This window comes from Anopheles coustani, chromosome 3 (genome assembly GCF_943734705.1).
Source record: "Anopheles coustani chromosome 3, idAnoCousDA_361_x.2, whole genome shotgun sequence".
In the NCBI taxonomy this organism is placed as follows: Eukaryota; Metazoa; Arthropoda; class Insecta; order Diptera; family Culicidae; genus Anopheles; species Anopheles coustani.
In genome coordinates this window covers 75,960,110-76,064,342 of record NC_071288.1, presented here as the reverse complement: position 1 = coordinate 76,064,342, position 104,233 = coordinate 75,960,110, and the positions used below count along the sequence as shown (strand labels likewise).

The following is a 104,233-nucleotide window of genomic DNA, read 5'->3' as shown; positions in this document are numbered from 1 at the left end:
TCTACTTTATCACATTATATTAAATATGAATGCAAACAGAACACCCATTCCATCATAAGTAGGTCGACTGTTAGCGCTTGTTGTAATTGAATCGCTGATAAGAAAGAAGAGCTCTCTTAGAGCTCGCTTGGGCAACTTTCCTTTAGACTACTACCCCATTCAGTAATCGCTTTGCGTTATATTTTTTGAACCATAATGGCCTCCCCCACTGGACGGGCAGAGTTGGAAACTTTCCCCGACTGGCATTAACTTCCTCTTCCGTGGGCTTTCATTAAATCGAAAAAATATTCTTCATTCTCGCAAGACACAAGACAAGTAAGCAATACAAACAAAAACCCTGAAAGCACCCTGAATGACACTCGAGCCGCTCTACGGAGCGCCGGGCTCTTCCCGATGGCTCCTCGAGGTGGGATGGATTTTCCCAGCAGGTGGGTGAATTTTCTATGCCCGCAACTTTCGTCTTTACGTTGCGCGCAACAAACTTTTCAAGCGGGAAAAACTACTCGGCGAAGCCAGCGAGGGCCTAAGGCCTCGCACAAGTGAATCAAGGACAAAGCGCTTCTCCAGCGCCCTTGGTGGGGAGGGGGTAAAATGAGTCAGCGAACACAAGCACAAGCCCACTCGCCGCGGATAAGGGCGGTGGTTGTTTTTTTCTCGCCTAAGCAACCGATGGAAAACTCTCGTGCGCCGCGATAAAAGAATCTCTTTAATATCAGTGAAAGCTTCCTCCCGAGTGGCGACCGAGTGGCGGCGAGGGATGTGGACTTTGCGGTAAAGCAGGGGCACACGTTTCGGCATTGTCTTCGGGCGCGAGAGGGAAAGCTCGGCTGCATGGGAAAACCTTTCGCCGCAGCGCCACACGGAGCCCAAAAACGCCGAAAAGGTAATATAAAATTATGATAATTGAAACTTTCAGCCGTACGGCACCGGGAAAACCCGTCGCGAAAAGCAAGATGGCGAGCTAGGAGAAGGGATGCGTTGTTCCACGAGCGCCCGAGAGCGTGCTGGAGCCACTTCAAGGATGAATTCAGCCACTCCAAGTGGCTCTGGGCCCCGGACGGGAAATGCTGAGCTGAGTCTGTGTCAAGGACAGCTCGTGCTTTCGAAGTTTTCCGCGCGAAGATGAGCGGAGAACTTTTCACCTTTGCCGCGCGCACTAGCGCACTTTGCTTTCGCGTTACTACGTGAAGTGGTTTGCTAGAAAGGGGTTTTTCCAAGCAAGAGGAAACCTCCCGGGACTGACATCAACAGATGAGACACGAACGGTTGACTACAGAACAAAACGCGATCCAAAGCATTGAAGGACATGCAATCCTTTCCAAGTGGAAAATTCCCCTCAGAAACAGTGGAAAAAATAACGAAAATGAAATTTGTTTCTTTTGAGGGCACTTTTCCTCCTTTAGAAAGCAATCCTTTAATTTCGCTCTTTGAATAGTTTGCTCTGCAAGTTTTACTAATTTTCAAACATTTTATTAACGTAATTTTGTTGCTCGTAATCGACCAAGCCGGTTAAAATTTCCTCCGCCGCAGGTAACCCGGCGTGGATAACACAATATTTTCTCAAAATGTGTTACAAAATGCCCATGTTTGAGCGAAAGAACGCTAGCGGAAAGCGAACGCCACCGACATCCCTTATCAAAGCCGCAAAGTAATGAGTAACAATTTTTCATTTTCCCTTCAACATTTAACTAATGATATTTAAACACACGAGGGGGTTGGGAAAAACCGGACACCCCCACGCAGCCAAAAACGATCTGCTACTGCCCTCCGTACAAATTTTCCGCCTAAGCTTACATTTTTCATCTCGGCCCTTAATTTGTCTTCAATAAACGTTGACTGAGGCCCATTTCCATTAACGCTCGGGAGATATCCATCCACCGGCACACATACGGCACCAAACCCCACTTATTCGGGGTTCCTTTTTTGGCAGAGGAAAACTTGATTACAGAAGTACCGATCTCTCTCTACGTCGGGGTTTTTCCGTATCCATTCCGGCTCCCCGGCTGTGTTGTTCGTTTTTCCCGAGCAAAATGTTTGCCATTGCCGGCGTGCCGGTGAAATATGTCGGTGAATGTAGTTTTTCCTCTCCTACTTGCTGCTGAATGTTATCCGTTTTTTTTTCTTACGGCCACGATGTAACCCGTTAATGGACTCGGGTGTTTATTCAGGACTACGGTATGGTTTGATTTCGCAAATCAAGTACACACACACATACAGGCCCGTGCATCAGCTTTAACTGATGGCTTTTCCCACTGGAAGAGGAGGGGGGGAGGGGGGGGAATTTAGCATCCCTAAAACCGACCCTCAAAAACATGCGAACAGAATTTGAGCGCCGGGAAAGTTCCGTCCAACGGTTGCATTGTTCGAGCAGAAGTCCTTTCATGTCCGGGTGACGCCACGTTCGAAAAGGAATGTCCCTTTGCATTTTCCCCCCACCCCCACTGATCGATGCTCGATAGCCCGTGCGTCGGGTGAGTGGAAGGGGTTTTTTAAGGGGAAAATTCAACCACACGTGCAATGTCATCGAACAATCATCCCGACTTTCAGCTGGATTTTGATTTCCCCGCATCTGAACACACGACATCGGTGGAATGCTGTTGCTAGCTCCACCCGTTTGAACCCGTTTTCGAATTCACCGTCCCATTGTTGGAAAGCATGCTAAACGTGAAAACTATGCTCCACACCCGATGGGAACGATAGCGCCTTCAATGGGGCCGGGAAAGGTTTATTTTTCCTCCATGTCATTATGTGTTGTTTCATTGAGGTTTGTTCGATGGAAATTAGTTTTGTAACAATTTGATTATCGACTTTCGATCAAATTTATCCTTTGTTTGATTTATTTGCGGGTGCATGTTTTATTCAATCCACCGAAACGAGATCTCTATGGTACCATTAAAATACATTTTCCATGTACACACATTTTCATTTTCTGATTTGTAAAGAAATAGAGTAACAGGTCATTGTTTGTGGATCAAAATTTGGAATTTAAATTTAAACGAAACATTCTGCTAATAATACCGATACATAACCACGAAAAACAATGTAAAAGAACCTCCGCCCCATTCGGGAAATCGCTGAAAAGCTCGCATAATATTTTGCAAATACCTATTACTTCCGCATTATTCCGCGCGTTTCGCGCTGCCTGCCTGGCGATGTTTCTTTTTCCACCTGCATTTTCCCAGCGCGCGATACCTCCCTTTGATCTCAAGTTTTTCCCCACCCCGAGGCAACGTGAGAGCAGGTATTTGCTTTTGTTTTCCTTTTCGAGCGGTAACATTACTCCGGAAAAAAAGGAAAATGCTCCGATACTTTTCGGAGCGGCAAAATTGTCTTACGCCGTCATTAAATTCTCATCAGACGATCATCGTGTTTCCGTGCTGCAACCCCGGAGCCGGTGGAGCTTTTCACGATGGTTTTCCCAGTTGACTTCAGTCTCTGCCTCTGTGTGTTTATGTGCGTGTTTTTTTTTCTTGGCTGGATTTGTTTGTTGAAAAGTTTTCCAAAACCCACCCTTCTCGAAACGGAGTCAGATACATCTCATGTATCTGAAGTTATTTTCTTCCCTCTCTCTCTTCCCCTTTCCCTTCTTTCATCATCCTCATCATCGTCATCAGCTTTCATCAAAACATCCTTTCTTCAATGTAACGAAACCGAGCGAAAACATCTCTACATCTTTTCCAAAACGCCCTCTCCCTGTGCAATTTGGCAAGAAGATTAATTTCCCGAGCCAGCGGATGGGAAAAAGTTTTCATTGCTGCATTCCGTCATCCATCGCTCAAACTCGCGCGCCGTGTGTGCCGGAAAAGTTCTCCAACGGCGATAAGCTGATGTGCTTCGTTTCGGTGACAAAAAGCACCGTATCGCTGACAGCTTCTCGAACGAACTCCACACGTATTTTCGCGAAACCGCGGTGGAAAATCGTTCAGTGTTGCATCCGGCACCTACGGAAAGATTAACGTTCCTTGGAGAGCTGCAAGAAATTGGGATCTCAAGCAACAATTACTGAACGCTTGTTGGTTTCTCAAAATCTGCATGGAAAACAGGGTTTTCGGGATGGAGGTTTCATACGTGATTTATCATGCGGGTGAATATATTAAATTCCAAAAATTATGGACCTTCGAGAAGAATGCATGAAGCGTTCGGGAAATTATCAACGCCCTAGGTTTCACATTCCTGAAAAATAATAAAAATTTGAAAGTGTTACATTATACACACAACAAAAACCGAGTCGACATCAAAACAATATTTGCCTGTGGCAGTGCCGCATACAGCTTAAAACTCCTTCATTGCACTGGAAGTTGTTGAAGTTGTCTGCAGAAAAAAAAGGCAACCCTCAGGGGACATAATATAACTCACCTGTCGGCTCGGTTCGCCGAAAACGACCAACGGGTTCCATTATATCGGCACAAACTCGGAAAGTGGACTTTTGGAAAAGTTTGATGGTGCACATCTCACTCTCCCCGTCGAAGGGGACAACAGTTTCGCAAACCGCCAACCAGAAGCGTTGGTTATTTAGTGTCGTTAAACTACGCTTACCAGTGGGGCGGAAACCGCACCATTTCGCACGCTTCGCTCATTCCGGAAGAAAACCAAGCCTCCCCCGGAAATGGTGTCGCGCGGTAAAAGCGCGTTAAAAATGCCTCTCCTTTTTTTAATTAAACTGGGATTAGAGAGCACTTCGGGAGCGGACCAGTTTGCACTATTTACGACCAGTTTCGTCCTTTCCTTAACCGGTGCGACCCGGAAGCGGGCGCCATCTCTCCCCCTACAGGTGTCAAAACGGGAAACGGTTGGCTGTGTTGTTTTCGTTTGAAATTTTCCCCAAAACGTGTTTCCCGGAACTGGTAGCTAAGGCAAAAACGAAATTTGCCTTTCACCGAAAAGCTGGAGATTACTGGCGCTTTGATCGTACACGGAAACCACAACACACTACTGAGAAATCCTTCCGGAACATCCTCCAAAAAGCTACCGCCTGGCGCAAGTGACTGCGGAAACAAATCGTTTTCCTGGAACGAGAGAATATAAACTACCCACTTCACGTTTCATCCACCCAGCGTAGCGCCGAGGAAACAGTAAAGTTTTTAAAACAGTGTCCAAACAATGCTGGTGGGTGCTCAGGACACGATGTTTTCCGTTGTCCACAGGGTATCGCCTGGAAAATATTCGGACGCGAATATTGCGCATTCTGCACTTCTTTCCCCGGTGCCGCTTTCCGGTAGGCCGAAGCGTTGTTCACACTTTTATATCGAATTATAACTTCTTCCTTCACCCGAAGGGATTTGCATACGTCCCACAGAGCTAGCAGCGGGCTCGGGATGACCGGGTGGTTGATTTTCCACTGGGAGAAAATGACAAACGAGTGCGGTACCAGAAAGAAAACCAGCAAAAACCACACCTTCCCGGCCACGAGCACGAGGGAGTGATGTTAGTGCTTACGCTCTCGACAGTAAGTCACCGGAACGAGGACATCAGGGTTTGGAAAAACGGTGACCTTCCGAGGGAAAAAACTGTTACTGGCTACCGGAAACCGGAATATCTTTTAAGGTGTATTTTTGCTGTCCGATTTTTAGTGCTTCCGAAGTCCTTAAACCCGTTACTGTGTGTTTTATTTGAATTTAATTTATTGAAACTATTCTTTGCATACTTTTAGGCGTTTAAGATTCGTTCGTGAAAACAGAATTCAAATTGTTCAGTTAGTTTATTTGTTAGTCTATAATTGAGAACAAAACCACATAGAAAAAAATCAATAGATCAACAAAAAAAGTAGATCAATAAAAAATCTTTTTAATTTCAATTAAACTAATTTTCCTAAGGAGAAAACAAGAATACATTTTGAAAGCAAAAATTAACAGCGTTCACGTTCCGTTTCTTGATTTGCATAAATGTTTTGCAAAGTGTTCTACTTTTTAAAAGATATTTTATGATGTACTGTCAATTTATACTTTACTTTCTGGATGATTTCACACTTTAAATACTTCTAAATAAACTTTATTAACCATGTCAATTAACAGCTTTAGCGAGAGTCGTACTCCATTTAAAAACAGTTAAGGCAAACGTTAACAATACAACCATTTTCTTCAGGCTACTTTAATTTAACTTTAACTCACGCTTCTTATTTATTTAACGACTTCGAAACGTGTCACGGCGTTGTTTATCCTGGGAAAATGAAAATAAGTGTTTACAAAACGCGCACGGTTAAATATTTGTCGCCAATGCGATTTCGCTGCGGCATTGGGCCGGAAAACACGCTCCAGGCCAAAAAAGATGAAAATCTTTTTCCTATACATTTCCCAAGTACGGGTGACCTTTTCGTCAGCCTCCGCAAGGAAAATCAAACCGCTAGGGTGCGGCCCTTTCCGGACGCCATCTCCATTCCGTGATGTGCGGTGGAAATCTGACAGTTTTATTGCTGATTCAAAATACTTTTTAATACCGGGTTCAAATTGAAGCCAATCTGTGGGGCAATAATCCGTTCGTAGGAAAAACAAAAATCCCATTTGAAGCAAAAACCCGGACGATGTTGGATAACATTCACAGCCATCGAAAATAAAACACCACAAAACTGATAGGCTAGCTAAGGGGGCGAGGTCAGTGTGTGCAAAAGGTACTGCAGCGTTCAGTTCATCCATTTTGGTAACCAAATCCCTCCGCTCAGCTCGGACGCCTTCGTTTTAGAATAAAATTTGTCTAGATTAGAGCGAACGAGTCCTTTTTTTATCTCACCCGTTATCTCTCGTTTCAACCGAAGGCAATCACACCACATAGATCATAAGGGGGTGCACAAAATGATAGTTTCAACTATTTCCCACCTAAACCAAGGGGCATTACGGAGTGAGTTACATCCAGCAATGGAAAATGCCTTGCTCGATGATTAATTGGGCCCAACCCCCGGACAAAAAAGGATGGTAGCTTAGGACTTTTTCCTCCAGCACCACGTATGATTAGTTATGGCTCAAAGAATGAAGAAGAAAAAAACACCCACAAAGGGCCTTTAATCCCTCGAGCAAACCGATTTCGGTGAACGAGCGCTTTTCCAACCGGTTCGGGTAATTTTTTCTGCTTGAATCAAATGTCAAACATCAAAGCGGAACGACTTTCATGCAAGCGAGCAAACTGTTCTTATTTATCAAAACAACATAATTTTCGTGTTACCTCGAATAGTAAGCTTTGTTCAGAACGGAAGACATTCCAAATTAATTCTTTTGGAGTAATGATTATATCAATCGATTTTTTCCAACATTTTCTTCCTTTTATACCGACGAAAAAAAAAATGTTGATAAATTAACAGCTTTCAAAATTAATTCTGAACCAAATCCATTAAACAAGCAAAAGAAAACGCTCAAAATACTACGCGCCTTCGTCGCTCTATGCAGACCCCTCCCCCTCCCCCCGTCCTGGTGCAAAAGTCAAACTAAAATGTTTGCGAGAAAAACGATTTTATGCTGCATCGCAATTCAGAAGAAGCGAAAAAAACACACACACACAGAAACCGCCGCGTCGACAGCTCAGATGATGACGCTCGGAAAAACACGTTAACGTGAAGAGGGAAGTACACAACACCGGCAGTGTGTTCCTGAAGGCAACCGGATGAAGGGAAGTGCTTTGAATATTCGCTTTTCCAACGTTGCATACACACTCACACACACACGGTCCCATCCGTCCTAACAGTTGGCTGACGTTGACATTCTTTTGATGTCACAAACACTCCCAGGCAGCATTTGCAGCGTGGCGCGCGTGTCGTGAGGGGGACGGGGGAAGGGTGTGCAAGAATTTCGAGTCCCTGGAAAAGCGTTCCAAATCCATCCACGCCACGCAGCACGACAGCGTGCAGTACTCTAGATTAATCATAAACCATCCCGACTCGCGCGGGGTGCGAAAACTCTATCCCGCATCGCTTCTACCAAGTGCAATTGCATCCTTTTGGGGGATGGGGAGAAGCCTAGGGTTGACCGTTCCGGGGTCGGGCTTAGTGGCGCAGTTAAATGTGTTAACCCCTGCTCATCTAAAATGCCGTTCCGGCAATCCCGGGGTTCGGGTGGAAAATGCCGCGTTTGATGCGCCCCGTGCCTTTCGACAGATGCAAATTATTTATCCCTCGGAACGCAAAGTGGAGGGGGGAGCGGGCCGATATGGGAAGGAAATACTGACACGTACACGAATTCCACCAAACACTGGCGTAAAATTTAGCAGGATGTTTTAAGGAGAAAGGGATGACCGGGGAGGCAGAGGGTGTGTTAAAATTCTGCATCCTTGCAGCATAATCTGCAACGAAAACCTGCACCATCTGACGCAGGGAAAGTGCTTGCATAACTGCGGGTTTCCCACCCATCCTCCGTCCCGGGGCCCCACTGCCTCGTCTGGTGCGTCGTGGTGCACTTTTGTAAATGCACTTTCTTTGACGCCGGACTTCCCGCACTTGCTTCAAACCGCAAGCTTCACACGTACGCATTTTACACCAGCTGCACCCAAAACACGCCGGATGATGCTTCATCGATGTTTTGATAACTTGTAGCTTTCCGCATTTCCCTCGGCCAGGCGGCAGCTGTCCGGGATAATGCATCAAAGCACACTACAATTGTTGCATTGATTAAGCCACCCGGGGATTTCCTGGTCTTTATGGAAAGAAAAGGAAAACTTGAACAGGCCCAATAAAAGCATTTACAAACAACCCTTTTTTGCCTAGCTTTTATCAAATCCATTCCACTGATAATACAAATTAATAAAGACTAACATCAAGTTTCTTTAACTAATTAAGTAATGTGATTGTTTTCCTGTTGAAAAGCACCCACTTTTGAACAAATTTCGTGAATATCAATGTATTACTTAATTGCGTTTGTCGCACCTTTTCTTTGTTGAAACTTTAGTGTATAGAGAATAAGAATCTCGAAAACAACAAGAAATAATTAATCAATACGAAACATACTGAAGTAACTAAAAAAAATCAAACTCGCATGAAAAACAACAACAAAATAAAAAAAAATAATGAAGAAAAGAACAACCTTGAAAAATAATCAGTTGTCGGTGGTAAGTAAAACAGTGTAAAAGTTAAATTTTTCAAAAATTCCAAAAAGCAATCAAACTTGCATGAAAAACAACAAAAAAATGAAAAAATGAATGAATATAAGGACATCCTTGAAAAATAATCACTTGTCGATAGTATGTAAAATAGACATCGATTTGATAGAAAAGCTACTTTTTGACTCTGCCGCTCAGATAAAACATTTCCACAATGTTAAAGAAAATAAAGAAAAAATTATCAAGACTTGTGAGTTGTAAATGTCATATTTTCTTCTCTTTTTTCTTGTCGGCTGGTCAATGTTAGGCCACAGTATATCCGGTTACTTTTTACTGTAGTTACTGTACTGTCTACTGTTTACAATGTTATTACCTTCCGGATCGATTCTACGGTTCATGAATTAGACTACGAGCTTCAAGTTATACTCTTAGCCGCTTCTGCTTACTTCACTAATAAAGTAAACTGTATTGCTTCCGCTTTATTATCTCTTTTATTTTTCTTGACACTGTACAAATCATTCTGTTTGTTTATATTACGGGCATACAAAACGCCACTTAGCAGTTCGGCTAAATCGTCGAAAATTACAATCTATCAATCTATGATTTATTCCCAATGAATGAATGGCACCAAGGTGGAAATTGATTTTCCCGCCGCGCACCGGCAAAGCTCAACCACCGTGCCACATCGAAATCGTGCCAGTTGTTGCTTAACATTCCGCGAATATCGATGCCAATTTGAGGAATTGCGTGCTGATCACATCACATTCCGGCCATTGCACCCGCGCAAAGCGGGAGGGAACTCCCTCCCCCCGTTTTCCCGCCGTTTATGTTTGCCGAAATTAAGGCATAATCGCCAGCGTCGCCGCATTCCGGACCGGCGACGATCCGTGAACAATACCGATGACAGTTGATTTAGCGATTGTTACACGCGCCGTTGGACTCGATGCCACAATCAATAATACGCATTTCGCTGATCCTGTATTCGCGGGCCATTGTTTTCTGTGGCATGCGGCGCGGGTAACGGAGGGATGGCAGGAGCCAAACCGCGGCCATTTGTTTCAACCGGGGTTAAGTAACATTACCGCAGGCTTCTGGAATTCAGCAGAGTTTCCATTGCGCTCTACTGACGTACGATTGTAACCGACAGGCAGAAATGAACTGGTGAAAAATGTTCCTTCATATCGGCACTCCCGGCTTCTTTAATCTTCCTTTTCGTGAACAATCTTCAGGCCGGTGGAAAAGGATGAACTATAAATAACGCGTCAATAGCACTAGAGAGAGAGCGTATTACAAAGTCGCGCGTGTCACGATGGTACGGGGAAACCCATTTTCCCCGGGATTGACACGCAGCACACACTTTCTCGCGACGCGACGAGATTGTGCAGCAGGAAAACACGCGCTCGTGTACATCATATTTTTGCTCGATCTCATTTCTTTTCCGCTGACAGGTAACAAGCCACCGAGCCGAGCTCCTTGTCGGAGGCGGGGAGTGTTTAGAAGAATAACAACCTCCTTGCGTTGTGGCTTACGGAGTTGCCGGGCACGAGGAAAATCTTTGCTGTTCCAAAACACCGACCCCAACTGTCCCGGCGAGCAGATAATTGGGATTATGATGAGGGATGGTTTGTTGGAACAGTTTTTCCTTCCTCGCGCGTGTTGTATCATCGGTTGCTTGTTTATTTTGCCGTTGGGGGCCGGGAGGGGCGCGCGTCGATACGCCGTAAATTGTAAACCACTAATGGGCCGACGGGAGGGCATTGTTACCTGGCCCCGAGGTGTCGTTGGTAGTCGCTGGGAAATTCGTTTTCTTGCTGCGGTTGAAATATGCACCCTAACAAGCGAGGCAACCAGGAAAATTAACGATCTTCACTTTGGAGAATTTTTCTCAAGCTTCGGATAATAGAAGAAAATAATAATGATCAACCGATACAGTCCCATTATTTTTTATTTCTCAAAGCCAAGCTGTTGTTTAACAGCTAATTCCACTTAACTCTACCTGCCAACTGCTAGTTGAGCTTTAAACTAGCACTTTTAAACGCAAGCTACCGTTTTGTGTAGTAATAATAATTTGTAATGTAATTTGAAATGTTTTAAAACAGCCATATTTATTTCACTTAACCTTCTAGTTTGATTAAATATAACGTTTCACGGTATTTGATTGTGATATCTCCTCATTAGATTGCTTCAAGCATTAGCATTCGTTTTTTATTTAAAAAAAAGTATTGTACTGCTCTTCTATTCTATATTTTTAAAGTTTTCCATATATATTTGCTTATATAAGTTGTTATATCTGAAGCTTTCAGTTGAATTGAAGTGTAAATGTAGTAAATACCATGTAGAGTATGAAGAATCAGCGTTAAGAAACGTTAGTCGACTATAACCTAGATTATTTAATGTTACCTTATAGTGAATATTGCTATAATTAAATTTATAGGTATTAGGAAAATATTCGAAAATCAGATATTTGAAACCGGCTTCAACTGGCACTTAAACAAGTGGTATTTTACTGCTAGTATTTTTGTACTAGTGAACAACAAATTCAAACTAATTGATCAGAAAATTGAATGAAATGTCTACCTATTCCCGATTATCCTCTTGCGTGATTTTTTATGTAAATAAGATGTTTGAAATTGACATTCTATGAGTCAAATTGTTACATTAGTTCATTTCTTCCTCAGCGCATTTTTGCTTGCTTTAGTTAATCATTTGTTCGATCATCCTAATTTTTTTTAAATGTCTTAATTTAAACTCTAACTTGAAACGTGGATAGAAAATATGCAAGATTAAATAGAATCAAAAATTCAAAATCGAACAAATTCAAGAACCAAAAACTCAACATTTTATAATTTAAACTCATAAGATAATTCCTCATGAATATATCAATGAACATAGACCAATCATTTTATATTTCCAGTGTTCTGGCATGCTTTTTCTGCTACGGTATAATTAAAATCCCTAAATATGTGCCACCTGTATTTCACGTGCTTGTCAAATAATCCCCGCAGCGTTTCGCATAATCAGCACAAGTGGCGCCCCGAACCCGAGGGAAAAATTCATCAGCACCACACGCTGGGCCGGGTTTATCAATTTATTACACATTTGACCAGAAGTGAAAACGCTCAAAATGTAAACGGCATGTTGGCCGCACCACAACATCAAGCTTTCTCGCTCACTCTCTCCCGCTAAAAGGTGTGCTTGCATGCAGCTCCGGATGGCGCACCGTACGAACTCCGTTACACTTTTCCCGAAAACCCCGTCGGCAGCGCCGGTTGCCTGTGTGGAAAATCGGACGCCAAAGCGGATGCGCTGCAAAATGCTGTACCTTGTCGCGAAGTTTAGTGTTGCAACGAGATGCACCCGCCGCCGCGCTCGGTGTGAATGTATGCAGCTTTTAATGGAGGTGTGCAATATTCATACTCGCCACACCGAACCTGGGAGGGGGGGGCGTTGGGCCGTTTCGCGTTGCACAACATTATGCTCTGGCCATGGCAGCACTCGCCATCTGCGGGTCGGTTTATTCTCTCGTGACATTCGGCTGACGCGGAGGATGCAGATGCAAATCGGGGACGCGATTCCGCTCACCTGGATTCGCATTAGTCAGCATAAATTGCACACCGGGGAGAAGCTGATGCCATCCGTACCGCGTATTAGGAGCATGTGTAAACGACGCGTAAGTGTGCAAGACGTTTATGAAATGGCACGTGGCCGTCGTCGGTGTGACAATGCGATGCAGTCAACGGATTTAACATTCCGAATGTGAATTTTGCATTAATCCATGGAATTGTATTTTATTTAAAATGTTTGCTTTTAATATTAAATTGAATGTCATGAGATATAAACCTCTTGATTTTAAAACTTTTATTTAGAGTCAATCTATAGTTGCAAATAACAAACAACAAATTAATCTCCCTTGTTGTCTATGTTTGACAGTGATAAAGATTAATCGCACTTTAATTTTACGCTAAGAAATAGTTAACGCAAGTTAATCACAGAAGAAGCCTTAAAAACGTTTCTCCCGTGGGGCACAATTTAACGCAACAGTTGATGAGGGTCTTCAGCTGAAACGAGGAAAGTAAAACTGCGTGCTCTAACCTCCCCGAAAATCAGCGCGAGCCGTCAAGGGCTTTCCGAAACCGGCGGACGTTAATTGATAGTTTTGATACACCAAAAAGTATCTGCTTCGTGCGCTAATGTGGCCCCATTTGAACGGTTTTGGACCCTCCGGGGATCCGCGGAGTGTGTCATTTATCAATTATGAATTGTACGAGCATGCCAGTGCTTCCTTCACCCTTGCTCCCCGTTCCGATCCTTGGGTGTACGAGGGTAATTTACGCACACACGGACACACGCGATCGCGTTCGGCGTTGATGTTCAACTGGAAAGGCTGATTCTGGGTGGAATAATTTCTCCCTTCAAGCCGAGCGACCTGTCCGAGTTAACATAATTTCTCTCCACCGAGGTCCTCCTACTCTCCTCCCTCCGTTCCACGGGCTCCCATCGGGCGCTAATAACAATTCCAAATTAATAATTATTTGTGTAGATGCAAATAACGGGAGACGGCGCCGGAACACACAACGTTCGTGCCGCGGCTTATCAACGCCATCGCCGGGAACATCAAACAAAATGGCGTGCGCATCGGTTTCACGTTCAATCAATTTCGATTAAACGATGTTAATCGATGCGTGGAAAATGCGTGCATTTCTCTACCTTCTAGTGGGGATTCTGGGAAAGCGCAATCTCTTATGGATCGAGATTTGTGTAAATCATTTAGACAAAATGATTATCCGTCGATTTATATGTTCTGTATAAAATTCATTACTATTTTGTTGATTTTTATAGAAAAGATCAATATTATTTTTGTTTAGCCACGTATTGAAATATTACTTTATTAAGCTAAAGTACAAAACGTTTGGTTTTTGTTATATGACTAGAAGTAACTCCCATCGAAATATCCATAGATCAACATGAACTTAAAATCAATTTGCAACTACATATCTTACGGTACATATTGTTGAAAAATAATCTAAAAACAGTTAAAGTCTCTTTTATCATGGCACAATTAAATTTCCATTTTATTCTATTTTTAATTCTTACCAATTTTAAACCCTAATAAATAAACCTTCATCTACATACAACTGAAATATGATGTAAGCTGCTCCTAAGGATTACTTTAATTATTCAGGATTTCAATGCTCAGGATTTCAATTGACTCTTAGTTTTTATCCCCGTTCAGCTGAAACTTGATAACGAATTCTGCTCGATAGAAGGTTATGATTAAAGTTCGTGTCACAATTTGTTCCTATCCCAACGGAAGGATGTTATTAACTTCAGCACCAGACTATAACGTCGGACTTGGCATAATCTGTGTGGCGGAAAGTGGTTCGCGCCTCATGCGCCCATAACAATATTCACTTACACTGCCGAGACTGCGCGGCGTTTCTAATGAAAAGATAGATTTATGTTTGTACCAACTCCGCACGAAAATGTTCACCGAACGTAAACGTCTCGTTAACCTGTGATTTGCAGCGACGCGTCCGTTGATCGTTACCGTTTATTCAGCCGTTAAAACGCGTGAACTTCACGTGCGCCAACATAATCAATCTCATCCGCGCGCTCCTTTCGCCGGCAAAGTGATAGTTTGACCGGGTTAGTCAAACGATATTCCGGCTTTGCTTAGGCCGAATATGGATTGGTCGTTAAAAAAATGAAGGGTGAACACTACACACATGGGATGGGATTTGGGAAAGGGGGGGAAAACAATAACTTCACTCCTCCACAACAACACCCTCGGCTTTCTCGCGGGTTGGAACGGAAGACGTTTGAATCTCTCTCCCGTAGCCAACACTCATTTACACATCCATCAATATGAACGCTGCCGACGGGCTTTTGACGGGCCCGGTTCGATGAGGTCGCCCGGGTTGAGGGCGTAAAAGTGGGCGAACGGCACGCAATCAACCTTTTACTCCCGCGTGACCCTGCTGGGTGGCACAACTCACGCGAAAATGGCTACGCCACCTACCTTACGTTTACGAGCGACGATGACACCTTACCGTCGGCCTCCTTTCGGTTTCGTGGATTGAATTTGATCTCTTCGGAACGGAGCGCTAAGTACGCCCGGGGTTTGTCACCCCGGTTTGACATGCCGTCTTTAAAGGGTCCATGAAATTCACCCATCACATCTAACAGCGTTATGTTTTGCGATAGTGTTAAGGCGTACATCGATGGGTCGTACGTTTTACTATCATATCAGCGTGTTAAAATGTCATGGTACAGATTATAAAAGCAGCGAAAATCACGCACTTGAGCAGGCTAAACTTTTCCATCTTGTATGGCTGTGGTCATTAGAACAAAGTAACTGATAAATTTATAAGTAAGGTTAATAAAACAATCAAAAGAGAATTGTTTTTATGTTTATATTTATTTAAAAAAATGAAGATGAATTGATAAAATTAAAAAAAGATTTATATCTATTTAAAAATATAAATACTTGTTCATAAACAAATTGTTTATAAAAACATAAATGATGGAAAATTTCATTAATTGGTATTTTCCAATCATCTGAGATACACTGTGCTTAAAATTTCATAAAACGATTGAAGGTAAATTATTTTCATATTTAAAACTATTTTTTTTTAATAAAAAAACTTGTTCACAAACAGGTGGTCTATAAAATCTTAAATTATGGCAACTTTCACTAATTGGTTTTTTTCATGCAGCTTAGTTGCATTGGGCTTTATTTCTGGGCTATAAATTTCTCAAGTAAGCTAGCAACATACTTTCCTAATTTAGTTTCAGTTAAACTCAAGCATACTAGAAAATAATCAGAGGTAATCAAAAATATCTGAAAACTATCATAAAAACACAATACAACAGCAAAACAGAAAATTTTTCTGAGAATCAAAATAGTTCTGTGGTGTCAAAAATGCCAGAGCAACACAACAATTTACCAAACTAGAGTGTAAAGTGAAATAAACGTAAGTGGGTGGCGTTTGAAATGGTTGAAATTGGTTTAAGTATAATTTAAAAAACAACCTTCACATACTTTCCATGCCTCAAACCATATCTCGAAATTCGAGGACAATCGTAAAAGGTCTCCTCGAGCAAGGTTGCCTTCTAAAGTAATTCTATACACTCCACCGCTAGCACCGCCCAAGCACTCACTAGTGCTTTCGTTAACCAAACCTTGAAGGTGGCGACGGAAAACCTTCCAAGGTCCACAAGACGTGGATTTCGGTCCCCGGTGGCGTTCAATAATAAACCGGCGAACCCGCAAACCGTCGATTATCGCACCCCGTGATTGCCGGTTAAGCTCCGAGATTGCGTACCCCGGGAGTCCTATTGGTCCAGTCCGAGCAGCTACCTTATTTTTTGGTTATTTTTCGAAATTTACTACCACAAGAAAAGAATCTTAGCGGGTTAGGTAGGTTTATCGACGATCTACAAACACTGACCACCGGTTTTTTTTCTTGGTGACAAGAAGATAACCTTTTGCCCTTCGAAGGACTTCATCCAGGAACATTGGGAACGCATGAAAGCGACATTAAAGTCATTAGGAAAAATTATTACGCCACTTAAGAACATGACAGATACCGCTCGGGCGGCACATTTCGTTGGTTGAAAAATTAGCTTATCCATAAATAATCATACAAATTACCTTTTCAGGGAGAGAAAGAAGATGTTTCAACCGACGGGAGGGCAAGGAAGGAGCGCATACTGACCGAAGGCGACAATTAAACCGGATCGGTTGGCATAAATCATGCGTCCAGCGACAGGGACAGTTTTCCCGGGACAAGATTCCCGGAGGCAGGCAAGAAGGTCGCACGTTCTCGCAGCGAGCGACGCAAACAGAGCCATCAAAACAAATTGAACGACATCCGAGGCTTCAATTAAAAACCACTTTCGCGCAATGCGAAATGGTCCGTAGCTAAACCTGTTTGCGAAGCGGAACATCTTGCCAATGTCGTGAAACAATGTTCACGGCTCGAACATTCGCGGACGGCCGTGAGCTTGGCAGATTACGAACTCCGCCGACGAAGCGAGCGTCGCAGAAATAACATCGTGTCGACTGCAGTCCCACGGCGGTTGCTGATAATTACCTTCTGCCATCCTCTGGAAGTTCCTCTCGGGGAAGCTCCGCCGGGGATAAACCTACCGGCTGGAAAAGCTGGCTGGTGTTCTCCCCGAAGAGCAGGCCGGGGAAGGTAAACGGACCGAACGAGTAACCCGTTGAGAACATTGAGTTGAGAATGAGACGTTAAAGGAAAAAGCAAAACAAGAAACATCCAACCAACAACCAACCGGAATCGTCGTCCAGTAAACCGTTTCGCTTTCTACCTTCGCGCGCGCGCCACCAGTAAGAACTTTAACCGGAGGCGATAAGCGTGACACGGCGCGTGGGGATGTCGTCAGGACAGAAGGGGGGCGGCAGTGAAGCCTGGGGGTGGAGATGGTATGAAATTATTTCTTTACACTCCGGTGCTTACGTAATGCTCGAGGTGCCCGAGGTGCGTCCAATCAGTTCGGACAGCTGAATGCGGAGCTGCAGGGTACGGTGGCGGAGAGCTTAAGATGGCCTCGGGGGACATTGTTGCACCTTACATAGGGCTACGGCGATGGGCAGGGAAATTGTTGCTACCGATTGACTCTATTGTACTGCTGGCGACGGAAGCGCCGGAAGTGAATCGCGACTGGCTCGGCATTCTTTGACCGAAGCGCAGTAAAAAAAGAAGGCAAAACGACATTGTTGCCTGCTCCATTACACTGTCGCACAGTGGTACAGAATATGACTTGAAAAAGAGTCATAAAATGTTGCAATTGCTCGTCACATTAAATTAATCCTTCGAGGCCATGTGAAACACACAACGTATAGGAAAAGATAGAAAAAAGTGCCCAACCGTGCCGGAAAATTTTCAAGGTTGGATTAAAGATGTTTGAAAAACTTTGGAAATGTATACTTAAACTAGACCTACGTCTTTATTTTAAAGTTTTTCTAAAGATATTGTGGATTTTTCGAACCAAACTACATCGGATTTGTCTTGACTTCACTTTATTGACAACGGAGACAAAACTTTATAAAATAATCAACTTGACAATATGGAAGATTTCAACGACCATCGTAAAAATAACAAGCGTTGATACGAGATGTTGCCATCAAGGAAACATTCATCAAGTATCTCAATATGTTAGTGAACGACTACTGAACAGAATCTGATTATTGATTCTCCAGGTCCCTGGTGTAAGACTGAACTCGCTCATCTCATAGTTCTGTCCTACACCTTAAAAAACTCGAGGATAAGAGTGTTCTTAAAAATTTCGTAACAATGTAGCGATTTAAGGTTAAGTGACGATTCAATACATTTCAATACACTGTAGAACTTTTTGGAATCAGCAAAATTGATCTGTGAAATTTTCAGAAAACTAGAAATGAATGTTTTTTGCTTGAAAAGCTCATTTTTCCTACCCTTCAAATAATTTTTTTTTTCATCAAAGAATATGATGACGGTATTCTTTCGTTTTGATGTTGACACCAAACGTGTCGAGAACTACAGCCGTACTTGTTTGATTTGGTCTGGTGCAAGATGACGGTTTACTTTGACTCTAGACGAGCATTTCAAGTCGTGTTTGATCAACCCATGCATGGTAGATTTTGAAATATCGGCTTCCTTAGCCAATTTCCGGATCGATCTGCTACGATTTTGTCTCACTCATCCTCTCATTGATCTAATGACCTTCGGCGTGCGAGTGGACCGTGGATGGCCACTTCCTGGCTTTGTGGGATGTGGTCCATCAAGAAGTGATCGTTGGATACGGTAAACAGTAGCCAGGTGGCATCCCGCGATCGATACAATTTGTTTTACGGGCTTTTGGGCGAGCAGTAAACTAGTCACAATCTCCTTAACGTACAGTTTTATCAACTTTACTGCTCGAGAATCACTCTTTTGATTACATCATCTCATAGTATACGACCAGATGATTACACACACACATGACCACGGTAAAAATAACGTTTAAAGCTACCCAAAAATAAGCATTGAAAATTTTCGCATTTTTTATGGGACATACTGTAATGCAAGAAGCACATATTGAATATGACGACGATTCCGAAGTAACCCGTTTCCCTTAAAATTTACAATATGAAGAATATGTGGTTCGTTACGGTAGTCTTGTAAGCTTGAATTTGCATAAAGACTTAGTTGTTTTCCCACCGATTTAACCACAGTGCATCTAAATCACCGGTCCATCCCTCTCTCCCTCCAGTTCTTATCGTTGTCCCGGGTAGCACCATGTGCCGCTTCGATAGTGGTCAACAAATCCAACTAGTGCCACACAATAAGAGACACTACTTTTTTCCATCGATGTGCCCACCGTAACACGTGTAGCTCGTATGGCGGACTCATTCATCACGCCTGCGACTCTCTGACTCACCTTCGATTGCCTCCGGCGTTCCGTAGATGTTGCAGGCCTCATCTAGCTCGTGTTATGTGTTTACTCCTTCCCGTTTCTCCTCTGGCCTGCTTCACCGCGTTGCTCGTTATCTTTATTTTATTATATTCTACGTGCGCCGGAAATCGTCAACCGTACAGCACGAACCACTGGCCCTACGGTTGTGGAACATAGCACGGGTGACAGTGTCGTACCAAGAAGCGTCACCAATCTTTCTCAACACACCGCCCTACCGCCCTGTTTCCCTATTCTTCGGCTATTGCTCGCTGATGTGACATGCTTTCTGATTGCTGAGTACCAGCTTTATGCAGGTTGATTTTACCTCGTGCCCCAAACGGACAACAGGATCGACCGACTACCGATGGCGGCGTTGGTGGCCACTATGATGATGGCGATGATGAAAGTTCTTACACGGTCGGTTTCTCGTCCGCGTCGAAGATGCGTCAGTGGGGGGGACGGAAATGGGGCGAAATAAAAGCACAACTTTAACATGACGTCCTACATGACAGAGCCACTTTGGAATGATGCACGGTGCTGAGGGCAGTTCGGAAGAAGTACTGTGTCCTAGAAGAAGTACTCCCACCCGAGGGTTTGTGCTGATTTTCCGCACCGATTCTTGGGGATATGATTTAGTTGGCCCATTGCCCAGTGAACGGAACCTCCAACGCAGGTGAGGGTGAATACTCACCAGTGCTTACCTTCTTCCATTTTTTCTTCCGTCAGAACTCTATTTTTATTTCCACCCTACTTCAGTTGAGACCTCACCGCCCGCTCTTCCAGCTGTGACCAGAAGTTGTGAACTCCGTATATCCGTGCAGTTCCGACCGCAAAAGTCTTCACCACAACGACTGATGGTTCCTGTTTTTACGGCTATGGTTGCCTGTTATGGTTTTTGTTGTCTATTTCCAGCCCTCGGCCCCAACTCCCACTCAGCAGCTTCTCCGGTCTGACACGACCTATTTGACCATAATTTCATTTTCGGTGCCATGATTACGCTCGCCCGCCCATGAATAGAGATGTTCCGTCGGGCTCTCGGCAGGTTCGTCGACAGGTCCGGAGAAGGTGATCCGGAGTTGCGGGTCAGAGGGAGGGAGACCCGTTTTGTCAGCTGTCGAGAATCTTTCTACCGGCACCGGATCGACACCGTCCGGCCCCAAAACCCCAGAAAACTACTCCATCACTTTGATCAAATAGTATTGCGGGCACAACAGGGCCAACACTCCTAGGATGCCTCCTAGGTCCTCGTGCCTACGTAAACAAAGCAGACAGTCAAACACGTTTACTCAAACTCCCCGGTACGAGGAGCTCCGACGCCGGCGATGGGTCTGGCTGACTGAGAACGCTTTATGACCGGAGTCACCGTAAACGAGGCCAAAGAGTATCCAGGGCGACCGGTGGCATCGACCAACGTTCGGCTTTAGGTCCTATTTAGTGCTGCCGGTTGGAGGAAGGACGAACGAACGAGTCGAATCGTACCATCCTCTGGGGAAAACGGGCATAGCATCCTACCTGCAGCCACTACAAAGGATACCGGAACCACCGCTCCCTTCGCCGACCAGCCAGAACATGCCAGTATACTTCCCCAAAGTGCCAGCAAACCCCGGCTTTCGGTGCGTGTACGTTTCGGCTTTCACATACATTTATGCGTGCAAGTATGGATTGGTGACCCTGGCAAATATTGACACTGTCTAATGAATATGTTTGCCCGTTTGCATTGGCTGGAAAAACCCTCCCCCCTAACAATGCAGGACCCTCCATCCAACCCGCTCTCTTTCTCAACATCGTGTTTGTGGAGTGCTGAATGAAAATGGATCCTCGAAATATTTGCACCAAATGCTCCAGCGCTCCAGCAGGACGTAACGATGCAGCTGAGTTCTCGGGCCTCAGAGGGTAAGGTACCCTCCGATAGTCACCGCATTATTGGAGCAACATGGGTGCGTGCACCTGACCTCAATTTGCATATCGGTTACATTAATCAAGATGTTCGGGAATTTGGGAGCCTCGTCGCATCTTCAAACGAACTCTTAGGCTAGGGACAAAGCACACAAAGGTTTTTCCTAATAAAGTTGAGTGTTAATTATGGAGAACGTTCAAACAATCCATGGAAGCAACCCACAATTTATCTATGATGAAATGAATGGCCCAGCTTTCAACCCTTGGACGGGATGTTGAACGTTTTGTTGTGAGGTGAAGGTGAATCAGATACAGTTGTAACGCCAAACAAACTCCTTGGTTTGTTTAAAAACGTCTTGACTGTTGATAATGATGGTAATATCGAATGATCGTTGAAGTATATTTCATCACTAAAATACTCTCCTTCGGGGAGGATAGGCATCGTGTGTCATAAAACAACGCCTCCAAGTGCCGACCGCAAACAAACACATATCACGCGCGTTGTCCAACCGTATTTCAAGCGCTAATGAGGCAAAACCGAAACCCGGGAACTACCTCCCCGTTCCGCAGATCAAACTTTTGCTTCTGTTTGCATGTTTGTTGCCACAAACGGTTGTTCGCTTTCCGCCGGAGACCCCGCGATTCAATTACCTAGCTTCCGAAACCGACCTCCCCGGGACAGAGTCTTCTCGAGGCAGCGCCTACAACCCATTACACTCGGTTCGGTAGTTCGGTGTATATGGTTGCGGTTTAGGAGAAAATAAATCGCCATTACAACCCGCCAGTCCCCGAAGCCGTTACGCCTTCCTCCGTGCGCCATAAATCCGTTCGTCCCTACGAGTGCATATTTGTCCCAGGCGCTCACCCGGGTGTTGGGGCTCTCATCGGGAAATAATTTGCATCCCCAAAGCAAACAAACTCCTCGGTGGCTTGAAACGGCAAAACTGGAGGAGATGTGATATTAATTACATTTTATTTTCTTCGGAATTGCATTCCGCTGGACAACGGTTGGTTGTGCAGAAACGGGCTGTTTCCTCTCGATCGCCCCAAAGCACACAAATGGGGGAGAGTCAAGAGTGAAGGAAGGCGTGCAGCCGGTCGTTCATCTTCTCCGCTAAAACATGGCTCCTTACACTGCGCTACGATAGAGTAATGTATCGTCTTACATCTACCGTCGTTAAATGTGCTGTCGTTTTTTATGACGCTTTCGTCCATAAGAGGCGATGGTACACGACCCAATATATTCACAAATGGACCCACGTATAAACAGCGAACGTGGAGCAGAGGTTATTTGGAACATCGTGACACAATTCAACATGCAATCGGTACACTGCCGCACACCGAGTATGTCAGAATTTGAATGTAAAATCAGAACCTGGAGCACCGCCACCATATAACAACGCTGTCGGGTCGGTCCTTCGCCGTTACCACCGCGAACCCAATTACTGGAAGCCAATAATTTTCTCCCACAAGGCCGGGCCAAGAAATTTCGAGCTCGTAGCAACGAAAACGGTGCATTCCGTCGTCCAGCATCGATCCACACAAGGCTGACGTGAGAACCCGTTGCAGCAGTAACGCTGCATAATGGTAACGTTCGCGACAAGGTTCCGTAACCCCGTGCGGACCTTTGACAGCAGGTGTCATTCGCTTTAGTAGACCCGTGTTATCGCCGGCGCCTTCATCCGCCGTGCACACAGAAACACAAATTAATGATACTCTAGGGTGTGATCTAGTTTTGTCCGCAGCAGGTGTAATGGCATGGAAGGACAGATTTACATGCACCAACGCTTATCACCCCTGTCGAGTGCACCTCTTCAGGAGCGTAGACGTTGAATGACACACGGACAGTGCTGACATCTTCAGGAGGGTTTAAGACCTGTCTCCTAACCCGGTTTCGCGAAGGTCACAAGTCACATGTGTTGTTGACGGATCCAAGAAAGTAAAACCCGCAATGGCTTCCCGACCGGCGGGCAACCTCAAAAACCCCCATTCGTTCCATTTTGACAGCGAGAGAAGGTTTGCGAGGTGCAAACCTACACGCTGCGAAGCGATTGACAGGCGATATAAAATTGTCTTCCAACCGGTACACATCCGCATCGTTACGGGCCTTAACGAGTTCGACCCGGGGTGAAGTTACGGCGGGACCGACTCGCCCTTACACGCCGGCCACACCTTGCGGCCATTACTGGTGGCCGGTGACAGTTTTAACGATGCGATATAAATCTTTATCAACCCATCGGAAACCATTGATGGCTTCCTCCCGGGGTAGTTCTCGGTGAGCGAACTGAGACCCGGAGTATAGGAAATCGATGTGGGAAATCCAAGAAGAGCGCAAAGTGGATCTTTTTTTCCCTTCTTCCACCGGCGAAAAGCGTAAAGACAACAAGAAAGCGATGCGCGCACAGCCGGCGTGCGAACTCTAACGAGTCGTACTTTATGGCGCACCGGAAGGCTAGATTTATGGCACCGATGCGGAATGATTAACGCTAAGAATAACTGCACCGCACGACCGGCGTGTTGTACCATTATGTCACATGAATTCTGGACCAGGATGGACGGAAGGATTGGATGCCCATGGAACGAGGTTCGAAAAACTCTAAGAAACCCATTTTAGAGCATGAACTATCAACTCCACTACTGTCCTAAATGACCCCGTAGTTGGAAGTTTACTGCAGAACACCACTACAATGGGAACATGGATGCACTGTTGTAGTGTAACGAGCGGCGACATCAACAACATCATTACAACCTTTCCAAGTGGAGTGGGTAGTGGCACCCAGTTTGTCTGGAACTTGGTTTGAGGCTGAGGAGGTTGCACTGTGACTTACTTTACATATTAATGATTGTGCTGAAAGCGAAAGCGTTGTTTGCTAGGGGTACTAAAAGGAGTAAGCGAAGCACTGAGCCAAGGTGCTATTTATAGGCAACCGAGTGGCACCCAGTGTATGGATGTCATACTTTTAATGTCATTTCGTGTTCGTCGCTGCGTTCGAGGTGGTAATGTGAAACTGAGCCAACAAACCACCGGACTGGAGCAGATGCAGAGCTATAAAAACACCAGAAGACGTTGTTTCTGACAACACCGTACGGCGGATGAAATGGGGCCGAATCGATTGGGCCAATCCCAACAAATGGTGCCACATGAGATTGACGTGTGGGTTGTTTACAGCGTTGGCAAGCTGTCAAAATTAAAATAGCAACATAGTGGCACAGAAAGGAGGTGACTTTGAAACAAACAGAGTCTAAATTTGGAAATGTTAAATAAAAACTATACATGGTGAAGAATAAAAAGAAAAAAGGCTTTTTAATCCGATTTTGGAACAAGACGAACGGAAATATTAAATATTATTTATCGATTATTCAATGTTTACCCAAAGTTGTCTCAAAATCAGTCCCATTGTAGCATTTTCGGGTATCAAAGTTCACTACCATTCGGTGGTCCGTTTAAGTATTAAGGTCGGGAAAAAAAATGGGCGGAAAAGAACTAAACCGGCCCCACGCGCAGATAAAGCTATCTCGCACGTTCATCTCGGCGCTGCTCGCCATTAACAACATCATCTTCCTAATTAAATGCAGTAAATATCGTCCCTAATTAACTTTCTCTTTGAATAAATTTGCAGCAACATCGGTCGAAGTGCCGGCGGACGATTAATCGATGGGAGAGGAAGCAGAAACAAATGCAGATATATTCCACGTTTTCTGGGGATGGAAGATGGGATTCACCCCACGACAGGACGCTCCCTTATCGTGTTATCACGGAGAAATAGCGGGAAAAAATTAAATGCCCGTACGACTCGGCCCACGAAGACAGGAGACAGAGCAAAAACCGATTTGTTACGGTACGCTTTCGGTGAATGAAAAGACAATAAACCGGACCGGGTTCGTATGGCAGCCGGCGGGACCATTTTCACCGAGTCCTAAATTAATAAATTAGTACTCAAGATTGTCACCCGGAGCCTTCGGAGCTGGCGGCCAGCTGCTAATGGACGCCTTCGCCGGCATTCGACCCTAGACAAAGACGATCGTTTGGGGATCCGGAAAAGATAAAGAATACTACACCCCGGGACCTGCTTTGCTAGGGCCATTTTTCCCCGGCTAGAGAATAAACATACGAACCCCGAGAGCGCGACAATATGCCGGCCCAAAAGGTTTTTCGTAGGAAAGGAAATCGTAAGATCGCGATCATGAATAAATAATACCCCAAGTCCAAGAACTGCTCAAGGTGGTAGCAACAAAAACAAGGCTGAGGAAAAGAGTCGATTCGAGCCGGCAGATAACGCTGCCGACGAAAAGCAAACAAACGACCCCAACGTATCCCATGCTGGCCTGCATTCGAACCGGCAGGAAGCCCATTTTTCCCCCTGCAGCGATCGGCACGGTTCAAGCCCAGGACATCTTCCTATTTTCAGAAAAATGAAAACTTCCCACGGAAAGGAAAACAGACGGATGGAGGCGTCTACTCCTCGTCGGCGACAAACTCGATTTCGAGCCCGTATTTATTAATAACAAGATACCTACGCTTGCGGAAAGCAAAACCTTCCTCTTTTTGCTCGTTCGAAAGCGGTAGCCTCCACCAAACATTGCTTCGGAGCCGCCAACATGGACCAGACTTGGAGTACCTAAGGGGAACGCCACCGACCATTGGATTGAAGCTTCAAGTTGAAGCCGACACTCGGCACGCCCTGCTCTCCGGAGCGTTCGTAGAACCAAACGGATTTTGCCAGAGACAAATCTAATTTGGCAACCAACACCGGGTGGCGTCTGGTTGGGCTAAAAGCTTTTCGAACCAGCTCCATATTGAACGGCATATTTATTGCGTCGGACGAATTAGCAGCCAATTTATGGCGGCGGAACCGAGAAGGAACCCCGACCGCATCCGATGGAAATAATAATCAAGCATTAAATATTAAACCACGGTTCGGGTATACCATCTCACAATCCATGTCCGGGAAGCGGCTATATAGAAATAGGCGGTTTATTGAATCAAATGAAATGTATTGTGACCGCCTCGAAGGAAGATTAAGAAATAAGAGAAGCTCCGTCCTTTAGTCCCGCTCGGCATGATTGATGTACTACTTGCGAATAAAAGAAACATGATTACGCTGTCCACTTGGGGATTTTGAATCGGGTTGAACACTGCTCTCCGAATGTCCGCCCGCCTTTGCAGCATTCCACCAGCATACCCGGGGCTTAAAATGTGCGATTCGTCATCGAGTGCGATTCGATGCCAGGCTCGAAAGTGAAGTGTTAATTTCGTCCTCCACTTGAACGGACGCCGCCGCCAAAACCCCGGCCACAAAGCATCGCCACAGAAGAATGAAGCACCAGCGGCATCATCCTCATCGTCGTCGTCTTTCATCGTCCGTCATCCGCTTCATCTGGTCGCGCTTCTTGGAGCATTTGCGCAAAACGTTTTCACGGCTCCTCCCGATGGATAATTAATGCCAAAATTGTTCCGCTGATTGTATTTATTCGTGGCCCGTGGCGCACTACCGAAAAGGAACGCAAACAAGCGACCGTGATCAAGTGTGCGATGACGTGTGCGTGCGTGTGTGTGTCGGTTCAAAATCTTGACGATTTTGAGTCGATAGAAAACCCGGAGAAGGCAGGGCAAGTGTTCGGCCGAAGCAAGGAAATGAACCGCACCGCTATTTCCACTTGAAAATTCATTAAAACTGACGGATCATCCCATTTGTCAGCGCCATAATGAAGGCCGGCAAGGACGACCCGGGGCGAAAAAGTGGCGAGAAATCCCAATGTCTCGCAACCAAACTCTCGCAGGCGGGCGAAGAAGAAGATGTGCACGTCTTTATCCGTTTAATCGAATTTCGCGCTTCAAATTTACACTAACTCCTCAACTACGCCTGCTTGAAATTGCGGGAAGAAAACGGAAAGAAAGTCCACCAGAAGCCAAAGAAGGATAAATTATGCAGCAAAAATATTCGCCGCACAGCAACTCATCGTTTCTTGTGCCGATTATTGAAGGGAGCCCTGGCAAGGGTTTCAATATTGATCGCATCATCGACATGGAACGTGGAGGTGGTCGTTAAATGGAAACTTTGTGAACCAGTTCGCATGGCGAGCAGATATAAATCAATAATACTATTACGCAACGAATATTCCTAGAATTTAAGTACCGGGTGCTCATGTCTGTACAACTTGACTAGCTTTTTGTTCAAAAAGATATAAAATTTTACTTGTTTAACAACTACTCTTAGTGAAAGTTATTCGAAAAATTAATGTATCAAAACGAAATAGCATTTTTCACAGACAATTAGAATCAGCAAACGAAAACTAGTTCATCAGTTTTCTGTTCTACTTCCTTTCTTCATCAGGCCATTAATTCTAATCTTATTTAAAGGATTAATTTCCCCTTTCCTCCCGCCGGTTCCCTGATATCCTCCGGTCACGTCAATTAATTAATGAGTTTTTATACTTCTTCAAGACCTGCGTTTTGCGATTTGCTAACATCGCCTCTGCCGGGGCAATTGACTTTCTGACCTTTCTTTGAGGCGCGGGACCGGTGACCGAAATCGCACAAATAAATTGCAATTAATCAAAGAAAAGTTGTCAACTGAGGAATGGACTAAGGTGCAGCAAGGGGAATCAGTTATGGGTAGAGGGAGGAAATCCGCGATACGATTTATCTTGGGTGGGTGAATGCTGAAGATGATGTCATGACGAGGGCCTTTTTTTGTTCTGCATCTTTTACGCGCTACGCATCGACCCGTTGTCGTTTGAATTATGTTGTTTGTTGGGAAAAGTGGATGAATCAGGTTGACGGTTTTATTTAACCTACAGAAAATGTTAACAAATGAATTTTGTTGTACAATTTCAAATACTTTCAGTAAAGATACAAACTGAACACATTTTTTTCTCCTTCTATGCCTAACCTAATTTTCACGTACACGACCATTTCGCTCGACAACAAGCCATCAACATGTAATTGAATTGATCGCAAGGCACTTGGTGAAGGAAAACACGAACATATTTATTTTCCGTCACGGAAAATTGCTTTCGGCTACGACCCTTCGGTCCCGAGTGTGGTGACATTTAATGACATTAACTCCGCCATTTTGGCGGGCACCGGAGCGATCGAAACTACTCCGAGCTCCACCGGTGGGGGCCCGTTGGGTCAACGGAACGGCGCGCGAAACAACCATCTTCCGTCGGTTTCGTTGGAAAAACCGGGTCAACAGCTTGCCCCAACAACAGCACCAACGACGAAGACGCAGACGATGGTACGCAGCGCAGAAGCATTTTCGCCCACACAAGCATACCACAACCCGGCGCTGGTTGGCTACTTCAGCCCTTCCCCCTCCGCACCTTTCACAACCACTCGGACCAAGGTCAAGAGCGCGCCAGCAACGGCCTTTAGCTGCGGCCTTTCACCAACCCAGCTGTTGGACGCCATCATGCCGTGCCGTTGTTCGGACAACTTCAAAGTAAACTACTCTCTCGCTTCCATCGATTTTGTTTTTTTGTTCCTTTCTGCCCTTTCCCCCCGCGGTTGTTGTTGTCGCTTGCCCTTACACCCGTCCCTACCTCTGCCGTCTACTATTTACATTTCGGTGCGATGTTATTTTTCTACCATGCGATGCTCCGGCAAGCTGTGTTTTTTCTCTCGATCTCACTTGATCATGCACTTAACGGTTCACTTCGTTGGCATTTTCGTGAAAAAAAGATGAGAAATTAATTTAGAAATTTTATTACCCATTTCGTTCCGGCCAGAATGCCGGGAAATTCAGATGGATGCACCGGCTTCAGCATTCACCATCGCGAGTTGATTTTGTTTCTGAACACCACCACCAACACCGATCCGCGGCGTTCCAAAGTGAAGTAAAATTGTGTGTTTTCGCTTGCAGCTGTTGTTGCAAATTTACCGTTGCAGAAAATAAACAAATTCCTCCTCCCCGATGCGGGACCGGAACAGTCAGCGACAACACTTGACCATGCGCGTGACACCTTTCCTCATCAGACGGCCTACACGTCCGGCAATCAGCTCACAGTAGGTTGTCGTTATTTTTTCGCCAACAAAGAAGGAAATAAACAAACAAAGTCAGACATGAAAATCAAGATGGACGACGTTGGTACACTGAAAACCGTATTGTGCTTGTCAACCTTCACGGGAAAGAGGGTAAGGCAAAAAACGAAAAACATTTTTATGGTTCGAGCAGATTTCAGAAGATGCTTATATTTCTACTCGGCTATACTTAAGCCATTAAAATTTGGAGCTTTATCTCTTAATATTAAAGCTAACTCATAACGAAAAGGAATGATAACAATGATTCAATCTTAGCTGAACTCCTGAAGCATAGTTATATTCTTTCATAATTCTTGTGCAATGAGTTATCTCACGGTAAGGAATAATACTTCTGTCCTTCATAATATAGTACGAAAAGATCTTATATTTCAACATTGTGACGACCGAAATCGCTCAAAATGTGATGCCCCTGCTAACATCGACAATTTACAAATAATTTTATCTCATCTCTAGCTAACTCCTGGCGATAGAAGGTTAAGCCAAAGTGTGCCAAACATCAAACAATGACGCGCCACAAACGCAATTAGGATCAGCACTTATTTTCGCACAAGTCTCTCTTTCCTTCCCTCTTTTAGGATCTCCTATGGCGAGGAAAAACGCTAACTACTTTACCATGAACTGGCGGAATCCAACCCGACCGGTTTAACCTCTGCACCTAACCCAGTACGCCCAGGTGGGAAAACTGGGAAGGTCGGTGCGAAAATGATTTATCGCATGTTGGTACTGTCTTGTGCGTCGGTAGTCTCCGATGTAAAGATTACTTTCGATTGCTGCCGATGGTGATGATAATGATTCAAACGAAAGTAACGGCGCAGAATGGCAGACGAATGTGTGTTGCCGGACGGCAGTTGCCGATGCGTTGATGCGATAATGGACGCCGGGATAATGAGGCTTCTCTCTGACGATTGTGGCGGAGAAAACGGCGCTTGAAGTCGTACAAAACCAATTGCTTGGAATAAGGCATTGCCATCGATCGAACAGCGTTGCTTTCGACTGGCTTCACATAAGGAAACTGAACTTTCTCTGAAATCCTGGATCCTCTAACGTTGAATCTTACTGGGAGGCCTGTTTTGGTCTAATCAATGTGTTATTGCAGCCAATGGTAGGCAACAAGCTTGTCCTGGATTTTATTTCTCGTAATTTCGTTGGGGGTGCCCATGGCGCAGCGGTAGCGCGAGGAAACACCACACCACAGGTGTGGGATCGAATCTCGAGTCTGGCACCCTCCGGTATTACGAACGGCTGACCACCGATCTATAATATACCGTCTTTCGGTCACACAAACTCTCTTCGGAGAGAGGCCTTGTCCCACTAGGGGATGTCGTGCCACATAAAAAAAAAAAAAAAAAAATTCCAATATGACATGGTAAGACGGAACACCAAAGCCAACCCACTAAAGCTGTCGACATTTAAATTTCAACATAATAAAAACGGTTAGACATTAAAAATGCAAACATTCAAAGAAGTCAAGGCCACTGGAAAAATGTTCATACCATATTTGTGGCTGACCGAGATTCTCTTTAACATATTCATCAATTCAGTGCATAAAATTAAAGCCATAGGTTGGATCTAAGCGAATTTCCATGCAGTTCCCTCGCGAAAGGGATTATAGTTTGCCTTCGCTGGCATTTTTCGTTCTCACTCTATGTCTGGAACTCGGGATAAACTATGCATCAAAGCCGCAGTGAAATGCTAGGGGAGTGAATAGTATTAAATTGGGCGAATGTGCCTTGGCGAACTTTTTTTCTAACGGACTTGCGCCAAATGTCGTCCATAAAAAAACTACCGCAGATTTGGCCTGAAACGCTGGCAATAGTGTATGACCCACTTCCGAAACTTGCAAAGACACACAGAGACACACTAATCCTGCAAAAGCCGAAGTGCAAAGGGTGCTGAAAACGGGTTACTTATGAATAATTAACAACGAAAATCTTTGGGTCAGCAATATGTGTCCTTGTTTTATTTCTCCTCCCTCCCGACAGGAGAACGACATTTTTGGTTGAAAGTACTGATGGAAGCTCGTCCTACGAAACCAGATGTCACTGTAAAATTGAAATGCCAACAATGACGAGCAAGTACAAAGCCACAGCGATGTCCCACGCGTGGTGAAAAATAAGTTGATCATCTGCGACTCATACAACCCTACGCACTTTGTACGCCCCTCCCTTTCTGACACTCGCTGGTGACTGTAGGTAAACAAACCTACAAATGTCAAACCGCTTCAGCCTGTGCTACGCAAGCGTTTACTAATCGATTCTTTTTCTACAGTGGATTTGTGGAGTGGTCCCTAATCCGCCCAGAAGGTGAAGCGTAGTCGAAGATGTGGCGTGGAACGCTACCCACGTAACCGTCGCCCATGATGAAAAACTTGCTCTTGAGTATTTCAAAAGCAATTTGCTCGCCATTTAGCATTGTGGGAGCTGCGCGCTATTTTTCGTTCCCACGTTAAAAACTGTGCAACCGGTAGGTGTAAAAGCATACCAAACATTGCGAAAAAATATAACATGCCTAAAACTTACTTCTTAGATGATTAAAATAAGCCAAACACAAAGCAAGCACAACCAAACGTATTTCAAGCCAACTGTAGAATCTGTGTATAACAGAGCCATTTCTCTTAAGAGCAACTCAGATTTTTTTCGAATTCCTAGAATCGGCCACCATTGCGTGCCGCAGTATCGTTACTAACCTAGAGTGCCCTTTGTAAGTCCTGTATGGCAAACAAAATTGTCTGTCAGCTGTGGATATGAACGTGTCTGCTGTCTCGGCGGGGTTCAAACATCAATTGGATAGTTCCAAGTTAGAATTAGCCCGGGAATTCATGTCGTGCCCTGACCATCAGCTGTCAGAACCTATCTGTATCGAGGGATCTTTTAACACCACTACACATGTTTTAGCTCTTAATTGGGAGATTTCAATCAGTTCCATGGGCTAGGCCTATAGTAAGATGTTAAGTTTTAGTACTTAATTTTTTCAACGAATAATATTTGTGTTCCTTTTTTGCTGCACACTGTGAAATGAAAAAGTTACTCTTAAATATTCAGTTTCGTTGGTAAAAAGCTTTTCGAATTTTATCGTTTGCGTACCAAACCAGACCTGAACGGTCATCCCTTCATGGCGGCTTCACTTCATGCAATTGACACTTTGACATCGGTCGCTAATGGCGACAGGTAGCCCACCACTTCTAGTCCACAGTGTCAAACTGTTGCATTCCACTTTGTCCCAAGCCGACAACAGGCACTCCAAACAGGCCCTACCAACAAAGGTCCATTTTGCTGTAATCCACGGTCGGGTCGCCCGAGCTCGAAAACCGGTTCGTTTGCATTTTAATTTCCGCTGCCTACAAATAGCAACCGACTCGCGCGGCAACTCCGGACCGAACGGAACAATATGGCCTTCAAGGTCAGAACCCCCGAACCTGATCAACCGAAGCGATCAGCGTTGATTAGATCGAGCAGCTTCGAGGGCCCTTTTGTAATCCGTCCGTTTCGACCTGGGGAAGATCGATAGACCTACCGAGAGTGGAAACATCACGGCAGCATCCCTGAAACGGGGAATTATCTAACGTGCAGCCATCTCGCAAAGGCCAGTAACGAGCGAACACGCGAAAGCCAATCGATTGCAATTAATCTCCCGCACCGATGGGCAGCTTTATCGGCGATTGAAATGTTAGCACTCGAAATGGTGTAAATTTAATGTACAACCAAACCCGAAACCCCGACCAGCCCGACCAATCTCGTCGCCATCCCGCGTCCCGGGCGGTTCGATCTGATTGATTAATACTGCCGGGCACGATCGACGGTGGGGAGCGCAAATAGAAAGAAATTGAAGAGCGAAACCCGAGAGCCCCGCGCGCACAGCTGGGCGATAATTTATTCATGTCGTTCGAAATTAACATGCGCCGCAGAGCCGGCAAGCGATGCACAAGTTTTATGATTTTATAACGTCGGTTCAGCGGGCGAAGAATAATTTATGCCCGGAATCGATTGCGCTTTAAACAAGCATAATTTGGTGGATTTAATTGCATCGAATCGTATCGATAGAATAACAAACAAATGGGGAATTTAATGCGCTACAACCTAATTGATAAACCATTTTGATTGTTGTACCATTTCCGAAAACTAATTTAATTAGATATCATCTTTACTGATTTATTAAACGGATTGGGACTCGTTTTTACTCGCTAAGTATAAATTTGTTCTGACGAAATGTTGTTTTTGTATGTTACTGAACTTTGCATAAATTAAACTGAATATGTAGTAATTCAATTATAGGAGTATGTTGTTTGGAGAAAAAACGTGTTGTATAAACAACACAAAATAAATAAACAAGAATCAAAATTAAATTCAGAACACTTAATTCTAGTGATTTCACATGTTACTTATTTTTGAAAAAAACCCCAAAGTATTGCTTGTTTTATCAATTTTACATATTTTACTGATATCTCTAAAACGTGTCTAAAAAAACTCTTTTATTTCTTAGTTACTTCAAACATATAACATCCGAATGACTAAATTAAAAAAAAAAACCGGTACCCCATCTTGCGACGATTTAAAAAAACCAAGCGTCCCACCGCACCTGTTGAACCAACGAAACTAAATCTTCCTACTTGACGCTTGAAAATTTGCACTCTAAACAAAATTAACACTTCATTGTTCGAATTAAATTATCTATGCAACCATTCGGCCGGTCCATTAATCACGCTAAACGAAAGCCGTTGGCTGAAATAAATCAATTAAAGCCGGCCGGCCTGCTCGAGGCTCCCCGGGGACTAACAAAATACTAACCGGAAAAAACAGAATGAAAAAAAAACAGGAAAACCACACACAAACACATATTGAGCCATCTAGCTAGGACGAGCGTGATTAGCATAATGTTGATCCGAGTGGATCGCTGCTTGTGTGCGTGTGTGTCTTTTCGTGTATTTGTCTCTCCCCTGCAGTGGAATGTAAAATTGTCGATGCTGATTTATGATTTTAAAGCATCTTCTTGTTTTCCACCATCCTTACCCAACAGTACCAAAGATCCTCTCAAAATGTGATGTTGGGGTTTTGTTGACGTTTTCTCGAAAAACAACACTGAAAAGTATCATTCCAAACCGGGTTTCGACGGTGTCGTCTGGCCAGCCGAAAACCAGCTCGCCTTAATCGGCAGTTCACGTTTTTTCGATCTCGTAACTTGAAATCAAATCTCTTTTTATCGATTGAAAACAGACCACGGCAAGCGGGGGAGGGCTGTTGGGGGAGAAAAAGAGGTCCGTGCGACAACTTCAAACCCGAATGTGAATAAGCATAAACTGCTGATCGTTGGCAGGAATGTGGGGATAAAAAAAGGCATCAAGCTGGTTTTATGAACTTTTTTTTCCACTTGCTGTGTTCGAACCAAAAAGCTCGGACCTCAATGTTACCGAAAGGACTCATAAAAACCCGATTGGCGTGATTTGTTGAACATGCGAAATAAAATCGAATAATTCTGTGTTGGGGAAATATTTTATATTCCATCTTAATTTTTTACTTGTTTCTTTTTTTAACTTGAACATTTCCCATAAAGCAGCAAAGGAAACCACCTTCACAGTTCGTTACACGTTTCGGCATGAGCGTCTTTTAAAGTCGGTAGGGTAGGTGGCTCGACCACCGCTCGTCGTTGGAAGACGCCGTCGTCCGGCGGCTGGAAACTTCTTAAGATTCCACCCTGGCGATTAAAAATCGCTGGACGCCGCCGGAAGCTGGTGGAATTTTTTTTTTACAGCAGTCGCACTGGTGTGTGCGTCGTTTTTCTCTTGAATTCATCCGCTTTCGCGCATCTTCGTCGCTATCGAAGCTGACGAAGCTCTGCTGCACGTGCACATGCCGTGCCATTGCATTTCGAAGAAGGAAAAACAAGTACACAGGTAACTAAGGGAAGGGGAAACCGGTGTGAAGTTCGATTCCGATGGCGATCGTGATTTTTGCTATCGCTTCAATAATGAATAAAAAAAAAAGATGGCACAAGAAATAACGTTGACAGACGAGCCAGGAAAGGAAACGCCAACCTGGTGCGCCCCCGATTCCCCCCCCCCCCCCCCCCCCCCCCCCCGTCCAGAAGACGGTGCCTTTAAAAGGAAATCAGCGCGACAATAATCGAGACGCGTCCTACTTGTTGCTTCGCCGTTGTTGCCCGCACCGAAGCCGTACGTCACCAGATGAAAATGATAAACCGGGGGATAGGAACTATCTGCGACTGTTTGCAAACTGACCGAAACAAAAAATAAAACACAAAAGTAATCAAAACACGTCAAAGTCTCCCTTCAGACAAGTTTCATGGAGGATGACAATAAGACAACTGTGAAAATATAGAGGCTTTGCGGTGGGTGAAATTAAAAAATAAATTTATGCCATCACCTGACTGCAAAAATGGAAAGGAATTGGGAATTATTTTTTGTTTTGCGTATAAATTACTTTTAACGATAGCACTTTACCAAGAACCTCTAGCTTTAACCGATCAAGCCAACCGAAAGGTGAATGGTCATGTATCGAAAGTCAAATCTGATTAAACAAATAAAAATATCCCCCAAAGTGAAGCCCACAATCAGAGACTCCTGTCGCGCTGTCGGCTGTCATTTGTATCCGGTTCTTAAGGTGTTTCTCTCAGGGGTTATCTTTACGGGCGAGTGTACGCAACACCTGCCACAGAGAATGACCAGTGGAAAGGTGACATCGCAGGAACGCGAAAATTTACATCCCGATTTCGCAAACATCGTGCCACCAACAGCTTTGCGATAAGATAAGTGGCCTCTTATGAATGTGATTAAGAGAGATTTTAAAGAGGTTGATCTTTGCATACGTCGTAAAAGGGAAAGCAAGAATACGATTCAAAAGGAAACTCATTTCTGTGTGGTAACTACTTTTATCCCAAGCGAAATATTTTACCTTTGATAAATGAACAATTGCATATGATAAAAGTCAAATTGGTACTTATCATTTTTGGGTAACAGCATAAACTATTAACACCTAATGTGCAAACAAATTGGGGGTCCGCGACAGCCGAGCGGTAGCGCCGGTTAGAAAATCGGCTCATGAGCGCCGGGGCTCACCACCTCGACGGCGTGGGTTCGAATCCCAACCGAGACCGGACCCTCCCCTGTACGAGAGGACTGACTATCCACGTACTACAACAGGGAAACAAGTCTCGTAAGCCCTTAACGGGCAGGCATGACCAAGAGGTCGTTACGCCAAGAAGAAGAAGAAGAAGTGCAAACAAATATGGGCAATGTTATCTTTATTTCCAGCATTATTTAGTTGCAGTGCGCATTCTTATCGGGTTTTGTAGCTTTATTAGTCATTCATAAAAAAAAACAGTGTTATAAATACAAAAACCAACAAATACAACACTTTTATCATTTCTCTACCGCAAATTGTTTTGACAGACGAAATAGACAGATATTTAAGCTAGTTCAGAATGACAGAACATTTTAAAGCTTACAATTCTGTGTTTGCACTTCGCGTTGTGTTCTTAAATCTTTGAAAACAATTATCGCGTTATAAAATCTTTTACCACCAACTTAAACATATTTTATATACATTATAAAATATGAAACATCAATCATGGTTATTTTTATCTTGCATTTACCAACGATTTATTCGACACTTTCAGTTTTTCTCTTCCCCGCCGAACACGACATCCTTTGGCTGGCTAACAAAGTTTAATGCGGTGGAGAACTTAAAGCGTTATATCCCACCGTGAAATGAAGTTCATAAAACCGAAACTACTTCCAAACTGATCTGGCCAGAATCCAGATATCTTCAAAACGGGCGGGCTCTCCATAAACACCAGATTAATTACCCGGATAGTACCCGGCGAACTAGGATAGTACCCGGCAGAAACTAATCACTTCGCATCCTTCATCAACCCTCAGCCAGAAAAGAAGGATTTCAAATGACACCCTTCCCCAATCGAACGGGGATTACGGAAAAAGGGGTGGATGGAAGGGCGGATTTGGTTCGTAAAACGTTCACCACCTCATTACCACCACCATCCGCCGGTTCCGTTTGCCAGATGGAAATGAAAAACAACGTTTTAATAACCGAAAGCACCCGCCGATCGTAAAACAACGGGATCCGCTAAAACGATCGCGGTTTCGTCGTCGGGAACGTCGGCCCAAGAGTGTCCACAAAAGCCAGTCCAGTCGGTTCTTTCTGGGAAGGTTTTTATGTACTCCTGTTAAGATAAGACGCTACCCAGCGCGTTCCTCCCGTGTTCGCCGCATTTTTACAACCTCTAAACTCGCCACTTTTACGCCATTGTTAAATATTCTTGTTGATTATGGCAGAAGTTTCCTTAAAACAAATGTGTCCTTGCGGGAACCGTTCGTTGGTGGAACAGAGAAAGGAAAATGTCACCCACAGCTCGATACTGACCTCCAGCGGTCGAGGTCGGACCGGAACGGCACTAAACAGAGCCATCACGCGGGTCCTCCGTTCCGGTTTGGCGACCGGAACGACACCGTTTCGTTCATTAGCAATTCCGATCGTGTCGCCGAAACGACTTCCCGGGCTGCGAGCTGAAGATGATTCTATTCATTCGGGTCGGAATGCTTCAGCGTTCCATGCACAAAAGAACGGTCACAATAGAAAAATAGAGTATGGCACAAACATTCCCAGTTCCGAACCAATTTCCCAAACTCGAGAAATCCTTCCCGGAGAATGGAAGGATATGGATAGATATTCTCGTGCATTTTCGCACGCTCCCGAACGAGTCACGACTGCCATCCGTCCCAGCTCTACCTCAGCTCTTTGATGGATGACCCAGTTCTATCATCCCTCTCCACCAACCGGTCCAAATGACCAGCGTCCCCCCCGGAAGGCGGTTCGGACTCGATTAGATCCGGCGCCGGAATTTATGCCCCGCCGGGTGACGTGTCACTTTATCTCCTCGAGCCCGGACTCCAAATTAAGTTCACGAAGTCACCGTGACATTGATGTCGGAGGATACTTTGCGTGCAGCGTTTGCAAAGTGCCTTGTTCTGCATGCGGTTCATATCTTTCGCTCGAGGGGGGAAACCATGCGGAATCCGTTTCGTTCGCTTTCGTTCCGTTCACCTTTCGTTTTCTTTCGCTTGCGTTTTTTTTTTCAAACCAGAATTCCGACATTTATTGCGATGATTTTCCGATTGCAATTTGACACAGTAAACACTCTCCTTGAATGTGCTTGCCGACGACCTGCTACCATTGTTGCCTCTCCCTTTTTTTCCGCCACGCCCAGTAATGCAATTCATTACTCAATTTACGTCAGTCCAAAAATGAATCACAATGTACAGTTGTTGTTGCGGGAATATGCACACGCGCCCGTTGCATTATACATGGAAAACCCCTATTTCTCCCGCCAACAGGAAGACACAAAAGGGAGAAAAATCTCAATTTATTCCCCCCACCCCGAAGCCGGCTGTCAGAAGCGCGAGAGTACGAAAAGAAACGAACGGATGTGAAATAAGCCTTTTCTGGGTGCAAATAAAAGGATGAAATTGTAAAACGGAAAGGAAATGGAAATCCGGCGGCGTCTCCACGGCAATAAATCTTTCCCGCGGAACTGTGCGCAAAGCTTCGCTTCCATTTGTCATACGCTCGGAAAAGTTGCGCCCCCCCTCCGGGTTGGACCACCTTCCTCCTATTCCCTACGGGGGGATTGCGTGAAAACTTGCTCGCGCGCACTTTTCCGTCGCGGAGACCAGCGAGATGGCCGTACGTCCGTCTCCGTCAACACCGACAACCGAGGAAGACATCTTACATCCTTTATTTTTATTTAAATTCTTCAAAATCATCCCGCACTCATGTGCTGTATGTGGCGTCTATGGGATCCTCATATTTTTCATGAGAACTCTTTAGAGTGCATACAGTTTGATTGCTTTGCACATTCGGGTTTTTGACAAGAACTCTCTCGTGCTCGAACAAGCGTGATGGAAGCGCACTCAATGCATCATCTCGCCGAGAACCAAGGAGCGAGATTAAATAAAATATTGCAATGTAAAGTCAGTGCCGGTCAAAAGATGTTCAAACAAAAGTGCATGATACCAACTTCATGTTACTTCCTTTATAAAAGTTTATATCAAAAACAAACCAAAATTAACAAAACCGTTTTTGTTTAAAGTGGACGTCTTTAAGTTGCTCTGGTTATCAGATTTTCTCTTCAACTTTGTTTTATGCAGTATTTCAGTGAAATTTGTATCTCTTTTCATAGTTTCGCTCATTTTAGGTTGTGATGGACAACGGTCCAATTACTTTCAAATTTGCGGTGTTAATTTTTGTTGGTTTTGAAAGCAATATCATGAAATCCTGTCAAAACAGTAGAACAATATAATTTGTTCAGAAAAGGCAACAGATCTGCTTCCCTACGAATTGATTTTTACCATGAAGCAATGGCAACTTAACTCCTTTCAATTGCTTTATTAAAATTTCATCGGAGAAGCCGCTCAAAATTGGCTTTGAAATTAGCAAGAAAATATACAGCATGGCGTATCGATCGACACAATTTTAAACACTTGTCAAACAAAACATTTAAAATTGGGTTTCGGTCTAGTGTGATCAATGTGAACACCGTTTGAATGTTAATATTGTTACAACTCTCCTTTGAGCGCTACTACATCGAGCTCATCAACAGTTTCTTACGCTTTTATTTTTCGCTGAATTTGAAAAGAGCACCGATCTTTACCGAGCATCCAAATATCTTCATTCGGCGTTCATGGATAAGCTCGTCCAATAAAAGTCAAAATAAAAGACAACAGATATAACAAAAAACTTAAAACATCCCTACTGGCGTACACACTAGCTGGCCATCCACACCCAGTCAGCTGGATACCTCGGCCATAATAAGTTTATTATTTTATTAATTCGCTTCACCCCAGGCTCCACCGCGCTTCCACCGGCACCGACTGACGCGCACGAGAAAATCATTTTTCAACGATCCACTCTCGCCCGGGTGGCACATTATTAGCTTAAAATATTCATAACCGAGTTTCGATCGAATTTCATCCATTCTCGGCTCCACTTTTAACGTCTCTCTATCTCCGTCACTCTCTTCAGATTATTTGTGTGCTTCCATAATTGCACCGTTGGCAACGATATTATTTTGTCATTTTCGTTAATTTGATTCACTTTGCAAACACATAACACATGTGTGTTGTGAGGTGAAGATTGTACACTCAACTAGCTCTGGAACCGGTAGAGTCCAATAAAAAGTGGTCCATACAAATTAAACAGGGGGATTTTTACAACATTTCGACTGAAGAATCATTTTGACTAACGAAATAGATTGATTAAAAATAACAGCTAATTTCTCCAAAGTATTTTTACTTCGAAGGCAATAACAGACATCTAGACAATATATAACCGATTGAAGAATATTCTTTTTGATCATATTCACCTTTTGATCATAGTTGACCATTTTCACCGATGCAACGAAAGCCACATCCAATCGACGGGATTAGTGTCAGGAAAAAGAACAATGTGAAACATGTAAAAAAAATTGCCGCAGCAAAACGGGAAACGAACACAACACCATCGCAGCAACTCACCAAAAAGTTTTACAACACTTTGTAATTCAAATGTCGACCGGCGAGAAGGAGAAAGAATTCCATCACCATATCCGCCTTTGATCATGGAGGATGTTGCCGAGTGCCTTTCAGTGTCGGCCATCGCGATGGTGTCTGTGTGTATGTGTGTATATATTTTGAAAAACAAAATTAACTTGCCCATAAATAATACATCAAGAAGAAGAGTTCCCTAGTGGATCCGAATGTGTCGAGACGGTCCTCCAGAGTATCCGAGATCATTTTGGGCGTTCGGTTTGTTACTGTAGGAAATTAAACGATCACTATCTCGGGGGGAAAACCACGTCAACGACTGCAAAAAACAATGGTAGAAGAAGGAAGCACCGTGTGTCAACTGAAGGAGCCGAACGCAGTCCAAATTGTGTACTTCGAGTTGTCGAGAAATATGCAAATGACTAAATTTATCGTACCAGATGGTGGACCGAAACACGGCGGCCCGAGCTGGATTGTTTAGCGCGTAGTTTTTCCCTGGGCATGCGGGTGGGAAATCGGATCGAGCCACCCGACCGAGAAAACCACCGTGCAAAATACTTCCGCTGGCGAAGGACGCACGGACCTCCGCGCTGGTCGGAAAATAAGTGAAGCTACACAACTTTACACAGTTTTATACAACTTTATGCTAATTACGTTAGCCCACCAAAGACATAATCATGTTTTTTCTTCGCTTCGTTTGTAATTCGCGATTCATTGAAAATCGCAAACCAAATTCTCAGCGGTGGAGGGTTCCGGCGCTCGCTTCCCTCGGGAGTGTGGTTCGAATTTTCGCCTGCAAAACCATTCTCGGGTGCTCTGGAGGCGAGTGGAAAATTTATGAAACCTAATTTTTTCCCTTCTTTGCTGTTGGCCGGTATTTTCCTACAAAAAAAACGGAGGGTAGTTTCAGAAAATGACCGTTGCTTTCCTGTACGCATAGCTTCGGATGAGATTTGTGTGAATTGTGGAATATTTAAAATGGAAAACCAAAGCTGGTACATGCGATGGTTATTGTGAAACTCTGTACACTGCATATTAATTAAACTCGATAGTTCTAAAGCAATATCCTTTGTAAATTTATTTGGAAATAAAGATAAGGTAAAGTGAAATACAGCATCAGTTAAATGGGAAATTGAATAGATTATTACAAGATTCTTTCTAAAGTTAATTGGAATTATTTTTAAGGAAACATGCATACTTTTCCCTCAATGACAAAAATGACCAGCACATCAAATCAAACATGTGCAAAATGTTTGGACAACACAAACATCAACTGCCCTTACGCTGTTTTCGGAAACAAAAAACTCAACTTCCTCGAGCGGACAATCGGCGAAACTTTTCCCGGCTGCCAATTCGTCCTGGTACCAAGTGAAAATCAACCTTTTTTTAACCTACACACACTCTCTTGGACACGTGGACATGTTGTTCGGTTAGTGTGTTGTTGTTTTTTATTCTTTCTTTTAACTTTTAAACAAGTGAGTTATGAAAAAAGCTCGTTCCCGTTGCGGGTGGACAACGTGAAACGTTTTGTAAAGCAAAATACCTTTCTCTAGCGATCGAATGCCGTCGACGAGGGTTTTCCGGCGCTTTTTGCAAACACACTGGTCGCAAAGGAAAACCCCTTTTTCTGGCGCAATGCAACGCCTCGTGGAAACTGTCTGAAAAATGAACCAAATGAACGATGGGAGTAAGGGTTGGCAAAACACAAAATAAAATTCTCGCATATAAATTGCATCCGTCCGGTGCAATGCGGTGCATTGGGAAGAAACTCGCTTTTCGGGCAAGCATTGTATTTATGCTTTATACGAAAACTTCGGAAAAAGTGGTATTGACAACAGTAAAAACAAGAAACTGGTACAGAAAGTCAATAGGAATGAAATCAACTAACTAAACATACGTCTATACAAAAACGCGGTGAAGCTTTCAACCGCTTAAATTTTGAATCTAGAGGACTTTCTTTGTGTTCGACAAAGTTTGTCAAGTAAACATTCTCATTGACTCGTCCCGAATATTTTTAGAATAAAATCCTTTGACTATCTTTATGCTTCTTTCGTATGCATATCTTATTTTGTTATATTGCTTTAAAAATACCAAAGATTCCTTTCTATGTAGTTTTTCAGTTCCGTTCTGTCGAACAAATAACTTGACTGTTATCCATAATTTTCCAGCAAAAATCAACAAAATCAAACGTTCGCTAGATAAGGCACGGTGAACTGCACGATACTTGTTTAAGCAATTTATAACGAGTAAAAAACAACCCAATATCATGCAGCACTCGCAAGAAGATTGCATAGCGGCAGCTAAAAGTCAACTGCAACCATGCAACGGGGAGAAATAAATTTGGAAAACCCCCTCTCAATCAAGCGTCCCACGCCGTGCCGGGCCGGGTCATGCCACCTCGCTAACGGGTGTGCCTTGCCATGTAAACGGTGCAATTTATTGGTTGTGTTACAAGTGGGGCGCTGTTGTTCTTATGTACATCGTTAAGTTTTTTTTCGGGCCAGAGTAGCTTCTCAACACAACATCGACATCAGCGCCGGAGCACATCAACTTTTAGGTTACAGGTCCGGTATGCAAGGTTTAACAAAGTGTTTTCCGGCCAAACAGTAGAGTTGCCAAATTTCGAGCTACTGTTTCTCATTATACTGAAAGAAATGGTTCAGTTCAACGCACCTTTATGCTTCTAAAGCACTTTTAAACTTTGGTTTATTTTAAACTTTAATTGCGACTGCATTTTTAGCGCATTTTGAAAAGGGAAATTCTCCAATCCTGTATCGAAACTAGTGGAACTTTTGCGACTCTCCTATTCGAAGCGAGCTTGTCTTTTCCACCGATCGATGTTCGATAACTTCGGTGCTATCGACGATAAAAACGAATGAAATCGCGAAACCCGCCTGCGGCTAAACACTCCGGGAACGCTGCGAATCTCAAATCAGCGTTCGTGTTTGTTTTTCATTTCGTCCCCTTGATCAATGTTTGTTCATTTAATTCTTATTTTGGGGTTTTCTTCATGCTCAAGGCCGAACGAGCGGCACCGTAACGAAGAAAAAGCTTAGAGCCGGGAGCCGGGCCGGGAGTTGAAAATACAATTTTTTAAAACCACACAAATGCAACGCAACGGGATCGCCGCGTCCCGTTGCAGAAAACCAAACGAATGGGAAGCTCGTAAAATTCGAATGTCCTTTTAGGTTTGTTTTTTGCTTCGACGAAGATTTGATTCGTTTTCACAAAAATTCCATCGAACCGCATGTATACCGGTGTTGAAGGTAATTCGGAAAATTCGAACTCACATACCTTTCTCCTCCCGTCGTTCGTATAAAAGCTGCAGTAAATCTATGACGCGCGGATGGCGGAAAAACAAACCTAGCCAACCGAGGATTCGGATAGGTTGCGCTGCGAATTGCGGGAAAATTCGGGAAAAGTGGCCGGTTGAGTTGCTGCTCGCAAAGTAGCACCGCGTATAAATCATAAATTTTATTATCATTTCCGGCCAATGAGTAGGAAAAGAAGCCGCCACCGCCAGAAGCCGCAAAGGAGGGAAGGACAGGCCTTCAGCCTTCAGGCAATGTTCCACTCTTCTTCCTCTTTCAAGTGGAAAATGTAGGGGGAAAAATCCTCGAAAATAGTATACACGAAAGATGCAGCCGCGAAACGAGAATGAAGCCAAAATAAAGCACCATCCTCTTTCGGCCCCATTAATCTTGATAATACTCCTTGATTGGCCAGGATGGATGTTGGTGCAGTCGGTGTGTGTTTCGGTGCGTTTTCGTGCGCTTTTCCCTTTTCCCGACACATTGTTTCGCGCGTGTGAGATTCGCTTCGAGTTTTATTTCTCCCTTTCGCGCATTTGTGTATATCTCGGTGTCGGAAACTGCGAAACAGGCAAGAATTATGTCTGTTTACGATCGCTCATTTTTGGGTTTTCCCTTTCCCAAAGCGGGACCCCATTTATGCGGCACGTGGCAGTTTATTGATTTAGTTAATTAAGGGTAGAGTCCATCAGGGCGTTTAACAGGCTCCTATTAAGTCCACCAGGATCGCCTGACGGGGAGTAGGGAGTAAGGTAGGACAAATAATAACAGAAAGATAGATTGCAACAAGGACGCCAAGGACAGGAACGAAGAAGGAAGGTCGTTACGACCGGATGTAGATTTGACCGAGTATTGGTTTGATGGCATTTAAAGCATAACCATCTCGTAAAAGGATATTTAAATATGCTATTTCGAATAAATCAAAATTAGAAAGTCGTAAAATAATAATTAAAAGAAATAAAACTCCGAAAACAACGTGCTTAAAACGAGCCGCACGGTAAAAATAACACAGTAAATACTATATTATTTTCGCCATAAAAATATTCACTCAACCAAATTGGAATTATTTTTGCCGCCTTCGGTTACCGAGAAAATCTTTTCATAGAGCGACCCAGAAAACACCCTTGTTTACGCATCACGCAAATTAAGCCAACTCATTCGAGCTTGAAATTTGTGCAATAGAAACCCACCTCCCAGCTAAAGTTGATTGGCCCCCCGTCCCGGTGTTGGCACAACCATAAACGAATATTGACCCTATGGGTCGATCTCGAGCTCGGCATTTTTTCTGGAAAAATGGCTCTGCCTATAAACATTAGGGCGCTGTTTTGGCGCAAAATGGAACTTTTCCTCTTAGGCGAGTGCGAGGATACGGAGATTCGTTGGGCACAACAAACAATGATCCAGCGGTGGCCAATATTAGAAATGTTGACCTTCCCGGAAGTTAGTATGGCTGAGGAGAACCCAAAGGTTGGTTCTTCTTGTGGAAATCGATGTTCCTGGAATACGATGGCCTTCAAATTGGGAGGTGAAAATTATAACGAACCAAGTGGATAGAACATAATAATTAATGACTTTGTTTAGAGGCCACTGATTGGATGAAGTTGTTTATAATTTATTCCATAATTGTAACTGATTTCACTACATTGAATATATTTTATCTTTTCATTTTACATTCTTATGTTTTTATTCAAAGTAAATTTCAACAACGATTACTACAATGATAGATCGCCATAGGAAACGAACACACCGGAAGTAACTACATTCACGCTACATTGCTAATCCCAGCTGAGCTTGTCTCGTTTCCATCCCAAGCCCTCTGGAAGCGGTTCGATCGACCAAGTGCAAAGCATAGCGAAAAACTTTTCCCATTTTACGATCCGTTGTACACGGTAGGAAAATTTTAAGGTAAAAGCTTTTTCCTCCCAAGCGAGAGCTAAAACCCTAACACACGAACCCATCGAGGAATATGGAGCAGAGAAAAACAAACAAAACACAGATGAACACACACACAAAGCAAGAGAAACAAATCAGCGGGAGCAGGATAAGGACAAGAAGAAAAAAAATATCAAGGCTGAACAGGAAAACCTTTTTTGGTCTGACCGGAGCGTCATCCGTCAGCAGTCCGAGGGTTTTCCACGTGTTTCGTTATAAGTTACACTTTTTCCTCAGCCTACCCCGGCCACCCCAGGAATGGGATGGATCGATGGGATGCTTTTTACAACCCGATTATTTTTTTGTACATCGTTTTTCCACCCGTTTCTCCAGGTTCGTTTGACCCTCTCCTTAAACAACAGTTTAAAACATACATCCGTCTAGGAAACAAGAAAAAATACCAAACAAATAACCGAAACGAATGGTCCCAACATTATGCCGTTCAAAATTCGTTTGGATTCCAAATGTTTTCCTTCCAATTTTTCCACAACACAACCCACAAAGCCTTTGTTTTGCTTAGGAGTATTCGGTTACGCTTTACTACCTTGGTGTATAATATATTTTAACTCCTTACCATGATCCTTCGTAACGCGTTGGCTTCGTAAAATAAAGATATAAACAGCCTACTGGTAATCTTTTTAAAAGAATGTTAGAAACTCTCCTACAAACAGTTTGCTTCGCGCGACATTCCTTCAGTTTTTCCGGTGCGTTAAAATCCCATTAGTTCACCAAAGAAAACAGTGTTGTTTTACTTACTCGCTTCGGCTTCGTCACGGCGCGTCCGAAAACACGTGCAGAGGCGGAAAAGTGGAAACACCAGCCGAAGACTTTTCCCCACCCGCTACGGTCTCCCTCGCCCGTCTAATCCTATTAGCGTGGCCACTGATGTAACTGTCAAACCGGAGAGGCACTAACCGACGCCGAGTATCACCCGCGGGAAACACGAAAAACACGAAGAACAACTCCAACACCTCCTGCCTTCAACACTCACCAGGATATAAATGCTCACATTTCTTCCTTCTCACTGCGCTCACTAGTACTCATTGATGGCTCGCCAGCACTTCAGCGCACAAAACGCTAATCTAGGATGCCTTTTTTAAGGACACATTTTCACTCAGCCACTGCTTGTTTCACGACGCACTTCATACACACAATGACCAGATGACTTTTAGATTGCACGTCCTTTGGAAAACAAATATTATTATTATTACCTCCACATTGAAAGGAAGCCCGACTAAATTCCTCCCAAAAAAGTGCATCTTTTAAAACAAAGTTATAATAACAACGATGGAAAATGGGGGAATCAATGCAACATTAAGGAATCAATGCACCGGCAATGGGGAAAGTAGACTTTCCACAGCATCATCTCACTTCTCACTTCTACGCTCTCGTGTTCTCACTCGTACGTTTCTCCGGAAAGGAATCTCGCAGGAGTCGAACGCTTCCCCAGGAAGACTTTCCGCGAAGGCATTTTCCTTCTCCATTGTTTAGTTATAGCCCTTCGATAACATATTTGAATCGAATTATTTTGAGTACAATTTTAAACTATCTAAATGCAGTGGAACAAATTTACAAAACAAACGGAAACCCCCTATCGCAGCGTCTGAATTATGTTTTTCTTTTCTCCGAAGAGCCAAGTAAACAATCGAATTTGTCTCCTCCCGCAAGGCTACGCTTTCTCACGGCTCAAATTTCCCTACGGTTTCCACTTTCGGAGAAAATGGCCTTTAGTTTTGCTTTGGAGCTGCATGTCCTGTGCTTTATCGTCCCGCTTTCTCTCACTTTCGGCCGTTTCGTTTTTCCGAGCGACCAGCAGTCCCTAACCGCTCCGCACACGCACAGATGCAATCGATTTTCACGTTTACGGCAACCCCTAGCCCGAGCCCACCCACTCAAGCCACCGAGGAATTTGGCGTGAATTTTCCGACCCACTCTCCGACACAGAACACGCGCACAAACACACACACACAAAACACCACCACGCTCATGCTTGGGTGGAAAAATGGAGCCGAAATTCGATGTGAACTTTCGTGAACTCGGTGGGGCTTTTTTTTCGTTTGTTTTTTCTTCCCGATTTCCTTTAGTTTTTTTCTCTTCCCAGTGTGGAAAGGAAGGGGAAATTGCAGGAGGTAACCACACAGAGCTGTCAGTGTGTGCCACAGTCTTTCTGTAAGGATTCCTAACACCGTTCATATAACACGACTACTCACATTTAGTTGAATTTTTTAAGCACTGTATAATTTGCCTACAAGGTTTTTAATTTTCCATTTTCCAAGAGAATGACTTTATGCAAGTGATTATTCCAACAAATTGACGCTGCTTCTCGTTTCGGGAGAAGGCTTTTCAATCCTTCTAATCCTGTATCGTTCGTTTGATTCCACTTCTTCGAAACTCATGAAATATATCAGAGTGGAAATTTCTTTGAACTACGATTTTCTAGGAAGGTTCAGTGCGTTTGACAGCTTCCAACCAACCCCGTGGGAATTTCTCACATCCTGGCATGTACCAGCACCGTCCTGCCCTCCTTTTCACCTACCACACTAGACGCACACTCGCACATACACAGCCCACGCCAGGATATGTGGGAGATTGCGAGCAGAATTTCGCTGGCGAGAAGAACACAAAATACACGACACGGCGCGAAACGGACGCTCGGAACCGACCTTTTCGCTCGTCAACCGTCAACTGAACTGGCAAGTGACCGAGTCCGAGGCCCAGAGCCCGAGACGAGATTCTGCGGCTAACGTGTGCTCAGTTTTCCGCTTTCCGAGAGATCGCGGGATGTCCAGCAGAAGCGGCAAGTTTGAGAAGACCAGCCTTCTCTGCGTCTTGTACGATGATTTTCATCGCCTTTCGGTAGCTCACCTTTTGCTCGCACGCTCTTTCTCACCGGTTCGGAATTCCATCCGATGAGCTGATGATAATCATGATGATGACTGGCGAGGAACGGTCGTTGCGCACCAGCATTGTTTTGATGAGAAGGCCTCCCTCGCACGCCTCCTCATCTACCTCTCCTGGCTGGAAGTGTCATTCATACCTCTTCTTTGCGTACGCACAGGCCACCCAACCCACCCCACGATGCAAGCTCATGCGCGCCTACAGACACTCGCGAAGAAACCCGCGACCACCGCGAAAGAGCGAAAAACGCTTCAAATGCTTCACCTTCACCCAGAAGCGGGGAACCAGCTCACGAGCATGCGCGCGATGTGAGATAGTGATGTGTCATAAGATTCGCGGAGCGATCCGGAATCAAGTCCGACGTTATGCCTCTTAGGTTCCGTCCGTTGGTGAAAAGTTGCAATAATTTGAGAAGTTTTTCTTCTATACTTGTTCCTTTCAATTAGATGCTTGTTGCTATGAAATGCACTCTAAGTGAATGCAAATCACCTTCGACGTCAGACTGGACTTCGCCTTAGATTTTCGATCTGATATGCTTCTAGCAAGCACGTAGTTGACAATCTCATAGTTGAGAAAAACTGAGAACGTGACGAGTTTTCTAGTGTTGTGCCTTATGAATCTTTTGGCGAGATTCATTCTTATGAATCTTTCATCTAAGATTCATTCAGGAGGATTCATGAATCTTTTGGGATTCTAATCTTCAAACGTTTCTTTCACTAATTAGAGATCCTTCACGAATCTCCATGTTTCTTTTGGCTCCATGGTTGGCATGCATGGCCCATGCCAAGGGGTCCCTCCACCAATTTTTTCCTCATGACTTTTCATCAATTGATGAATTTTTTTTATTCATGAATCTCTCATTAAAAGATTGAATGAATCTGAATCTCAATTACACAACTCTAGAGTTTTCCCACGAGCTTTCGTACGACAGGGAAAACCCACTGTTGGAAAAAGCTTTTATAGTAGTGATGTGCACCTGAATGTTTCGTAAATCAATATAAGTGAAACGTGATACACGTCTCAACTATTTTAGGAACGTGTTTCAATATCTTTCTCGGTTTTTCACATAATATTCAAGTAAATGTTCTGCAAAATATCCCCGGTAATTATCTTTAGTAAAGAAAATTAAGAGCGATACGATAGATAATTGTCGTAGAATTGAACATATCATCATATTCTTACTCTTTTTTGAATATCCTAAAAAATTGAGTTTCCTGATTTCGCACTCCCAATAATTAAAATATTTTGAATACCTATTACTATCTACAAAATACATAAACCAATTTGTTCTTAGATAATCTATCCCCATTTTAAATTGAGTAATCCTCCTCAAATACAGCTTGAGAAGGGGAAATGCTTAAAAATGATCCCTTTCGGCACATTTGTTTCTGTCTCGTAGTCTTCAGACACTAGTTTCCTAAAAAAAAATATCAAATATGCGGAGATATTTTGCAGCTACGTTATTTATATTATTGAATTCTTTAACAGCAAACACCGCGTTGCTTTTTTGCCTTTTAAAGATAAGAACACATTTCTATGCAAATTTTGCGAAGACAATTTTTCCTTTTTCTTTTTTTAGAAGGTTTCCCACACTTTATTTTCCTGGTCATTAATTGGAAACGATGTTTTTTTCTTTCAATTAACTATTTTGGTATTTCGTAGTGCACATCAAAGAATACCTTTAATCCGATCCAATGCAGTCCATGTTTAACTGTAGTTTCTAATTACATCAAATCGCATCATCATGTACAATTTACAACAAATTTAGTTAAATCAGGTAGAATCTAAGAAATCGAAGGTTTAGAAAAAACATAAAAAGAGGTTTTTTTGAAAATAAATACTTTATTGAACAAATGTTCCTTTAATTGGGCTACACCCGATTGCAATTCACGCTACGAAATGGAGCTGACTAGCCAGCAATATGCTTCGGTGGAGGTCCTGCCAGGGCAGCCTTCACCGGATGCTGTTCCGCCTGCTGAGGCTGATGGTGCTGGCTGTGATGCGGTGGGTGGCCGTGCGCGTGACGACCCGCCGGAACCGGAACCTTCCGCGTGATGTGATGCAGCGGCACAAAGTTCCGGTTCTGGTGGAAGGAATGGTGCAGCGGGTTCAGCTTCGGGGCGATGCTTTTCGGAATCGCCGCCCGGTAGTCCTGCGTCGGCTCGTGGACCGTCGGATGGGAGGCCGACCCGTTCGGGCGCGCGATCCCGTGGCCAGCGCCCGGATATTCGATCTTCACGTGCAATCGTTGATTATTGTACGGAAGCGCCGTCTGACGTTGTTTGAGCTGCTGGTGATGCTGCTGCTTCTGCTGCTGCGGCTGCTCCTGTTGATGGACGGCCGGTTCCGGCTGGTGGGCTACCACTTGACCCTGCTGGTACGAACCGATGTTGTAGCCCGACTGGACGACGTACTGTTGCTCCGGTGCCTGGTAGTGAAGGTGGTGCGATTCGGCGGACAGTGGTGCTTGAACCGGATGTTGATATTCCACCGGATGCTGCTGGTAGAAGGAAGCTTCCTGAGACGATGAGTAGTGCTCGCTCGATTCTGTCGGACGAACGATCTTCAACCCGTGGTGGAAGACATTCTCCTGACTGGGCACACTCTGATAGGAACCTTCCGATCCTCGCAGCATCCCGACCAACACCGTCACTAGGCAAAAACTGACCAAGAACTGCAACGAAAAGGATACCGAAAAATCCAAGAAAATTAAAATCTCATATATTAGTGAGTGAAAGGGAAAACAGCGCAATCGCAAACCGAGGTGAAAGTATGCGCGATTTGATAACTCCTCGGTTTCTGATTTATTGCCCAAAACTCTAGTGGCCAAGCAGCCGGAACGAAGTGCTCACCTTTTCACCGGCCATTGTTGGGGGCAGATTTGGCGTGCTTTAACTGGTTAATTTTTCACCACCGCTAGGCTTAAAGGGTAGGAGGGATTTTTCGGAAAAGTCCGCTAGCAGACGTCGCCTAAAGACTAGCTGTTCCACCGGAGGGTGCCGAAAGTGAACTGTGCCTCAACTCCGTTACGTCCGGTGCGTTTTATACAGCGCTCGCCGAAAACTGGCCACTCGACCCCGCGGAAAATGCGAACTTGGGAAGCGGAACGTTGTAAAAACCACTGTATACAATGTACCGACCGATCGGGCCACGTTTTGATCTGCTGCATTGATTCCGCGAACAGGTCGTGCCTGATGGCATGGGGACTTTTAATCACCATTTCCACCATTTCCACGAACGGGGGGTGCGGAAAACGGGCGGATCGAAGATCGGTGATGTTTTGATACATTTGTTCGTAAACTGTGCGTAATAGGTCTCTGCGAAAGATTAGACGTCTTACCGACTCACCGATAGAGCTTGCTCGTTACGGACGTTTTAAAATGGGATAACAATTCATTGAACCAAACATATAGAAAATGCCTTTTACGAAATTGGTTTTGGAGTTCGCAAAAAATTAATGTATTTATCCGCCATTGCAGGATAGTCTTCCTCAGTTCTTCCTTCTTGTTTGTAATCTAATCTTGGCCGGATTTTTTCTTTTCATTCGGTTTTGTGTAATTGCGTAGCACATGTTTGACTTTTAGTACACCCTTAATTCAGTTTAATAAAAAGGTGAAATAGTTTTAATCGCTTTTATGTTAAAAATGTTCAATGATTAGAACTAAACAGATCATTTTATGTTAAAGTTTTGGATGTTTTCAAAGAACAAAGAACAAACAACATGCTTCGAATAACTTAAGAACTCATGAGAAAAGAATACAACAAGTGAATTGAGCACCTAATTTAGATGTTTGTAAAACAGCCTTAATTTGAAACCTAGGAAATTTTAAACCTAGATTAAATTTTTTAACTAACAAGAATTAAACATTTACCTTACAATCAATAGTCTTTCATACAACTCATACAAGAAAATATACTTTTAACATTCCTGTATGTCATGTTCACTCTTTCTTTATCACATAGGTTTTTGTTTTGCTTTCAAATAAAGTTTTCTTTTTAATACTAGACCGATTTAACGAACGCTAGCTATTATAAAGTCTTGTTTTCATGCGTTAAAAAGATTTTAAGAACGTTGCCTCATTCGTCTCGTTGGAAAGGCACATCTCATAAACAACCATGCGTGTTTCATAAAACCACCTTTTCAACATTCAAAACATAGCTGACTCGCATGCAAGGTAGCATACAATCGTTCGATACGAGATGCGTTGCATACGATCTTACAGTTGAGCAGAACATGTTGATTCAAAACTAAATGATCGTTTCGGATCAATTCGTATCATAAATGTTACTGACGGTTTCGTTATGAGAGTATTTTATGTTACAAGAACAGAAATAATTATCTTTTAAACATACATTCCTGTCCTGATTATATGATGATACTATTTATTATTCTCGGTCATGAGGTTTAAATAAAATTTGCAACTTCCACCTCTATTGATACCAAAATTAAGCACTATTTGTGTATCCAGCCTTTTCATCCCATCTTTTCCGTGCCGATTATCGTGTTCGTTCCTTTCGCGCGTTCAAGTCTCCCGCGCGCCATCGTTGTTGCAGCCGTCGCGAACGGAAAATGGGCGAATCTGGGCTGAAAGGAATAATTGCGCGCGCGCCTGTTTTGTATCGACCCGCTACTCCCAATAATCTACGGTAACGAATCGCCTTTCGCCGCGGATATCAAACACCAAGAAGCTGACGGAATCTCCAGAGAAGATCCGCGGAGGCCCCCCCGTCGGAAACGGTATTCCACCAGATCTTGTCCCTTTCCGGAGGGAGGGAACCGCAAGCCACGGGAACGAAAAAAAAACTGCCCACCAGCTCACACCACTAACCAGGTTATCCCGGGTTTTCCAGCTGAGTCTCGCCGCTTATGCCATCGATTCTTCGGAGCCCGCTATCATCGCCCTTCCATTCAAGAGCGCGCGCGGTTAAAAACACGATCGCGATCGCGAAGAACCTACCACCACACACATACGCACAGGGACAAGCGTACGCACACACCGTTCGGGTTTCCATCGGTGGATGGCCAGCGATCCGCCGAGACCGTCAGTTCGATGCCGATACACCTGGCGTTGAGGTGTTCTCAAGAAAGGTGCATCGCTGGCGCTTGTAAAGGTGCTTTAGCCTAATCCTATCGTGTCGTGTCTTCCCCGTCAACCACCAGTGTTTGTGTGCTCGAAACGATTAGTTTGGTGACGGCTTTCTGAAGGATGCAAATGATGCAACGCTAAGCAAAACAACAACAGGAGAATTGCAATCAAAACGAACGAGTGTGCGAAACAGTGTACGCCTTGCCTATCTTCGATGCTCAGTGAGGATCTCTTCCGAGAAGCGAAACGGTGTGCAGGAAGATTTAGGTGAGCTGACGGTGGAGGTATTTAAGGGCACCTGTTTCCATAGTGCTCTAGCATTGAAATTCATAGGTGGACCGTAGAGAGGTCCCATCTAATCTTTATGGGTTATGTGTGAAGTGTATGTACGTGTGAAGAAACAACAGTTGGAATAAGAAGAAAAAAACACACCCCTGTGGTAAAAAAGCTACTCCTCGTGGGGCCATGATGTTTTATGCTACGTTTAATTTCCCATCTACGCAAGCAGCATAAACAAGTTCCGAACGTGAGGTCCCTCGCACACACCAACACCACAAAGCAAGCCGTAGAATCCGCGGGGTTGAACTTTTTTATGTTCCCTTGATCGATTCCTCCAACACACACACTCACACTCACACACACCAAGACGTTCGGTTAAGCTTTCCGTGGACCGTTACCGTTACACCTGGCCGGTGAGAAGAAGTCGCAGCGTAAGATATATGCTGCTGTTGCCTTCCCCTTCTCGGCTTTCAGCATAAGGCTTAGCGCGGACATATGCCATGGAGGGTAGGAGGGAAAAATAAACCCAAAGAACACCGACGTGGGAAGGAAAACCATGCGGCGAGTGAATGAAAACGAGCGGAGATGGATCGTGGGACCGGGGGGAAACCTGTTGCAGGATGAACCAAACTCGCCATAGGCCGCGCGATCTGCAAAGATCGCGGATAGAACGCAACGCGCGTTCTATAATCGGCGATCTCTCACCCCTCCTGGGAGAGTCTTAGTTGGGCTGGAGCGACTCCTCCAACGAGGTGCCAACGGCGAAAAGTCGCACCTTCCGAGGGAGCTTAAGATATGCGCGGCGCTTATTCAGTCCGGACCGTTCGAGATAGGATGGACGACGTTACGGTGTACGTGTTCTAGCGCGTCTACCCAAAGCGGTTGGACTTCCATTCCAAATATCACGCGCAGTTCCAGAACCTCGTTCGGGTTCATCCAAAAAGTCCCCGTTCGAATAGGAGAAAAAAGGATACTCAGTAGTGCTTCTCGAGACCTCAGAAGGAAATTCTGACAGATGGTATTCTTCAGTTTTTGTTCCAACAATTATTCCTTCCTACCTTCTGTTGTGTCTGTTAATATACGATGTACGTACGTGGATCATATCTGGTGCAAGAAGATACCGTGCATGCGGTTCGAGAATCGATAAAAATTATTCACAGTTCTTTACGGCCTCTCGCTGTCGAGCCTAGGCTGGAGGCGATGGCCAAGAACCCGTGGCGAGGCCATTAACCAAACCGACGAGAATCACCACCGCGTGACGAGAAAACCCATCGGCCGTGCGAAGTCCATCCAGCCGTCCCTCGGCATTCAGCTCTTTCATGCCACCTTCCGAAGTTTCCGAAAAGTGCCTACCGGAAAATATTTCCTTCCACCGATTGGAATAAACTGTGTGTGTTTGTGTCTATGTGCTTATCCTCACGGTAGTCGAAGGTTTTTTTTCTGTCTGTGTGCTTCCGTGTGACCCTGGGAGTGTATGATAAACAGGGGTAGTTTAATAACCCTTCGTTTGCAAGATCGCTTCAGATATAGGAGGGTTCGATCATTTCGCGATGGAATGTCAGATGCAGCAGGACTCTCCGAAAAAAGAATGGCTGACAGAAACCCTACAGAGAGTTAAACTTTCGACGTACCGGATGTGACCTGTGGTCGAACAAGCCGACGTGTCCGACCGTAAACACCAACCACAAACACACACCCTTGCTGGGAGTGCGTATTAATATTCCATTCCGGAGCTCCGTCGTCGACGCAAAATTGCGACGCTACGGAAAAGGAGAATGGAGGTTAAAAAACCATTCCGCCAAACGCGGTGGTAGACCTTCTTGGAGTTCCAGTTCCAAAGGCGTTGGAGGCATCAGGAGATCTTGTCGAAACACAACCCCTTGGCTGCGCACTGCAGACAGACTCGGGCTCCACCTGGACCGGCCGGAAGCGAAATCGGTCTGCGTAATTACCCCCGGGAGTCGGGGAATCATCGGGCACAATGCTGGGAACGTTTCGCATACTACCACTTACTAAAACCCCTCCGCCTACACCCGTTACCATGCTGCCCAATCTCGGGCAAGACTCTTTCCACCCCGGTCCATCGTTCTCTCGTGCTGCCTTTCTCTTTCGAGCTCACGTGTTTCCGTGTGGCATGGAGTCTACGTCCTCTTCCGTGCGCCGAGGCCACACGCCCTCAACGAGGAGAAGCCACCGCCCTCGTGCAGTGCCTGTGTTTAATAACTTTTCCACATCAAAATCACTGGAATGTGAAATTTAAATCAATTGTTTGAAGTCGCCAGCGAAGAGCAACAGAGTAGGGCTGGCGAAGCCGAGCCGCGTCTTGTTCCCGGCCTGGACGAACAGAAAAAAAAGAAAGGGGTGTCTATGACAGACTTCTTGGCCAACTGTAGTGGAACGTCTTCACGGTGCTTCGCAGGGGAAGCGGGCATCGTCGAGCCCGTATTCCGGTGCGAGTACTGACCGAGGCAACACACACGCGAAAGGGCACGCGCGCGCATTCCGTTGACGTTTTGCTGCTTCCGTTCAAATTCTGTCGCATTAGAATTCCGATTAGTGACGAGAAGTGTGTTGTGTGCGTGTGTTTCTTTCGTTCGTTCTTCCCTCCACTCCCGCTTCGCTCAAACAGCCACATCCAATCTTTATTGATGTCGTCGATCATCGTTTGAAAGCTTTCCCAAGCCGATGATCTGTTTCGCCCGGGAGGTTTTCCCAAGGCTCAATTAATAAGTGTAAAGTGGCTCCCGTAGGGGTGAACCTGCGATGGAGAGCTGACAAACAGAGTGATTAATCGACCGACCCCCGCAGTCCAACATCAACAGTGTCGTTCGCACGAAAAATGGTCCGGGAAAATTAGCGCAACCGCCGAGTAATTGGCTGCATTTGCGCGAGCGCTCGCTCAAGATTAATGTGGCTTCATTTGTGACTAGATCGGATTGTGATCCGTTGTTTGGTGATTAAGTGAGGTGCGGTGGAGGGAGAGAAAATGCGCGTGAAAACGTTGAGACAGATCAAAAACCAGCGTGGAAACCGAAACCACCACAGCGTCGGAGTTGGCGGAGGCGTCGGTCACCATAACCAAAATGTTGCAGTCACTGGTAGTACGAAGCTTTGCTTGAACGATCTTTGCGGGGTTGGCGAGGTGCCCGTGTCTTTCACCACGTTTCACCAACGATTCGCGGTGACCCTTATTTCAGGTCCCACCGTTGGCATCCGCGAGTCATCCGCGAATTCTCACGCACCACTCTCCACCTCGGAAGATAATGGAGAAAGATTAGATGGAAATAGGAACAAGACACAAAAAAGTGTCTATCCGTAGTATAAGCTGTTCACTAGCCTCCCTTGGGCTCTCAGTTCGGAGTAAAGAGGCCAACATAAGCTCCAGGTTCAACCATGCTTGCGTTTTAATCAGCGTCGTTTTATATCCTTCCCTTCTCTGCAGTGATTGATGCCCGATACCTTTCCCCCGATAGACTGAACGCCCTAGCGGACTGCATGAATCCACCGTACAGGATGCCACCACAACCGCTCGGTGCGTACGGTATGCAGCACGAACACCACTCCAGCATACCGGGGACGGCCTCGACCGAGGTACACGTCTTGAACACTCCGCTGCGGACACATTCCTCCAAATTTCCTGTAAGACCGAAATTGAGAGACCTCTCAGACAAGAAAGTGGTGAATAATAAGTGCTTTTCTTATACTTCCAGATTGAACGAGAGTTGATATTATCATCAAACAAAAACTCCTCCAAAATACCACTCATGCAGGACAATCGTAACACCAGCATTCCAGCACTGCTTAATAGATCCTCGACCTCTGCCATTGGGCCGGATCTTCCGGTAAAGCAGACACAGGCATGGGTAAGGTGTCGGTCAAGCGTGCATGTTTCTACAGCGTTTTGTTTATTGAAACCTTTCGTCATTTCTCAGAATCAACCTCAAATGGACGTGCTACATTCTTCAATGTCTGGTTCGATGCCACGCACGATCGTACGCTTTCCAGAGGATGTGACGGCGCTCGCCGACAGAGAGGGTGGCGTGGGCCGGGAGAAGGATGCGACGACGGTAAAGAAGTCCGTCACCAAGACGTACCACACGCTGAAGGACCTCATCTCGTCCAAGTTCAAGAAGGACGCCGCGGACCAGAATGACGAGCTGAACAACGTCACGTCCATGCTTCACCAGTCGAACTTGGAGCAGGGTCAGTCGGGAGGTCAATCAAATCAGCAGCAGCTGCAACAGCAACACGGTGGTAACAATCAGACCGGATCGTACATGTACAGTGCCGCGTCCGATAACAACCTGCTGCAGGCGCAGTCCAACCTGAACATGTGGCCTTCCGGAAGTCAGGGTAACTCGCCGCTGTACTACCACAAGAAGTTTGCCGATCCGGCCGAGGGCTACAACGCGCCGGACGGCAGTGGAGGGCTCCGAGGGCCAAAGGCTCTGTCGCAACCTCAGCTCAACATTGGCGAGCCGGCGAGTCGGACCACGCAGCATAATGTGGTCAGCCTCCTGCCGGCCCCGGTCGATGGTACCGACAGCGACGACGGAGGCTTCCGGCAGCACAGTTCCAGCCGAGCGAACATTTCCATGCCGAACGGCTCGGGTAGCCGATCTACACCGCAGCAGCAACCTACGTACATCCAGAATTATCGACACAATCACGCCCAACAACAGCAACAGCAGCAGCAACAACATCACATGTCCTATCAGCAGGCTCTCCACAACGCCAAACAGCGGGCCGCCCTGGAGAGCGCGTCCAACGCAAACATACAAGTCGCTTCGTACAACACGCACACCACCGTCACGGTGGGCGATCATCAAACCGGAGGCCATCATCACCATCATCAGCACCATCCGCCAGGAGAGAGCCCCGGTCACCAGAAGCATACCATCTCGGTAGACATCAACAGTGTTTCGTCGGTGAACGTCTCGACGGCGGGAGATACGCAACGGCAACAACATCACAGCGACTCGGGCAACGATGGGGGAGGGTTGTACGATAAAAATGGCAACCATTCATCTAACGTCGACTCCGGACGTGGCAGTTCCTCAATGGCCACCGCCACCGGTGAGGCTGTGATGGAGAAAAATAAAACCAAATCTGACAACGAATGGGTAAGTGTCGTCAGAAGTAAAAGTTGGTATAGATACGATAAAAGTGCGGAGTTGTTTTTAATTGGAAGCGATTAAAGCTACAAATAATACATAGACAGAAAACGGACAAATACAAAATACGTACAAATATACAAAAGTAAAATACAGGTTTACTAATGCTAAAATCTAACTTTAAAGAACAAACGAGAGTCAGAAAGACAGACTTGGATACAGAAAGGTCCAGTCTTGATTCTTGTTTACTTCTTCTTTGGGATTCTGGCAAGCCACGTCGAGAAATTCTACGTTATCTCGGAATAATACATATTTTGGAAATGGATCTTAATATTTGTGCATGCATTTTTAATCCATTCAACAAAATTCTACTTATGGACCCAGATGGACGTAGTGGACGTAGAACTGCGGAACATCCTTGAGCCGGGCATGAAATCGATGAACATTCGACCGGAAAGTACCATGTCAGAGAGTGCATCCTCAATGTCCCCTCCGCTACCGCCACTCTCTCCTCATGAGGCATACAACCGACACGGTTCCAATCAACAGCAGCAGCATCAGCAACACCAACAATCTATTAATGCTCATCCCCAAACGTCAAAGACGAATGGTAAAAAGCAGGAGTACGGAACGGACACGTACAATCGGGCCAGCAAAAACCCACAACCGATCGGTCCATCGAAGGGTCAGCCGTCGCCGAACACGATACAGAACTACATGAACCACCTGAAACTTTCGAGCAACAAGAAGCATGAGCAGAATGCTCTAAAGAAACATCGTAAGTTCTTAACTGTTGGAGCAAAATTGGCATCATTAGTTGAACTGTTTGTGTTTTCTTTTCTCCTCTTGATTAGTGTTTGGACTAGACACCGATGCCGCCTCAGTCACCAACACCACCCGCTCGCTCGACCTCGAGTCACTTCTCGGGGGTCCCTGGGACGGTGCGCAATCGGTGTCGGAGTCGGAAACGGACGGTGGTGGCCTGCAGCAGATTCGCAACCAACTCGAAGGCCTCGAGTCAATGTACAGCGAGGTGCTGAAGATGTTGGGCAACCGGATGGTAACGAACGAATCGGGCCTTCGGTCGAATCGGCGCCGCCGTCATGGTAGCATGTCATCGCTGCCCTCCAGCTCGATCAGTGGCCGTCCGATACGGGATCGACGCAGACTGGACGAACGGCGTAAGGTGCGCGATATCAAGGGCATCAACAAGCGCTTCCAGCGGCTCGAGTCGCACGTGGTAACGCTGGCCCGCAGCGTTGCCCACCTGTCCTCGGAGATGCGCTCCCAGCATCTAGTCTCGCAGGAGCTCGAGGAGCTAAGAAACGATCTCGCTCTGCTGCGGTCCCAGTCCATGCACAACCTTCAACCGCTCAATGGCAGTGGTAATGCGGGTAACGCGTCCTCCCGGGAACCAATCAATCTGACCAACCCGAGGCGGGTGAAGAAGCTCACCAAGTTCTTTGGCGAAGATCCACCGCTGATGAAGCTGTTCCTCAAGAAACTCGGCTATGAGGTACGGTACCCCGTGTCTCTTATCACCCAACGGACCCCGGACGTGGGATCGATCGGTAAACAACAATGCATCACCCAACGTTTATCTCTTCCCTTCGCTCTTTCTTTCCAGAAATACGCTCCCATCTTCGAGAGTGAACGTGTCGGTATGATCGAGCTGCCCTATCTGGGCGAGGAGCGGCTGCAGAAGATGGGCATTCCGCTCGGGCCAAGACTGAGAATCCTGCAGGAGGCACAAATATCGCTCTGTCGGGACACGACACTCTGCATCGTGTGAGAATCGCTCCATCGTTACATCGTATTAGTTTAGTGAGCCAAAGAAGAAAAAACAAGCATGGACGTTGAAAGCATCGCTCAAACAAGTATTTTACGCATTACGCAGACATCGTGTGGACTTTCCTGCAAAATGGTGTGGGTCTTTTTTACGATCGTCTGGTGATGGGCCTACTCCACCAGTGACTAGTGACTATTACTAAATTAAATCTCATTACTCTTTAAAAATGATCACGCATGTTCGTTATTCTAGAACGGAATATCACAACATTTGCTACCAGTGCAATAACCTCATTAAAACCGACTTCTGAGGGATGATCTCCCATCCGATTCACGATGATCTTTTAGCATCGGTTCTCTTACGGCAGGATGAGTGTGTTTGTGGTCTTGGAATCGCGAGGAGGTAGACCTTATTTGATTAATGGCGCCCGGTTATCGCTTCCTTCACAGCTCGGACCGCTGATAAGACGCACGATGGGAACGCAAAATCTACCAACAACGTTCCATCCCTTCATCTCCTCGGCAAATTGCTTGATTCTGAAGCAATCGAGCTCCTGGTAATAGAACCAGCTGGAATTGTCTCAGTCAGTGTCGATTGCTCGCAGCAGCCGGAAGCAATACGGGAACTAGTCGGTATTCTTGAGAGTTTATGTTCCAGTGACCCACCATAGAGGATGCAGTGGTACCAGTCAATGATTTCACTTGCCCTTTTGGCCCTGTGCCTGCACGGTATCAGTGCCGAAGTGGTGAACCATAGAAGCTGCCCCGGTGAAGGTAGGTGATGCGCCGTGCACACGATCCATTTTCGTTGTTTTGTGAAACTGTGTGCTCTGCTTTTTGATAACCCCACCTCTAGCCAAGTGTGCGATCAACGAGGTTTCGGTCACGCCATGCCCGGAAGCGTCGGAAGGAGTTGCTTGCACGGTTTACCGTAATTCAAACGTTAGTATCTCGTTCGACTTTACCCCCGGTAAGTAAAACATCGTCATTGAGTGTGGAAAGTGTGTCCAATATCGTACCAATGGTTGTGTGGTTCCCGAACAGAGTTTGCTGCCAATGAACTGACCGCCGATGCGTCGTGGACGAAGCCATCGTTGGATCTGCCCTTAGTCGGTATGGACACGGAAGCTTGCAAGCACACACCCTGCCCTACTGAGGCTGGCAAGAAGCAGACGTACACGTATAATTTGGCCATCAAGAAGACGTATCCTCCGGTAAGTCTAAAGAACGAAGTGTGGCATTATAGAACGTCCGATTAAACGAGTGTTCTCTCGTTCTAATAGCAACACTATGACGTCAAATGGAAGCTAACGAGCGAGAACGGCGATACCTGTTGCCTGATCGTGCACATCAACATCACCAAGAAGAGGCGCTCGTAGGCAAACACCTATGTTTCCGTCGGTTATGAATAAATTATAGGAGCATTCCATTTTGGACATAGTGCAACATATTCAGTGGACAAGGTTCAATTCAACACCAGAAGCCTTTGAAAAAACTAGCGCTAACCGATAGTTGTAACACATTACAATAAAACAACACAAACACGTGTCCTTTTGCTATACCCGATCACCTTAATTCCTTATCAGCGACCTTATAGAATTGTCTGCGGGGAGAAGTTCTCTTGACCATGTTCCTTATCACTATTCTGAGATTCGGTCTCCCTCGTACTAGAGAGCAATAACGACACTCCTTCTGAGAACTTCAACTTGTTCGGTGGAACTCCTGCGCTTGTTCGGAGGAACAGGGTGTTTCGCGAGAAAATGGGGTTGATTCATTCGTTTACTAAACACAATCACATACATTTGATTACATTCATTTTAGTATATAAAATCAGCAGTTCTTACTTTGAATTTAATTTGTTTTTGCTAAAAGTTCTGTTGGGTATTTTTGAAATTATTTTTTAATGCTTTCTATACTCTTCATAAAAAGTTCACCAAAGTACTTCAATTCCTAGTTTAACTGGAAGCTATTTTTTCTACTTAATCAAAATTTTCTTTTGGTTCCTAGGTCCTAGTATTACTGTTGGCATTACTATTCATAACGACATCTTAAATGGTCAATGTGTCTATTTAAAACTTGCGAAATGATAGGAATAGCTTATTTCAATCATAATAATACGCATTAGTAAATTTTAAAGTAATAGAGCTTGGATCTATGAACACGCGGATCCGACTGTTCTACTACACGACATCTTCCCCAGTAATGTTGCTTGTTATTTTATGTTTTATGTATTATGTTATTTTTTATTTGGTCAGTAACTATCAAGAACATTTTACTTTTCGCTTTAAACACCAATATGGTGGTTTAGTTTAAAAATTTATCACCTTTGTGCGTCTGACCCCGGACCTTCATGAATCTTTCTGGAAATGTTAGTCTCTATCTATTTCCCCGTATTCTTTCCAAAAAGATCTCAGAAAGGCATTCCGGTTGGAGTTTCCTAAATTTCTCAGGACTCCCAACCTTTCAACCACTTTTTGATGGCTTGGACTATTCTGAAACAGTAAGGGTGTTATTCGCTACTTAAGAGTTTGTCTGCCCTTCGCTCACGACAAAGGATGCTAGTCCATGTTATCAGTTTCCATTTTGGTCCTGTGCTTTTACGCCATGTCGATTAGGGCTAGAAGGAGGAGTTTTCTCAGCTTACCATGGCTGAAACATTTCCCTGAAGATCAACTTTACCCCAGTAAGTAAACCATCGTCTTTGAGTTCGAAGAAAATAGGTCCTACAGCTTACCACATGTGTTATATGCTTCCGAACAGAGGTTACCACTAATTTGTTTTGGGTGAAATCCTCACCCGGTCTGCCCCTCCTCCATGACAAGGATGCCAGAAAGCGTACAACCTGCCCGGATAAGGTGGAAATGCCACAAACGTACGAATTTATTGTTCTCATCAAGAACACGTTTATTCCGGTAAGTTTTTAAAAAAGGAATAATTGAATTTAAGGACCCATCAGCTCAACGTATGATCTTTTGTTCTAATAAACCCTCTATGACATCAAATGGAAGCAAACGGGCGCGAATGGCGAGGCGACCTGTTGCCTAAACGTGCAGGGTAACATCGTGGATCAGAGCAAGCGCTCCTAGGCAAAAGCCACTTTTCCGGTGGTTATTACAATGTTTAACGACGCAGCCTACCAGTCTGGAAGTTCCTAGCTGGACGCAGTTCGACCCAACACCAGAAGCCGTTGGCAAACTACCACTAAACGGTGCAATAAAGTCTAGATGAAAATGGAGTTCAATAAAACTGCCCGCCTGGTAGAGACGTTTCGACAATAACAAAAATCCCTATCACATTCCTTAGTTACGGTCACCCTCGCCCCAGAGACCCAAACCGACACCCCTATCAAGACCTTCAACCTTGACTCAAAGCGTGTGCGTGGAACCGCACTCCAAGACACTTCCTCCCAAAAAAGGTCATGGTGCGTGCGTGGAGGGGACGGTTGGGTTGCGGGGTTATGGGAGGGAACAACTAGAGAAGCAAAGGAATAGTTGTTATACACCGAGATGGAGCACGCGAGTGAGCAAACAATAATGGTTCGGCGTCTCACGCCAATCTATGGTTCATTCGCGTCGTTGTTTACCCAAAATCAACCCCAAGTTCGTTCATTCAAGAAAATGGGGACGGTTGGGAGGAGCACACGGGTGCTAGGGTGCGAAAATGGGGTTGTTTCGGGTTTCGTTCAATACCGTTTTTGGAAGGTGGGTACTCGGTTCGTCCATATTTACCGACACACTACAAAACCGAGCTGGCCGCGTAAGCTGGAGGCCAACGAGATCTACGGGACGGGTCGCGGGTGGTTTGGGGGGAGGAGAATATGGCTTTTTTCGGACATATCGACATCGCAACCGGGCAGTGGGCAAGCAGCGAGAGCAGCATGTACGTACATGCTGGGAACCAACAAACATCATCGTTGGAGAGTCGGATATATTGCCGATCGGTGGTTCGGTGCGATCGCGAAAGATCGCCCTCAGAGACGATTGTCCCGTGCGCCCGTGTAGACACAGTTTTTGCAGGTGACCTCCATATTGCTTTTGGCGGGTGTGGTGACCTTGTGAACTTCCAGGGTGATCGAAGTGATCGTGGAGCATTGTTGGGGTTGCCAAAGCAAACCCGTTTGACGACACCATCCAAAGAGCAGATGATCAAATACCAGCGGATCCGGTCATTAGGTAAGGTTCTTGTTCTTTTTGCGCATTGTTAAGCCGTGGTGATTGAAAGACGGTTCCCTACGATCGTTCGATCACTGCATTACCCTTCAAGGCACATGATGCCAAAATATGTTTAAAGCTCAAAAGTTTAGACATTTTAGAAGATGAAACCTTGCCTTGCATTTGCAGGTATAACAAATTTACCCTTTGCTTGATTGGAAAATAAAATAAGCACAAATCGCTCATAAACTAATTGTTTTTAAAAGGGGTTGAAATCTCACCATTTCTTTCCATCATCCACAATATACGGGTTGCTTTGGATGGCCTTACTATGGGATGGGTACGTTTATATGCCGCAGTCGCAGTAATGAAACAATTAGAGACAATTTCGGAATTCTGATAGGATAAGAACGGTTACCAAAACCATCGCTTTAAGGGTTAACGCGATCACCTTCACCTCTTTACCGAGATCCCGCCGTTACTTTCTTCAACCATTCGCCGCACCGTTCGTGAACACGTGATGAAAGTTGAAAGGTAAAGGTAATCCAGTTAAGGCTGGAAGGAATGAAAGTACGATCGCGATCGCAAAGCCACCGTTTTTTTTTCGACACTCCTTCCCCGAAACGCCATCTGACACCTGCTCTGTCATCTGTTGCTGGGAAGTAGTGTTAAAAGATGTGACATTCAGCAACAATAGGGGAAGGAATACAAACGGTATACCATCTGTCCGCGAGGTACATCATCATGGAAGCGGAACATCGAGTGCATATACACGCGATCGCGATCCTCGGCACCTCAGCAGGTAACAACCGAAGCACCGGTGTGTGTTGGTGAACTTTTCTGCGGAATCGCGAGAGCATCACCACTACATGAGGGGCACGGTTGCGCGCACCTTCGCAACACACGTTTGCCAGGCCGGTGTAAGGGCACACACTCGCGTCGAAGTGGCCGGTACTTCGCGGTCGGCTCGCGTTTTTAAGGCTGTCGCTACACACAGCACAAGCCTGACCGATAAAACTGGTGCAGCGCGAACGCGGGCCACACAGTCTCGTTGGTCGGCTGTGTTGTGTGTGCGCCGTTGCAATGGCAACGGAACCGGTGTGATGTGGCCATAGGGAAAAAATGGGGGAAAAAAGTATGCTATGCGCGATGTTGACCTGAAAGCCCCTATGCGCGTTGCGATGCGCATTCTTCGTACCTGTGACCCTACAGCGGATCGTGGTGTGCGTTTCCTCGGAGGCCCTCGATCGAGCGCGCTTGGTGCCACTACTACCTCTGATGCTGCCTGCCTGCCCGCATCACTGTACGCACCTCAATTGCCGATCGCTGTGGCGGATAGTTTGCGGTTGTTTTCTTTCTTCCCTCCATTGCCTACCCGGGGGCGCCTCTGGACGCTCCACGGTCGCTGGCTTCTCTTCGTACGCTTCATCTCGCTATCGAATGACCGGAATTATTAGTTAGTTGGACTGCTCCTAATACCGGGTCCGGTTGTGCGTCGGAAGCTCCCGGAGTCGGGGAACCATCACGCAGCGCATAGTTTTAAGGGCAAGCTTTTCGAGTTGGCAAGCGTTCGGCCTCGTTAGGAAAGTGTGATGCTCCAGGGTTTACTCCCAGTCCCAGGGCCAACCCCACTGGAATGCAACGTGGTATGTGCAAAGCGAAGCAAAGTGAACTCGAGTGTGCAATCAAGTGTCACAATCAGTGAAACCCTCGAGCGCAGGGGACACCCTACAAGTTATGGAATTCTCGTTGGGAGTCACGACGTGTGTAAATATATCTGGTGACAACAAACACTGGTGAGCTTCAGTGTGCATAAAACTATCTCCTCCCTGGCTGACCGCCATCTCAAGGGCCCGAACAATTGGCGCATCAACAACCCAAGCATTGGTCAAGTGTTGGTAAATGGTGGAGGCGGGGAGCGCATAGTGGAATGTTGTGAATGACCCGCGTGTCCCCAAACGCATTGATTTAACGAAGGAATGGTTTCAACACCGGAAAAGAACGAAGAAGACCCCACCAATTTAATGCTGCTGGGAGGAACCCCGTTGGTTGGAGGCGTTTCCAGCTGAAATCGGCCACGGTACAATTTGTGGTGTGGGGTGGCACATTGCCAAAACTGGGAAAATAAAAACACAACTCACAAGGGTGATTGCCCAGCCCCGCATTGGCCATTTCTACAGCTTCCAGCGCGTGCTGCAGGTTTTAGAGCGGCAGCTAACGGTAAACGGCGCAAGAAAGGCCCAAAGACGTCTCAAAGAGGGAAAAGACGAACGAGAAAAATAAAACAGTCAATGCCGAAACAGATGCGCGAACACACGAAAGCAGCAACGACGAAACACAAGAAGTTCTCCACGGCGCACGGCGGCGGAAATGAGAAATTGTGATCTACTTAATTTCGCTCGCCGGGCGACACACGAGTGAAATGCTGCTGCCCCCCTTGGCCCTTTTCATTTCTGGCTCTGCCTTCAGCTCCAGTTGGGGCGTTCGGCAGTAGAAACGGCAGCGACTCAGTACGCTAAGTTCCGGCCCGGTGAACGGAAGCTCGAAAACGGTTCGGTAGCTGGTAGTTTAAATCGATCGGTGTTTTATTTCTTTTAATTTTCAGAGCCAGAGTTCAATTATGTTTTAAAACGCTCGCGAAGGACCACAGAGCACCGAACAAGGGAAGGACCGGTTATCAGTGTGTCCGTGGTGAAAATACACCAATTCGAACGTGCCCCGAGGAGGGTTTATCGCGGTGAAGTTTTGCGATCATAGTCACCATTTCGCATCATCATCATCATCGCCGTCGTCGTTGGACGCCATCATAAACACACGGCATGAATTAATATGCATACACTACGAAAGCACGTAGTAGTTTGAATATTATTATTATTTTTTCGTTCGCGTTGTGCTTTCGGCGACCGCTTTGCGTCGAGACTGGCTTTAAAATGTCAACCGCACAGGGTGGTTGAGCGAAACGTGGTGAAACGGGAGTGGACGTCCAGGCGTAGGCAGAGGGAGGGAGCCCCGTCGTGCCATGTTTGGCCATACCGAGTGATGTCATCCGATGTGTGAATTAGCAGCGCGAGTAGCAACGTATCGTGTGGTTTACCTGTTCGGTGGAGTTTTGCTGGAGCTTTTGCAGTGCGAAGAGCGAGTGTGCTCAGTGTCGGTAAACTTTGTTTTCTAATTGACCGTTAGCGGAGTGTGAAAAAAAAATAGGAAAAGAGTTACCTCTTCCGGTGCACCAATCTGGACAATCCATCAAACAAAAACAACAAAATTGGTTCCTCCTTCGTACATCATCCGATGGTGGAGGAAAGATAGTGTGTTCGATCGGTTCCATCCATCACGACGACCGGGTTGCAGAGAAGGGTTGCGATTGTTGATTGCCAACACCACACCGGTAGCAACCGGTGTTGCAAACACGAACAAAAACCAGCTGCTAACCTTCAAAAGTTTAGTCGGTACTTTGGCGATGAGCAACGGAACCGATCCGGAAGCGGCCGCAGGTTCCGACGAACGGGAAGCGGCGGCACCCAAGGGTTCGCCGACGGTGGAATCGAACAACGGCGGTGGTGGCGGAGGCACCAACCGGGGACCGTACACAGGCGTCGGCCACTACCAGACCCACCAGCACCACCACCATCAGATCATGTCCACCAGCGTCGAGGAGGTGGACGAGCAGCAGGTGCTTGTGGAGAGCGGTGGCGGTGGTGGTGATGGTGGTACACAAAAGGTCAAGACAAATCATCTTTCGGCGCAGACGTATAAAAATTTGCATGAATTTTCGGGTAAGTAGTAGTTTGGAGAGGACACTTTCCTTCGGTCGGCCATCCCTTATTAGAAAAAAACTCCATCAGACAACGGCGAAATTGTTTGGCGCGCGGGAGTTGTGGCCAAACTTTCCGAAGAGAAATCCCACGGCAATGCGGGGCCAATTTGATCGAGTGTCGTTACCACCAAATACAGCTAGCTGACCTCCTCGGCCCCTTCCGTCCACTCCGCCACCCTTAAAAGTGTGCTAAAAAGAAGCTTTAAATCGCTTGGAAAGTGGGCAGTTAATAAATGTGGTTTTTATTTCCTTCACTACCTTCCCAACCGGGTCGAAAGGAGGCAACGTTTGCAAACATGGTCATGTTTAAACGATTTTTTGTTTTTCTTCTCGAATTGCCCAACTCTCCCAACCCCTCCTCACCCCTGCTTGGGACTCCCTTTATCGATGATTGCCTATTCAATGCGAACCGCGCTGCTCGTTCTCGCGGACCACCATCACCACCGGGGCCAAGCGCGTCACATACGACCACGAGCGCGCGCGATCAACACAAGCTGATTGTGCAGTGGCGATAGCGTCGCGATGGTGATAATAAATAGCGCAAAAGACAACATGCCCCACACTTTACCCACGGTCACGGGCTCCCCATTCAGTTGCGTTCTCGCTCATCGAGCCATCTCGTTTGCACAATGGCAACAACACCACCCCCAACGAATCGGGGCACAGTGTGTCCTGATTGGGGATAAATGCCAGACAGGCCGGGTTTCGCTATGCTTTCAAAGAATACTAAAATGTGCCGAAAGAAGATCAGCACAGTCAATCAAATAGTTGTCACATGACCTGCAATTCAACAGAAAAGCTAGCCCATGAAGATCCAATTTTTGTGGTTATGGGCCTTTAATTGTGAGGATACTTGTAATATATTGGAATTTCAAAGATTCAAGTTAAACTCCTTGAAGACGCTTCACAGAAGCTAAAGGGATCTTTCAACTGGGGATCCCAACTTTACTAGCCGTAATGTCAAGCTTTCTTCTTAATTTAGTTCGGCCTCGATGCCTCGGTGTCGTTCAGCTGACGAAGCCTTAAGAGCTGTGTCGTTCCGTTTCATTTGCTTTGCATGCATGACGAGTCCACCGAAGCCTGCGATTGAATCACTGCACGGCAGAATGATCTCCGTGCAGTATTTAAGCGTAATATACAATATCGGATGAGTAATCTGTCTTAGATTCACCGTTCATAGATGCCCGGTTTTAATAATCAGTTCTCTTTAAACGCGTGTAAAAACAATCTTATAATAACATTTCCATGAATACTTTGCTGTGCACGTGAAGTCTTTTTATTTTCATGTGTTTCATGTGTTTTCTGAATGATAGTAAAAGTAAATGTCAAAGGGTAAAGTGAATGATAGTAAAAGTAAATGTCATACCTTCTCCTGGCAGAAACTTGATCATAGGAAATATGTTGTAAGTCAGATCTTTCTCTATTTTTATGACAAGACCGAAATAATTTAACCATTTCTTGTAATTTGTCGATAAATTTACTTAGATGTTATAGTCATAGTTATAGTCAGGTGAATCTTCATCCACAGGCGCTCACGTCTATAAATAAAGCCTTCCATTAATTTCATAAGCTTTGAAAGAGATGAAGTAAAAATACGTTTTATAACATATTCTAGTAATTTGCCACTCCAATGTGATTAATTAACTAATCCGGTTGCATTTTCGAAATGTTTTTATTAAAATACAAGCTGACCCAACGAACTTCGCCTCGTCCCATATTAACAATGCGCTAATATTGGAATAATAAAGTATTGAAACTCAAGGGAAACCCATAGATTCGGTTCATGAAGATGTCGACACATAACAATAACAGATCCATCTTTAAGTCGCGGCATATCCGACAAATTCAAAGAATGTTTTAAAATTCCTTTTAAGTATAGACACTTTAGTCTTCTCCTTCAATGCCAAAAAACGCCATATCCCATCAGGCGACGTACTTGCAAACTTGTTTGATAGATTTCCCTGAACTTAAATACTCAAAATGCATATGTGTTTAGCAAGAAAGCTTTTTCTGCTACTCAACAAAATACATTCAACGCCTATTAGAACCAAATATACGTGATCTAGGCGATCGCTTGTTGATTAACCGAGATGAAATTATTCAATGATCCGTGAATTCGTACTCATGGTTTGTCACAATTTTAATCGGTATGGGTAAGAAGGAAAAAATCAAAGAACTTCTTTAAGATTGGCCAAGCGGTTTCTTAGTTTAAATTATACTTCGTATATTTGATTTGATTGTATGGAAAATGCAATTTTCACAAATCTTTCCATTTTCCGACTTTTCCTTAGACAATATTAAAGATGTCTTTTTTTAAACCTTCCATGAATAAAAACGAAAAAATAATCCGATTACATCGTCAAGATTGGCTCAGCCGATTTTGAGTTTTAGCGTTAAAAACAAACAAACACTCATTTTTATAAGTTTCAATTTTTTTATGGAAAAATCATTTATCGAATTTTCTGGGTTTTTAGCTTTTCCTAAGAGTTTTTCTAACTTGGATTGTTTTTATTGGGCCAAAAGAAACAAATCATCGCAAGACTTCGTTGGGATAAGTCCAACCGTTTTCGTTAAAGGAGGTAAATTTTGTTTTATATGGAAAAAAGCCGTTTTTACCGAATTTTCCCATTTTCCGGCTTTTCCTTGGGAATTTTCAAATTCTCTTTTATTCTAAACCTTCCTTGGGTAAAAAGGAACAAATCATACGAAGACGTCATCAAGATTGGTCCAGCCGATTTTGAGTTTTAGCATCACGAACATACAAACATTCATTTTTATAGATATAGAGAAGAGAAGAAGAGATTTTAAATTAAGTTTCAGATGTATTTCTTGTTAATACAAGCAAACTGAAGATTTCTCTAAAATTCTAATTTAACTAATTTGACAATGGAGCGAATAATTTGTTTGTGGTAGATAAAATTTTATCAGCATTCCTTGGCTTTATGGCCGTCGTATCTAATCTGTATAAAATATTTGCATCAATAATTGCAACGATCAACATTTTAGAATTAAAATGTGACGCAAAACTCACTCACTTTAAAACCATGCTAATTACTGTAGGAGAAAAACCCTTAAGGTGCTCTTATATGTTTTAAACGTTGTAAAATTCAATGTCGGTGGCATTATATTTCGCTACACGAAATTAGACTCTGATACGAAACTTAAGACCTTGTTCAGAAAAGGGTCCTGTTTCCGGGAAAATAAGGGTATGCCTTATTTGTATTTTTTATTTTTTGCAATATTTTGTCCTGTGCAGTGCTCCCACTGTGCAGCGGTATCAAAGTACAGCGCACCGGTATCATCGAATTCCACCGCACTCGCGGCAGCAACGGCGCATGTACACTTTACCACCAACACCCGCCACAACCCATCACGCGCTGTCGTGTACTACATGCGCCCTTGTTGTTGCTTTTGGGGAGCACCGAGCAAAAGCTCCCCACCGATGTGCCGTGTTGGAGCAGCGCGCCCAGCCGGTCCAACTGTCAATCGTTCGCGAGCGGTGTTTTGGTGCAGTGAGACACAAACTCCGGCCCCGGTGGATAGGTCTGGCGGTCGTTTTTGTTTGGCTTTTTTCGGTGTGTTTTAGTTTCACCGTTTTCCACCGTTGGCGTGTCCTGCGCCGGGTGTCGGGAAGTGACCACACAAACGTAGTTTTTTAGGAAACGTAGGGACGAAAACCGAGAAACTATGGTGCTTCCGCTGGGACTGTGATGTCCTTGGGGAGGGAAAATCCCGGTGTCTTACGACATTCGTTCGCGTGAAAATTGCTCAACCGGGAACAAAAAAGATAGAAAAACATCATGTCAACAACACAAGCACCAACCGGCGAAAGTAAAATCCTTCCAACGGCCGGCGGTACAACGAATGGCACGAAAGAATGGCGTAAAGTTTCCGCGTTCCACCCTATGTGTATCCTTATCATCTCACCCATTGCGTCCGCCCCAAAAGGTCGGAGGTTCTGTGCGTAACCTTGAACTAATCGAAATTTTCTCTTTTTTTTCTCTTTTTGTAGAGGAAATGCTGGAAACGGAAAAGGCTGGCCTGGTGGAGCGGGTGTACGATCTCGAGCGGCAGGTACTGGAGCACAAGGATGAAATAGTCTGCCTCAAGTCCACGCTCGCGGACGTGCTGCGACGGCTGGCCACGATAGATAACGCGTACGAGCATAGCACCAGCGGGAGCGGCCGGGGTGGAACGGGCACCGTCGCGGGCGGGGGAGCGTCAAATGTTGCTACCCTCGCCGGACAGGGCATGGTCGGTGATAACGTCGGCACCGCGGTCAGTGGACAGAATAGTTTATCCAGCAAAAGTTTTCGCTTCTCCCGCAACACGCTCACGAGGCGTAAGTATACGGATTTTTGCTTCTATTTTTCTCCCTAACTTTATCTCTTTGTCGGGTGCTGTTATGTTATTTTGTTATTATTATTTTTCTTCCTCCTGCTGTTTATCTAACTCTCGGCAACGTGTGTAAATAGCGGTGGTCAACCGGCAGGCGAAATAAATAAAAAACTTAATAGCACAAGCACACTCATGTTCATAAAAAAATCTCATACATCATCTAATCACCCTGAATTTTTTTTTTTTCGTTTTCCTCTGTATCTATTTCCCTTTTTCTTTTTTTTTAGTGAACTCCAGTGTGGAAGAAAAACGATTCGGGCGGGTACCGTCGCGCGTGACCAGCTCGCCGTCCCGGATAAAGACAACCCTCGCCCAGAAGGCCATCCACTACTCGAACGGATCGCTGCACTCCGACTCGCTCAGCAGCCATTCGATCTCGCCGGCGCCCTCCCCGTCGCCGAAGCAACCGAACGCATCCACCACTGCCCACCATGCGCTACTGGCGTCGTCCGGCATGGGCAAGCGGTGGTCCTCGACCGGCGACTTTGTCAGCACACCCGGCAGCCCGAGCGGTACCGGCAGCACCGGAAGGTAAACCTTTGGGGGAAACGATCGTCCTGAAAATAATAACTCCCCTAAAAGTGTGAAGTGCTTGAGTGAGGTGAAGTTAACTTGTTTGTCAGATTGATTTTGCTCAAATTGAATTTTTAATATAATATTTCTTCATAATTTGTGAGCAATCATTGTTGCTTTAGATATTTCTCTAATGACATATTATTTTTCTTTTAACATACTCTTTTCCGAGTTGAAGGTCTTCTATCCTAAATGTATCATATAAAAAATGGTTTGGCACACTTCTTTTTCGCAACAGGAGTCAGATTATGAGAAGAAGCTTCTACGTCCGATTGAATACACTACACTATATTGGTTTTGAATAGGATTATAAAACATTGTATAATCAAGTTTTTAAATAGTCCCATAAACGTAAAGATCCCACTTGAACGTAATATGAAAACTGTTCCACGTTTGGGTGTTAATTGCATTTCATGTCATTCATGTAAAGTTTCAGGATTCTTATTATTATTTTAAAAGCCTCTTCCAATCAATTTCAGAATGTTACTAACTCGATATGCCTCATCAATCCTACAATTTCTCTACAAGAATGTTGATTAAACCAACTATTTTTTTCCATCCAGCACTCAACCTTAAAGACAAGTTTTGGATTTAACCTACCCACAAAGGCCTACTAATATGTTACTTTGGGCCAAATAGTTTGTGTGCAAGACCCCTGACAAAATTGATTCATAATTCATAATATATCGGTAATTATATAAACTACGAATTGAGTCACCAGCATTCATAATCTGAAGGCTAGGCTATTGGGATATAGTGTTTAATACATTGATAATTTTGTTTTCATCCCTCAATTTTTTGTACATTCTGGTGCTTGGTACACTTGCTCGCATAACTGAACTGTTGTTTCAGAAAATTCTGATACCAAATACTGACTTAAACATAAGCTCACATGTGCACAAAACCCAAACCGTTCGATATCATATGAAAAGTAAGTTTTTTTCATAGAGGACTAATTGATAAGCCATTTGCTAACAATAAACTCGTCAGTGATTCAAAGTTCGTCACCCGGTGACTGCTTTTCAGTTCATATTTACCCGTGGTTGGCATAACAAGAAAAGGGCGAGCTGTGCTTCGATTTAAAGCAAAGAGTGTGAATAGTCATATTATTCCATTAATTTTTAAGAAAAGTTTACCCTCGTTGTTGTTCCCCCTTATCTTTGCAGCATGTCTCGATTTTCGGCAAAATCGTTGCTCAACCTAAGCGGACACTCGAGTCGCCAGGGCAACTCGCATCCATACGTCCAGCGCAAGAACGACGACGACGAGTACGTGAAGCTGTACATCAGCGGCCGTCCGATCGTGATACACATACCCGAGGCCCAGCTACCCACGTACGACCTTACGAAGGTGCAGCCCGCGCCGAACCGGCGACTCCGGCTTGATTGGGCGTACGGATACCGGGGCAAGGATTGCCGCTCGAACCTCTACCAGCTGCCGACCGGCGAGATGGTGTACTTCGTCGCTGCCGTCGTCATCCTGTATAACATGGACGAGCACACGCAGCGCCACTACCTTGGCCACACGGACGACGTCAAGAGTCTTGCGGTGCACCCGAACAAGCTGCTGGTAGCGAGCGGCCAGTGCGGCGGCACGGAAGGCCGCGAATCGCTGCCCCACATCCTCATCTGGAACTCGGTTTCGCTGGCCACGCTCAACCAGATCGGGTGCGGGGAGTTTACCGGTGCGATCAACTGCCTGTCTTTTAGTCGCGCGGACAGCGGGAACATTCTGGCTGCGATCGACGACTCACCGGACAAGATCATCTCGATCTGGGACTGGCAGAAGAAGGAGGGTGGCCGGAAAATCACCGAAACGAAGTGCTCGGTCGACACGGTGGTGGCGGTCGAGTTCCACCCGCTCGACAAGGGACAGATCATCACCATCGGGAAGAACCACATCGCGTTCTGGTCGCTGGACCAGCACGGCATGCTGTACAAGCGGATGGGCGTGTTCGAGAGCTTCGAGAAACCGAAATACGTGACGGCGATCTCGTTCACCCAAACGGGTGACGTCGTGACGGGTGACTCGAGTGGCAATCTGGCCGTTTGGAAGCGTGGCACCAACGTGATCAGTCGCTTCCTCAAGAAGGTTCACGAGGGTCCGGTGTTTACGATCTGTGCGCTGCGAAACGGTGGGTTTGTGACGGGCGGCAAGGACGGGTTGCTGTTGCTCTTCGACGATGCACTGCACATGAAGGCGGACCAGATCGTGGAGGAGCACTTCGGGGCGGTGCGGGTTGTGGCCCAGGGCAAAGGCTCCCAGCTGTTGATCGGTACGACAAAGAACTGTATCCTATCGGGAGACTTTACGCTCAGTCTGGTCCCGATCGTCATGGGCCATACGGACATCCTTTGGTCACTGGCAACGCACCCGCAGGTGGCACAGTTTGTGACCGGCGGCAAGGACCGGTTACTGCAGCTGTGGGACTCACTGTCGCATTCGGTCGTATGGAGCAAGGACATCGGGGAACCGATCCACTCGGTACAGATCACCAACGGTGGCGAGGTGGTCGTGGTTGGAGGTGCGGTTGGCCGATGGTCGGTGTTCGATATTGTCACGCGTGAACTGCTGGCCACGTACACTGACGGCCAGGACGTGATACAGTGCATGCAATTCTCGCCCGACGGCAACCTGCTGGCGCTCGGTTCCAAAGACAACTGCATCTACATTTACCAGTGCACGAAGGTGCCGCACCGGTTCTCCAAGATTGGCAAGTGCACGGTAAGTTGACGTTTGAGGGAAACAAATCCTTCAGCCTGAATTAATACTCACTGATGCTTGTGTTTTTGCTTAAATTTCACAGGGTCATTCCAGCTTCATATCGCACCTGGATTGGTCGAAGGATAGTCAGGTGTTGCGGTCAAATTCGGGCGACTACGAACTGCTCTATTGTAAGTGACTCTCACTTTCACCCTGCTTACAAATTATTTGTTTTGACATATTTTTAATACCAAAATTGTCGGTCATCTTAAAAAAAATACTATAATTGGCAAAAGATGAATGTAAAAATTAAAATTAGTAACAGATTGGTTTGAAAGTTAAACCAGTTAGCAACTGTATTACTCCTTAGCCTTAGAAAAAAAAATACGTCATCGCTTCGTTCATTGCTATACATATAAAAATGATTCAAAATATCACTTAATTATTTTATTTGAATGATTAATTCATACTTGATTGTTTCTAGGGAATCCAACACTCTGCCGGCAAATAACGAGTCAAAGCATGGTGAAAAATCTCGAGTGGGCCACACAAAACTGCTCGGTGAGCTTCAATACGATCGGCATCTGGCCGGAGAACTTCGACGGCACGGACATTAACAGCGTGTGCAAGGACGGCGAGGAACAGTTCCTCGTCTGTGCCGACGATTTCGGCAAAATACGCCTTTTCTCCTTCCCCGCCTCACAGCCAAAGGTAAGACTGGGTGGAAAAAGGTAACTAACAAAAACTCATGCAATGTATCCGTTGTATTTCTTTGTTTTTAGTCGCTATCACACAGCTACCGGGGACACAGTAGTCACGTCACGGCGGTACAGTTTATGCACGACGGCGTCCGGCTCCTATCGGCCGGCGGGCTCGACACGAGCGTACTCCAATGGAGGGTAGTTTAACCGTCCCGTGGCACTCGATAATGCACTCCAACAAAAAGATTGGATACCAAGCGTTGCATTTTTGAAGTACACACATTCGCAGGAACAAAGTTTATTTTATTTTAGCACCAGATACTAACTTATTATTTTATCACGATTAATGGAGCGTCCGATTGCATATGAGGTGAACAATAAATTAATCCTCCAAACAACAAACCGTTACGTAACATGAACCAGTTCAGTACTTTCTAGCTTTATTTCGTTTCGAAACAGAAAAGAGAAAAAGGTACAGTTGTAACGGTTTCCCCATTTACAAAAAGGTCTTTTTTCAAAAACCATCATAAGCGCCTTTTCGACACGTTCGCCCGGTGAAAAGAGTATAGCGGTTGATTGAAAACGAAAAATTAGCAAAACCGGATCTGACGTTTTTGTCGTCGCTGGTCTCTAGTGTTGGGAAAATTGATTCTCGTTGGGGATTCCAATCATTCGATTCAATTCCATTGGGAGATCCGGATCACCAAATCCGAATCACTCCATCAAATCATACGTGCACATCTAACTTGCCGATTTTTCATATCATTTAGAGAATTCATCGAATGATTTACGTAAGAAAATCAGCATATTATTCTTTTAATTAAGTTCAAACAATACGATCATTCTACCTCTTTTTGAGAAATATTCAGAAAAAAGCATTTATTTTGGCTGTTGCCTGATGTATTATGTGTTTGAAGCTAGATTACAGTGACAGGTAAGGAAACTGGTACTTTGCGTCCAATTTGAAGGATATTACAATACATATAACGTATATAAGACATACAATTCCTTACAGAAATTTACCCCAGTGGGCCCATGACCCCATGAGAGCTCCCAATCAGGCGCCACTAGCATTCCCACACAGGTTTGTTCTTTATCAAAAACAAGAAACTACTGTAACATTTACCTTCAACAAAGTTGCGCGTCTTGAAAAAACCTTTCATTTAAGGGGTCAATCGTCAAAATCGGTTGAAAGAATCAACAGCTATTAACAAATTGAAAAATTGCGTTTTAGTAATCGAGGTTTATCAACTTTGTTCCAGGTAGAGAGCTGTCTCTTTTCCTGTTTGTTCCTGAAAAAACTTTTCATTTGAGGGGTCACATGTATCAATCGGTTCAGCAGTTATAAAGTTATCAACAATTGTTTTTTATTGTTTTTTTCAGCTGAAAATACCGGCCAAGGTCTAAATCTCATTCAAATGTTTATTTTATAAACTATGAATCGAAGTAGAAAGTGTGAAAGACCATCAGACTTAAGAAATTTTAGCGAAATTTTTCCCACATACTGCAAGTATGTTTGCAAACACTTTTTAAACCAACTCTCACAACAATGGCGGAGTAGAAAATAGATTTGATCCGACCTCTTTTTTTACTGATCTTGCGTGTAGGGATCGAATCTTCAAGTCTTCCAAATCCCAATTCTGCCAACTGTACGACTCATTTCGTTGCAAGCGGTCGTCGAGTGCGGATCGCTGTTCGTCGTCGCTTCGCAGGGAGTTTGGTAAAGTTGAAGAATTTTGGTTAAAATCAGTGATTGAAAAGTGATTCCGAAGCAAACGTTTGGAGGACAAAATTAGTGCAGGAGAAATGTGCGTTACATTATCGGGTTAAAATTGAGTGGGTTTCCCGGCATTCTGCCTGTGCCACCGCACATTTCGGCACAGCCGGGGTTTGGCTTATTTGGCTTGGCGTGGTTTTTTCGTCGCTGAGCTTGAGCAGCAGCAGCATCCTCCGTTTCCGTTTTTCCACGCGTGATCGTTTTGCTTAAAGTTGGAAGTAGTTCCAGTAATCATTTGCCGTCACATTCTAACAGATTATTCAATGCAGAGTATTTATTTGTTCAGTTAACAACGTGTGTTAAAAATAGCGTGGCTTTCCTCCATCTGGTTGCGAGGATGGCGTGCCTTTTGGGTGCGCATCATTTGGCTCAGGTAGTGAAATGGGTTTTCTACCGCCAAAACGGGCTTGGGTGTTGCTCTCATGCTGCTTCCGAGCCCCCTTGTTGAAGGGTGCTAGGGATTGTAAAGAATTTTCAGGTACAGGCCTGCTTTTCAATGTGCTTAGCACATTTTTGTCGTTGGAAAGCGTGTTCGAAGAACCGCCCGAAAAAAGTGCGCGCGTGTGTGTGTGTGCGTGTGATGCGTTTTCTTTGGCGGGGCGAGCGATGGTTTCGGCCGTGTGACGTCTCGCAGTATATTCTTGTGAATTTGCTTTCCCTTTGGCGGTCAAATCACAGGAGTATACTGTGAGAGGATGCCGGCAATCGTCGATCATCTTGCTTAAATAAAAAAATACAGGAAAAAGGAATGGCGGTCATCAATTCACTGCCTACATCAACCATGTGCTTTTGCTTAGCCGGATGGTGTGTGCGTGACCGCCGTGCAAATGCGGCTCCGTGGAGCGCGCGCGTGCATGTGTGTGTGTCCGTGCAGCGAGGGAAAACGGCGCGGCAGAAATATAAGGTAACGTATCTTCTTTACTACCGTCAGCTCTAGACAGACTTGTGCGTGTATGCGTCCGCCGACCATAACCACAAAAATGTGTCCGTGGCGCCTAAAAAAGATGTCGTCGTTCCCCCGTTCAGAAATGACGCAGCCGAGCTAAACTCCTATGATGATCATATACTATTTCAGAGCTAATCCATTGAGTTCCACAATGAAATCAAACCTATTCACTGACTTCTCTATTTGCCGGCTTCATTAGAACATCCGGAGAAGACGCAAAACGAACCCGCAAGCAACGTCCATTAACCTCACTATTTTCTTTTTTTCTCCCCTTTCCTTCGTAGCTCTTCTTTTCGTTGCCTCTACAATGTGTCCACGGCTGAAGGCGGCGGACGGGTATGTGGTGACGGCGTGGATCGGGTCACGCGGACATTTTTTAGCGGCGCCGAACGGGTGGTGGATGGGTTTATCTTCCGACGGAAGGAAGTAATACCACTTATGACGTGAGTTTGCCGACTGACCGGAAAGTTATGCAACGTTGGGGTGGTTCGTTTTGCGAAACGGGAATACAGTGATTTAGTGATTCCACAATACTTTACATGCGAATTATTTATGATAATAAAAACATTGAAATTTAATTAATCCACAGCTTTTGGTTTTGAGAATACAGGGCAAGATGGATTGAGAATTTAACTTGGATTGGGTAGGATATCGAAAGTTCCCGCTCTTTGGTATGTGGAAGAATGGTACTAACGTGAGTTTTTAGCCAATTATCGGTTCGGTTATTTGTTGCTTAACATTTGGTGGAATACAAAAGAAAGAAATAATGGGGGAGTTCGACAATTCTAAATGCGTTCCCATGATTTGCTTAATAAATTATGTCTTGAATTTGTAACTTGTTTCTGGGAAGAAAATAAAAATAAATGAGGAGAACGTTCTTACTATTCCTCGCGATCTACTTTCTTCAAATATTAACAATAATTCACATGATCTATCTTATAGATAATATCTTGAATTTATAAATTGTTTGATTTCAGAAATGGCATCAATGGAAATTTAACGGTTAATTTGAAGGTAACAACAAATAACGCATCATCGAAGATGGCGTTTCAGTAACGCCAGTGCTGCCAATTGAACAGCAATTCGTAATAAAATTCTTTATGAATTACAAACTGAACACTGTGATATTCATCAGTATGAATAGTGCGCAGTGAAATTCCGAGATTGTTCAATGGTACAAAAATAATCTGATTACCTAATAGAATACATGAGGTGTCTGCCTTAATAATTTTTGATCATCTTTTCCTCATTTGCGCCTATGGCTATGCAATGGGTAACACATGAATTCTTTTCGAGTGCATGGACCGCTGCGTTTCTGTTAAAAGAACAAAACGGGTGGAACTTACGCAGTAAAGGTTAAATGGTTTAAAATAGACTGGTGGAGAACTCATATGCCATGAATATTTACTCTTGTATAGTTCTTGTATAGGATTAGTTAAAATGATAAAATCAATTGTATTATTACGAAATATTTCATTTCATGGCAAGGCTCTTTCCCAGCTGTGTAGAACTAACCTTGGTCAGTGGAATCATGCACAAGATAAATACACATCAAATATTAATCTTGATGTAAACAAAAGAAAAAATTCAACACGTCACGCACGTCACTTTCTCCTCCACTGCTTGCAATATGTAAACAAAAGAAAAAGTTCTCCGTTCGCTATCTCGTCGTAGAAGGTGGATGTAACAGATTGTGCTGGAGGACGATAAGCCTGGTCGTCGTTTGGTGATGTGAGAGAAGAAATTCAACCATGTTTTCCGTGTTCAAGAAGCTCGCGAACAAAAATGAAGCACCGTCCGTGTCGATTCCGGAGTCCGTGGGACAGACGATGTCGGATTCGCTTAAAAAGCGATTCTCCCGTGGAGTGCAGTATAACAGTATGGTTGCCCGTTTTCGTGTGGGACGTATGTCTTTTTTGGCTTGTTTCTAATGGGCCTGTTCTATTTTCTTTTGTAGTGAAAGTTGTCATCAAAGGTGACCGGAATGTGGGCAAGTCATGTTTGCTCGAGCGCCTGCAGGGAAAAGCCTTCATCGAGCAGTACACACCCACGGAGCAGATCCAGGTTGCGTCGATCCAGTGGTCCTTCAAGGCGACGGATGACGTGGTCAAGGTGGAGGTGTGGGACGTTGTCGATCGTGGGAAATCGAAGCAGAAGAGCACCAACCTCAAGCTAACGACCACCGGCAGTGGGAGCGGTAGTCCGGATGCGGACGTTCCGGTGCTGGACGCTGAGTTCCTCGACGTTTACAAAGGCACACACTGCGTCGTAATGATGATGGACATCACGAAGGCTTGGACGTTCGACTACGTGTGCCGCGAGCTGCCGAAGGTGCCCGGGGATATCCCGGTGCTGCTGCTGGGGAACCACTGTGATATGGGTCACCATCGGGTGATTACGGCCGAGCAGGTGCACGGGTTCGTCGAGACGGCCAGTGCCGAAAGGCGCGCGGAAATCGTCTACGGCGACAGCTCGATGCGGAACGGTTTCGGGCTGCGGTTGCTGCACAAGTTCTTCGGCGTCCCATTCCTGTACCTGCAGAAGAGTGCACTCGAGGCGTCGCTGCGGAAGAACGCACAAGATTTGGACATCTGTAGGCTGGAGATCGAGGAGTACCAGGTACGATGCCCGGCCACTCTTTTCGCCGTGAAACGTCACGTTCTGTTTTGCTTATGGATTCTTCGTTTTTTTTAGAAATCGGATGACTCCGACTACGGCCGGTTCCTGGATAATCTCATTAGCAAGAAAAAGGCCCGCGAAGGCGCATCCACACAGCCCACAGACCCGGCCAGCCTCATCCGGCCAACGAAAAGCATCATCCTCGGTGCGGGCCATCCAATCATCGTACCCGATCGGAACTCGCATCTTGCGGTCTCTTCGACCACGACCGTCAATACGACGAAGCTTGGCCCGCAGCAGCGTCAGGAGCAACCGACCCGCAGTGCCACCATGACCACCCTGTCATCAGAGCTGAACTTTGGCAAGATCGACAACGTTGATGAGTTCTGCCCGGACGGCGGTGTGCTCGATAAGTCATTCCTCGAGGATACGCTCGACTCGGGCCCGGGAAGGCAACCGCCGACCGTGACCAACGTCGGCGACAGTGACGACGACGACGAAGGGGAATGTCACAATCCGCTGGTTACAAGATTTGACGACGAAGAGCTCGGCGCCGATCAAACGGACGTACCGGAGGTGGTCAAAATTTCACCTGCTACGGAAACCGCGAACCCAAAGCCGAAGGAAGAGCGTTTCAATCCGTTACGAGTCGATTCTTCCGTGGTGCTGCTCCCGAAAGCAAACCAGGTGCTCTCTTCCCCAACGGTGGACGATGGAAACGGTGCTGCTAAAGACGACGCTGACGCTGGTCATACTGCCGACAGTGGGGAGCGGAAGTTTTCGCTTTCCAGCGTCGAGCTGGAGCTGGAGCGAGTAGGGACGACAGGTGTGAAGGCGAAGCTGGGTGCGGACTACGGTTACGGTTGGGGGCCGATAGACACCAAAGAGCGACGCTCGCCGGAAGGAGGCGAAGATGTGGTCTCAACGTCGTCAGTGAACCGTTCCAAGAGCTCCGGGGAGAAGAAGGTAAAGTAAACTATTCATAAACTTTTTCTTTTCATTTTTTATTTATTTCTGGTGTTTGTTGTATAAAATTAAGCTATTTCTTTAAGTATTACGGGCAGGATAGGTCTGAAGAGGAAAGTTTTCACATGAGTAAGGCCTATTTCAATAATTAACAGTGACCAATGTTAAATACCATTTCTTCAGAATCTTTGTTAACCAATCATTATTGTGATCGGATTTTATGGGACCTTAATTGGGACGAACTATTTCTTATTTTTACATAACCACCAATAAGTTCGTAACCGAGGAGCCACACGTGAAGCTTTTTACACCGAACGAACGTTTTTTTCGAGCGGCTGGAGCTTTCCGTGTGTCAGCAATGCCTCTCGCTCTAATGATAGTTTTCTTTTTCCTTCCTTCGGTTCACGTTCGGTGCTCAGAATTTGAGCGAACTTTCGCTAGCGCACAGAAAAAGTCGAGCGAATTTTTTGGGCATCCCGGGTTTGAAGGTACATTTGACAGTTATCAAAATCAGTCAACAAAACAATTTTATCTTGTGTGCATCATTATTATTTTTCACGATGAATAACTTCGAAAATTGGAGAAAATGACAGCATTTGCGGGAGGTTCTGTTGGGTCATTTTTTGCAAAGAAAACTGCTACGGAAAGTTATCGTTTGCTTGTAGAAGTTTATGGCGACGATGCTTTAGCGAAAACACAGTGTTTTGAATGGTTTCAACGCTTCAAAAGTGGCGATTTTGACATCAAAGACAAAGAACGCCCAGGACAACCAAAAAAGATTAAAGATGAAGAATTAGAGACGCTTCTCGATGAGGATTCGTGTAAAACACAAGACGAGCTTGCTAAATCGTTGGGAGTGACTCAGGAAGCCATTTCGAAGCGTTTGAAAGCCGCCGGGTACATTCAGAAGCAAGGTAACTGCAAGCAAGAAGCAAGGAAATGCAATAAATCCTACTAAAATTGCTTAAAAATGCCGAGATGAAGTGTTTTAAGTGAGAAAGATAAGGCAGTGATTGAAGCTTATAAGTAGCAAGGTGAATCAATTCGAAAATTTGGTCGTAGACTTAGTCGATCGGATAAAGTCATACGAAATTATTTGAAAGATCCAGACAAATATAATACGACCGAAAGAAGGCCGAAAAAATCGAAGCTGTCACCGAGGGATAAGCGAAGCATTGTGAATTTGGCCACAAATTCGACCATATCACTCTCTATAATCATGTTCACTATCAATTTGCTAGTCTGTAAAGAAACGGTTCGGAAGGCTTTGCAGACCAGTCTCAACATTATTCGGGCAAAAATGAACAAGTGTTCAAATCTGACTTCTGTACATAAACAGAAACGAATAGAACTCGCCAGCCACAATATGGTTCGCCAGTGGGACACGGTAAAGTCTTTGTGAAATTATTGTTTATTACTCCTACTTACAAAAGAACCCAACTATATTTTGTTCAATTTTTAATTATTTTAATGTTCGTTTTTCGTGTATAGCTTAAGTAACGTGTATAGCGTAACTTTTGTTTACTAATCCCTCCCTACTGTCTGTCTTTCCTTTTTGCAGTCGAAGGACAAGGACAAGAAGCACAAAAAGAAAAAGTCCAGCAAAGAGAAGGACGAAACGCGCGATAAGGGCGAAGGCAAGCACCACCGGAGCAGCAAGCGCAAGAGCCACGTCGACGAGTTCCTGAAGGAGATGCAGTCGAACGCGGACGGCGCCGGCGACGATCCGGTGGACGAAGCCTACGAAGCGATCTGAGATGAAACTGCCTCCCGTTTGCTGTCCTTCCGCCTTCTCCGTACCGCACATTCCTCCGTACCGCCCAGTGAGAGCCGGTCAGGGTGTTATACATGGTGTCCGCCAGAGGCAATCTTACAGGAAAGGGACAGTTAAGCCAGTCCCGGACCGCTGTGTTTCTTTGCGAATTTACTACTTATTACTTATACTCCACTATATTACTGTTAAGCTTGAAACAAAAACTACAAAAGATTAAAAAAAAAGAGGTAAACCGTGGATTAAAGACGAAACTAACATACAAATCTCGTCCCGCAGCTAGTTGCCACGGCGAGCGAAGCGAACAAATGGCAAACGAACTACAAACTTATTAAAATATACTTATATTACAACATGTTTTAGTCAAACTGAAAAACAAAGCATTGTATTCGAATGGAGGGTTGATGGAATTGTGGAAAGAAACTCAAGAAATGTCTCATTGCTTTAAATCGCGTTCTGTTGGTGAACTAGTAGTTTAAGATAGTTGAAGCTGATCTCATTTGGGTCTTTGCACTTTGCTCATCAAAATCCTAATCGCTTTACTCTTCTGCAGCTCGGCTGAATTTTTCCTTGTTTAAATCTTTTATGCAAACACCAGTAGCGAGTTTCCTGTTCTACTATCGAAAACACCAAATCGTCTTTGCTCGTTAGCAAAACAAGGGAAAAGAAATATAAACCGGCCAAACGGTCAGCGTGGAACTGGATTCAAGTCACAACTTAATTATTTGACTCCTGTTTTTTTCTTGCTTCTCACCCTCCACCTTTCAGAGTCCCATACCGCACGAAGTGGCCACATCGATTTGAGCTCAATTTCTCCATTCGTACGGACGTGTATTTCTGTGTGTATGTCTGTGGTTTCCCGTAAACTTTACCACATCAAAAGACACAGCTCGCTCGATTCATTCGTCGTTCTTCCTTTGGCACCGTTTGCACGTGAAGCCCGTGCCGGAAGATATCCTGGCGAAGCGTGATGGCACCCCGCAAATTGTCCTGCGTTCCATCACTTTTTCCCCTTCCCCCCTCGCCAGGGAAAAGGGCAAACACGCAGACATAGGATGGGGCAAGTGAAGAAACGAAAAAATGAAAACAAAAACCGAACGGCTTCCGACAAGAGGATTAACTTTTTCTCACACTTCTTTCACACACTCGTACACGGTGGGTTTCACTTCGATGTTGTTCCCCGGTTTTTTTTTCGTTTGCTTTTTTAATGTATCCTTCCCCGCCTCATCCTTGGCCCTACCCTTCACCCCTACCACCGGCCACTGGATGCTCCTCCTACCGAGACGCCGGGGGAATCCGATATCCTTTTCGAATGCGGTGGCTTAAAACGAAATGTAAACGAAAGCGAAGGACGGAAGCAGCACCGGTCGGTGGGAATCCGTGGGAAGATGGCCAGAGTAGAGCGGGACACCGGGGATTCTCCAGGGCACCACAGTAAGGATTCGCGTAATTTGAGCAGCTTACTGGCCGGTTAACGGGTTATTTTGAGTTTGTGTCTGTGTTTGTATGATTTAAGAATAAGGTAAAGGATAACAAATTAATCAAGTTTTGCAAAATTTAGATTTCAATCTCCGGAACCGCATATTGTTGAAGTAGTTTTAGTTGAATGCAATCGTTTTGATCAAATAGTTAACGAGTGTTTTATCATATAGCAAAACATCTTCTAACAAATTAAACTCGTTTCAAACAAACATAGGTGAAAAAATGAATATGATAGGTCAAATTTGTCGACAAAACATTCGCATGGAACTTCTGTAATAATATTTAAGTATTTTCTGCCGAATCTCAAACGTATGAGTGCTATTATATCTTTGGAGTAAGATAATATAAGCTTAAAATGATACATGATTTTTTTATAAATACTGTATTTTGGAGTGAAATACATTAATATTTTATGAAAGTTTGATTAACCATTCGAAAATCCATTTCAAACCACCTACTTAAAAAAAACAAAACACTCAAGAAACCCTAAAACCGATATTTCAACTGCAAAGTAGTAATATAATTTCTTTGTAATTGAAGATTTAACGATAAACTGTATAAAAACAAGTGTTGAGGACATATATAATCAATTGTACCGATTGAACCTTCAAAAACAATAAAAAACATCGATCTACTTATACTTGTATCTACTGTTTGGCTTTCTACAAGCTGTGAAAATTGAAATAAAAACAAACACCATCATCATCGTGTGGGAAAAAGATTTCATCTACTTGCGTTGAAATTGTTTGATTCCGACACCATCTGGCGGCTTGGTGCGGGTGAAATATGTTTATATTTGAACCATATGGAGTAACCTTTTGAACTCTTCTCGTCCGGTTGGACATCTTTTCCCCCCTCCTAGGTCGCGCTGGACATCGGGATTCCGTAAGCGTGTCCCGCAAAAGGCAACCAGAAATTATTGCAACACACAAACACGAAAGAGAAGGACGTGGTGTTGTTTGGGAAGGATGCGAACGACAAGGAAGTTGTGGAAGGAATGAAAAAAAAACATAAAAGTGGTGGTGGCGCTACGAGTAATGAAAATGAAACTGAAAATGAATGGAAAATAAAACAAAAAAAGGAACGGAACCTCGTAAGGAGTGAAGGGGAAAAAATACGAATACGTTACCCTTCAAGGTGCGACGGTATTTTTCGGTGACGTTCGCTTCTCATTTGAAAATTTTCCCATAATGCTATTTTACGTTCTACGTCCCTTCTCGCTTGCTTCGGATTTCCTTTCTTTCAATCCCACTTCAAACGTTCGGGAAGTCGGGTCGCAAAGTGTGGGAATTTTTCGGGCCCATCAGAGCGTAGCAAAGGGCTTTTCCAAGCGCACGGCAAGGAAAGGGGAAATGAAATGGAAAACCCAAACAACACACACACACACGCACGCACGCAACGAGCTAGAATTCTTGCACATCCTCAGACGCTGCTAGGGCTTCCCCTCTTGGGTTGTTTCTTCTGCGGATCGGAAGGGAACGCTTGCGAAGAAAAGAACCTGAGAAGGCGCGACGGCTACGGCAAGACCACGCGGTGCGAAGGTTGTGTGTGTATGCGCAATTCCCACCAGCCGCAGCAGCAGTAGCATAGAATGGAGAGCATAACCATTTCTCCCCCCGTGTGTTGTGCCTGTTTTCTTTTTTTCAATTTTTTTTTCTTCGCTTCCTTACTCCGGACCGATCGGTCTCCCTTTTCTAGATTGTTTACATCCTGTCGAGTGCGAGACACCGAGGGGGAATGTTGTTGGTGTTTGTCTGTGTGTGAGAGTTGTGGGTCAGCTGCTTCACGTCACGTTTTCGACGGCGTGGGAAAAGACGTCGACCCAACGACCCACAACAGCGGATCGGTCACGCAAAGGGAGTCGACGACCGGGCCGGGAGGGAGACCTGACGGAAAGGAAGCAAATACACACACAGCCAGATGTGTTAAGGGGTGAAGGGGAGGATTGGGGAGGGTGTAGAGAATGTTGTTAAATTGTTAATCATGATAATCATGCTGCTGCTGCTGCTGCTTACGGTTTTGCCTAGGGCTGGGGTGGGAACGCACGTGGTGGTGAGGACACACGGTTGGTTTTATGTTTAGAACGATCACCGACGATCCGGCAGTCCGGCACACGATCTGTTCCGGCATTCGCGTCCCGGATGCCGTCGCTGCTGGAAGCTGGAGCTCGTCCACTTCCTGGTGAGTGAAAAGTTTTCCGTTCTTAAAAGTGGTTGATCACCAGTGTGCAAAATGTGACAAAAAGTTGAAATCTCCCCAAAGTAGAAATCTTCAACAACAAAGTGAAATGCAAGAAAGTGGGAGTTACACAACAATCAAATTTTTAAAGGAGCAAAACAAGTGAGAAACCGAAGTGAAATATGTAAACCACACGCATGTTGATTGAAACAGTTGTTATTCGTGTAGTTTAATTCAACTCAATTAGTGTTAAATGAAAAAGTGGAGAAATCCTGCCTAAATCTGAAACAAAAGTGTGTGAAAAGTGGAACTGCAAGTGGAAAAAAATAAATGTAACAAAATTATGAAACATTCGATGAAACATAACTGATTTGATTTGTGAAAACGATAAAATACAAAATAATCACACAAAAAGTTAAACATCGGTAAAATTGTGCAAAAAGAGGAATAAAATAGGAAATCATATGCAAAGTAAATGGCAAATCCAAGCAAGATGAACTCACATCGACAGGACGATTACGCATCGGAGAACTATCTGCGCAGGATTAAGGCGGAAATCCGGAAGGTAAGAGAAACGAAAGTGTGAAGATCAAGTGAAATAATGATGAGAGTTACAAACAATAATGAACGCTGCAACGCTTTGTTGGATGGGGTTTGCTGTACAGAAGCGATTGATTTAAATTATTATAATTGACAAATATAAAGTTAATCATGTTTAAACATAACAGAAGTGATAGAAAAGAAGTGTTTTTAAAAGTGTGTGAATCAAGAAACTCTATTTATGAAAAGTTAAAAAGTTTGTATTAAAATTAATGTGTTTATTTGAGTTGTTCAGGCAGATAGATAAGAAACCAACGGAAAAGAAAGACAATTTATTTATGAGTGAATGTTAATGTTAGAAATGTGCAAAGTAAATTTACAAAAATTTAAGGAGATTATCGTGTAGTCGATTCAGTTGCAAAACCGTACAAGAAAAAACACACCATTGATTGTTGTTCTATTTTATCAGTAAACTGGCGTTGTACAAAGTGGAAAACAGTTAAGCATAACCCAGTTTTACTTTTGTGGACGCAACTATAAAAATTTTTTTTTAAACATTCAAAACAATGAGAAGTTTGCTTGTTTGAAGCTGGGAAAAAGATGAAAAGTAATTCTAACACGAAAACAAAATACTTTTATGCATTTTGCTAGCATTGCAGATTGATGTTATTATTAGATGTGGTGTTTCATGTTGTTGATTGCAAGAGATAAAAAAGAAGGGAGGGAAAATTATTTTCTTAAAACAGGAACAACTGTAAAACATTTGCAAAATTATCTATAAACCGATCGTTTATTGAAAGTGTGTCTGCCATTGAGTGAAGAATAAAAAGAAGTAGCTTCTCATAACTGAAACATGAAACACGAAACAAATGTTTGCAAAACGAAGCCGTTTGAAACCCCTTTTTTAATTTTTCCCACGCTTACACTCTTTCTCGAACAGACGAACAAACCGATCATGGAGAAGAAACGGCGCGCACGCATCAACAACTACCTGAACGACCTCAAGTCCCTTCTGCTGGATGCGATGAAGAAGGACGTAAGTATAAAAAAACGGTTCCTTTTTTCCGCTACGGGGAGGAACTTTCTCACGAAGCCAATGAAGGTCATCGCATGTTCTGACCCGGATCATTTTTTGTTCTCGCCCTTGCTCCCCTCCACCAGCCCGTCCGCCACTCGAAGCTGGAAAAGGCGGACATCCTCGATCTGACGGTGAAGCACCTGCAGGACATCGAACGGCGTCGGCTCGCGGTGGCGATGGCTGTCGATCCGTCGGTGCCGGAAAAGTTCGCCAGCGGATACCGGGAGTGCATCGACGAGATAGCGAAGTACTTCGACACGCTCGGCACGGTGGACGAGGGGCTGAAGGGGCGCGTCCGGAAGCACCTCGAGAGTTGCCTCACCTTCCCCGGTAAGACGGCCCCATTCCCCGGCGGAGTTGGTGCCTTCGGTGGCGTTCCGCTCAGCTCGCCCGACGACATCAACAACAACACGCAAGGTTTGCTGAATCGGGTGTTTGCCAACAACTTGTCGCTCGGGATGTTTCCCTCGGCGGGCATGGGATTCCTCGGAGACCTCTCGGCGTCCATGCCCTTCAATCCGTTTCCCTTCTTCGGACCGTTGCGGGGCGTTCCCTCGGGGACGCTACCGGGCCATGGCGGTTTTCCGGCGTCGCTGGATCAGGAAGTTCCGGAGCTCAAGAGGGAGACAACACCACGCGAAAAGGAGCCCAACCAACGGAGTCACCCGGTGAACCCGGTCGTTCCCAGTCCTCCGGCAAGCCCTGGGCCTCCCAGCGAAGCGGACGACTCGGGGACGACGCTGATGACGCCGGTCGGCAAGACGGGAACCGCCAGCGAGCAGCACACCATGGAGCGACTGCTGGCCATCTTCCCAACGCCACCGAGCCCCGAAGACCCGCAGCCAACGCAACGCCGGTTCGGCAAGCTTGGCCACCATTTCGGGTCGTCCCCCTTTGTGCCGACGGGACGCTCGTTGGTGGACGAAACCCCGGACACCAGCCGGGAGGAAGGAGGCCCGAGTTCCGACACCTCCTCTCGGGAGGCAAACCGAGAGCAACCCGACGGCGAAGAGGGAAAAGATAATCCCAACGGGGAAATGTGGCGTCCTTGGTGACCTCTACCGTTAAATTTCGTATCGTTTTTTCTTTGACAACCCCGAGAGAGCTTTAATGGCATCAGCCACCAACTCGGTTGTGGTCTGCCACGCTTTAATTAAACTAAGGAATGTTAGCTTAAGAATTAAGGAAGTTTGTGTTACTGTAGCATTGAAAAAAGGAAGAAAAAGGTAAACTCTTTTAAAACTCTCAAATTCTATAGTGCGGTTGGTATCTTTTAATGACTCCAACTTTCTGCTTTATTTGAATTCTTATCCCTTGTTGATTTTATTTGTAAACAAGTTGGAGAATTTACCAGTGAATTTTCAAACAACTCAGACGATTAACACTTACTTACAGCTTAAGAACGACAATACCGTTTCATGATCTCCTTCAAAGAAATAAATACTTTTGTGATATCGAGTAACGATACTATGCTTATTATGTTGGTTGTTTTCTTATGTTATGGGAACGAACTAAGTCCTGGGATGCGGCTGAAGGGAACAAACTTGTGATAAACGCATTGCAGCACACTTTTCCGTTTAGTTGTTTAGTATTTGTATTTGTCTCTAGTTAAAATAAAACACACGATAGTAACAACATTTAATTTTGCAAAATTTAAAAAATGTCCAATGCTGCATTAAGCTGTTGGAACTAGTGTTGAGTCGTGTGCTACTGTGTTACCCAACACACATACAGTACAATAACATTTGTTTTCACATACGCATGCCGAAAAAAAGTGTGCAAGCACGATAAAGTGTCGCACCATGGAAGGGACCATGCCTTGGATTTTTGCGCTATGTTGTCACATGTTCATTATTTGTATGAAAAGAACTAGAACCGTTCTAAAGAAGTGAGAAAATAGGTTACGAGCAAAATTAACAGAATTGTAGCAAAAATTGAGCAGTGGAAATTGAATAATTTTCCAAAAACATCGAATACTGCACCTTTGAGTCGATATTACACATGACAGGATAACGTGTATTAAAATTTTCAAAAAATCGTTAATTCTATTCTATTCTTAAAATTCTGAAAAATGTGTTGCATTGAATGTAACTATACTTTTAACGATTCATGTAATCGTTTACAACACTGGCTAATGTTTCTTACGGATTATAAAAATGTGATTTCTAAATTTTAAAGTCAAATGAGAGGGTAAAAAAAAGCCCTAAACATGCAGACCTAATATCAAGCAAAATTATACAAAACAGCCTCAAAACAGATTTGTAAAACTTAATTTTTTCAAAACGCACAAAAATTTCGATTCACCCTGTCTATAGTTTATCTAAAGCAATTTTAAACAACCTAAACAATTTTAAACAGGGTACGTTCGCTTATTTGATGGTTTTTGTTGTTCTACAAGTGGGCAGGCTGAAAATGAACCTATTCCTAAATTTAACACATTTCTCAACATGTGATTGTATTCCAAAGCAAACTGCTCAGAATTTAATCGATTTGGTTTGAAAAAACGGTTTAAATCTATCTCTTTTGAGGTCCAGTTCGTTATTGTGCGATATTGCATGGAAAGTCTTCACAAAAACATATATTTTTTTGCAATTTTCGATACTGGAACGATATTGCAAAATGTTGGGCCGTGTTGAGATCACTGAAATTTCGATCGTATGGGATCGAGATTGTTTTTTCCTGAGGCCGTACGTTGTTCAGTTGATCACCATTACCATCATGTTGTTCATTTGGTGAGGTTGTATACTGCCTCCAAGTGTTTGTGCCGCAATTTAAAAAATATAATTTAATCGATAATTGTTACTCAAGCAACTCGAAGCGAATGAATAAAAATGGGAAACTATATTACACGAAACCTATGATCACAAAAATAAGAACATTAGAAAATACAATTTCAATTAAATTACGGCAAACATTCATGAAAGGAAGGGTTACGCATTTGATAACCCACTTTCCAATGGACCATTTGTAAAAATCATTTTACGCCGTCGTGGAATGGATAATCAGATAGCAATCAGATTGAAATGTGTCGATTGTTTCCAACCACATTTGCTTGACATAATTTAATGCACACTTTCCACAGTCCCGATTTTCCCGGTTCGCGTTGATGCTGCTGTTGCTGCTTGTTTGCGATGACAATATATTATTTTTACTATTAATTACGATAACATTTATCGCCTGCCCGGGCGTTGCCGGGAGGCCCGCGGCCCGCGGCAGGTGGCGAGTGTGTTAAGAGAGATAAAAATAAAGATAAAGTGGATGATATTAATTATATTAATTAAATATTTAATGTCGCCGGACTCGGTCCAGATCCGGTCCGGTCGGGCATAACCGCAGCAAACCCGGCCAGGGTTTATTCGCGTGGTGGGTTGAGGAAATAGTAGAACATTGACATTATAATCAGCCGGAAGACAACAAATGGAATGACAAAAAAAAAACACGAATATCACAGAAATGCCAATAAAAACTACAGCCCGATAGGAAAATGCATAACATAGTCTAAACGGAAACGGAACTCGCTTAAAACGAAACTCGTGCTGCCCATTCCGCTCGATTCGGTTTTGGGGTATTGGGGCTTTAGCTACGTGTGTGTGTGTGTGAGTGTTCTGTATTGCACCGCGTGAATGTCCTTTTCCTTCCCACTGGACGGTATTTAAAGCGCGTCCGGAAGTGTGGCGATGGTAAATAAATTTTAAAACAATCTTTAACCGCCGAAGCGAGGTGCTAGCCATTTTCTGGCTCATTTAACGCGCGGGACAGGAGGAAGTGGCAAGCGAGCGAAACTGGTGATGGGATTTTCCCGCACCATTTTCGCACCATTCATATGATTAAGCCGAGCTTCGGTGGCAAACAAACGGCTCGTCGAATTTTACTAATATCACTGCTTTTTTATATTTTAATGATGCACCAATTTAAAATGCTTCATTACGGATTCCATGTCGGTCGGAAGTGAGGTCCATTTCCGGTCCCTGGAATGGAACTTGCTGTAGGGTCAACTGATTTACAAGGGTTCACGACCTTGCCAAACTCGAGCTCATCAGAAAAGGCCACAATTGAATACTGTGGTTTTCTTTTTACAAAGGGACACAAAAACATATTTGGGGAGAATGGTAAGAGTGGTGAATTTGATGGAAAATACTTAAAACATACAGCTTTCATTTATGACAACAATTTCGGAAAACACTACACAACGAGTGAAAGGTAGGAGCGGATTCAAAACTCACACAATCCCACGCGGTTCTTTGAATTACTTCTGTCCGTGGCAGGGCGGTTCATTTCAGTCCCGTTTTAAACACGTTTCTTTGGAATTTACTCTCCTTCTCCCAGGGAAAGGATTTTCCCGACTCATCTGTCAAGGTTCGTCTCTAAATTCACAGCGAAACCCCCCCGCGTTTTTCGGGGAAGAAAGAATGGAAAAGAGACAGAAGTTTCCGACGTGCCGTAAGTCGTTCGAGTGTGTGACAAGTGGTTTTTCTCCCGAAGAAGGGGTTGAGTTTCGTTTTCCATGATCCTTTTTTCCGGGTAAAAATTGAAGGCATGCTGCGAGGTTGGAATCTACATCAAGCATTGATGTATGACCGGATTGCATACCAAAAGGCGCACCGCACCGAATGCTGCTTGGATCTCTTTTTCCGCCCGCTTTTGCACACTTTTATTAAAACAAATCTCGAGTTTTTAACCAATTGCTTGTGGGAAAATTACCTTTCTTCCTGTTTTTTGTTCTGTTTCCACTCCTTGTGCACAACCATGTGATGTTTTCATTTGTGGCTTTTGCAGACCGCCGTCCGATGAAGATTGGTAGCCGGAAAAGAAAATGAAAAATAAAACACACCTCATCCGGAAGGAACGCGCTCACGTTCGCCGTCGACGTTTGTGGCTGAAAAACCGGCGTCAAAAAGGACGGAAACCATTATTTAACTTTCATCCGCATTTCTTCAAAATAAACTCCCATTTCCCACACTCGCGTGCGTTGGAGCTCGGCGTTTGGAGGTGATTCGAGTTGCGGTTAAGCTGAAACGGGGGTTTTCCCCCAAAATCCTCGTGCCACGTGAGCGCGAACACGGGCCTCGTGGATGCCGGGAACGGAATAAAACAAAAAAGAGTGATGGAATGGGAAGAAAGCTCGTTTGACCAGCACAATTTTCCCCCACACTCGGAACCTTGGGTGGGGTGACATTTCCCGAAGCGACATGCCACCACGATTTTCCACCCGCGGCTCAGGTTTTCCAACTGGGGTTACTGGCGGGCGCGGGAGAAAGAGTGAGTTCTTCGTCCTGCCCACCCTTTTTCATATTTTATTATATATTTATACATATAATATAGGGCAAAAGGGAGCAACAAGTGGCAACTCTTGGGCCGCATGCCGTTTGCTGTACGTTGTGTTAATACCTGTTTCCAGCCCGATGGACAGGGATTGGTACAAGTGTGTGGTTTATGGTTGTAGAAGTCACTACCAAACGGTTCTTTTGGTTGGGAAACGTTTTTCTCTTCCATTGGAGTTGAGTTGTAAGAAAAAGATTTTCTTACGGGGTTAGAAAAGATAGGCGATTAACGAAGTTTACCAATTTCGGGTTGAAAGCAATTTTGATGCGATCATATGACTTTATGAAGTTTAATCTCTTCCACAAACTTTACTGATAGTTTTAAATCCTCAAGTGTTAGAGGCATTTGGTTAATCCAATTGACCGACCAAAAACTAAAAACAACACTTTCGAAGGAAAAGTAGAGAATGCAGGGCAATATCAAATAAACCTGGAGCAAAAGTAACTTGCATGGGTTTTAACTAAACAATATCATTACAAAATAATTTCGTGAAAATATATATATTATTTCATAAAAGTCATGAAACTGCTTGAACAATTTTAAAAACTAGAATAAAAAGTTAAAATTAAAAAAGCTAGATAAAACTGGCTACACCTGACATAAATTGTATTTAAAATTCAACCAGCCTGGGACGTAACGGAAATTACCTGCTGCTCTACGAACAACACGATCTCAAAATAAGATCGTACTATAGAACATGTCAAGTTGTTGAATGGACGTTGGAAATAAATCTTTTCAAAATCGCAGCAAATGCGAGTTTATGTAACCTAAATTATTGAGGACCATTAAAATAACAGGAACCTAAGGGTAAAACTAAAAGAAATAGGTTTTTGGTGATGTTTTATAAAAAGATGTATACGGAAAACGTCTTTGGAATGAACAAAGCTTTGGTTAAAGCGATTAAGTAAAGGTGTTAATGCTTAAGAAAAGAGAGTGGAGAGATAAAAAAATACAAGAATCATGCGGTAATATAATTTAAGAATACTCCAAAGTTCTCGTAACTTCAGAGCTCAAGGCAATAACTTGGGATAAGTTTCTTGAAATTATCGTTTAATAAAAGAACCATAGGCATAGATGATAAAAAAGTGTTCTAAAAAGCAAAAGTATGAAGAAACCAGTTAAAAACTTTCATTAGAAAGCATGCAACTGCATTGGGGTCACAAATCGGGATCAAAGGAACTCGAACGCTCGCCGTTTTATTGTGGTTGTTGAGCTGACAGTTGTTTCGTTCTTTATTTAGTGTGCCTTTTTTTATTTGCCCCTGCTCAGGACGAATGGCGGACTTTTCTTTTTTGTTAAAGCATGCAGTTGTTTTTAATCATTTATGGTAGGAAAAAATAAAGCGGAATCGAATCGAAAATTGCAAAATCACCATCAACCGGCGACCGACCGCCGTTGGGTGAAGGTTTCTACAGCAAATTCTATTGGCTATTGTGGCAATGAAGGACACACACACACACACACACACACACACACAGCTCTACTTGCTTCTCTACTAGCGCTGCCGAAAGGCGACACGATCAAACGGTAATGATTTTGTTTTTTCTACGCTGTGCAGCGTTCGGGACACGGGAAAACGATTTTCTTACTAATCACAAACAGAAGGCCACATCCCTTGCGCGAGCTGAAGGCTGCATGTATGTATGTGCCCGGTTTGTCGCAGTATTTTTTTGCAGTGGGTGGTGGGCAGGGGGACACATACCGAAAGAAAGAGAGCGAGAACACATCCACGAATGAGATCATAACAAAATGCATTAGAAAAATATGGCAGAAATTGACATCATCGCCCTCGTGCGCCATAAAACTAACGAACACTTGCCCGGACCATGTCCATTTGCGGAAAACGCAACGGGGGATATGAACAAAAAACCCGAGCTGCGATAGTGACAACAACGACGCTGTGGAGGTCCTTCCTCCGATCGCCAGGTAGAGAATAGAAGAAAAAAGAAAAGAACATTATCAAAATTCCCGGCGAAACGAATGGAAAATAAAATAGCATCTCATTCCGCGAAAAATGGCCCACCGTTCTGCGTTCCGATTTTTCCAATGGCCGCATGTGTGTATGTAAAACTAACCAGCCGGCTCCGTCCTTAGGAGTTCGGGATAGAGGATAGGACACACGGAACACGGGGTTTTCCCGCTTGCTGCAAAAATAGGAGTCAAAGAATGAATAAATAAATAGCATAAATATTATATCAGATGATGATCAACCGCTGTTCGGCGTCGTTATTCCTTACCCTTCCACAGTTCCAGCAGCTTTTCGGGGAACATTCGGAGGAAAATGGCGAGTTTTCCTACATACATTCCTACCGTTCCTATGTCTTCCGTTCGTCGCGATTGTTTTTGCGTTTTTAATTTAGATGATCCTCGTTTTCGTCCTGTTGTTTGTTGCCCCTTCCCGTGCGCCGTTCGGTGTTTTAGTGATTTTCCTTATATGCCACCAAAGCTTGCCCATCCTGCCTTCCCGAACCGGTCCTGAGCTCTGAGGTCGTGTGTTTTATGCTAACTGTTTCTGTAGCAGGTTCCTAAGCGAACGGACACTCATTCGCGATGGCCAACAAATGCCAGGAGGTATGGAGGGGTCGTACAACTGACCAGTGGAAGGAGCAGGAGGCAAGTGCAGCTCTATATAGCATGACTTCTAACCACCTACATTTCACTTTTCTTATCAGCGCAAAAAAGCATCGTTCTTATTTAGCAAAACAAAGCTGCGATGGGTTGTGAGGGGGAGGCCAATGTCCGAAGTATGGTATTAAACGCGCAGACACAGTGGCATGTGCAACATATGCACACACACATCCATGCAACCGAACTCCGAACGTCGTTTTCGAATCCTTTTTCCTTTTTCGCACACCGGATCGGACCGTTCGAAACGATCATAGCGAGGAGTTTGTTTGGGGCAAGGGAGTATGCAGGGGAAGGGAGAGTGCACTGTCAAGTGACGATGTACATGGTTAAAAGCCAAAAAGTATGCAACACTTACTACTCTATATGTTAACTCGCTACGTACGTGTTCGTCGTCGTCGTCGTCGTCGTCGTCGACGTCGTCCTTGTCGTTATCCTTTCTGCCAGGCCTCCAGCCAAAAGTCTCTGATGGACGTGCTCGTGTGCGTGTGTGCTTGAAAGAGGGAGAGAGGAATAAAAAAAAAGAACGAAACAGCAAATGGGACAGGAGAGCAGAGACGGTGAAGGGATGTGTGGCGAGGCAAATATGAAGGCGTTCGGATGCATTCTATTCGATTTAGAATTCGTTGCTCAAAAGAGAGGAAGCTATAGAGAAAGACGGAAGGAAGGAGAGAAAGATAGCGAGTCGGGATGAAAAATGTCAAAACAGGACGATGACGGAGCACTGCATGAGCGAGTAAACTGCAGCTCGGACAGCGGGGACGAGCGAGAGGCAGCGCTATCCAGAAATAAAACACACGATCGTTGGATATTTTCAGCGCCTACCGGTTTTTTATCCTTTCCACACAGGAGAAGCACATGGTGGGAACGTAGGGGGGAGGGGGAAAAATAACAACAAACAAAACAAAAACAGCAACAAAACATAGTAGCATTAAAAAACCACTTTATGCAAACCGTCAGACACTCAAATGCCACGCGGACACACGCATCGCGCCGTTGGTCATCGTAGGCTTCGGAAGAGACGGATTTGCTTCGGCGAGTTGCAGAGTCGCATCCCCTTTCGCGCACTGAACCACCTGATGTTTGTCCTCTCACCCATCCTAGCCAACTAAAAAGAAAAAAAAAACGCTAGATAAAATAATAACAAACAAAACTATTGCTTTTTTAAATTATAGTTTTTGCACCCAGTGCACCATGGGCAACGACACGGACAAAAAGAGGGACAAATTTTGTACTCTCATGAAACGGAAGATTTTTTCCGGTTACGAAAAGCGGAGTTTTGCTCCCAAAATGATGAAGTTAAGAAATGTTATGAATAATTGTAAATAATAATATAACAGGGTTGGTTCTTCTTCTCTTCTTCTTGGCGTAACGACCTTGTTGGTCATGCCTGCCCGTAAGGGCTTACGAGACTTGTTTCCCTGTTGTACGTGGATAGTCAGTCCTCTCGTACAGGGGAGGGTCCGGTCTCGGTTGGGATTCGAACCCACGCCGTCGAGGTGGTGAGCCCCGGCCGCTCATGGGCCGATTTTCTAACCGGCGCTACCGCTCGGCTGTCGCGGACCCCCTTAACAAGGTTGGTTACAAGTTATTTTATATGAATTCAATCGGTTAAGCTTGCGAATCACAAACCAATTATTGGCGATGAAAAGTTTTTAAAACATTTATGAGCACGGGGTGATAGATATGCAATTTAGCATTAAAAATTTAGATATTAAATTGTTATTTATTATAAGGTCACAAAAAAATGTGACGGATAAATAATTCCTGCAAGTTTATTGCTGTAACGTTATCAATGAAGCACACTATTTTGTCGTGATGCATTCACTTAAATAAACTTTGTTGAAAATACGAGATATCGATGATATTGAAACATCTGACTCTTAAGTTCAAAATGCAAGGAGATTTTTCAAAATAACTCAGGTGCCTTGTGTGAAATCAGCAACACATGGCAATATCTCATCAATAGGAAAACGTTTCGTTGAACCGACATGAAAGAAGAAACGACTGTGTGCCGACAAACCTGGTATTAAATTATTGTTCGAAACGCTTAAAAACCTCGCTTACGATTACAATTTATTCATTCAAATCTAACAATTGTAGCTTCTCTCAAATAGTTTGGATTATTTTTCAATTTTAGAAGCAATATGGAAAAATGAATAATTCATCCCATTAACTAAATTAACACTTTGACGGCCGCACAATTCACGGTGTCACAACGCTTTGCGACCGGCGCGTTTGCACTAGATCCTCCGTATCTGGCCGCCCTGTTTGATCATTCTTTTCCAATCTTTATTAGATTTTACGAACGAACTGTTGGAGAAACAAACTTTGTGTATAAACCCTATGTGTCAGTTTGACACATTTGTCAATACTGAAATACATTATGAATTCATTCTGTGTTCTACCGCCAACGAAACCACACGTGTTTTTCATTACGATATCACTTTAGGTTATGGTCCCAGTGTAACAAAATGGAGGATGAGAAAAATGATCGTTTTCTGCTCCCATTGTTTAATGGCTCTAATTACAATGCCTGGAAATTCCGTATGCGTGTGTTATTGGAAGAGCGTGATCTTTTAACGTGTGTAGAAACAGAATCGGCGGATATCGAGGAGCTGCGTGATGCTCCTGGTGATACAGCAGAGAAAAGTAGAGAAAAGGCTATGGCGCGCGAGAAAAGGATTAAAATGGACAAAAAGTGCAAAAGCTTGTTGGTGTCAAGGATACACGATTCCCAGCTGGAATATGTACAGGATAAACCTACACCAAAAGCTATTTGGGACGCTTTGTCTCGCATTTTCGAGCGGAAAAGTATCGCCAGCCGAATGCACCTCAAGCGACGAATGCTCTCATTGCATTTTGAGAGCGGAACACTGCAGGATCATTTCCTAGTATTTGATCGCTTAGTGCGGGAATACCGTGCAACAGGGGCAGTGATCGAGGACTTGGATGTAGTTTGCCACTTACTTTTGACTCTTGGATCCGCGTACTCAACGGTAGTGACCGCGTTGGAAACCATGCCCGAAGAGAACCTGAATCTAGAATTCGTAAAATGTCGTCTGTTGGACGAAGAGATTAAACAACGAGGCTCAGGTATGGAACCGGCTTTAGTTGAAAGCGGATCACCGGCTTTTGTGAGTACGAAGAAAGTGTTTAAGACGAAGAAAATGTTCAAGTGCTACGGGTGCCAACAAGAAGGCCACAAACTTTCAAAATGTCCCAATAGAAAGCCAAAGGCGAATTTGGCAAGCAACGGCAGTGTTTCGTTCGTCAGTTTGGTCAGTAGCAATGAGTTATTGGAAAAACAGGAGAAGGTGCAATGGGTTATTGATTCGGGGTGTTCAGACCACCTAGTGAAAGACAAAGGTCTTTTTGAATCATTGTCTCCGTTACCAGTTCCTATAAGAATAGCAGTTGCAAAAGATGGCGCGTCGATCGAAGCTCGGCACATTGGAACAATACGGCTCGTTTCAATAGTAAATGGTGTGTGTATTCCGTGTACGGTAAACGACGTTCTTTTTGTTCCCGCACTACGCTTCAATCTGTTCTCGGTATTGAAAGTTGAACAGAAAGGTATGAAAGTAGTGTTCGAGGATGGAAAAGTGTGCATATGGAAAGACACAAGGCTTGTTGCCACAGGTTCGCGTCGGGGACAGCTGTATGAACTGGATGCAGTCAGTGAAAAATGCAATGAAAAGAAATCTTTGGTGGCATGCGGACGAATCACGAAAAACCTTGATTTGTGGCATCGTAGGTTTGGTCATGTGAATAATCGAACACTAGAAAAGTTGATTAGACATAATTTTGTGAAAGGCCTAGATTCTGTGAAGTGTGACGATTCGGATAAAATTACTACCGTGTGTGAAACGTGCGTAATGAGTAAACAGACTCGTCAACCTTTTACAACATACGAAGGAAAACGCTCAACACGTATACTGGAAATGATCCACTCGGATGTATGCGGACCAATTACACCAGTGGGTCCAAATGGTGAACGTTATTTCGTGACGTTTATTGACGACTGGAGTCATTTTGTCATGGTTTACCCCATGAAACGTAAGGATGAGGTGTTTGAACTTTTTGTAAAATATGAGGCGTTAGTGACAGCAAAATTCTCTACAAGAATATCGCGTTTAAGGTGTGATAATGGAGGAGAATTTAAAAACCGCCATTTTGAAGCCTTTTGTCGTCGGCAAGGAATTCAAATAGAGTACACAATACCATACACCCCACAACAAAATGGCACTAGTGAAAGAATGAATCGCACACTTGTAGAGCGAGCTAGGGCAATGTTGGAAGGTGCAAAGATCGACAAATGTTTTTGGGTACAAGCGGTCGAAACAGCAGGATATGTGGTTAATCGTTGTCCAACAAGAGCGAATGACGATGACAAAAGTCCAGCTGAGTTATGGGAAAGTACCAAACCTGATTTGTCTAAGTTGCGTGTTTTTGGCTGTCCGGCGTTCGTCCATATACCGAAAGAAAATCGCAAGAAGCTAGATGCTAAGGCATGGAAAGGCGTATTTGTCGGATACGCACCGGCAGGCTACAGAATATGGAATCCTGAACAGAAGTCCATCGTTGTAGCGCGAGATGTTGATTTTCTGGAAATGGAAACTCTGAAGAACGTCGAAAGGAGTGAGTGTTCCAGAAGCTACGATAACATTGATGTAGTTGTTTTAGATCAAGAGGAAGCAGAGCAAACAAATGAAGGCAATGATCATAACATAGAGGTTATGAATGATCAGGAGAGCACAGGAAGCGAAGGAAACTACGACACTGGTGAAGAGGAAATAATTGAAGGTGAAGAAAATTCTAATACCAGGCCTGTTCGAGAACGAAATGCTCCTGTGTGGCATAAAGATTATCAAGTTAATGCCAGTTTTGCTCTTAATGCTTTGTGCTATGTTGATAACATACCTGGATCAATATCTGAACTAAAGGAAAGAGACGATTGGATATTGTGGCAGCGGGCATTACAAGAAGAAAAGGATTCAGTGCGCATGAAACACGTGGATGTAAAGTATTTCTTTGTAAGAGACCTAGTAGAAAAGGGTACCATAAAGTTGCAGTATGTTCCAACAGTAGAACAGGAAGCGGATATATTGACAAAAGGTCTACCTGCACCAGCTTTCACGAGATTGCGTACATGTCTAGGATTGTCCGATTCTAAGGTTTGAGCGGGCGTTTTTGGGACTACAAGGTTTGAGCGGGCGTGTTGGAGAAAC

General features: G+C 44.6%; 6 protein-coding genes across 13 annotated transcripts; 5 read left to right on the top strand and 1 right to left on the bottom strand.

Moving 5' to 3' along the window:
* Positions 1-50,996: 50,996 nt before the first annotated feature.
* Positions 50,997-51,954, bottom strand: LOC131266750 (putative cyclin-dependent serine/threonine-protein kinase DDB_G0272797/DDB_G0274007). Its single transcript, XM_058269376.1, has 2 exons — positions 51,940-51,954; positions 50,997-51,761 (listed from the first exon to the last, which is right to left on the bottom strand). Exons 1-2 carry the CDS (start codon positions 51,952-51,954, stop codon positions 50,997-50,999), a joined length of 780 nt encoding a protein of 259 aa, XP_058125359.1.
* Positions 51,955-57,439: 5,485 nt separating this feature from the next.
* LOC131271734 (uncharacterized) lies at positions 57,440-61,364 on the top strand. The gene is made up of 7 exons (XM_058273254.1): positions 57,440-57,554; positions 57,896-58,092; positions 58,164-58,316; positions 58,386-59,576; positions 59,952-60,345; positions 60,422-61,083; positions 61,195-61,364. Exons 1-7 carry the CDS (start codon positions 57,440-57,442, stop codon positions 61,357-61,359), a joined length of 2,877 nt encoding a protein of 958 aa, XP_058129237.1. The 3' UTR covers positions 61,360-61,364.
* Positions 61,365-61,990: 626 nt separating this feature from the next.
* On the top strand, positions 61,991-62,900 carry LOC131271735 (ecdysteroid-regulated 16 kDa protein-like). Its single transcript, XM_058273255.1, has 4 exons — positions 61,991-62,129; positions 62,212-62,325; positions 62,400-62,569; positions 62,639-62,900. Exons 1-4 carry the CDS (start codon positions 62,030-62,032, stop codon positions 62,732-62,734), a joined length of 480 nt encoding a protein of 159 aa, XP_058129238.1. The 5' UTR covers positions 61,991-62,029; the 3' UTR covers positions 62,735-62,900.
* Positions 62,901-66,243: 3,343 nt separating this feature from the next.
* Positions 66,244-78,117, top strand: LOC131271732 (echinoderm microtubule-associated protein-like 2). Of its 8 annotated transcripts, none has more exons than XM_058273249.1 (8): positions 66,472-66,641; positions 68,112-69,282; positions 73,336-73,665; positions 73,949-74,252; positions 75,461-77,018; positions 77,101-77,188; positions 77,482-77,708; positions 77,780-78,117. In XM_058273249.1, the coding sequence occupies exons 2-8, from the start codon at positions 68,967-68,969 to the stop codon at positions 77,903-77,905; spliced, it is 2,949 nt and encodes a 982-aa protein (XP_058129232.1). In that variant the 5' UTR covers positions 66,472-66,641; positions 68,112-68,966; the 3' UTR covers positions 77,906-78,117. The 8 variants fall into 8 exon arrangements, with proteins under 8 accessions (XP_058129236.1, XP_058129232.1, XP_058129233.1 ...); XM_058273250.1 differs by lacking the exon at positions 66,472-66,641 and adding an exon at positions 66,845-67,152 and having other exon boundaries at positions 68,572-69,282; XM_058273248.1 differs by lacking the exon at positions 66,472-66,641 and adding an exon at positions 66,845-67,152.
* Positions 78,118-82,072: 3,955 nt separating this feature from the next.
* Positions 82,073-86,134, top strand: LOC131272086 (rab-like protein 6). Its single transcript, XM_058273705.1, has 4 exons — positions 82,073-82,299; positions 82,379-83,040; positions 83,116-84,006; positions 85,568-86,134. The coding sequence occupies exons 1-4, from the start codon at positions 82,173-82,175 to the stop codon at positions 85,760-85,762; spliced, it is 1,875 nt and encodes a 624-aa protein (XP_058129688.1). The 5' UTR covers positions 82,073-82,172; the 3' UTR covers positions 85,763-86,134.
* A 3,749-nt stretch (positions 86,135-89,883) lies between these two features.
* LOC131266741 (transcription factor HES-1-like) lies at positions 89,884-92,110 on the top strand. The gene is made up of 3 exons (XM_058269364.1): positions 89,884-90,002; positions 90,918-91,013; positions 91,139-92,110. The coding sequence occupies exons 1-3, from the start codon at positions 89,913-89,915 to the stop codon at positions 92,108-92,110; spliced, it is 1,158 nt and encodes a 385-aa protein (XP_058125347.1). The 5' UTR covers positions 89,884-89,912.
* The last annotated feature ends 12,123 nt before the right edge of the window (positions 92,111-104,233 follow it).

Bases quoted from the DNA above. Each gene is read 5' to 3' on its own strand.
- LOC131271734 (XM_058273254.1), top strand. From the start codon at position 57,440: ATGCGCGTGAAAACGTTGAGACAGATCAAAAACCAGCGTGGAAACCGA. The intron at 57,555-57,895 runs GTACGAAGCTTT...CCTTCTCTGCAG, and splicing joins AAATGTTGCAGTCACTGGTA to TGATTGATGCCCGATACCTT. The intron at 60,346-60,421 runs GTAAGTTCTTAA...CCTCTTGATTAG, and splicing joins GAATGCTCTAAAGAAACATC to TGTTTGGACTAGACACCGAT.
- LOC131271735 (XM_058273255.1), top strand. From the start codon at position 62,030: ATGCAGTGGTACCAGTCAATGATTTCACTTGCCCTTTTGGCCCTGTGC. The intron at 62,326-62,399 runs GTAAGTAAAACA...GTTCCCGAACAG, and splicing joins CTCGTTCGACTTTACCCCCG to AGTTTGCTGCCAATGAACTG. The intron at 62,570-62,638 runs GTAAGTCTAAAG...TCGTTCTAATAG, and splicing joins TCAAGAAGACGTATCCTCCG to CAACACTATGACGTCAAATG.
- LOC131266741 (XM_058269364.1), top strand. From the start codon at position 89,913: ATGGCAAATCCAAGCAAGATGAACTCACATCGACAGGACGATTACGCA. The intron at 90,003-90,917 runs GTAAGAGAAACG...TTTCTCGAACAG, and splicing joins TTAAGGCGGAAATCCGGAAG to ACGAACAAACCGATCATGGA. The intron at 91,014-91,138 runs GTAAGTATAAAA...CCCCTCCACCAG, and splicing joins TGGATGCGATGAAGAAGGAC to CCCGTCCGCCACTCGAAGCT.
- LOC131271732 (XM_058273249.1), top strand. From the start codon at position 68,967: ATGAGCAACGGAACCGATCCGGAAGCGGCCGCAGGTTCCGACGAACGG. The intron at 69,283-73,335 runs GTAAGTAGTAGT...CTCTTTTTGTAG, and splicing joins AAATTTGCATGAATTTTCGG to AGGAAATGCTGGAAACGGAA. The intron at 77,709-77,779 runs GTAAGACTGGGT...CTTTGTTTTTAG, and splicing joins TCCCCGCCTCACAGCCAAAG to TCGCTATCACACAGCTACCG.
- LOC131272086 (XM_058273705.1), top strand. From the start codon at position 82,173: ATGTTTTCCGTGTTCAAGAAGCTCGCGAACAAAAATGAAGCACCGTCC. The intron at 83,041-83,115 runs GTACGATGCCCG...CGTTTTTTTTAG, and splicing joins TGGAGATCGAGGAGTACCAG to AAATCGGATGACTCCGACTA. The intron at 84,007-85,567 runs GTAAAGTAAACT...TCCTTTTTGCAG, and splicing joins AGAGCTCCGGGGAGAAGAAG to TCGAAGGACAAGGACAAGAA.